Source organism: Podarcis erhardii, assembly GCF_964252035.2.
Source record: "Podarcis erhardii genome assembly, chromosome: 16".
Taxonomy (NCBI): domain Eukaryota; kingdom Metazoa; phylum Chordata; class Lepidosauria; order Squamata; family Lacertidae; genus Podarcis; species Podarcis erhardii.
The window spans coordinates 10253518-10377153 of record NC_138514.1 but is presented as its reverse complement, the minus strand read 5'-3'; the positions used below and the strand labels follow the sequence as shown (position 1 = coordinate 10377153).

Here is a 123636-nt window from a genome sequence, read left to right as displayed (position 1 = left end):
ATGGTGTCTCCGAAAAAAATTACACATCACTTGGGAAGACAGGCAAACTAATGCCAGTGTACTGGAAGTAGCAAAGATCACCAGTGTAGAAGCAATGATTCTTCAACATCAACTTCGTTGGACTGGTCATGTTGTGTGGATGCCTGATGATCGTCTTCCAGAGCATACTCTATTTCGAAATTAAAAATGGCAAGCGTAATGCTGGTGGTCAACAAAAGAGGTGTAAAGACTTTCTCAAGGCAAATCTAAAAAAAAATGTAGTATGAACACTGACAACTGGGAAACACTGGCTTGCAAGCACACCAGTTGGAGAACAGCCTTTACCAAAGGTGTCATGGGCTTTGAAGACACTCAAATTCAGGATGCAAGGGAGAAATGTGCTAGGAGGAAGGCACGCTTGGCAAATCGACACCATCATCAACTCCCGCCCGGAAACCAATGTCCCCACTGTGGAAGGACGCGTGGATCCAGAATTGGCCTCCACAGTCACTTACGGACTCATTGTTAAAACCGTGTTTATGGAAGACAATCTTACTCGGCTATGAGTGATCACCAAAGAAGAAGAAGAGATCTACCAGGAGCCAAAGGATGTGACTTCTCTTTCTCTGCAAAGCTCATAGAGACTCTTCCATGGATACCAATATTCATAGATTTGTTCTTAAAACAGAAGCGTGAACCTGCACCTCCTGCACATCTGTCCTTTCTTACTCTTCCTTCTAATTTCACTATTGCATTTTTCTCTTTGCATTCAAGGTCAGTCATGGATTGCAAATACCTGAGATAAATGGCTACCAAATCTTCTGGCATTGGATCTTGTGTTCATCCGAGGCTGGAGAGCCAGAAAGCAGTGTTCTTGCTTCAAGGGTTAGGATAAAGGCCCCATTTGCCCACTGTGTGTCCACTAGGTTCTTCTGCTCAAAGGACTTGCATGTGTTTGTGGTGTCATCGGGCAGAAACTGATGGATCCCTCACCTTGCCTATAGGGGATCCTTCATCTCTCTGTGTCCTTCCATTTTCTCACCTTCCTATACTTCCCCATCCTTTTTTTCCTTTTCTTGGCTCTGTTTCCATCCCACTTTCAGTCGAGAAAGATCCCCAAGATAGCTTTCACAAAGTAACATTGGGGTTACTTCTCTCTCTCCAGTACATAGCATTGCTCTGCGGTTGACTGCTCCCTGCCCCTCCAAAATAATAGCAATAGTCAAGTTATTCTCGGGTTATTATGGCCATTGCCACTGCCTCTCATTCCATTTCACGCCAAGGATTACTTGTGATTGGGTGGAGAGTTACCTGATGGTGCTGCTCGCATTATCTTCCTCTTGAGACTACAGGTTTTTTCACCATCCAAGGACAGGGAGGGAGAGCCAAGTGCAGCCTCTGTGTCTCAGGTAGGGGTAGGGAAGAACTTTGATTCAGTTTGCATTTCAAGGCAACCTTACCTAATTCGCACTTCTGAAACAATGCACAAACCGAAACACAGCTTTACTTTGAAAGCCTCTGAATTTTTCAATGCCGTTTTCTAGGAAGGTATTGGGCACCAAAAAAATGCATATACTAGGGCAAAGTTTGCACATAAATGTGCACATTAATGAAAACAACTTATGAAACAGACATTCTATTACTGGAGATTGCTTTGCAAAAATGTTATATTAGGCAAAATTGCAAACAGAATTGTGTATTGGGAGAAATTTGTATTAAAATGCTGGTGAATTTCAGGAGGGATTTTTTAAAGAAATTAAAGAAATGCAAACTGACGTGGAAATATGAGAAACTGAAAGAAACAAAAAATGACAGATGTACTCATTCTTGGCCTCAGGCAAGCTGCTGGCGGTTGACTGGATGGTCAGTGGGCTGGCTATTATATTTTAGGCATATATCTAAAATAACAATGGGTTGAATCTAATCCTGCATAGAGGAGACCCATTGAAATCAATAGAAATGGCTTACTTAGGTCCATTAATTTCAGTGGATCTACTCCAAGTAGACGTTAGTTGGATATGACTTAGTAATAGTAGTAATAATAATAATAATAATAATAATAATTTGTAAAGTCCTTAGAAGTAAGAGAAAGTCATGTTTCCGATGAGCTAAACCACCAACAACAAAGTGAAGCATGGATTCTCATTGGTGGACAAGGTTGTTGTTAGTGTGGCTCTGCTGCCATGTCTTTACAGACTACATGTGCTCAAATCCAAGGCCTTGCTCTCTCCTTACAGACTCCGACTGCCAGATAGATGTGGGAACTGGGATCGCGGTCTTAGACATGCGATGACCTCAGCGCTTTCCTCCCCAGGCCAGCTGGGGGGTGTCAAGTAGAAAGGTCAACACAAAGGGCAAGTTTCAGCCACTCCTGGTCATCCCTGGAGACCAGTCAGGATGCAGGCATTTCAAAGAGGCACCCATAAACCCCAATAAAGATTAAGTGCTTTAGCCCTTGTGTTCCTTGGGGTTGTGTCGAGGTCAGTGTAATGACAGCAATAGAAGGTTGCCCTTAGTCTAGATTTTCTTTCTGCATGCCTCTGTAGATTTTCCCTTTAAGCACAATGTTGAGGCTAGCCCAGATATGGTGTAGGTAGCAAGGCAGGGACTTAGCTGGGGATTAAGGCAAAATTCATTTCGCTTTGCATTGAAAGGCGAACTTGCCTAATTCACCCTATCAGAAACAATATGGTAACTGAAACACATAGATCCTAGAAATCTACACTTCTCTGAATCCCACAGGGCTGTTCTCCTGCCAATTAGTGCGTACAAAAATGCCTATATTTGAGTAAACTGTGCATTGGAATGCATATATTTATGAAAACAATTTTTAAAGATGCATTATATTTAGGGGGAAATGGTTTTGCAAATATGTGTATATTTAAACTGTGGGGGTTGGGGTTTATTGTTTTACTTTTATTATTATGTCGTGCATTTTTGTGTTGTAAACTACCCCCATGATCCTCAAATGAATGGCGGTATATAAATTTAATAAATAATGATAAAATAAATAGGCAAAATGGCATACGAGCCCAGGTGCATGTTAGGAGGGATTTGAAGGTCAATGAATTTTCATGAGGACTTTTTAAAAACGATATTCACAAACTTGTGTGGAAATGTGGAGAAGTAACCATAAGGTTGAGAAGCTAAGGGGTACGGAAATCATTTCCCGCTGCCAACCATGGGCCTGGTGGGGCCTGTGGGAAATTGGCCCTGTCACAGAAACCCAAGGCCCCTCAGCTGAATTTTCAGCTCTAATTTAAAGCAATCTTTGGACCCCTTTATTGGTGACAACAGAAGAAAAGGCAGGCATGTAACATTTTACACAACTTCTCAGTAAGAAGTGCTGCTCATCAGGAAAGTATTTAAATGTTGATGGTTGTTTTGAGGTAAGAGAAGTTTTGTGAGACTCTCTCTTCCTCCCTGCTACCCAGATCCCTCAGTTTTATTTGCTGTTGTTGCTTCATTGTGTAGCATTCTTCCAGTGTCCTGGCCAATGGATACAATGGTGCTAGAGTAACAAACCCTTCAGGCTTTGACTTTGAAACTTTATTAAACCGCTGCGTTCCACATATTGAATGAAATTGAGACTGCGATAATCCGCGAGTTTACTTGGGAGCAAGTCTGTTGAAGCCAGTGGGAGTGCTTCTGAGGAAACCCCCATGCACCACAAGAATTCATCCACCCTTCATTTGCAGCATTTTGCCACAGAGGAAATTAAATTCATCTCCCAGCTTTATTGCATCAAATGCACTTGTGGAATAACCGTCATTTGGAGGGTCACCACCATACCTGCGGTACAATTTGGTGCACTTCACAAAAAGTCTTGTTTTCTGCTTGGGAATATTCACCAGAAGGCACTCGTGAGGTTGCAAGTGATAAAATGCTCCGGTCCGAGGCCAGATCCCACAGCCTAGCAGGCCCAGCTCAATGGAGGTCACACTGCATTCAGCTACAGGGTCCTTTCACTGCCACAAGGGAGAAGGAGGTGGTGGCAGCAGACGGAAGGGAGCAGGCAAGTGGGTTCCCAGTGTGTGAGGGAAGAGGAGCACACAAGTAGCTCACTTACCTATTTGCACAGGCCCCTCCTTGCTATTGCTTAGTTTCCTGTTGCTGCTGCTGCTACTGAAACACCAAGCGCCCTCCATTGGCAACCTCCTCCTCTGCTTTGCTCCTCAACGGGAGGAGAGTTGAGAGAAGACCGTGGCAACAAACCAGCCAACCGATGGCTGTGTTGGATTGGCTGTTAGGCTACGTGCACATTAACAAGAAAGCTTAAAGCTCGTTCCTCGTGGCGTGGGGGACTCTGTGGGGTGGGAGCCCACTTTCCAGTCCTTGGCAATATATTTGAGGCAATATTTTTGGGGGGCAGGAGGGGAACTCTGCTTAGTCTGTTTTTTTTTTTTTTTTTTTAAACAAAAAACAAATAAACATAACATGACTTCCCCAAACCTCCCCTTCACTGCATCCATATTTTAAAATTTTTAGCAATTCTTCATCCCATTTTTATATTTAATTCTCTTTAAAAAAAAAAAAAAAATTCTATTTTATAAATTTCAATTTATAGCTGTAATTCTTTGTATCCAATCCCTTGACATCTTAACATTCCGAAATTTTACAACAATTTTTAAGATAGATTTTAAATTTTTTCCAGTCCTCCTCCACTGTCTCTTTCCTCTGGTCACGGATTCTGCCGGTCATCTCTGCCAGTCCCATAAATTCAGTCACCTTGGTCTGCCATTCTTCCAGAGTAGGTAATTCTTTAGTCTTCCAATACTTCGCCAAAAGGATTCTTGCTGCTGTTGTTGCATACATAAAAAAGGTCCTTCTGCTTAGTCTGTTTTGCTCCTGTTCAGTTTTGCCAAGTGTCCTGAAGCTCACAAAAGTTCTGTTCCTTCGCCCAACGCAGGGCCTCTTTTAATAATGCACAATACGGCCATTTTCTGTAGCAAAAAGAGGTCAGTCCCCTGAAGGATTTATAGTCCTTTGTGGGAGTTTTCCTGCTTTTGCGCACTGTTGACAAAAGCATTTACATTTCTTTGGCCTCCAATTTGGTACTGGGCTGTTCCTTATATTTGTTTCCCTTTTTAAATCCACAGACTCTTCCTCCCCACCCCACCCCCCATTTTTTTGCTTACTTCCTGACAGTCTCACCTGCTAGACATTTTGCATTTCTCTCCCAACCCCCCAGGCAGATTAAACACAAGCACCGCCTCAGCACGTTCAATTTCTTCTCAACGTTTGACATAAATACTCTTGTTTACATTATGCAAGCATGAGAGTAGCTATTCCCAAATCTGCCACTTCCATGGCATGTTTTGCCAAAGAACTTTTGTTATCTTTCTCTCAAACTGTGTATTTCCTTGCAAGACAGAAAGCACATATTCAGATTCAGAATGCCAGAAACAGCACATGTACAAATTCAATACATCCTAGGATAGGGCAGGCAGAATGAGACAAGAGGGAGTACATATTTATACACCTGGACAAAAGCTTCAACACACATTCACCAAGCAGTGCTTTACCAATAGGGATGGGTGACTCTTGCAATTTCTGTTTCTTGTGATTTCTCATTTTTCCAATCTTAAGTTCAGTTTTCCACATTTTCACATCAGTTTGCATTTTTGTTAAAGTTCTCATGAAAATGCATTAGCCTTTTAGTGCTATATGCATTTGCACACAATTTTGCCTAATATACACAATTTTGCAAAGCAATTTCCCCTAGCATAATGCAGTTTTGTATGACGCGTTCACTGAGAATATACATTTACCCTCGTATATGAATTTTTGTTCAGCGGTATGTAAATTTTTTCCGGACACACATACATTTTTATGCACTTGTGCCTAATATGCATATATTTGCAAAAAAAAAAAAAAAAGAATCCCCCAATCTAATGCATTGTTAAATGTTGCTTTTATAAATATATGAATTCTTATGCACACTTTACTGAAGTATATGAATTTTTGTACACACCACTCGGCTGGAATAATCGCATTGCAAAATTCAGAGAAATGCAAAATTCAAAAGACGGTTGAGTGTCGGTCCACATATTGTTTCAGGCACTGCCAAATAGGCAGGCTTGCCTTTAAATGCAATGCAAACTGAGTTGACTTTCTCCCCCCCCCACCCCTATTTACCAGCAGCAGGCACAATAATTTGCCATGAAAAATGCAGACAGTTGAAATGCCTACATCTGCTAGAGCAGAGCCTTTCGGGGAGCCAGTTCCCGCCCTTCCTGGTGCCTGCCGTCCCTGTGGTCGTGTGCAATGGTTTTTGCTTGCCTCTCTCCCCCCCACCTTGTTTTCACCTGTGAACCCGCAGCCCAGTGGGGGCTACGGAGACACACTCCTGCCTAGCAGGCAGGTAGTCCCAACACAACCGCGAGCAGCGTGGGCCTTTTTTCTCCCAAAGTGACCTTTAAATTGGTCCCTAATCATCCCAACAGGAGGACGGGGCTTTTTAAATGCCTCCTGAGGAGAAGCCGTTTCCCACCCACCCCTCTCCGCCACGGAGACCTTTGTCTTCGGGCCTGGTTTGCATTCCGAGAGGCTCCGAAGCCAACAAAGTGGGAAGCGGAGCACATCAAGGTCTGTATCCAAAGGGGGGGTGGAAATAAAAGAAAAAGAAGGCCTCTGTGCCCCTGTCCACCACCCCCCACCTCCTCCCTGCAGGTGAGCAGTGTCGAGGAAGGCCTGGCATTCTCTGGGACCTGGTGGTGGTCCCCCACAGCACCTCTTGGCAGCCTGCACACCATCCCTATAGCAACCGCTTCCCCATCACCCCCTGGCTACCCCTGTCCCTCCTCCGGCTTCCTCAACCTCTTGGCTGCCAAGCCCTAACCCTCTGAAAAGAAAGATAGAGTCTGCAAATGTTTCCCTGAGTTAGTTAAAGCAGAAAGTACATCTCATTTGCAGGGCAGGCCCAATAAAAGGGAAACGCGTCTGAGGAGAAAGCCGGCCTGGGGGGGAGGTTTTTGTTGTGCTGCATTGTGGGGAGCTGGGGGGGGGATGAGGGGAGGGGGAGAAGAAAAGAAAAGTGCTGAGGACAGAGCCGGCTTCTGCTTCACTGCCGCTCAATGGAGGTGGCCCGGGCTACGAGGGGAAGGGGCTTCTGTTTTGTGACTCATTCCCAGCTGGCACTGAACAAAAGGGGGGCAGCTCAGAACCCCAGGTCTAATACTGATCCAGCTCTGCTTTGTTCCAGTTATTTTCCCACTCTGTGAGGAATGATTTTTTGGGGGGAGAGGGGGAGAAAAGGGAGGAGCAGCCAAAGGCTGCTTTTCAGCACATTCAGAGGAAGAAGAAGCAGACATTAGCAAGGGGCTCTCGTGGCCCTGGCCGCAAGGTGGCTGGATGACCGAAAGGAAACCAAAGTTATCCTGCTTTTTGCTAAGCCGCCCCCTCAAGATATGAAAGTAGCACAGCACCATTTGTGTAGTTCGAGCTACGTGGAAGCCTCCCCACTTTCAGAGATGTTCTGTGCGACCCTAAAGCCTGCTGTGACTTGTTGATGATGATGGTAATGATTATTAAATTTGTACCCTATCCTTCATCTCAAATCAAATCAAAACTTTATTAGCAAAGCCAACAGGCCACAGCTATACAGGAATTAAAAATAGAAATAAGGATAAAAGAGAGAAAAGAACAAGCAAAAGGAGGTCCGTCAGATGAACAAGTCTGTCACTCAGATGGTGGCCCTCAGTTTCATAGCTCTCTCGATGTACCTCGCGACCTTCTCTGTTATCTGACTATCCGTATCAGATAAGAGGAAATACAGTGTGATGTCTGGTGAACGGCCGGGGTTGGCGAGAATGAGTGGAGTAATAATCTCATTCCTTAGGTCTTTGTAAAGGGGGCAGGATAGGAGAACGTGGGACATTGTTTCCGTGTTACCATCTCCACATGGGCAGAGTCGTTTTTCAAATGGAGTCTTTTGGTAGCGACCTTCGAGTACGGCAGAAGGGAGAACATCCCATCTAGCCAATGTAAAGGCACGTCTGTATTTTGGGATGGTTAGTTTAAACAAATATGAAACTGGAGAATCAAAATGAGAAGGGGGAAAATAGGTATACCATGGGCACAGTTTCTTTAAGATAGTCAGGTTGTTTTGCCGTTCAATGTCTTTCAGGCGCTGGCCTATTAGACTCTTTGCTTTAATGAGGCCCATTGATAATAGGGACTGTGAATGCAGACCGCATGTAAGAAGTTTTTGATGCACAGTTTTGAACCACTTGCTTTTGTAAGGGTCTTGCATTACTATCCTTCATCTGTTAGATCTCAGGGCAGTTCACAAAATAAAATTACAATATAAAGCACACAAAATGCATAATAAAAATATGAACAAACACAAACCAATAAACCCTCCCACAACACATTTAAAAAGCCATGGAATATTAATCAGCCCAAGGCCTAGTTGAACAGGAATATTGTCGCGTGGTGCCTAAAGGTGTATAGTGAAGGCACCAGGCGAACCTCCCAGGGGAGAGCATTCCCACAGATGGGGGAGCATTCCCAGATGGGAGAGCATTCCCACAGATGGGGAGCCACCACAGAAAAGGTCCATTCTCATGTTGCCACCCTCCAGACCGCTTGTGGAGGAGGCAGACGAAGAAGGGCCTCAGGCGATGGTCTCAGGGTCCAGGTAGGTTCATACTGTACGGAGAGAGGTGGTCTCCTAAACTGTTCCCTTACAGTTGAACAGGAAGTATATTTGAAACCCTTTCAGGTCCATGTAGCCTTTATATACTCCATCCCGATTAGGAACTGCTCTGGGTTTGTGGGGTTGCCTCCTACATCAGTGGGCTCCGGCTATGGGCTTAGTAATGGGTCCAGACATCAGGCAGTGGCAAGTGGCCAAGGGCCACCATTTTGAATTTCCCTTCATGGATGGTGCACCTAAGTAAATGGATATAATGCTGGCTATAATGCCGGGCTTCAGCTGGCTATGTGTGAGAATGTCAGCAGAGCCCCACTGAATCAGGCCAAAGGCCCACTGAGTCCAATCTTCTGTCCTCAGGGCGACCAAGCAGATGCCTATGGGAAGCCCATAAGTTGTGCCTGAGTGAAACAGCACTTACCCCACTTAATGTTCCCAGCGATGGATGGGGAATAATTCTCCACTTTTCCAGCAGTGGAAGAAGAGCATCGCCATCATGACTAGCGACAATCATACCCTCCACGAATTGGTCTAGAAATTGAGAATTGTATCCAATAACAATCCTACCCAGAATAGAGCCATTGAAATGAACAGGTCCATAAATTTCACTGGATCTACTCTAAAGATGAGACTAATGGAAATTGACAGATTTGTCCATATCTCCTGTCAACATGCACTATGCTTCTATTATTTCTCTGTGGCACTGTTGTCCCAATCCAGTGATATTTTGTGGCTGCAGAAGCTGCCACACAGACATTCTTTGGGTGGTGCCAGGGTTTTGTTGCCGACAGACGTGCCTCTCCTAGCCAGATCCCAGGGGGTGGGTGAGGGAATATGTGCCTGTGAGATTGGACATGCCTGTCTTTTCCTATCACCACTGCCATTAAATACGACTCCAGTGAATGTTCCTCTTGGCATCCTTGATCAGACCACCCAGCTGTCACGGAAATTTATTGCTCTTTGCAGATAAAAAGCTGGTCAGCAACACCCCAAGATTCTTTGGGATTTATCCAGAGGGAAGAAGGATGGCCCCACTAATTTCAGCTAACTCAGCCTGGATCTAGCCCAAAGATCAGACAAATTCCATTGTCTTCCAGGATTTTGTTTCCACAAGCAGCACCTGCGACAAAATGTTGCAGCACGAGGTGGATCTGTTTTGGTTTCCAGCCACTCTGGCGGGGGGAGGGGGTTGCCATTTTGTGGTTTGCCTCGGGTACCAAAGTGTCCTAGGTCAGTCTAGGGCGATGGAAATTCTCCATCTTTGCTCTCTTGCTAGGAATGTCTGAAGAAAACAGAGATGGGAAGAGAACTTGCTAATTTTTGGCAGAGGATGAACTGCAGCAGAATGGAAACAACGCTGCATGCAACAAAGACATGGTGGGACAGGGGGAAATGTTTTCTTATGTCCTTGTTTCTTGCTCTCTCTTGCTGTGGACAGATGAAAGCAAAGAGAAAGAGTTAGGAGATGCCGCAGGAAGGAAGCCAGGGAGCTCCAGGAGGGGCAATGGGCCCCTTGCTGAAGCACAAACCTTGGCAGGTTTGCTAACCCCTGTTCCTGAACCCCAGTGCAGAGATATTCCTCGGCAAACAAATAACGGTGATAAAGATTCCATGAAGACAAGAAGCTTGGAATTCACCATGCTGCAGCACTGAGAGCGTGGGAAACTGCTCTCTTGGTGTGATTTAAAGCATGGATAGCTAATCTTTTTTCAGACAGGGAGCCCATATTGCCATTTTGCAATCCCTCCTGGGGCTGTCTACTAGTTGGGCGATCACCCCACAGTCTCTTGCACATACAGACACCAACATACACTTTGAAGCAGGGATGGAGAAACAGCAACTCTCCAGAAGTTACTGGACAACACCCATCCTTCCTGACTACAGGCCAGGCTGGCTAGAGCTGATGGGAGCCGGGGTCCAGCAACACCTGAAGGGCCAGAGGTTCCCTCCCTCTGGTCCAAAGCTAAATAGGAGCATTAGAGAGGAATGTGAAGGGCTATGTGAGTTGTCAAAGGCCACTCATCAACTCAGTGTCAGAGAACAGGACCAATGCCTTTCTCAATAATAATAATAATAATAATAATAATAATAATAATAATAATGAAATTTTATTTATATCCTGCCCTCCCCAAAGGGAGGGCTCAGAGAGGCTAACAACATTAAAATGATACAACATTCTAAAATCATTTCATTATAAAATTAATTCAAATCAGATTAATGGCAACCATTGGGCTAGAGTTCTGTGAGGATTGCCAAAGGAGGGGGTCAGGCTGTGCCTTGGCCAAAGGCCTGGTGGAACAGCTCTGTCTTGCAGGCCCTGCAGAAAGATGTCAAGTCCCGCAGGGCCCTAGTCTCTTGTGACAGAGCGTTCCAGCAGATCAGAGCCACAGCCAAAAAGCCCTGGCTCTGGTTGAGGCCAGCCTAACCTCTCTGTGGCCCGGGACCTCCAAGATGTTTTTGTTTGAAGACTGTAAGGTCCTCTGTGGGGCATACCAGGAGAGGCGGTCCCTTAGGTACGAGGGTCCTAGGCTTAAAACCAGCACCTTAAACCTGATCCTGTACTCCACTTCTCAGTGGATCATGCTGCCTTTCCAGCACATGGCACTGAGCGATGGCTCAGCTCCGTGAGCCCCTGCCCCTCTCCCCATTCCTCTGCAGCGCTGGTAAAGGCCTCCTCCTCTCCTCCATCCCTCCGTCTCTACCTCAAAGCCATACAGGCCGGAACTAATAGGATTGACTCTGTTTCATTAATTTCCTTTCATGTGGTCTGGTTGGATTTCCACCACACGTAACACCATCTTTCCCAACATTTATCATGGATTAAGAAATGCAATGAGCTAATGTGAATAGCAATACACTCCTCAAGCTGAGGCTCAGGAAAGGAGGTACTCAAGTTTGCATGGGGGGGGGGTTAGGAAAAGATTAAATACCGCATTCCCCCCTCCTTCCCCCTCCTACCCTGATACTCCCCCTTCTCTCACACAACAGCCTTTTCATATGTAGTCTTAAAATCCTTTTGTTGTCCACGCTCTTCACAGCGAAACATTTTGTAAGGCAGGCAGGAAATTCTAATGAGACGAACAGCAGGTGAGGTGTTGGCTGCGGAGCTCAGCATCTACACAAAGCAAAACCGAGCTGTTGGAAACCTCTCCAGCTACGACCAGGGTGGAACTGAAACAATTTGTTCCCCAAAATTCCCCTCCATAAATGTGGATAGACAATGTCCACCTGGTATTTGCTTAAAAAAAAGAAACTCCAGCATTTGCTCCAGAAATTATCTTTCTCTGATATCTAATGATATTTCAGTTCAAGATCTAAAGGTAGTTTCAGAGTTGCACGGGCAGTTACGGTTTGAGGAATGGCATGCCATGGCATGCCGTATTTGATTACAGTGGCACCTCGGGTTAAGTATTTAATTTGTTCCGGAGGTCCGTACTTAACCTGAAACTGTTCTTAACCTGAAGCACCACTTTAGCTAATGGGGCCTCCAGCTGCTGCCGCGCCGCCAGAGCACGATTTCTGTTCTCATCCTGAAGCAAAGTTCTTAACCTGAAGCACTATTTCTGGGTTAGCGGAGTGTGTAACCTGAAGCGTATGTAGCCCGAGGTACCACTGTATTAGAATTTAATGTAAATTGTCAAATATTATTGGCATGCAATGGTGTTTTGTCTCTGACATACAATGTGCAATGGTATGCAGTTTTTGACAGTGTTTGGCAGCTGAAAGCTTATGCCAATTCATACTTTATGCTTTCCAAATTCAAAATGCGAAAGGAAAAGTAATAACAGGGAAGTCTAAAAGCATTTACAAATATCCGTTCCAGGTTTGTATGATCTCGAATGTTTCTCTGGAAGAAAATGAATGGGTTTCTGGAATTGCTTTGGATAATCATTTGTAGAATTGTCCATAGATTTTGTGAATGTCTCAGCGGCCAATGCAAGTTTTAGTGGATTTTACTGGTAGATGAGGCATTCGCCATTATGGTAAATGTACCAAGTTTTTCTTATTTGCCCTGCATTTTCTTGCTTTTCATAGATTTGATCAGCCAAATGATGAAATTCTCTTCTTAAGCATCTGTGCTCTCCATTCTTTAGGTGCTATGTGGAAGTTGACCCCTTCCATTGCACTTTGAATGGCATTAGATCTGCCTTTCAGAACATTTGCTTCTGTTTCTGTGTTTGAGTTTTTTTACTGCCTCCTGGTTTGTTTGTTTTATTCTGTTGCCTTCAGAAACTGCCTTGTACTGATCTGTCTGTGCTTTATGGTGGCCCATCTAGGTCAGGATCTATCTACCATTAAACACAAAAATAAGGAACCCGCTATATAAAAACATACACAAATAAAAAAAAATAGGGGTTCAGGCCAGCATGCAAAGACACAATACAGTGGTACCTCGGGTTACAAATGCTTCAGGTTACATATGCTTCAGGTTACAGACTCCGCTAACCCAGAAATAGTATCTCAGGTTAAGAACTTTGCTTCAGGATGAGAACAGAAATCGTGCTCCGGCAGCGTGGCAGCAGCAGGAGCTCCCATTAGCTAAAGTGGTGCTTCAGGTTAAGAACAGTTTCAGGTTAAGAATGGACCTCCGGAACAAATTAAGTTCTTAACCTGAGGTACAACTGTATATGGCAAGCATAGTACAATGAATTGTACTATCCGCAATGTATCCGCAATGTACCTGCAAAGCATGCAGTACATATAAGCGGTACTCCAGAATGATCAAAATAAGTACAATATTACGATTAATTATATATTTTCATTTCTGATACAAGAAAATTATTGGAAGTGGCGGAGCAGCTGTAGTAAACAGGACTGGAGCCCAGTGATCCCAGTTTCAAAGAGAAACTCCTTCTTCAGATAACAATATAAAAGAAAATGGTAGCAATGCAAGTCAAATAATATACAGTGTAATGTAAACTTTTCCAGACCGTGAGCAGGCTGACTCACCCTGTGAAGTTAACAAGGTCCCAAATCGGGTACCAGTTGAGGTACCTGCTGCATGCTGGCTAGCAGAGCACAGAGGAAGCCCACCAGTGGACATTTATGAGAAGAAAATGTGAAACACCAAAGGTTTCTTAAAGAGGTATTATAAGAAACAGCCCAAATCAAAAGGTGTGTTAAACCCATGCAGTGTAATTCTATTGAGAAGATTAATTTCTTGTCTCAAGAGCACCTTCTCAGACCCATACAACAGAATTAACACTGAGAAGGTACTCTTGAGACAAGAAATTGGGCTGTTTCTTGTAATTGTGACGAATACAATTCATTGTACTTTGCTTGCCATATATTGTGTCTTTGTATGCTGGCCTGAACCCCTGCCCCCCCCCCCATTTGTGTATATATCTACCATTCAAGGCAGGGTGCTCTAAGGCTTCAGACAGAGGTCCTCCTGCCCTACTTTGAGATGGCACAAAAACCTGCCCTCTGCCACTGAGCTTTGCCCCTTCCATTTGTTTTATTGTGTGGTTTTGCTTTGCTTTATTATTATCCACCTTGAATGTGCTAAAAAAAGGAGCCACGATTCAAATGCATAAATAAAATAAGTACCAGTCATGTTTATTTGTTTCTTCTCTCTCTATTGTGCATTAGCATGGATTGCAAATTATCTTGATCCTACTTCAAGGATGCTAATAAAAGCAACAAGACCTGCACTGTGCCTGGTAACAATACCAAGATCTTGTTTTGGGCGGGGGTGGGGTGTCCTTTAAACATCTGTGAAAACATTTGCACAACTTTAAAATATATGCATTATTAATAATAATGATAACATTTCAGAAAATGCAAATTAGGTAAGGTTGCATTAAAATCCTAACAACCTAATTTATCCTCCATTCCTAACATGTGATACCGTGCAAGCTAGATTTGCACTACTGAATACTTTGGGCTTGATATTGTCAGGAGTTCAGCCTACACTCGAGTAGGACCCTAGCAGAGACACATGCCTGACTGGCATGTTCTCTCCCTCCTGGTTGATCATTCAGGAGCTTCAGGAGCTTTCTTCAGGCCGAACATCACAGTGACCGATGTCAACCAACACCAGCACACTTAGGGATCCGCAGAGTTTGCGCAACTTGCATAACAGAACCTCAGCAACTCAGCATTTTGGCTAATCTACTTTATTTACATATAAACACACATGGAGCACTGCAACATGGCTCCCTCTCTCTCTAGCATCAGACAGCAAAGAGAAAAAGAACAAAGGACAATAGTCCAACTTCACAGAACACAGTAACACAAACATCCTGTCTCCGTCACTTCCCACTCTGTGGAGCCAAAACATATACCATCCTGTGAAAGACAACAACACCATGATTTCAATCACGCAGCCAGGAATTCTAACAGATATGTGCAAGGCACAGCTTGGCAAAAAGCTTTAACACTCCCTGGCCCACCTGCTCCTATAACTGTGAGCCACTGTGAGCCCCTGATTCATGGTAAGTGCCATGAATTTAGCACATACGAATGTATGAACAAAGCAAACGTCCACATATTCTAACATCCAGTTTCCCAGTGGCCAATCAGACGCCTCCTGGGAAGCCTGCAGCAACTAGTATTCAGAAGCATGCTGCCTTAATCCCTAGAGGTTGGACAGCACTGCCCATTAATTTGTGCAACATTGCCACCTACTGTTGACCAGCAATGACTGTGGTGAATGGGCAAGTGTGTGTGCGTGTTCAGAGCAGAGAGAAATCGAGTGCTGCACAAACACACATATATAGTGAATGGGGGATAATATTGAATGCACCTGATAAAGAAGACTCAGGTTCACAAAATGGTTACACCACAATACAGGTGAAACTCGAAAAATTAGAATATTGTGGGAAAATTCATTTATTTCAGTAAAATTCAACTTAAAAGGTGAAACGCCATAATCATCACAATTATAACAAATAAAGGCTTGACATATCTTGCTTTACATGTCATGAGTCTATCTCACGTATTAGTTTCACCTTTTAAGTTGAATTACTGAAATAAATGAACTTTTCCACGATATTCTAATTTTTCACCTGTGCATTCGTTCACTTCTAAGGTGCCACAAAAGGTACCTATCTCCACAGTCGGAGGCAGCGATGCTTCTGAATATCAGTGGCTGGAAACTGCAGGAGGAAAGCGTGTTATTGTGTGCAGATTTTGCTTGCAGGTTTCCCAAGGCTTGGCCACTGTGAGAACAGGATGCTGGGACAGATGGGCCATTGGCCTGATTCAGCAGGCTGTTCTTGTGTTCCTGATCTTCATACAGCAGATGGCTACCACTTTGGGATTTGGCACTTACTGCCAAGGCTCGCTAGCAGAGCAATCCCTCAAACGAAGCAAAGGGAATCGCTTGACCTTTTCATTACATGCTGAAGTCGGCACAGATCCAATCAACCTAGAGTCTTGATACACCAACTACACCATAAGGATACACTAGAGCCTTTTGCACCACAGGTCTGAAGGCAGCTGGTTTGGGCAACTTTCAATGAGAAAATATGGACAATGGGGACAGGGTTAAGCATCTCCCTCTCTCCTCTGCTGCTTTTACACTCCTGGTCCTAGCCTCCCAAGGTTACTTTTCAATTTTAATAAGTTTCTCAAGGAAAGGTTACATGCCTAGTTCGGCCCTTACAGCCACTTCACACCAAGACAACTTAAGGATGGATAAACTGGGACATGTGCAGAGAAGGAGGACCAATATGATCAAGGAAGCAGAAACCAAGCCTTATGAGGAACGGTTGAGGGAAGTGAGTATGTTTAGCCTGTGTCAGGAGTGCGTGCAGGAGCCAGGCCATGTGACCAGTAGGACTTTGCAGCACTTCCTACGTTTGTTCTGAAGAGGCAAGGCGCGGCCGCACAGGTGAGGCCGATTGGTAACTCACAGCACCTGGTGGCAAGGGCCAGGAAGGGATATAAGGTCAGCCTTTCCCTTCGGCTCTTTGCCACAGCAACATGTTCCCTGCCTTGCTGTGTTGGGCTCCTTGACTCCTTGATCCTCGGACCCTTGATTTTGTGACTCCTTGCTTCTTGATCCTCGGACCCCTGACTTCGTGACTCCCTGCTTCCTGACCCTCGGACCCCTGGCTTCTGGACTCTCATTCCTGCTTCCACCCCGCCATCTCGCCCCTGGTCCTGATGTCCTCAGCCAGGACTTTGATTGCCCGTAGACCGGACTGCGACAGCCTGGAAATGAGCAGAGTGAGAGCAGATGCTACTATAGCCATCTTCAAGTATCTCAAGGGCTGTCACTTGGAAGATGGAGCAAGCTTGTTTTCTCATGCTCTTGAGATTAGGGCCCATACCGATGGATTCAAGTTCCAAGAAAGGAGTTTCTGACTTAACATCAGGAAGAACTTTCTGACAGTAAGAGCTGCTCGACAATGGAATAAACTCCCATGAGAGGTGGTGGAGGTTTTTAAGCAGAGGTTGGATGCCCACCTGTCATGTACGATTCAGAGATTCTTGCATTGCAGGGGTTGGCCTAGATGACCCTCAGGGTCCCTTCCAGCTCTACCATTCTGTGATTCTAAGACATTTCTCCTGTGTGCATCTTTCAGTCACAAAAATGAGATCTCACAGGAACTTTCTTCACTAAGGTTTAATGCAATGGACAACTTATTTCCATCTGACATAATACTGCAAAGCCCGTGTCTGCTTGATATTTCATTCAAGCTAATGCATGTCCCAGGGTGCTTCCTCCCAGAGTGGAGTTGGGGAAAATGAGCACTGCTGTGTGGTTTGCTACACCGGCCACTGCATGGCTCTAGGGTCAAACCTGCTCTTGATTCCTGCACCCCAGGCTTGCGAGCACAAACTGACTCCTGCAGAGCGATGCCTTCTTCCCCTTCACTACAGACAAACCCAGTGTACCATGAAATAGATATGAAGAGACCGGCTAGACAGTGGTGGCTGGTGCCCATTGGAGCTGACAGGGCAGAAGGCAAAGAGCCCTATAGTGGGTGGATTCAGAGCCAATGAGAGGCAGAGCCGAGTCGTTCCAGATTTGTCTCCATTTTCCTCGCTGCTGAGTTCTGAGACTCATGGACTAGCCTGGATTTATTTAAGTACATGAAGCTGCCTGGAACCCTGTAAGCATTTAGCCTGGCATTACCTACCAGGGCTGGCATCACGTGGATACGTTCCCATCAGGTGGATACATTCCCATTGGCTGCATTAGGGTAAAAAAGGTAAAGGACCCCTGGGCAGTTAAGTCCAGTCTAAGGTGACTATGGGGTTGCAGTGCTCATCTCACTTTCAGGCCGAGGGAGCCGGCTTTTGTCCACAGACAGCTGTCCGGGTCATGTGGCCAGCAGGACTAAACTGCTTCTGCTGCAATGGGAAAGCATGACAGAAACCAGAGCTCATGGAAACGCTGTTTACCTTCCCGCCACAGTGGTACCTATTTATCTACTTGCACTGGCATGCTTTCGAACTGCTAGTTAGGCAGGAGTTGGGACAGAGCAACGGGAACTCATCCCGTTGTGTGGATTCGAATTGCCAACCTTCTGATCGGCAAGCCCAAGAGGCTCAGTGGTTTAGACCACAGCACCACCCACATCCCTTCACCTTTTACCTTGGCTACATTATCACCACCCATACAAAAGTCTCCAAAGGCTTGGATGGAAACATCAGGCTTTAAAGCAATTAGTTGGGCATCGTTCCCAAAAGCAAAAGTTTTAGCGACACCAGTGTGCTAACTCCCCGGGTGCTACAAATAGCATGTTAGTGCCTTTAAAACGTATGTATGGAAGCTGGAGCGTTGAAACTACTGTAAACCATTTAAAGTGGGTCCATCCAGCCTGTGGAACACTGCGTGATTCACTTTTTTTACCTAAAAGCAGAGCCCGGGCATCTTCTTTTGAATAGGAAACATGCATTTGCGTGTGCAAAAAAAAAACCAAAACACCCGGCGCAAACTCACTGCTACCCCAGGAAACATTCACAAGCACAGCAAGGCTTCCTCGCTGCACACACACAGAGACAAGACAGATGCACACTGCTGGCTGCCTTCAGGCATTGATTTCCACAGTGCTGGCCTCCCCCTGCTGATCTCGGATGATATGAACTCCAGCAGTCCGCACCAAGCGTGTGGTGTTTTGGGTGCGCCCTGGCGGGGTTGGGGACCTGGTAGGAGATATGTGTGTTCTGGAGGTGGCCGGAGACCTGGCTGGCGAGCGATGGTATCGACGAGCAGACCGAACAGGCAGTCCAGGTGATCTTCCAGGTGGAGGAGGAGAGCTGGAGTAGCTGGGCGGTGAGGGCTCAGCAGCGTTTCGGGACTCGGTAAGGGATTCCTCTTCAGCTTCTGGAGAGTCCTTGGGGAAGCAAGTAAAAGCAAGCAGCCGCGGTCAGAAGATGAGTGTAGTACCACAACATACTGCAATGAACTTCAAAAGCACTTTGGAACTGGGCCAGCCCTACCATCAGACAGAGTGCTTCAGGAAGTAGATTTTGAGTGTCATGAAAGAGCAGCAAAGTGTTAGCTATTTTACTTTGTTATTATGGTATTTTTACTGCCAGGGAAGGGGAGAGGTGGTTGTGCGATTATCTGCCTAAAGGCCAAAAATACTTTTCGTTTTTTTACCATGGTTTATTACCCACTTTGACTTGATAGGAGTATCATTTTCTGCTCCACCCCAGGCAGCAAAATGTCTTGGTTTAGCCCTGTATTCTTGTGCATGGCCCCAGAGGGGGGTTTGGGGGGGAGGGGGGACTGGGTGATCGCCAGGAGGCTGAGAGGGGAGGTGTGCCAGAAGGAGGTGTGCCAGAAGGAGAAGGATGTCAGTCTATATTTATTAGTAAATAATATTAATTGTTTTCACTGTGTGTTTTTGTAGCATGTATTATTGCTTGTTGTTTCAGTTTGCTGTACACCACTTACAAAGATTTTCTTCTATCTTAAGTGGTATAGGTAAAAGGTAATGGGACCCCTGACCATTAGGTCCAGTCATGACCGACTCTGGGGTTGTGGCACTCATCTCGCTTTATTGGCTGAGGGAGCCGGCGTACAGCTTCCAGGTCATGCGGCCAGCATGACTAAGCCGCTTCTGGCGAACCAGAGCAGCGCACAGAAACGTTGTTTACCTTCCTGTCGGAGCGGTACCTATTTATCTACTTGCACTTTGACGTGCTTTCGAACTGCTAAGTTGGCAGGAGCAGGGACTGAGCAACGGGAGCTCACCCTGTCGCGGGGATTTGAACCAACGACCTTCTGATCGGCAAGTCCCAGGCTCTGTGGTTTAACCCACAGCGCCATCAGCGTCCCTATTAAGTGGTATAGAAATGGTCTAAATAAATAAATAAATGTAATATGGCAATAGCATCATATTACAGTGTAGTGCAGAGGTTTTCAACCTCTTTGGGTCCACGGCTCCCTTGACCAAGTACACTGCCCCACAATAAGCATCCCTGGCCAGCCCCAGAGGCACCATTCACCTGGGGAGCTTGTCGCTAGGTCTGCTGCAACAAACAGCTGTGCAAGCCTTTGGGAAGCCTTTGGGAAGCAGAGACGTGAGAGGGCATCAGAGGAATGGAGGGAAGGAAAGAGGGACAGAGGCCAGTGTTGCCCACGGCACCCCTGACCATCTTTCAAGGCACCCCAGGGTGTCAAGGCACACTAGTTGAAAACCACTAGTGTAGTGGTTAGGGCACTGGGCTAGGGCTTGGGAAATAAGGGATGGAATCCCCACCCAGCTATGAAGTTCGCTGGGTGACCTTGGGCCAGTCGCAGTCTCCCAGCCTAAATTTCCAGGAGGAAATGTGTTAATGCCACCTTGATATCCTTGGAGAGAAGGTGGAGCAAATATGTAAATATAAATACTAGGACTCTGGGAAGGAAAAGCAGTAACTCCATGAGATATTGAAAAATATTTTCTCCCCCCCCCCAGTAATATTATTTATATAGTGGTTAGACCAGAGTGGTCCAATATGTGGCCCATGGGCTGCATGCAAAGCATTGGGTTTGGGGAAGAAGAAGAAGAGGAGGAGGAGGAGGAGGAGGAGGAGGAGGAGGAGGAGGAGGAGTTTGGATTTGATATCCCGTTTTATCACTACCCAAAGGAGTCTCAAAGCGGCTAACATTCTCCTTTCCCTTCCTCCCCCACAGCAAGCACTCTGTGAGGTGAGTGGGGCTGAGAGACTTCAGAGAAGTGTGACTGGTCCAAGGTCACCCAGCAGCTGCATGTGGAGGAGCGGAGATGCGAACCCAGTTCACCAGATTATGAGTCCACCACTCTTAACCACTACACCACACTGGCATGAGGATGCTGACAGGGTCCTAGAGTCCTCCCGTCTCCTTCCCAAAGCCTAGTTAGCACTTTCCTAGCTTGGGAAAGGAGGCAAGAGGGCTCTAGGACCCTACCAAAGCCTCACGCCTCACTTAGCCAGCTTTGGGAAAGCAGTGCAAGGGCTGGAGGAGGGCATAAAATTTTGGCCTCTCCCCCGCCCCCATGCAACATGGCAAGCCATTGTGGAGTCCGCAGGTTTCGTGTCAATGCACTCTTGTGGCCCACTTTGCAGGAAAAGTTGGTCCGCTTTGACTCAGGCAATGTTACCGCATGCACATGCATAACCATCGAGTGAAATATGTTATTATTATTCCAATTTTGTATGTGGCGCAGCAGCACAGTTTGTGGTCAGCCTGCGTTCAGCACAGTAGACGGCTGTAAAAATTGCTACCAGAAGATGTCGCTCGTGTGTCATGGGAAAGTAACAGGCAGCAATTTAGCGAATGAGAAGACAGTTCCTAAGATTAAGGACCCCCTATTCAAACAGACAGGCGTGCCAGAAAGTATACAGAGCTACTATAATAATACGGACAGATGGAGAGCTATCCATGCACTTCAGGCAGGATAGTGCCCAAAGGACCACAGGCTGTCACTTGTGCAAGAAGAGAGAAATTACACAAATCCCATTTATCAGTAGATATATCAGTTGGTATTTTTTAAAAAATAAATAAATAACTTGATTCTCCACACATTATAATCTCCCTTACAAGTCATTACTCTAGTATTTGCATTTTTTTGTACACATTATTTAGGTGGACAACTATATTGCAAAATTCGTGGAACTGTGAATTTCAACGGACAAATGTGTTTGGGTTTATGTTTCATTTCAGAAAGTGTAAATTAGGTTGGTTCCCCCTTGAAATGTGAACTGAATCAATTTTCTCCCTCGTCGTTACTTAGCATTTTGCCCTTTGGCCTGAAAGTTATTTAATTAGCAGAGTACCAGGCTGAAGCATCCCCGAAGCACGACACTTGAAACTTACTTTGTCCTTCAAGATGTACAAAGCAACGGGATTCTTGCGCTCATGTTCTCCACTCCTGGGAACAATCTCCACTGCATTAAAGCGAGAATGGAAATGAGTTATTCCTTTTCAATCAAGTCTGGAAAGGGTTCTGCTATGCAAGTGAGCGTGGGAGAAAGAGGCAGGCAGGCAGAAGAGCCTTGGTAGATTAAACCAAATGTTATTTATTTCGAGATTTGTGGATCCTGTCTTTTTGGACTGAGGAACATTAAGAAGAGCCCTGCTGGATCAGACCAAAAGTCCAGCCCCTTGTTCCCGACAACGGGCAGCTAAATGCCGTCTCTTATTACGTGTTCCCCAACAACCAGAGGCACACTGTCTCCACTGAGGGAGACCCCATTTTTCAGCTCACATCGCTAAGTCCTTGCTAAACCTGACCACCACTCCACTTACAAAGCATTGCACACATGAGGCTGTGCAATAGGACAGCGGAGCTCTGATCTTGCTCTAGGAAGGAGCAAGTGGGAACTGAGTGCTTATATAACAGTAGCAGCAGGCATAGATTGTTAACACCACCTGGGCTGCAAGATGCAGCCTGACATTAAGGGCCCCATCCTGCGCCACTAATCTCCCGCAGTAATGCAGCAGGAGAGTTTCTGGTCTGACTAGGTCTTTGGCACTGGAGTCCTCCAAGGATGGTAATGCTTCACCCTCGGGCATCTTGTGGGCATGGTTCTGGGGCTGACCCTACATGCCTTTTCAGCTCCTGAGTCCTCACCCCCTGAAAATCAAGAATATAACTTCTGCACTGGTGGGAGTTGAGGTCTGTGTCCACATTCCTGCTTTAGCCTTTCAGTGTAGGCACCCCATGATCTACGATACAGTGGCATCTTGGTTCTCAAACGTAATCCATTCTGGAAGCCTATTCCAAAACCAAAGCATTCCAAAACCAAGGCATGCTTTCCCATAGAAAGTAATACAAAATGGATTAATCTGTTCCAGACTTCTAAAAACAACCCATACAACAGCAGTTTAACATGGATTTTTCTATCTAACAAGATCATTGATCCATAAAATGAAAGCAATAAACAATGTATTGCAGTCACACAATCAATCAATCAGTAGCTGAACTGGGTTCCACACAGTCACAGAAACAAAAAAAGAGCCGCCAAAACAAAAATGCAAAATAAATAGCAAAAACAGACAGACCTCAACTAAACAATCAAAACGGAAGTGTGACACTCAAAATGGAAGTGTGGCACTCAAATCGTGGCTTAACACTCAAAACGGAGCATGTTTGGCTTCCGAAAAAAGTTTGCAAACCGGAACACTTGCTTCTGGGTTTGCAGTGTTTGGGTTCCAAGTTGTTTGAGTACCAAGGCACTTAGAACCAAGGTACCCCTGTATTTGAAATTGCAAATTTGACCCCCTGGCATAACCCCTGGCTCCCAGATCCTGGCTGCTTTTGGACTACTGCCTACAACTTAGCATTGACAACAATAAACCAGGCTCAGCAAATAAAGCACTGCCAGTTCCTGGAAGACACCAGCCCGAGAGTCAGAATTCAAACACAGAGGTTCACAGTTTACCATCCTGCTTCAACTGTTCTTCATTCTGGTCCACATATTCAGAGGAATTTTGCTTCTCCATTTTCCGTTTGTTTCTAAAACAAAACAAAAAAAGGCATAAGACCATAAGAAAGTGAGAAGAGCCTTCTGGATTAGGCCAATGGCCCATCTGGTCCAGCAGTCTGGGATAGCTCAGTTGTTAGAACTCTTAATCTCAGGGTTGTGGGTTTGAGTCCCACATTGGGCAAAATATTTCTGCATTGCAGGGGGTTGGACTAGATGACCCTTGTGGACCCTGCCAACTCTACAGTTCCATGATCCTATGATTCTATCCTGTTCTTACAATGGCCAACCAGATGCCTGTGGGAAGCCCACAAGCTGCCCCTGAGCTCCACAGTACCTGCAATTCCCAGCAACCATATTCAGAAGCATATTCGTCTGACAGTGGAAACTGAACATAGCTGTTGTGGGTGCAAAAGTTTGCATGAGTTTGCTCAGAGGCTCCCTCACAGCCCACTAGGAATGGAAGGGGTCCTGGCAGCCTGCAAATCAACCCCAGATGTGATCCTCTCCTAGCAAAGGAGAGTTGCCCAAAAGAGAGTTGAATTGTCATGTTGTGCGGTAAATGCAGGGCGAGAAACAGGTCAGGCAAAACAACCCCAGGCTGCTTTGTTAACACACTGTACTCTTCACAGAACCAGTCCGTGTGCCTCCTCTTTACACCAACTGGGACATAAGGGCCAACTGACATGGGCCACACATCTTTTCCCATCAGGAGCAGCAACAACAAAAGCTGCGGAGGGGGGAATGGCCAGAGTGAAATGGGTTAAGAAAACCTCCACCACTCTAGTCTTCTGCTACAGGTGGAAATTTCTGCAGCTACATTTTGTAACAGAAAAAGAAAACTATAGGGGGCGGGCGGGATGACTATATACAACCGAGCATCAGTGCTCAAATCAGCTGCCCCAAACTCTCAACATTTTGTGTCAGTTACTGTTTGCCGATCAGAAGGTCGGCGGTTCAAATCCCTGCGACGGGGTGAGCTCCCGTTGCTCGGTCCCTGCTCCTGCCAACCTAGCAGTTTGAAAGCACCTCAAAGTGCAAGTAGATAAATAGGTACTGCTCTGGCGGGAAGGTAAACAGTGTTTCCGTGTGCTGCTCTGGTTCGCCAGAAAGCTGCTTAGTCATGCTGGTCATATGACCCGGAAGCTGTCATATGTTCCCTCGGCCAATAAAGCGAGATGAGCGCTGCAACCCCAGAGTCGGCCATGACTGGACCTAATGGTCAGGGGTCCCTTTACCTTTACCTTACTGTTTTTAAGAAGACAATGGAGAGTCATCATCACGTAAAAACTGCAGGAGCTCGGGGGTGGGGGTGGGGCATAATTTGAGCACTGGCAAATGTCCTGGGTACATGTGCCCTGAAACACAACTGTTCATACAAGCTGTAAGGAGTTTGCCAATGATAAGAGGACCAGCGGCTTGTAAGGACACTGTTTTAGCCAAGGCTGACTCAAATGCAACAAGCCCTGCATAGCACCAATAAGGTAGCTTGCTCTACACTACAATTTTCAACCACCTGCACTATACATTGAATGCAGGATGGCCACCCTCAGAGAATCTTGGGGAAGTGTGGTTTGTTAAGGGTGCTGAGAGTACTTAGGAGACTCCCTGTTCACCCTCACAGAGCTATGATTCCCAGAGGACTTTGGAAATTGTAGCTCTTAGTCAAACTCTCATTTCATTTCACTTTTAATTTGTGTACCTCCTTTCTATACAAAGAAACAACAACAAAATCACACACCTTATAACGATCTGATCCAATTCAAAAATGCCATAATAAAAACATCACTTTAAAATAAGCAATTTATATCAAATAAAGTAATATTCAATAATCCATTAGAATATAATCAGCACCCTCAGCAAACCACAGTTCCCAGAATTCTCTGGGGGGAGCCATGATGGTTTTAAACAGTATGATGCTGCTTTAAACATGTAGTGCAGCTGCGGCCTTTGTTACAGAGAGAGAATGCTACACAAATCTTTGGGGAGGGGGCACAGGGAACCCTGAAGGTGCCTTTTGGTGTTGATTTACCCCAAATAAACATAGAACATTTCGTTCAGGTTATAAAACACACATATAATTTTAAACGTCATACTTCTTGGATGGTTTCCAACAGGCGCAGACGGTCACTAAGGTAACCAGAAGGAAAATTCCCCCGGTCGAAAGGATTATATAGAGGGAGCTCCTTCCTACGGAGACACAAAAGACAAGGCAGATGTTAGGGCAAGTTTCACCTATTTTGCTGCAAGATTTGGAGATATGCTCATTTCAGCGGATGGCGGTGTTCATGTACTGTTTGGCACGGAAAGCGCAAACCAGGGAGGTTCATCTTTCTGTCCACATGCAGAGGGTCGCAAGGCCAGCTGACTAGCCCAGCTGGGTCGTCTCCTTCCAGCCGTCCCGCTGCGAAGACCCATCGGCCTCTGCTCTGACACAAATCAGCAACCCAGGCTTCAAAGCCAGGGCACACTATCTCAGCAGATAGAAACTGCGCACACAGGATAGGTGTGAGGCTTGTGGAAGCATACTACAACTACAGATTTATTAATCATAAATCAGGACAAATAAACATGTCGTCTCTCTCTTTGTCTTCTCAGAGAGACAGGGAAAAGCAAAAGCTATACACACAACGGAAGTTCCCAGCAAGCTGTGCTGGTATGTAAACAGACATGTGACATGCAACAGTCCCATGTCTGCAGCTAAAGGTGGAATGGAATTTTCCAACACTTTCAACATGAACTGAGTGGTATTTCTCCCCCACCCCTAGTTATAAGAAGCAGCACATAACACTTATTTTAACAGCGGTGAGAGAGTGTCAACTGCTCTTCCCACATCACTGAGGCAACGGGTCAAAAGGATGGGTAGATACCAAGAGAAAAGGGATTGGTTGTTAACCCTCTCTGGGAATTATAACACTGCAAGGGGAAGAAGGGGCCTCCTAACAACGTCCAGAAACCTTTACAGGTCCCAGGATTCTTTGGAAGAAGACATGGCTCTTTAAAGTGGAATGATACATGCTGCTTTAAATGTATAGTGCAAGATGTCCATTAACTTCAATAGATCTACTCTAGCACTGGATAAGAACCTGAATAAAAAATCTGGAACATCCATAAATTTTCGGAAAGTAATGGAATGTTGGCTTCATCAAGGCCAGGACATTTTCCGCCTTTGTTTCCAGTTCCATTATTATTATTATTATTATTATTATTATTATTATTATTATTATTACATTATCATTATTACATTATCATTATTATTATTATTACATTATTATATTATTATTATAACATTATTATTATTATTACAGTATTATTATTACTACTACTACTAATTTTATTTATTTATTTGGTTTTTCAAATTAAAATTTTACAGTCACATATCTAACTTACAACATAAAAACAAGATTCCAAGGAATCTCTTGTACTTCCCTCCTCCCCTTTGTGGGTCCTATTCTTAATCATTTCCTCCTGCATCTTTTATGATAATCCCAAATCTTTTGCCTCTCCATTGTGCCCAAAATTCACCATTAAACTACAAGTGAAATTCCAATCCTACTATTTTAACTATTTACAATGGTTTTTAAGATAGGTTATAAATTTCCCCCATTCCTTATTAAAATTTTGGCCTTCCTGGTTTCTGATTCTTCAAAATTTTGGCCATTTTGGCATAATCCATCAACTTGATGTGCCATTCTTCTCTGGTAGGGACTTTATCTTCTTTCCATCTCTGGGCCAATAACATCTGTGCAGCCGTGGTCGCATGCATAAACAGTTTTTTCTTCTCCTTTGTGATTTCGGCACCTAGAATTCCTAAAAGGAAGGCTTTGGGATTTTTCACATGGCAAGGTATAAAATAATTAAGGCAGACCCAGTCTCTGGTTGTCCCTTCTGTGTACGGTATCTGCGTTGACCATACTCACTGTAGACGGTAAGTTTTATGGGGATGCTGCGCCCGTTGCTGATGGGGTTCTCCACCAAACAACTGTAGGTGTCATCATCAGACATCAGGACTCTGGTGATGGTCAGCACCTTCTGGTCATGGGAGAGGATCAGCCGGGAGTCATTGCTGAGGGGCTTGCTGTCCTTCAGCCATGTATAGCTGGGCTTGGTGCCATTTTCATGGGAGCAGTTCAGAGTGAAATATTCGCTGAGCTCCAGCACAGTGGAAGAGGCCAGGGCCACATGAGGCTTTGAAATTGGAACTAGGAAGACAAAGACAAAACAAGCAAAGATTAACAGTAAAGAGGAAAGTGAAGAAAATGATAAAACTATGGAGCTGAAAAAGCCCTAGCTCTGATTGAGGCCAGCCTAACCTCCTTGTGGCCCGGGACATCCAAGATGTTTGTGTTTGAAGACCGTATGGTCCTCCATGGGACATACCAGGAGAGGTGGTCCCGTAGAAAGCAATGGAGTTATAGGAGAGGGCTAAATGGCAAGCAAGGCAAGCCTAGAGAAAAGAAAAGAGCATTTGTCACATGATGGCAGTTGTGCTTTGACAATGACACTGAAATCCAAGCCAGCTGGCATGAGACAATGAAGCACAGTGTCTCCAAGCTCTCCACTGGATTTGAACTTACTGGGTATATACAGGAGGAGGTTTCATTTATAGTAGCAACTGCGGACGATGTTTTGCAAAAGGTTTTCAGGAAGGCCCAAGCTTGGCATGAGGGAGATTTTTTTTTTTATCCAATTCATGTTTGAAAGTGAACTTACCTGATTCTCATTTTCTGAAACGGGATGTGAACCGAAACTCAGCCATCCCTCTGAAATTCACACTTCTCTGAATTTTGAAATGCAGTTCTGCAGCCCACTAAGGCATGCAACAATGTGCACACACCAGAGTCAAATTTGTATATAAATTAGTGAAAATAACAAACAAAAACAGTGTACAAAAATTAGGAAAAAATGCCTTGCACAATTGTGCAGATTAGGCAAAACTGCATTAAAAATGTATGTATCAAAAGAAATTTGCACTGAAATGCTTCTGATTCTCTCTCTCTCCCTCTCTCTCCATGCAAATTGGTGGGGAAATGAATTTTAATATGTGGAAAAGGAGGAACTGAAATTGACAGATTTGCCCATTCCTAGTCCAAACCATGTGTTATTATATGTCAAAGCTGCATGAAAGTCTCTTTTCCCACACCAATAGAATAAATAAATACCTTTAACTAATGAACTTTCTACGGGACGCGGGTGGCGCTGTGGGTTAAACCACAGAGCCTAGGGCTTGCCGATCAGAAGGTCAGCAGTTCGAATCCCTGTGACAGGGTGAGCTCCCGTCGCTCAGTCCCAGCTCCTGCCAACCTAGCAGTTCGAAAGCACGCCAGTGCAAGTAGATAAATAGGTACCGCTCCGGCGGGAAGGTAAATGGCATTTCCGTGCGCTGCTCTGGTTCGCCAGAAGCGGCATAGTCATGCTGGCGACATGACCTGGAGGCTTTACACCGGCTTTCTCGGCCAATAAAGCGAGATGAGCGCTGCAACCCCAGAGTCGGTCACGACTGGACCTAGTGGTCAGGGGTCCTTTTACCTTAATGAACTTTTTAAAAAAGTTCATTTTTTCTAAGGCTCACTTACCATCCACTGTAAGGTTGATGTTCATCTCCCCTGTAAAAGTGTCGTCCGTAATGGAGATTTCCACTTCATACGTCCCCTCGTCAGAGAGCTGCAGCTCGTTGATCAGCAAGGAGCCATTCTCAAAGATTCTAATCCGGTCCCTGTACTCCGGCCGCAGGTTACCAATGATCCCGGTGCCGATGGACTGGACCACTGTCACAGCCTTGTCACGCTTCACCTGCCATTTGATCACGGGTTTGTCACGGCTGGTGCTGGTGTATTTCACGGAGAGCAGGGCAGACTTGCCAACCGTACCGTGGATTAACAGCACCGGGCTGGTGATATTGACTCCTTCCAGCAGATCTAGGAAGAAGAAGAAGAAGCAAAGGACACTCAGCATTAGCATTAAGGGGTAGAGATCACTTGAAGGAGGTGGTATGAGCATGGCTCTCTGGTGCTGGAAAAGCCAGAATCGGAAGCCGTCGGCTCGGCGATAAGTGTCCCCACCAGAGCTACTGGTTAGATAATAATACAGTGGTACCTCGGGTTACCTACACTTCAGGTTACATACGCTTCAGGTTACAGACTCCGCTAACCCAGAAATAATACCTCGGGTTAAGAACTTTGCTTCAGGATGAGAACAGAAATTGTGCTTCTGCGGCACGGCAGCAGCGGGAGGCCCCATTAGCTAAAGTGGTGCTTCTGGTTAAGAACAGTTTCAGGTTAAGAACAGACCTCCGGAACAAATTAAGTACGTAACCAGAGGTACCACTGTAACAACAACAACAACAACAACAACAACAACAACAACAATTTTATTTATATCCCGCCCTCCCCAGCCGAAGCCGGGCTCAGAGCGGCTAACAACAATAAAAGTAACACAGCATTCTAAAATCATTTCATTCTAAAATCAATTCAAAATCAAATTAATGGCAACCATTGGGCTAGAGTTTTATGAGGATTACCAAAGGAGGGGGTCAGGCTGTGCCTTGGCCAAAGGCCTGGTGGAGCAGCTCTGTCTTGCAGGCCCTGTGGAAAGATGTCAAGTCCTGCAGGGCCCTAGATCAGGCGTGGGCCCTCCATATCTTTTTTTAAATATGCAAATATAACAGAATGGGGTAGAGTCTGAGACCTCATCAGCTGACATTAACAATAGAAATATCCCATCAATTCAATTCTGGTGTGGATGTGATCATAATAATATCCTATGACATATTTACTGCAGGCCCCCCCCCTGTAATGAGACCTTCCTCTCCACCCACAAAGAGGGAGGTCTGCAGTATCCTATGGCTCTATGGGTGCCACCCTGAACCCTCCGATTGCACCTTTAAACAGTATTTATTTTTATTTATCACATTGTTGTTGTTGTTGTTGTTTAGTCGTTTAGTTGTGTCTGACTCTTCGTGACCCCATGGACCAGAGCATGCCAAGCACTCCTGTCTTCCACTGCCTCCTGCAGTTTGGTCAGACTCATGTTTGTAGCTTCAAGAGCACTGTCCAACCATCTCGTCCTCTGTCGTCCCCTTCTCCTTGTGCCCTCCATCTTTCCCAGCATCAGGGTCTTTTCCAGGGAGTCTTCTCTTCTCATGAGGTGGCCAAAGTATTGGAGCCTCAGCTTCACAATCTGTCCTTACATCAGTGCTTTTTGTGACAGTATTTATGACTATAGAGTCCCTCCAACTTTTTAATAATTTTTTTTACTGCCCATAGTAGAAGTGATCTTCGTTGTGAATCAACAAAATCAACACTTCATTGTATGTCCAACCTTTCCTCCAATGAACTCAAGGTGGCGTTCATGGTTCTCCCAACCCCCATTTTATAACAACAACCCTGTGAGGTAGATGAGGCTAAGAGGCAGTGATCTACCCAACAGCGCCCAGTGAGCTTCAAGGCTGAGAGAGGATTTCAAACGAGATCCTAGTCCGACACTCTAAGGGTGGATCTACACAAAGGGGGGAAACACTATGAATAAGTCATAAATTAAATCACTATAACAAAAGGGGGGAACTGTATGTAAAATTGCATAGAAAAGTTTTGTGCTCTACAGTGCCATCTGGTGTTCCATGTTTATAACACATTTAAAACGCTATTTTTTATTCATGTAGCTGGGCCCTAAGTCTGTTCTAACTACACCACACTGGCAAACTATTAAGTACTAAGCATGACTATGATTCATCAGTGGTGTCCAAACGGATTTGATGAAGTGAAGGTTGAGCTTTTTTTAGGGTTTGAAGTTGTTGAGGTTTTTTAGGATTTTACCCCAGGAAATAAACTGCCCCCGAAATGGACTTTGGACATGCCTGGTTTAGATGATCAAGTCTCTTGATGACCAACAGCAAACGATTACAACAAAAATAAAGATGTTGGTTTTTTAAGAACAACAGCAACACACTTTTAATCGTCTAAATATTGGATTGAATTGACAGGAATAAGCAGCGGAGGCTGACTGTGCTTGTAAGGACAGGACACAGTTAATTCACTGTGTCTGAGTACAGCACAGCAGTCAAGCAGTTAATGCTCCCAGCCCTGGCTCTCAATGGCATGAGGCAAGGCGGATGGTGATCTAGGCCTCACAATGGTTAACCTGGAAACAACCTCAAATCCTTGCCCTGACATTTCACTGGGACCCAGGCAACACAGCGGAGGGAGGCACAGCTCACGTGCCCTTTCCTCTCCTTAGCACCCAGAAGAGCAAGAATGTCTGAAGGACTGCTATGCCTTCACGTTGTTGATTCAGAAATGTGCTCCTGTGCATAGGAATGAACTCGTCGGCATTTGGGCTAACGCCGGGGTGGTGCTGAAAAAACAAACGAGAACGCAGAAAGAAAGGTTTCAGTTTGCAAATGGAGCAACCGATGCCAAAAAGGGGTGAAACTTTTTTTTTACTTTTTACTTTTTATTGATATAGCAAGAAAAAAGAAAAAACACAAATACCAAATTACACACAGCAATAACCATAGATACATAATTTTCTTAACAAACAATCAAACATATATTGGTCTTAAAACTAAAAACCCAACCTCCCATCTATTCCATATTTCGATTTCATATTACATATTGCCAATACACACTTTTATCATAATTAAACTCAAAAAGGGGTGAAACTTAATCAGAAGCAAGGGTGTAGAATCTCAGGTTGGAGGGTGGGGGGAATGTGGACCCACAATACTCATTATGTACCCCCACATCCTCCCCACAAGCCATACCCACTCTTCACAGGCTATGTTCTCCACGACCCCTGCTTTTTACCCATGCTCTCGTTGATTATTTTTGCCTGGCAGGAAAGTGCACTTGAATTCTTGCCTGGATAGATAAGGAGATAGATAAGGAACTATAAGTGTGTATAGCAGGTAAGGAGAACATCCCCTCCAACATTTCTCTAATGAAAATAGGGGGTGTCCTACTCCATAATAGAGACACGGGTGGCGCTGTGGGTTAAACCACAGAGTCTAGGACTTGCTGATCAGAAGGTCAGCGGTTCGAATCCCTACGACGGGGTGACCTCCCGTTGCTCGGTCCCTGCTCCTGCCAACCTAGCAGTTCGAAAGCACGTCAAAGTGCAAGTAGATAAATAGGTACCACTCTGGTGGGAAGGTAAACGGCGTTTCCGTGCGCTGCTCTGGTTCGCCAGAAGCGGCTTAGTCATGCTGGCCACATGACCCGGAAGTTGTATGCCGGCTCCCTTGGCCAATAAAGCGAGATGAGCACCACAACCCCAGAGTCGGTTATGACTGGACCTACTGGTCAGGGGTCCCTTTACTCCATAATAATAATATCTATACATTGGACTAGTTTGCTACATAATAAAACATTAAAAAACCCTTCCCTATACAGGGCTGCCTTCAGCTGTCTTCCAAAGATTGCATTGTTACTTATCTCCTTGGCACAGGGTTCGCACCATACCTTCCAACATTTCTCCGATGAAAAAAGGGACGTCCGAAGGGAAAGAGGGACATTCTGGGATCAAACCAGAAACTGGGATCGCTTCTGTAAAATCCAGGACTGTCCCTGGAAAATAGGGACACTTGGAGGGTCTGGGGGAACCTTGGGATCTGGTGCAAAATGTGGCCTTCCAAGCCCCTCTCTCTGGCCCTTGGTCCCCTTCCCAATTGCTGCACCCGAGACTGGCTCTGCTCTCCTGGAGTATTTTCCCCTGGCTGGAATGTGTCCTTGAATGCTCTCAGTGACTCCTGCTTTGCCGGGAAGAAGGGTAGAGAAGGGTGTGTGAATCTTTACAGACACTAGCCTAATGTGCCTGTTTAAAAGGTTGTGAGGCACCCCCAGTCTCTGCTGAGCAGCAGCAAGTTTCCAGGGGGTTCCAGGCACTCCCTATGGGGTGTGTTTCTGCTGGGACATCAAGGCACAGCAGAAATTAGTGTCTCTAAAAATATATATGGTTTGTTGTTGTTTTTTAATTCATTTTTATTAAATTTTCCACTTTAACAATCCAATCCAATCACATTAAATATTCCAAATTATACATATGCATATCAAATAATCCAAATATTCTGCCAAATTATACTTTTTTAAATGGGACTTCCCATGCTTCAAGTTTGGAGGGTTCTAATCATCTCATATCTCTACTGCTTTTCATAGTCATTTCCGATAGTCCCTCTAATTTTTCCTGTTGTTAACCTTTCTTCTTTCATGGCCTCTGAGTTGTTCCCACAAGCAAGTTGAAGCAAACAATGATGCATTTCTGTGTGGATTCTATGTCTATGATTCCCCTCTATAAGTTTGCAGCATCTCCTCACATGCTGGTGTTTCTGCCAAATCAATCCAAAGGTATTTTCGCTGCTGGCAGCCGCCATCTTCACTCAGTTCCAATGAAATATATATGGTTTATTGTACATATATTTACACCTAGGTCTTGTCCAGAAAGAGTTCAGAGCATTACATCTCCAGAGGGGCTTGTTCCCAAAGCAGCACTGGAGTCTGAGACATCCTGCCTGCCATTTCTGTGACTCTGCCCCGGCCTGCCAAGGTGGTTCTGGCCTTCATGGCTGCTCATGGAGTTCTGCCCGCTTCCTTTCCGCTTCACAAAAAAAAAGCCCTGCTCCAGGTAACTCCTTTCCATCTATCTGCTCATTCCTCTTATCCAGACCTCTGTTTTCCTAAAGGACATATTTTTCCTGTGTGATATCACGCTTCCCCTTGGCAGCCTCCTCCCAGCACCAACACAGCCTCCTGCCTGGTTGATTGTTAATGACTTGCTTCCAGCACCTTTTGTCATTCTTAGTGACTTCTATCTCAGGTGAAGCCCTGGCCTGGGGGGGGGGGGGCTTAGCTGTATTTTTCACCTGCCTGGCACCTTCCCTTCAAAACTCCCAGTATTATCTGAACAGAAATCTTTATGGATTTCTAACATTCGCTCCCAGATGACCCCAGATCTGTAACAGTACAAAGGTAAAATTTACACTTAGGTAGAATTTAGTTTTTCCACCCACTTCTGCCTCTAGCCCCACATGTCACTAACATGCATGTGGCCCTTGGAAGTCTGCCCAGGCCCTTGGGTGCTTTCCTTCTTCTTCGTTTCAACATTGGATGGAAACCAAATTAGTTGACTCTTCTTGCCATTGCTTCTGGCTCCACCTATGGTTAGCCTCCCTGCCTTACCTGCCCTACCAGGCCCAATGGGCACCGGCCACCACTGAGGTTCAGTGAATGCAGCCAGGGGCAAAAGAGGACACAGCAGATGCTCAGTATCAGACGAGCTGCTTCCAAAATGGCTTCAGCCTGCAGCCTGGGTGCTGAGGTCAAAACAAAACCAGTATTGATATGCAGTGGAGGGGAACATGAATCATCCGGGTGACAATTAACTGCTAGATTAGGAGCTGCGAGCAGAAGCACAAGAAAGAGCTTAAACAAGTCCCGAAGTCATGAGATCTATTAGTATGCAAACCTCTCTCTCGCTCTCTCTTTCCCTTTGCCTGATGCAAACAGAAGGGGAAACCCAGGGCTTTTTACCAGCCACAACTTGCCAAAACTCAGTTCCGGCACCTCCTACAGTTAAAAGGATTGGGAAGCAGGAGATGGGAGCAGGTCAGCCCTACTATTAGGCAGAGGGAGGTGGTTAACTCAGGTGGCATATGCTGGTTGGTATGGCAGCCATTCCTCTTGAGTATCCTAAGATAGCATACCCTGCACCCTGAAAGCTAGCCTGCTGTCGTTGGATGTGGTGGAAGGGCTTCCTGTTCCCAGTATTGAAGTAAGGTCCCATCTGCACTATACATTTAAGCCAATATCATACCACTTTAACACTTACGGCTTCCTCCAAAGCATCCTGAGGACTGCAGTTAATTAAGGGTGTGATTAGAGTTGTATGTGTGGGAATGTTCAGGGATGCAGGAGAGGATATATTGTGAGATTATATCCTTATCCAACTTGTGCTAACAAGTTCCCAAAATATCAGCAGAGTTAATAGACATTCCCTTTTTAAGTTTCCAACTGTAACTTGTGCTCAGGTTCGCTAGAACCTCTATAATAATTACTCTGGTAATTTCCCCTTTGTTCCCTCTTAAAATAGAAGACACAACACAGTCTTTGTAAAAGTATAAAAGAGTTTACTCTCGTTCTGTTCACAATATGATCCCAGAAGGCAGACAGGCTTAAAAAGGTAAAATACATTTAGAATCTATCTTTTAAGAAGATAGTCCTTTTCTCCTCTCTTGGCTGGGAGCCAAGAGGGCATGTTGCTTCTTCGAAAGATGAAGATGAGAGAGAGGCAAGAGAGCAAGAGGCAAGAGAGAGATGGCTGTCCTGCACTGTGCTTTTATCATTTACCTGCACAGGTGAGGCCACACCCACCTCTGGTCACATGCGGAGGAAGTCTGTCCCAGGAAGTTTACCTGCTGGCTGGACAGACATCCCTCCCCATGTCTTAACATGTACACTCTAGGAATGTTGTAATTGACTGCTCCTGTGTTTTACATCCCACAGTATGGAGACCTCTGTTCCCTACACAGAGCAGCAATTTCCAAAGCAATTTAACAGTCCACCTGTCTTTCTCAGGGAACTCTGAGAATTGTAGCTCAGTGAGAGCAGGCAGTGTTAGAAACTCAGATATGTAAGTTAGGCACCAAATGGCTCCTTAAACCAGGGTGACAGTCACCGAAGCAGAATGCCTAGTTGCTATTTTGGGGCCAAGCGGCTCAAAAGTCATTTTTTTCAATACGACTTTTGGGTTCCAGAAATTCATTCTGATTGGGCAGATAAAATATAATGGACAGAACTCTACAGGATGTGTTGCTAGCTGGGGGGGGGTTTCAGCCAGAGGGAGGGAGGTGTTCATTGTCAGTTCTGGCACCCTTTTTTCTACAAAAATAGCACTGGTTACTAGTGTGTGAAAACATGCACCTCCAAATGATGCAGACATCAGGCTCCATCCTGGTGCCTGGGCAACTTCTTCTCTTGGTCGCAAATGGCCAATAGCCAGGTGCAAAATGTGCCTGGCACCTGGCTAATTTTGTTTTTTTTTTAAATAATTTTTATTGGGTTTTTACATTTTATAACAACAGACACACACACAAAGACAAAGACAAACAAACACACAAACAATTACATACCCTAAGTTTCTTTACCCACTTTCATTGACTTCCCCCCACCCCCTCCTCTTACATCCCAATTCCAGAATTAATTCAGCAAGTTCTTAACTAACCTCTTAAAGATATTCACATTACTTTTAAAAATTAAAATCTTTTGTTTATCTGTATTCAACTATCCAATTCTCTTATAATCATTAATTTCTTTTTTTTTTTTAAGGTCGATCTAACTTCCCCTTCACAAATTTTCCCTTTATTATATTAATTATAGGTCACATTGACCAAGTAAAACAAAACATAACATTTTATAATTCTATTCTCTCCCCCCCCCTGCCCCGGTTTCTGTCCCTTCCTAGACAAATGTCCAGAAAACAAACAAAAAATATTTCTAGCCCGGATGGCACCTGGCTAATTTTGAACACTGAGAGCAGGTGAAGACTTCTTAATCCTTCCTGCCATTTCTTTGCTCCCCACTCCCCAGTGAGTTGGAATGCAATTGGCAGAAACATTTGCACTATACAGTGATACCTCGGGTTAAGTACTTAATTCGTTCCGGAGGTCTGTTCTTAACCTGAAACTGTTCTTAACCTGAAGCACCACTTTAGCTAATGGGGCCTCCTGCTGCCGCCCTGCAATTTCTGTTCTCATCCTGAAGCAAAGTTCTTAACCCGAGGTACTATTTCTGGGTTAGCGGAGTCTGTAACCTGAAGCATATGTCACCCGAGGTACCACTGTACAATTAATGCAGTATCCTATTGCTTTAAACAGTTTCTCTGCTACCAGGCTCAGCCTTCCAAGGCTGCTTTTCCTTAAAAAGATATAAATCACTGGGTTAAAGAGACACTGAACTCTCCATTCCCTGTCTAATTCGTAACTAGGCAAACACTGGCCCTGTATTCACCTCCCAGCACCATATACAAAGAAAGTGTGAGAACAGAAGCAAAGCCAAGGGAATGTGGTATACTGGGCATCAGGATGTTCTGTAAGGAGGGCTGCCAGGGAATGTCTGCCAAGCAACCATTGTGATCTCTGATCACCTGCAGAGAGTGCATCTTTGTTTTGCTTTTGGAGGATGTAGAGATACACCATCAACATGCAGGGCCAGGCAGATTCAGCCAGCCACACACGGTGCTCACATGCAACTGAACTGTTCCACCTCCAATGACATGCAGTTGGACTAGTTATGGTTGCTTTTGCAGTATCACAGCTGGAGAAAATCACCCACAAATGTCTTCTACAATATGGTGCCGGAGGGCTGATTTGCTTCTTTTTGCCATTGTCATGTATTTCAGCCCATTCTTCCATAGCCAATTTTTGATGCTTTATGGTAAAAGACCATCTTGCAGGGCTGGTTTGCCAGGAGAAATCCCCACCCCAGAATCCAGGGACACGGCACACTGGTAGTAGAACAAACCAGAGGTGTGCACTGGATTCAGAAGAATCTCAAGTCAAACTGGGCTGATTTGGAGAGATTCGGGAAGTGGGCTCCATTAGAATTGCTCCAAATTGAATCTGGGTCTTCTTGTGAGTGAAATGGAAACGCAGATTCAAACAGAACTGCAGACGGCATGTCTGCAAAAATTCCAATCTCTCCCCCATCCCCCAGCTTGCATATAAGAAAAACACCAGGATGGGAAGGGAGCCCTTTGTGGCTGACAGATCCTGTTTATAATAAGAAGGAATCACTTTACCTGGGCTTTTGGGAAGAGATGTTCAAGGAATGCAGGGTTGGAGACCCTCTGGCTGGCAAGCCAATCTTGGCCTACAAGGCCATTTCCCGTAAACCACAACAACCCACCTATCAGGTGACATCACTGATGGCATCATCTGATGCACAAGAGGACTCCACCTTGAATTTAAAAGCTTGGTGGGAGAGGTGCCCCAGCTGTTGGGACATCTTTGTAGCTTCCACTTGGCTATTAATCCATTGCTTCACTCATAGGATTCTTGACTTCTGGACCTTGTGCTTGCTATTAGCCTGAATAAATATCTTCTCCTTACTTTCAAACAAGTGCTGCTGGCATTGTGTTTTTGGATGGAAGTGTGACAGATCCACTAGGAAAGTCTCTGGGTGACTTTGGACCAGACATCACTCTCAGCCTAAATAAGCTCACAGTGTTGCTGTATGGATTAAACAGGAAGAACAGTCTCCATCCTCTTGAGCTCCTTGGCAGAAAGGTGGGATATAAATGTAATAAATAAGTTAAGAACATAAGAAGAGCCCTGCTTCATCAAAAGAAAGGTTGATCTTTTCCAGAATCACGTTTCCACATTGGCCAATCAGCTGCAGAATCAGGGTTTGAAGGCTCTCTACTCTTATTGCCTGGTAAGGCCTTTCAAAGGCAGGCCTATTGAAATCAATGGAAGAACTCTGTCCTTCTTTTATTGTCACATGAGATGTTACAGCAAATGTATCCATTTACTTCTGCAAAAGGTCAGAGGATCTATAGACTCTAATGCAATTACCTCTCAATCTTCTTTTTCAGCTGTTAATGCAGCCCCTTCACACTCTGTATTAATGCAGCTTGCGCTCTGAGAGGTCCCTTAGTCTCAGGCACTGGGTTTGTTTTTGTTTTTTTAAAGCTCTTCCCACCCCTATTATGGAAGTGTTGGCAGTGGCTATGAAGAAACTGCATTCAGTTTCCCCAGTAGAGCAGGCACAGAGTGTCTGTGGCCAGATCTCATTTATCAGAGTGGACATGATATTTAAACAATGCCATGCATTGGTTTCAGTTGTAAATTCTAGCTTTTACTTCCTGGGAAAAAACAGTTTCCAAGTTCTACCGGCTGCATATGTGAGGTAAAAACAAGAAGCTTGAGGGGAGGGATGGTGTCATGAACCTTAAATTAATTACTTAAAATATATTGACTTGGGCCCCAAGGTAACTTAAAGAAGTTCATGGAAGGAATGTTTCCTGTCGCCCTTCCCTACCAGTGACCAAAGGGCTTCTCTGAAGGGTCAGGGTCCTTCCTGAACAATGGTGGCTATTGGGAGATGGGGGAATTGCCTAAAACTGGGCCTTCCCCCAGCAGCATCCCCAGAGTTAGTTCTCTGCTGAGACAATATATCTTCATCATGTGTAATAGCTGGGAGAACAACAGCCCACGAGGTTGACTGAGAGCTTTCCGTGGTCCTGATTTCTGTCCATTAGCAGAACAAGATATACAGAATATCATATTGGGATACAGAAATGCTTCAGAGAAGAGTAAAAATACTTTCCTGACCATGAACAACTCAGTGAACTGGAAGATCTAATAACAAAAGGGAAGTTTATTGTTGCACCACAGTCCTTGAGGATGGAAATCCAAGACTGTATTCACCAAGAACATGAAGTTCAAATGAAATCCAGCAAATAAGCCAAGCAGACACTCTTGGGTTATATCAAATTAACTTCTCTTCAGAGCGAACACATTGAAATTAATGGACCTGAGCAGCATTGGAAATGACATAAGGAGCAAATTCTTATACTGTAACAATGGCAGGAGAAACAGATCAACTGAATGGGTTATCTTCAACAAAATAATACACAGGCTAAACCAATTGAAATAAATGGTATTAAGTTCCTTAAGTCCATTGATTTTAATGGGTCTGGTCTGAGTATGACTGATATAGGGCATTGCCAATTGGAAGACACCTCTAACCGCTACATCTTTAGCCAACAGATCAGGAGTTGCGGACACTTTGGGGGCATTTGGAATTTTTAGAAAGTGTCATGGCTGCCAGGCACAAAATGGCTGCTATGGAGGTGTGACTTAACACTAAATGACTGCTAAGTCTTAGAGAGGGGGAAAAGGAGACAGGACCACAGATTGGTATAGCTATGCCCCCTTCACAGTTGGGAGGGGAGAAATCACCTACATTAGCTATCACTATGCTTGCTCACAGACAGAAGCTCTTTGCACATCTCATCTTTCCTGAATGGATGAGAGATGGGTGGCCAGTCCTGACATCCAATGAAATATGGGCATATTGAAAGGGAAGTATTAAATGCAGGAGAGGCTGAGCCAGTGCAAGCAAACGAATATACAGATATCCTTCTTGCCTGATATTGCCTATTGAATTTGCTCAACTGAAGAATGCACTTATTTGCTTTCACATTCCAGATGAACTTACAGAAGAATGACAATGAACCTAATTTAGGGAATTACAGGGAACCAGGCAGAGGGCCTTCTGAGTGCTACCTGCCCTGTGGAACACCCTCCCACCAGATGTCAAAGAGAAAAATAACTATCAAACTTTTAGACGACATCTAAAAGCAGCCCTGTTTAGGGAAGCTTTTAATGTTTAATAGGTTACTGTATTTTAGTGTTTGTTGGAAGCTGCCCAGAGTGGCTGGGGAAACCCAGCCAGATGGGCGGGGTATAAATAAATTATTATTATTATTATTATTATTATTATTATTATTATTATTATTATTTATTAGGGCTGCAGAATCCTAGTCATTCCATATACAGTGGTACCTCAGGTTAAGAACTTAATTCGTTCTGGAGGTCCGTTCTTAACCTGAAACTGTTCTTAACCTGAAGCACCACTTTAGCTAATGGGGCCTCCCTCTGCTGCTGTGCCGCCACCGCCGCCACACGATTTCTGTTCTCATCCTGAAGCAAAGTTCTTAACCCGAGGTACTATTTCTGGTCTGTAACCTGAAGCGTCTGTAACCCGAGGTACCACTGTATCTTATAGCTGTCCCCACATGACCATATTGCTGCCCCCAAGCAATCAGGGAAGCCGAAAGAGGATACCCTGCTAAGAAAATACTGAGGCAGAATAACCCACATGGCCCACTTTTAAACAACATATCAACACCACTGATAGCTACTGAATATAGCCAAGACAAACCAGAACATGCATTCCAACCCTAGAGAAAAACATTCATTTCAAAGTGGCCTAGTCTGGAAAACGTTGCTGTTTCAGATTACCAAAAGGTTATGAACACTTCTGTAATCTGTATCGGAAGAAATGTGCATGCACAAGAAAGCTTATACCAAGAAATAACTTAGTTGGTCTCTAAGGGGCTACTGGACATTTTTTATATATATTTCAACTGCGTCAGACCAACCCGGCTACCTACCTGAATCTGTAATCTATGCAGTTTGCATTCAGAACTACCCAACTAATACATTCAGAGCTACCACTTGATGGAGAAAAGACACAGTGGAAACCAGCTACTGTACAATGAATGAAAACAAATGAAGCACCCAGTTCATATTCTTTAGAGACTAAACATGGAACGCTTAACAGAACTGACATTTTCTTCCTATTCCAGAGAAGCTACCTTTGCTAAACGCAAACCCAGATCCATTTACAGTCATACCTCGGGTTACAGAGGTATGCTTCAGGTTGCGCATTTTTGGGTTGAGCACTGCACCAAACCCGGGAGTACCGGAACGGGTTACTTCCGGGTTTCAGCACTCGCACATGTGCAGAAGTGCTAAATCACACTTTGTGCATGCACAGAAGCACCAAATCAGGACCCACATGTGTGCAGATGCGGCGCTGCGGGTTGCAAACATGCCTCCCGCACAGATCACGTTCGCAACCTGAGAATCCACTGTAATGATCTTCCAGAATGTCCGTGTTTTGGCGTGGCATCAAATCACATACCGGTAAATTCAGGTTGCACAACTAGAGCTGATTAAGCGTCATGCAACAAATCCACTTCCTCAAAAGATCAGACTTTTTCGTGATTAGGAAAGTGAAGGGGGAATGCAATGGAAAGTGCATCAGTCGCAGCAGCTGCCCAAAGGCGCCAGATGCTGGTGCGAATCCTGCTTCGACCCCTTATGATGGTGATGAGGGAAGAATTGTCTGGGTGGTCTTGCCTCACACAGCAGGTGGGTTAGACTAGATGTTTCTTTTGGGGAACTCTTCCACTGCTTGGATACCGGGAAGAGAATCCGATGTATTATTTCCTTTAAACCAAGGGAGTGAGGGAATTAAGTGTTGGCAAACTGTTTAGGATGACTGTTTTGGAAGACTGGCTTCTTCTTTCAGTACATTTTGTATCCTGAGCCTAGTACCTCCCTGCAGGAAGAGGGGAGGTGGGGGCAGGCTGGTCTCCTAGGCACCAGCTCCAGCTTATGGGGGGCAGAAATGAGACTGCCAGGAGCCGAGGACAAAGCTTGTGGTTGTTGGGCTTTAGTTCCTTCCTGGCCCAAGTTTAAAAGCCTGCAGTGTAAGGAAGATCAGCATTTGTGATTCACTAGGCTGCATCAAGGACCTGGCAAATGTAATAATCAGCAGCTGAACAAAGGCGGCGGAGACAGCTGAGTCTCCCCAGAACCCCGATAGCGGCACTTCTTTTTTTTTTAAAAAAAAATAATATTTATTACCTTTTCCAACAATTTAAACACTACAAAAAATAAAAACCATACAATACAATACAATACAATACAATACAATACAATACAATACAAACAAAAAAACTATACATTACACTAACAGAACACTAACATTAAACTAACAAAACAAAACAAACACAATTTAAAACACATCAAATAATTTCAATATCTTATCTTTCATTCCCTTATTTCCGCGACCTCCTCACACCTCCCTTTTTGTATTCCACTTCTATTAATTTTTTCAGCAATTCCTTTCCATCTTCCCCTATTTTTAATCCTATAATTATCTAAACACATTCTAACCTTATTTTCCCTTTAATACTCTATTAATCTATTTATCCTTAATTCCTTATAACATTTCTACTAAAGCCATATAACTTCATTCCAACATTTTTCTAACATTCATTAATTTTACAGTATTTCCATAAATAGTCTTTAAACTTTTTCCAGTCTTCTTCCACCGACTCTTCTCCCTGGTCTCGGATTCTGCCAGTCATTTCTGCCAATTCCATGTAGTCCATCAACTTCATCTGCCATTCTTCCCGGGTGGGTAGATCTTGTGTCTTCCAATATTTTGCGATGAGTATTCTTGCTGCTGTTGTTGCATACATAAAAAATGTTCTATCCTTCTTTGGCACCAGTTGGCCGACCATGCCCAGCAGAAAGGCCTCTGGTTTCTTCAGGAAGGTATATTTAAATACCTTTTTCATTTCGTTATAAATCATCTCCCAGAATGTCTTAATCCTTGGGCATGTCCACCAAAGGTGAAAGAATGTACCTTCAATCTCATTACATTTCCAACATTTATTTTCGGGCAAATGGTAAATTTTTGCAAGCTTGACTGGTGTCATGTACCACCTGTAAATCATTTTCATTAAGTTTTCTCTTAGGGCATTACATGCCGTAAATTTCATACCTGTGGTCCATAACTGTTCCCAGTCAGCCATCATTATGTTATGTCCAACATCTTGTGCCCATTTAATCATAACTGATTTCACCATTTCATCCTGAGTGTTCCATCTCAGCAACAAGTTATACATTCTTGACCCCCGATAGCGGCACTTCTTCTTTTTTTCTTGCCTGGAACAGCCTGAGCAAACCCCAGAAGAGACCTTCATTATGGCCTTCTCCTTAGAAACGCACCTGATTTGTTTTGCTTTTTTCTTTTATCCCCCATTTTCAGCGTGGGAGGCAATTGTACATTTTTGGACTCTCGGGGCCACTTAATGCACCGTCTCGGACCCTCAAGTTGATATCGCCCTTCGGATGTGGTGCCAGAGGGGAATGAGGGGGCAAAAAGCCCTCTGGACAAGGAAGAATAGAGGATCAATTCTTGTTTCTTTTCCTTTCTCATGTTGCCCACCTTAAAATTTGCCCTCCTGAAAATTTGCCAGTGTTTCAATGCACATTTCTCCTAATGCACTCATTTTTGTATGCAGTTTTGCCTAGTCTTGTCATGCCCAGGGGTGCCAAGTTGAATAAAATATGCGGGGGAGCCCCCGCCCCACATAATCCATCACATGATGTGGGGCACGCAGACAATTTGAATGGCAATGCCTGATTTCAATGGTGAGGATCCACCCTCCACGTTGATACCTGATGACTCTAAGAGGAGGAAGAGGCGGACCCACCCTACCTAGGGTCCCTTGCGTCCTTGGCAAGGAGGTGTAATAATAATAATAATAATAATAATAATAATAATAATAATAATAATAATTTATTTATACCCTGCCCATCTCGCCGGGTTTCCCCAGCCACTCTGGGTGGCTTACAAAAAAATATTAAAATACAATAACCTATTAAACATTAAAAGCTTCCCTGAACAGGGCTGCCTTCAGATGTCTTCTTAAAGTCTGGTAGTTGTTTTTCTCTTTGGCATCTGATGGGAGGGTGTTCCCCAGGGCGGGTGCCACTACCAAGAAGGCCTTCTGCCTGGTTCCCTGTAACTTGGCTTCTCGCAGCGAGGGAACTGCCAGAAGGCCCTCGGCACTGGACCTCAGTGTCCGGGCAGAATGATGGGGGTGGAGACGCTCCTTCAGGTATACTGGACCGAGGCCATTTAGTCTGGCCCCCCACAAGGTCTGAGGGACAGTGGACTGGCCCCCTGCTGAAAAAGTTTGCTGACCCCTGAATTCTAGCCACTGAGTAAGCTTTGCGCAAGCAAATTAGGATGAATGCTTTAAACAGTGTTCCTCCAAAGTTGATTTTGCATTGGGAGGAAACCTCCCGTGAATATCCATCATGCTATTTCTCCAGTTGTGGTTCGAGGACCCGACCCCGCGAAGTGAAATGAAGACACAAGGACACGTGATATAAGGTTAATGGGCTAGAAAAGGCCACAACTTTATTGATTACAGCAATGAAAAGGTATTGGCTTAGGCATTGGATCGAAACAAGTGGGTTTATTCACCAGTAGGTGGAGCCTGTTGATGCTGATCCAACTATAGGCTCACCTCCTGCTGTCACCGAGGGTCGTGCCATGGCCTCCCGCCAAGCAGGCATCGGACAGAATACACGACCGCCAGATTCCTTTAACGGAATACCCCTAAACATTGAAGGCATAGGCGATGGCCACACCTAGCACTTCGACACACCACAACACATTATTCCAATGCCTAACCTACCCACCAATACCACAAAAAGTTGTGACGATTGCTACGAGGTAGGCGAAAAAACCAAAAAGCCTAATGCCAAATGGAAAAACTCCTACCAGGCCCCCCGGACAACCAGGGCGACCAACCTAAGGTCCATAGCAAGGCCAATGACCTAGGCCCTAACTCAAAGGGAGTGGAGGGTGGGTGACTCGCCACGGGACGACGATGAGGAATGAGGCCAGGGAGAGGCTAGTGCTGCAGCAAAAGGCTGCTGAACACGCCCCCTCCATGGCTCCTGGTTGGATGGCCACAGGAGGGGGGCGTGAGCACCAGCCAGGTGAGCTGGAGGCAGGGGGCAAATGCCCCCCTGCTGGGCGGTGCTCGGTCTCCCGCCCACAACCACTCCCCTCTCTTTCAGGGAGGAGAGTCTTTATGAGTGCATTTTAAAGTCCCAGATATATCAACCTCTGGGTGCCTTTGTAGGCATCAGGCAAGCTTTCCAAGAAAGAGAGTTCTGTAAGGTAGGATTTGAAACCACCACAAAGTCTCTCTCTGGTCACCACCTAAGGTGTATTAAGATTGACTTGTTTTGCTGTATTCCTTTTCTTGCCTGGACTTAATGACTGTCAATCATAATGAAACACCCTGGAAGCCATCTGGCTGAAGGCCAGAATTTGTTTTCTAGGCTGATTAAATAATTGCACCGGAAGCACAGTCCCACAGTTCTTAAAATGCATGTGCAATCAAATTGGAGTCTTGCCTTACCATTTCCCAGCCTTAACTCTTCCACCAAATACCTTACATAAATATCATCTATGAGCTGCAAATTAGATGATGGCACATGTCTGTTTTCTAAATCTGTGTACAACGAACTGCCACCCCAGTGGATGAATGGCTCTATTCAGCAAGAAGGCATTCCACTGTATATGTCTTTACCGCGGGTCCAAGGGTTCTTAATACTGAGTGGCAGCCATAACGCATCCAGCCGCACCTATTCATGACTTCATGGGAACGAACAAGCAAGGCTAGCACCTTGAATAGCAAATGGCCAGGCGTTACCTAGGTAACAATAAGCTCTGGAAGGCGGAACATGTCATAAACTGGTTTTGGAAAACAGCATGTAGCAGAGCTTAGAAAGGGGAAATGATTGACTGACTGACAAGTCCTGAAACAGAGGCATCCATCTGCAGTTAAGGGACTATTGAACGTGAGTTGAAAACTGCAATATGTTTGCGAATCATATTAGGAAAAATAGGTTGCAATTATGAATTACCGTATTTTTCGCTCTATAATACGCACCCGACCATAACACGCACATAGTTTTTAGAGGAGGAAAACAAGAAAAAAAATATTTTAAACGAAACAGTGGATGTATGATTTTTGTGGTTCATGCTGTGGCCACAGACATGTGATCTGACAGTGAGTTTGGGGTAGCCCAATGCAAAAATCCTGAGGATCCATGTGGATCTGTGCTTTGTAACCACGTTTTTGCACCACTGCGGCCCCAGGCAACAGTGGGTGCGTGATTTTTTTGGTGCAAGCTGTAGCCATGGACATGCTATGTGATCTGATGGTGAATTTGGGGTGACCCAGTGCAAAAATCCTGAGGATCCATGTGGATCCGTGCTTTGTAACCAGGCTCTCTGTTCCTCTCTTCTCCCCACTCAGCGGCTCTTCTCCCGCTTTGCTGTTTCAAAGCGAGCAAAGCGGGCCACGGAGGAGGGAAGGAAGGGGATCCCCCCGCCATCTGTAGGCATTCACTCCATAACACGCACAGACATTTCCCCTTACTTTCTAGGAGGAAAAAAGTGAGTGTTATGGAGCAAAAAATACGGTAATTCACACTGGGTTGAATGATATGACTTAGCCTATTACAATTTATATAGCACCTTAAAGTTCTAAGTACTGCGCATATTTAAAAGCTATGACAGTCTCTGTCTGCCAGCTTGCAATATGATAGGCAAGAGAGGGAGGGATGAAATGAGGAGAGAAGGGGAAAGCAAATATTAGAGAAGCTGGTCCTTCAGCAGCTAATGAATGGGGTCAAGTTGGTCTCCTCTGTGTCCTGACGATTTTCCTGCAAAGTAGGGGGTGCAATGTCTCAGTGTCCTGCCTGGTGGCAGAGGTCAGGTTACGCCTCCCTTTGATTCTAGAAGAAAAAGAATTCCCGACACCTACGGAACCAGCACAGTAGACTGACTTCAAATAGGTATTTTATTTTGGGAAAGAGGGGTATTTTTAAGAGAGGGGATTAAAATTGTATGTTCTCTACGCCAGCTGAAACTGATGGGAATTGGAGTTCAACAAGATTTGTAAGGCTGAAGGTTCGTCAGTCATTTCAGATTGCCCAAGGCCAAACAATGGGTAATGGTATTACTCAGGTGTGGGTTTTTTCAGGGGGAACTCACAGGAACTCAGTTCTAGCACCTCTCTGGTGGGTGCCACTGCCATTCTAAGAGGACGAGGGAGGTGTTTATGGTGAGTTCTGGCACCTCTAGAAAAATAGCACTGGTAGGACTTGAACCCACGTCTCCCAGTCTCACGTCAAACTTGCTAGTCCCTGCATGGATAAAAGTAATAGCAGAACCAGCTCTCAGATGCTGTTTGGTATGCACAGGAAGAGCTGCGAAGGAAAAATATTATTATTGTTGTTGTTGTTGTTGTTGTTACCCCACCCATCTGGCTGGGTTTTCCAAGCCACTCTGGGCGGCTTGCAACAAAAGATTAAAAATACATTAAAACATCAGTCATTAAAAACTTCTTGAACTATTGCTTGAGCTATTGATGTACAGTGGTACCTCGGGTTACATACGCTTCAGGTTACAGACTCTGCTAACCCAGAAATATTACCTCGGGTTAAGAACTTTGCTTCAGGATGAGAACAGTAATCGTGTTCCAACGGCGTGGCAGCAGCAGGAGGCCCCATTAGCTAAAGTGGTGCTTCAGGTTAAGAACAGTTTCAGGTTAAGAACAGACCTCCGGAACGAATTAAGTACTTAACCTGAGGTACCACTGTATTGCATTTGGTATTAATGTATTGCATATGCTGCCTGACATACTACAAAATTCCTGCACAAATCGCACTTCGGTGTAAAAACGAACACGATACCAGCTTTCAGATCAGGATGTATATGATGACTGCATTTTATACTGCATACATGCTAGCAAACTGCCTCACCCATGTCGCAACACCGCACGTCATGTAAACGGACACACAACCATGTGATGGTCATGTTGCAATCGACCTGCAGATTTCTCAACTGTTCTGTACAGAAGCACCATCTGCTTAGGGATTCTGAACTATGTAACACAGCCCCCTGAGTAAGTGTGCATTTAGAACCACTTTCAGATCAAAGCAGGCATGAAAGTCTTGCGCGCTCTAGAGAAACACTTCTTCATTCAGCTTTGTCCAGCTTCAAAGCCAGGGACACAGTGTTCCAAGTATGCTTTCAGCACAACTGATGAAGGTCGGGGGGGGGTGCATACAGTCTTAAGCAGCGAGGGGGGAAATAGCACAAGTGTTACATAGTTCTAAGAGGAGCACCTTCAAAGGTAAATTAAATGAGTGGGTGGAAAATGGGGACATATCCCAGGCTCTGAGCAATACATGGATTTCATCATACTCTCTGTTTCCCTGGATAATAATATTTATTATAAGGCCACAATTGTAGCACTCAATCTCATCTTGCCGGTATAATGAGGAACTAGGGTGGGAGCCAGGATGGCAGGGGTAGTGAATTAATTCTCCTACTCCCCACGGGCCACCTTTGACAGGTGGGCAGACCTACACACCTGACATCGTTCAAAGGGGCTTTCTGTAACTGCCAATATGCTGTAACTGGTACGACAAGGTGTTTTGAATTCTGTTTCCATGTGCACCTTGAATCCAAGGAAAGCATAGCTTTCAAGGTGATCAGTGCTGATTGCAAACCCCTGCAGCCGTCATTGCTGCAGGCGACCCGAGTAGGGCTTGTTGACAGGTGATATCAGCTAGCAAAGGAACAATGAGGAGCTCATTTGAAGCTCCCAATGGGTCCTTTATAGCCACATCCTTATCTGCTCCACACCTGACATCATATATGGTGTCCGACGTGGGGCAGGTGGCCGGGTTTGAGGGAAATGTCCTTGTTGGGCCAAACTGGGGCTTCTGCTGGGGGGGGGTGGTCCCCACTTATATGGCAGGCTTCCTCAACCTCGGCCCTCCAGATGTTTTGAGACTACAATTCCCATCATCCCTGACCACTGGTCCTGATAGCTAGGGATCATGGGAGTTGTAGGCCAAAAACATCTGGAGGGCCAAGGAAGCCTGTTCTATGGTTTATAGAAGAGGGGGGCGTTTTTGGCACTGAAAGCCAGAGCCCAAATGGAGTGGAGGGAAAAGAAACCTGATTTTGGCAGGCATCATCTGCATGAGGGAATTCTCCTTCATCCAACCAATGCTGGCAAAATGCTCCCAGAGCAAGGTATGCCCTCACTGCCCAGGGCACGCCTTATTGGGGAGCAGTCCAGAGGTTTGAGCAGCAGTTTCAGTGGAACCTCTGATTTAGCAGTGATTTCAGTGGAATCCACTTCTGAGCAAGGCACCCCCTCCCCAGTTGCTGGGTTGTGAGAGGGCACCTTGCTCCAAGCAAAGGAGCAACTGAGTGCTCACTTTCAGCTTCCATTTGTTGCTTTGAAGCCATAGCCATACCCATCCTTATACCTGTGGGACAGGTGGGCATGGTTTGGAGAGAACTGCCTCTCCGGCACAGTTTGGCCCATGAGTCAGAGGTTCTCCACTTCTGGCTCGTAGTCTGAAAATGGTCCAACAGACTGATCTGATGCAAGTTGGACCAGGTGACCCTTGAGGTCCCTTCCAACCGTACAAAATTCTATGGAACTTGGCTTTGTAAAAGAGGTAGGTTTGAGGATGCTCTATGCCAAAATCTGGATAGAATGGAAAGGAAAGTATTTATATTTGAATGAGTTAAATGTGTGATAGGTGACTTCTGAAAGTTGACAGGTGACGTGTGTTTTTCTTCCGTAGTCTTCGCTAGGGTGGTTTTTGAGGAAATATCTTTGTTTATATTGCATATTTTAGGAAGCTGTTTGTTGTGTTAGCTCAAGAGGGGCATCTAATATGTGCCATTGCTCAAGTGTTGTGTAACATGTTTGTAGCCAATGTTAGCTAGTGGGATTTCAAATGGATGTAGGTTGGAAAAATCACAGTGAGGCTATGGTAGGAATTTAAAAAGGACCTTATCCGATGACGAGAGAGGGATGTGATAATGATCACAAATCAGGCCTAAGTTTTAAAGGGTTTACAGTCCTGGTAGGCCAAGATGTTTAGAAGTTATGTGTGAAAGGAGATGGTGGGAAATAATCACAGGAGATGATTAAAAATCATTTGATTGGAATGAGGGAAGGGAAACTAATTTCTGATGGGCAGCTTTTGAATACACGAGAGACTTTGGGGAGGGCATGGGGAAAGGATATTTATGGGGCTTGAAATACATAGTAGCTTCATTTGTATAGATTCTATATATCTTTTCCAGTGAACAGACAAATCTGGAACTTAGATCCACACCTCTACCACTAAGAGACACCCACCTCCAAGCGGGTAGTGAAACTGGGACTAATCACAGGTTATCAATATTACCTGCATAACACATCTATTATCACCCTTAACTGTTGCAACGCCTTAACATTTTGAGTGAATATGGAAAGCCCTTAACACAACAAGTTAAACCACAAGGTTGGTTTTTGTTTTTTGTAAAATGAATACATTACCATTTATATTACTCCAGTTATATTAAGACATAGGTTCGTAACAACATTTTGTGGGGAAAGCAGATATTTGTAAAGAAGATAGGGTGGGGAAAGCCATGTTGCATGGGAAGTTTCAAGCTACATCACTGCAAACTCTGGTGCACATTCATTTGGAAGGAAGTTGCACTGTGTTCAATGAGCATTCCTACCCAGGCTGCCTAAAACTACAAGATTAAATGCATTTACTAGGTCTGGCCCTCCAGATATCGTGGGACTCCAACTCTCTTCAGTCCCATTCAGAATGGCCAATGATCATGTATCATGGGATTTGTAGTCCAACAACATCTGGTGGGCCATAGGTTGCTCATCCCTGTTAGAGAGTGAACCCTGCTGAATATACAGGGGTACCTCAGGTTAAGTACTTAATTCGTTCCGGAGGTCCATTCTTAACCTGAAACTGTTCTTAACCTGAAGCACCACTTTAGCTAATGGGGCCTCCTGCTGCCGCTGCACCACTGAAGCATGATTTCTGTTCTCATCCTGAAGCAAAGTTCTTAACCTGAAGCACTATTTCTGGGTTAGCGGAGTCTGTAACCTGAAGCGTATGTAACCTGAGGTACCATTGTACCACAATTTGCTGCTGAGTAGAATTGCAGTGGGAGTAGAATTTGTAGGTGGTGGTGGTGGTGGTGGTTGTTGCTGTTGTTGTTTGTTTGTTGTTTTACGTAACTGTAAAATGAGTCATTCCCTACCTCTTAAGTGACATATGCTTCTGGTATCACAGATCTGGCTGTTGTTGTTGTTGTTGTTGTTGTTGTTGTTGTTGTTGTTGTTGCATTGTTTCAAGTCACTTTCTCTCTGTTTTTTGCACTCAAGCCATGCTAGCTGAAGAATTACAAAGTTCTATGTATAATAGGATCATTGATCCAGTAACCAAACAAGAAGGCTGGTGTTTCACCAGTCACAAAACAGACAATCAGACAATCTGTGTGAGAATTAGGTACAAAATTCAAAACCCATCAGCACCTCATACACGCAGTTAGATCTGGCTCCCATTCAAGCAATATAATGGGAGGATACAGTCCACACGAAGTATGCATTAACCAATGGTCTAGTACAAGAGCCCATGGCACAAGCAGCAGTGAAAACAACAGGACAGCTTTCTAAATCATAATCATGGCAATAGCAACCTGAGAGGAATCTCGATAATTCTACTGGAGGTGTACAATAGATTTTATGTAGTCATTTAGAGATGTGCTATACCTATCTACATGTAAGCTTCATATACATTCAAGTTCTGAGCACATCACTTGGAAGAAACAAGGCTTCATTCAGTTCCATACAGCTGAAATGTGTATTTCAACCACCGCACAACAGGGAGGCATGCAGGCACCGCATCACTTAACAGTGTGAACAGGACATATTACATTCTGGGCATAAGCTAGCAAGAGGTCACAACTAACAATATTATAGTATACATGCTGAGTCAGAAGCAGATCTATAGGAGTTCAATAACCCTTACACTCAAGTACAATTGTATAGGATTGCAGCTGAAGTCACAGTGGAATAAATGGAAACTAAGGTTCCAATTCTGTGTACCCCTTACTTGAATGTAAACATGCATAGGCTTGCATTGTTATGACAGTAACGCAGCTAAGTCCCACTCCATGGTTTTCAATGGCAACAACATCAGAACTAACTTAATGAAATGGTCAAAAGATACCTGCATTGCAGAGGGTTGGGCTAAAGGACCCTCATGGTTCCTTCCAACTCTCCAATTCTATGATATCAGAACTAACTTATTGAAATATGCCCCATATGTTTAGGATCAGGGTAATGGAAATTAACATATTATCAAGGCATTTATTTACTGATTGAGAGGTTGTAAAACAATTGACACATATGTCCTTCCAATAACCTCAAAAGGCAAGTCAGTTATTTCCCCTGAATTGAAGATATGGGGGAGAGGAGTAAAACTGAGTGAATCACCTGCTGAGTTCATAGCAGTGCTGAATTTCGAATTGAGGACTTCCTAGTTTGTAGCTACAGTCTCTTTGGCACTATGGCAAGATCCACACCATACATTTAAAGTATGCATATTTAAAATACATGACTTCCTTCAAAGAATGCTGGAATTGTAGCTGGTTAAGGGTACTGGGAATTGTTGCTATGTAGGGGGGAAACTACAGTTCCCAAAATTATTTGGAGAAAGTCATGCGCTTGAAATATGCATTTAAATGTATGGCATGGATCCTCCATACAACACAACAGTTCTGCTGATTTTGTTGTTGTTGCATAAATGGAAGTTAAATAAGGTCCACAGCATAGATGGAAAAACATTTTTTAAAAAAACCACAAAGACACAATTTGCTTTCTGAGCCCACACAATATATTTAGCCTAAGCTAAAATTGAGGATGGAGAGTTCAAAGCATGGGCTCTCTATGACATTTTGTCTGAGCATTACAGTATTTTTCAGAGAAGCACTGTTGGAACTGGGTTCTCTCTGCCACAAACATGCCACAGCAAAGTTGTTGTTGTTATTTAAAAAAATAAAAGTCATCCAATTCAGAGGGCACATGGTTCAAAGTGCTGCCCCAATTTTAGAGGTGCACAGTTCAGTAATCTCCTCTGTAAAGAATGCTTTGATGAAGTCTTTTCTCACGACACTGAAATGCGAGGGAAATCGTTCCCCCAGTGCCAGAGACCCTGTTATGTGAGGCAACAAAAAGGTGTTTAGGGCTGTCACTTGACTGACTCTCACCTCTGTGCCTGAGCATTCAGCACCTCTGAACCAAACCCTCATCCCCTCACAAGAGCATCCGCCAAACCGCACAGCCCTTTCCCCCAAAGGCTTTCAAGAGTGCTGCTCTCCTACCTGTGCAGTTGATTATAAGAAGGCAAGCTACGTGCACAAAACCCGACACGCTGAGAACTCTGGACAAGACTTCTCTTTCTCTCTTCATTTTGGGTTTGGTTTTAGGTCCTTCTCGCACACAATTAGCATGATTTGTCCACTCTGGGCACGTCCCTTAGTACCGCTTGGAGTTGTTCTGCCACCACTGAACTCTGCCAAGTCCTCTTTCAATAGACAGAGCCTCTGTGTGTTGTTGTGGGGTGTTGGTTTTTTTCCCCTCTCTCCCCCTTTTCTTCTCTTTTGGTCAGACCTGATGTTTTCCAATTTCGTGAGCCTTACATCCTCGGATTCAAGGGATTAGCTGACCATGCATTAAAAAACAACAACACATGACCAATATTCCCAAACTTGCAAAGATAATATCGCAGCAAAAGCCTGATTTGTTTTTCAGAGTTTCTTGGAACAAGGAGGTGGCTCAGAATTCCAGATCACTGTCTGCAGCCTCACTCCTACAGTTTCTAGGGAGCTTGACACATGCCACGCTGTACCCACAACTCTCTGAAAAGCACGTTCTGGCAGGTGACAGAGGGGAATTCTGGGAGCCATTTGCATGCCCTGGCCTTGAAAAGGTACTCTGTGAGATTGTGCTCCTTGTGGCAGCAGTTCTATGTAGCTTCCTGGGATTTGGCTATCAGCTGGCAAATCTGCCCCAAGGAGTCGCATCAGTTGGCAGGCTGGAGGGAGGATTTCTGGAGAGGCTGTGACATTTGCAGGCAGGATAGCTTCATAACAATGTGTTATGTAGTGAAGTTTCACCCTGGGCCAGCAGGGGGATACTGTAGATAGTTTTCACTCAGGTCTGTAGATAGTTTTCACTCAGGTCCACGTCAGTTATTTTAGGCGGGAAACTCTGGGTTGTTGTTGCTACAATGTTGACAGCCGGCTGCCTATAAAAGCAGGCCGGCTGAGCTGTTTGCTAGTCAGTTCTATTCCAGCTTACAAAATAAAGAGCTGCTTTGGAGAAATCGCTGTGTCGTCTGCTATGTCAACCCACAACTTAACACAGTGGATCCAGCAAAGGCTTGTTAGACCAATAGTCTTTGCCCTGTTCAAATTAGGGAGCCACTCTTAGTTCAAAAACACTGGTTTTTCATTTATTGATAAGACATACGTTCCACCTTTCAACTGAATGATCTTCATGGTGGCTTAGATTGTAATAAAACACACATGCCAAAAATACAAAAACATCACATACCCCAAACCAAAACCCACACAGCCTAGCAACCCTTAACCCTGGTCAATGGGTGTGTTTATTCTGAAGATTTCTACTCCACCTTTCAGTCAAATGATTCTTAAGAGGATGGGCCATAGTACAATGATAGACCACAAGGCTGTTAGAAAATTATACCAGAAACAACAATGGGAGCAGAAATCCCCACAATCTGCATGTTCGTCCAACATAGCAGGAACAGAAATCACACAAGTGAATACAAGTTGTGTTTGCTAGAGTTGCTGTTTTAGTCTGCAAAGTTACATAAATAACTGTTCTTTTCTGCATTAAAAAACAAACAAAACGTTTCTCTTCTACTGAAATGCATTGCAATGAATTAGGTAACTGATTACATAAGTTTCAGCCATGGAGTATAGCGAGACAAATAAGATAGGTTTTAGCAGAAACCAAACTGTAGTGGAACAGAAACAATACGGAATGTGACCATGTTAAGCTTCCACGGTTACCGAGTCAAAACTCTGCTTTGAGCTTCAGCATTGGCTCTGCTGTCCTTCCTACACCCTCTTAACTAGGACAGCATTCCAGGCTTGAAGTACCAATTAGTCTCCTTTTGTCATCCCAAATCTTCTGAACAAGGCTGTGTACACATTCCCCTTTACTCAGAATCCTGTGTGCCCCCACTGCTAGCTTGTTAAGGGGTGCACACACAGCCTTAGCCACAATCTATACCTACACAATGTTGGTAACAGTGTGTCTATCCTATCATTTCTTATGAATAACTGTACTGTGTCCCCTCCCTTCCAGACCACACTCGATCCAAACTGAGAAAAATAGCAACCTAGCTGTGTTTTAAGCTGGTAATCTGTACAGAGCCTCAGACACAGTCACCAGGCACAGCCAATAGCAGAAATTAACTAAACACTTTTATTCCAGCTCTGTTGTCGTCGATAAAATTCATTATTTACTATCAAGTGGAACATGCCAATTGTTCCAAAAAGGCCGATTAAAGTAAGAAGTGGTGGTCCCCAAAATGCTCATTTGATCCTGTTTATTGTCTGTGTCTTCCAAATACTAGCAATTAAAACCCTGTGCTTTGAATCTATCCACAGGGCCAGGGACTTTGGAGGCTGGCGAGTGCATTTCAGTGTTTTGAGCTATTCCTGTGAAATATTTCTTTTCCAAGGAGCAGGTAGGGTTTTTTCCCCCTCCCATAAGTTTTCCCGTTCTGTTTTTAAATTGAAACAGCTAATCTCTCCACACTCTTTTCTGCTGCTGGAGTTCTTGGCCTCCACACAATGCAAAGTCACAAACAAAAGCTTTGTTTTCAGCAAGGCAAGCCAATATATTGCTGAATGCTGCAGGCCTTTGTTCCAGCTGGCCTGTCTACCCTTTTGGTGACGTTTTGCTTATATAGTCAGATAAAACCCTCATGACACCCAGCCTGCTACTGTGATGCATCTTTGTAGCAGAGGTGTAGTGGTAAATGTTGATGTGAAGGCATCCATTCTGACAGCCCCCAAAGGAGAGCCCAAAAATTCAGGCAGCTGTGTTGATCCATTATCACACACCCACACAAAAGAACAGTAGTAAATAGCACAATACCCAGTTTATTAGGATCAGCATGACTGCAACCTTATGCATAGTTTCCTGGGACTAGCAGGCTCCATAGAATTTAATGGTGACTAGATTGCTTTTACTTGTAACAAAAGAATTAAGCCTTAACAAAAGAACTTTAGCCAGCTGAAATTAAACCTTTAGCTTTTAATTAGAAATGTAAGTGATTCATGGCAAAACTCAAATCTTTCAGAGCCTGTCTACCCTTTCAACGACGTATTTGTGATATGGTCAGATGACTTTAGATGATTATTTTGGAGCCTTTTATAGATACTTCAAGACATCCTAATGCATGGAGAATAATAGCTAATCCAAAACCTAATAAGAGCAAATGTGCCTGCTGGCCACACCTCTCCAGAAGCATTAATGTTCACCTGCACACCTGTAGGGTGTTTTTCCATTAAGCATAGCCACTGGACATCAGTACTGGGAAGCGTTGCCAGTAGCCACAGTCCTGGTCCCTTCCCTATAGGGAAGTCCCCGCATCCTTCATGTCTAACATCTTTTTGCTGAATTGTTGTGAGCTGTTTCGACGGCAAAGCTTGGCTGAAAAGCAAGATATACATAAAATGGAATAAGCAAATAAATGGAGGATAGAACCAATGACCCAGCCCTACCCTCCACGCATTGATTCTGTTGTTGTTGTTTAGTCATGTCCAGCTCTTCGTGACCCCATGGACCAGAGCATGCCAGGCACTCCTGTCTTCCACTGCCTCCCACAGTTTGGTCAAACTCATGTTTGTAGTTTCAAGAACACTTTCCAGCCATCTCGTCCTCTGTCGTCCCCTTCTCCTTGTGCCCTCCATCTTTCCCAACATCAGGGTCTTTTCCAGGGAGTCTTCTCTTCTCATGAGGTGGCCAAAGTATTGGAGCCTCAGCTTCAGGATCTGTCCTTCCAGTTAGCACTCAGGACTGATTTCCTTAAGAATGGAGAGGTTTGTTCTTCTTGTAGTCCATGGGACTCTCAAGAGTCTTCTCCAGCACCATAATTCAAAAGCATCAATTCTTCGGCGATCAGCCTTCTTTATGGTCCAGCTCTCACTTCCATACATCACTACTGGGAAAACCATAGCTTTAACTATACAGAACTTTGTTGGCAAGGTGATGTCTCTGCTTTTTAAGATGCTGTAATTTGAACCAGAGCCAAGACCCAGAACACACTTTTCAAGTGTTAGGAGAGCCAATGTGGTGTAGTGTAGCAAGGGACTAGGATTGGGGAAACCAAAGTTCAAACTCTCCCTCTTCCATAAAATTCACTGGGGGGGGGGGGCTTTAGCAATGGCAGTCTCAACCTGATGAAGCCCACAAGGTTGTTGTGAAAACAGAATGGGTGGAGGGGAAGCCAGCATGCCACCTGGAGCCTGCTGGAGAAAGCCTGAGCTCTAGTAAGTGCAGCAGAGGTGAGTCTGGAAGCTTTGTCACACAGCTTTCAGCAAACGCCGAAGACACACCTCTTCGTCCTGGCCTTTGGCACTTGGGATGTATTTTTCTACAACCCACCTTATTTCTGTGACTGCAAATTGCTTTAAATTCTTTTTAATATTGTGTTTTAACTGTTCTGCAAGCTGCCCTCCAACCTTTGGGTGAAGGGCAGGTAATAATAATAAATGTAACACATAAAGCTCTGCTCCAATAACAAAAGTGCCTCTGAGCACATGCAAACTTCTTTTCTGTCAGGCTCCTAAAATTTAGTATTATTATTTATTATAACCCATTGATCTCAGGGCAGTTCACAACATGTCCACCACTAGACACCAGCCGCCTTCCTGGCAGAGTCCAGCAATTCAAAAGTGTCAAGGTATCCTAATATCTCTTTTATATGCATTTGACTGATAAAATTTCCAATTTGGTACCGTTAACTGAGGGATTCCATATTCCTTAATTTATTCCTTGGGCCATAATAATATTCCTTCAATATTCCTTAATTTGTAATTTCCACATAATCCCTTGGGGTGTGGTTGAGACTGAAGAAAGAAGTCCTGGAGCTTACGCAAACCATGTATTGGCTTTTTATTTTTATTTTTTCATTTCTAGGTTCCTCTTATTTCCACCCCAACCCAGTTTTATTATTCTGTGAACTGCCCTGAGACCTGCGGGTATAGGGCGGCAAATAAATTAAATTAAAATTTCAAAATAAAAAATAAAATAAAATAAAATAAAATAAAATAAAATAAAATAAAATAAAATAATAAAATAAAATAAAATAAAATAAAATAAAATAAAATAAAATAAAATAAATGGTGCATTGGTATGGTAAGCCGTCCTGAAAACGGAACGGCCCATGCCAACTTCCCTCCACCAAGCAACCAGCAAGGCCCCAAGGCACCTCACACTGAAGGACCAAGTGCCAGACGGACGCGACCACCCCTTAAGGGGCGGGGCCAATTCTAAAGAGGCGCGTCGAAATTCCAAAGTTCTAAATGGGGCGCGTCGCAACCATGACGTCGGAGCCGCTTCTGCTACCGGATTGGTTGCCTGTAAAAGGGGCAGGCGGGGCCAGAACTCTGCCGGGGCGGAAGCGGCGTTTTTAAAAAAAGGACGGTTTGGGAGGGGAAGAAGAAGGCACGGAGTTCTGGCAGCCCGCTTCCGGTTGGGGAAGAGTTTTGCTCGGGGGCCGGCCGGAAGGAGAGGCGAGGCCTGAAGCAGTTGCCATGGCGACAGCCGCCACCCGTCGCGGCGGGCGGCGGTGAGGGCAGGTACGCGGGTGGGGACGGAGGGAGTTGCTATGACAACGGCGGAGGCAGTTTTCCGGGATGCTGTGGGGAGAAGCGGAGGGGGCGCAAAACGTCCCGCAAGGAGCCTCGGTCCCCGGGCGAAGCTCTGGGAACGCGATTTCCTTGGAGATGGGAAGAGCTTAAAGCTACTTTTCTTCTTCTTCTTCTTCTTTTAAAAAAGAAAATTTAAAGCAGTTTTGTATATAAAGATGCTGAAAGCATAGGCTTAACCCTGGCAGACATAAGGACCCTGTTTTAGTTCCGTTCTGTGGAAAAGCTGCTAGTGTTGAAGAAGCCTCCGCCGAAGGAAGCAGGAGTAAGCTAACGTGCCTTTTCCCCTCCCATTTTCGTCTTTTCGCTTTTGTGATCTAGCTAGTTGGCAACCCCTAGCAGCAGATCAGCCTTACCTCTAAAGTTGCCTGTCATCACGAAAAACTCTTAAGAACTTTTTGCGAGAGAAGAAATCAACTTATTAAAAGCAATAGGTTTTTATTATTATTTAAGGTAGCAAAATTACCTTGTCTCTTCGGGAGAGTTGACCACTTCTTGTGCTTGCTCCTATAAGCTTTTCCCTTAACAGCAGTTTGATCTTCAGTAAGGATCAGGTGATCTCAACCCCACATTGCTTAGCGATTGTAGTTAACTTGTTTATAAACTTATACATTGTTCATAAACAATTGCATATAAATTGCTTAAATCAAAATCTGGAGAAGCTTCACCAGTTGATTTTTTGAAGATCAAAACTCTGTTAAAGAAACACAAGCTGGGCTAGGCTGGGTTGTTTTTTTTCATCCCAGTTGGTGACCCCAATTGAGGGATGAAGAATGCATGACCTTCTAGACCGTTTTAGGTACGTCCAATATAGGCACGACTGCACACTCACGCATTGCTCCAAAGATGGAAGTGACCTGAAAACGTCACAAAAGGGGCAGGGCAGGGATGGAACAGGGTGTTTGCAGGCTTTTTCAATGGGTGACCCGGGACGTGACCCCCCCCCCATGCAAATGGGGAGTTGCATATATAAAACTGCCATGGTCTCTGGGTTTTGGTGGTAGTTAAAAGTCCAACAACATATGGAGGGCCACAGGTCTATCTCCCCTGCCCTATTTGAACATCTTGACTTGGTAGTGGTGTGTTAGTGCAACTAAAAGCTGATCTTGAGCCCAATCTTGTATTTCAACAGAGACTCCTTCCAGACATCCCTGATTTGAAGTTACTCTGTTGCTGAGATGCTACCTTCCAAGAAGCAGCAGCAGCAGCAGCATCCCTGGAGATCTACTGAGGAAAAAGTGAGGCCTCAGTCAGCAGCAGTGAACTGGAACGTGTTAGCAGAGAGGACGCAGTGTGTGGTAGCTGTTGGAGCTTGGGTGGAGAGTGCCCAAGATGATGCAGAGCAAGAAGAGAACACAGTTTTTGTAAGTACTAAGAAAGGAAACCCCATATGCAACAGTATTTTTGAACTTTCCAAAGCATCTTTTTCTGAAATACAATATTTTCTACTGAGCAGGATCAGTGGCCATCTAGCCCAATGCTATCTTCTCCAGCTGGCAAACTCTCTAGAGTCTGGTGGGGGTGTTGAATGAGGAACTACAGATTGTCAGGATTGTATTTGCTATCTGAGAATGTTAACAAAGCCTCATATTTGTAAAATAATTTGTAATGTCTGTGTTTGTTTTTTTAAAAAAACTTTTCTTGAAATCTAGGTTATATAATTATGTTACAAACCCAGCTTCTATTCTTCCATAACTTGTTGGTGATATGCCATTCCCTTTCTGAATAATTTTCTTAAACCAGAGGCAGGCATATTTGAGTCTTGTGTGATCATGGTCTCCCTTTAAACACACACACACACACACACACACACACACACACATCCTACTGTCTGCCAGTGGCCTGGTTTACATGTAATGCTAAGCCAAACCATTGCTTAGTATGAACAAGCAAGAGCAAAAATTGTGACTTCTTCACTCTTTCCTTGGCCATGCTACCTGCAGCTAAGCCATAGATTGCCTTAGCATTAACATGGGATCTGGGCCAGTGTATTAAAAGTTCCAAGCAAGACTGAATTCTTGGGATCTAGTAACATTTAAGGAATACCTAATCTGTGCAAGGTGATGCTAAGACTCCATTTTTTGTTAAAACCATAAGAAGTGCATTGTGGGATCAGACCAGTTTCTATCTAATTCAGCATTATTTGCAAGAATCCCACCAACTAGATTCTCTATGCAAAATTGGCTAGTGGTTCATGGATGAACTTTAGTTTACCTTCCACCCACTCTTGGTTTCAACAATCTTCAATCTTCTTTAGACTGCAGCAGCTCAAATTGAAGAAGCATACAAAGAACAAAGAAAAGAAAAAGAGAGGCTTCTGAAACGCTTTCAAGAGGAGGTGAAGCACAGGGTGAACCAGCACATCAAGATGAGGAGAAAACACCAGCTTCAGAAGTCCTATGAAGCAGTAAGACAGTGTCTCCTTATATCTGTTTCTTTTGTTAACTACACGTGTAGGCCCTTTCCTTGCAAGTAACATTGTTTTATAAGTAGAAGCCCATGTCCAATGGAAAAGAGTACAGTGGTGCCCCGCAAGACGAATGCCTCGCAAGACGAAAAATTCGCTAGACGAAAGGGTTTTCCGTTTTTCGAGGTGCTTCGCAAGACGAATTTCCCTATGGGCTTGCTTCGCAAGACGAAAACGTCTTGCGAGTCTTGCGAGTTTCCCCCCCCCCTTTTTCTAAGCCGCTAATAGCGCTAATCCGCTAAACCGCTAATAGGGGTGCTTCGCAAGACGAAAAAACCGCAAGACGAAGAGACTCGCGGAACGGATTAATTTCGTCTTGCGAGGCACCACTGTATTAATTTGGTTTTAGGATTTGTGGTGATAACTTGCATCATGATGTTCCAAGCTGTGGCGTTCCATTAATCTAGGACCCATAGCCCCTGACATCAGAGGAGCGCAACCTTTTTTCCTGTCAAGGACCACATTCCCTCAGGTGCCATCTATCAAGGGCTGTATGGCATTGCTGATGAGAGGAGCCAGAGACAAAAGTGTTCTGGATTAAATAATCCAGAATAAAGACTACCCTGAATGGAATCATTCATAAATGAGCACAAGGAGGATTTTTATAAAAGTACAGCAAACTAATGCGGCTACTGGTCAGAAAAGCAAGTAGAAGTAATTTCTTTCTGGCTTCCAGACAATTTTTTCTCCTAGCCATGTAGTCAGTACAAAGTTAAATATAAATAACTTACAGAAAATAAAATAAAGTGCTGTCCTTCCAAATTGCTCCAAAACAACATAGGAAGAGGTGGAAAATATTTTTAAAGGTTGATAAAAATAAGGAGCAAACAGGAAGGGATTTTTATGGCATGAAATAATGGGACAGCTTCAGGGGGTATTGGAGACCACATAAAAAGAGTTTGGGGACACAGGTTGCCCCTGTGCAGACCTGCTCAGCTTCAGCATTTTTTGGCCTTATTTGCCTTCAGACCACACCTTGGAACATCTCTCAAGTATGCTCACTTCTGGTTTCCCATTTTACTTTATCACCAGATAGGAAAATAACAAGTTGATATCAGTCTTAGAATCACTAGAATCCACTGTAAATGAAAAAGATAAAGAGGTATGACCTCTGAGGTCAGTTTTATCACTTCAAACCCTTTAAATGACTATCATTCCTCATAACAGCAGTAAGCTAGGATGTGTCTACCGTCTTCTTATTACTCTGTTGTTCTTTACCTTTTTCTTCTGCAGGCTCTTAAAGAAAGCTCTGTTGTGATACGATTTTCAGATTCCGCATTACAATTGACCCCCAAGAAAAGCACGTGTCTCTACAGACATAACACTGATTCTGCTATCTGTAGTACTGGTAATAAAATCAACTCTGTGCAGAGGCCTGATTACGAGGGGGACTTGGAAGAAAAGGTCCTAAATGTTCAGTTTTCAGAGCATGCTGAAACCGTGAGTGTTTTCTCGCCATATCAACCATTCGCTCTGTTGAGTTTTGTGGGCATTTTAACCTTAAGTCTCATTGGTATATGATGCCTCAGATCTTAAGTATCCGATAAATAGTCAGCAAATGTATTTTACTGATGCAAAACTGATATATACATAACTTTTATTTGCACCTGGATAATAATAATAATAATAATAATAATAATAATAATAATAATAAATTATCAATTAATTAATTTTGTTATTTATACAATGCCCATCTGGCTGGATTTCCCCAGCCACTCTGGGCGCCTTACAACATATCTAAAAACATAATAAAAATAGCAGTCCTTTAAAATATCATGTGTGTTCTGATTTTTGCCCAGAATGTGAGATATATGCAGAAATACTTGTATTGCTCAGGGAAGACAATTCATACTTGCACAACAGACACATGAAGTACAGGATCTTGGCTTTTGTGGCTACAGGCTACATGATTGAAAACATTCAAAATGAAATGAAAGTTCTGGTAGAGATAACCCTAAGCAGAGATTCACATGCGTACATACTGTGCTACTTACTCACCCACTGATGAGCACATTTACATGAGTCAATACATATTGTGTAGCACTGATAATGCACCATGAGAAGAAAGCCTTATCAGTGCTTTCATAGCATGTTATTGGGGTTCTGCAGTTCATTGCAAGACAAAGATTCATTAGGGAGTAGAACATGGGGTCCTTGGTTGCGGACTTTAATACTTTTAGCATGCTGCTCAGAGAGGCCTGCTTGAATCTGTTCCAGAATTATTTTAATGCTTTGTCCCCCAGACACCATTTTTTACACAGACCTTCCAAGCTGCACAACAAGCTCAAATCTGCAAGTACATATTTTCTATCTAGCTCTTCTTGACTTAACAAAACAAAATACTAAATCTTCATTAGGCTGTTGAAAAAACAAAAAGCACTTCCAAAAATCAATACTTTCTATTATTAGGCCATCTGTTTTTGAATAAGATAAAAATAAAAGAGCAGTCTAGTACCAGCCTGCTTATAATTCTTGATTATGTGAGTAGTATTTTTAATAATAAAAACAACAACAACAACGTATTTATTATTTATACCCCACCCATCTAGGCGGCTTCCAACTGAATATTAAAAACAATACAGCATCAGACACTAAAAACTTCCCTAAACAGGGCCGCCTTCAGTTGTCTTTTGAAAGTAAAATAATTGCTTATTGCCTTGATATCTGATGGGAGAGCAGGTGCCACTACTGAGAAGGCCCTCTGCCTGGTTCCCTGGAACCTCACTTTTTGCAGTGAGGGAACCGGCACAAGGCCTCAGCGCTGGACCTCAGTGTCTGGGCTGGATGATGGGGGTGGAGACGCTCCTTCAGGTATACAGGACCGAGGCCGTTTAGGGCTTTAAAGGTCAGCACCAACACTTGGAATTGTGCTTGGAAGCGTACTGGGAGCCAATGAAGATCTTTCAGAACCGGTGTTATGTGGTCCCGGCAGCCACTCCCAGTCACCAGTCTAGCTGCTGCATTCTGAATTAATTGCAGTTTCCTGGTTACCTTCAAAGGTAGCCCCACATAGAGCGCATTTCAGTAGTCCAAGCGGGAAATAACTAGAGCATGCACCACTCTGGCAAGACAGTCTGTGGGCAGGTAGGATCTCAGCCTGCGTACCAGATGGTGCTGGTAGACAGCTGCCCTGGACACAGAATTAACCTGCGCCTATTTTCTGTTTCATAGGTAAGAAAAACTGTGCAACAGGTCCGTCACAGGCTGGCTTCCCGGAAATCTGTGTCAGAAAGTGATCCTGCTCCAGAACTTCCAGGAGGTGCTTGGGAGAGCCATCTGAGCGTACAGGTGACAACTAGAGAAAATATTCTCTATTTTGGTACATTTTGCAATATAGTCTTTACCTACTTGGCTAGCTGTGAAGCATGATTGAGGCTGCAGTCCTTTATACAATTACCTGGGAGTAATTGTAAATAGACAAATATATGTAATCTCTGAGTTTCAACTTACCAGTTTAATTTTTCAGTTCCTGCTCTATGCTTCTGGGTTCTCTGCCATGCTAATCTTCTCCAGCGCCCTCAGGCATACCAACAGAGGAAGCTGATTTTGTGATAAATGAAGAATGAGTTGGATTCTACCACTTCTGAATATTTAGGATAACTATGCATTAAGATCATAGGACCAGTATTTCTAAAGCCTTATGTAGCTTTCCTAACACTAATAAATTTTCTGTTTAAAAACATAATTGTTCATAATCTCAAAGTAATACCAGCCCAGAGGACAAGGAGTGCAGGTTTTCATTCAGACAAAGAGATGTATTTAAAGCTTGCTATTGGGTGACTTTAGCTAGGTGAGTTCACACAGTCCACTTAATGTGATACCAAATGTGTGTTTAGCCTTATCTCCTATTAGGTAATTGCCTGAAGTGATGAGAACATGATCTTATGATAGCTTATCTAGCTGTTTACAACATCAATCAGGTGAAAGTTGTAGCTCTTATGTGGGCAACTTGCCCTGTAAAAGTGATGTTTTGCCATTTTGTGAAAATGTCTGTGTGGCAGTGGCATGACCCAACTTACGCAATGCCAAATCCCTATGAATCAGAAGGGAAATTCATCTGTGATTTAAGGCACAGCATGGGCGAAAAAGTGAACTAAACCCTTCCTCCAACCTTTTTTTTTTTTTACCAGCAAGCAGGTTTCTTAACGGCAGATTTCTCCTGTAGCATTATTTCCCCTTCAGATTTCAGCTGGGGTGGGGTGGGGGGGACTTTGTTCTCTTAAGACTGTTTTGCGGGGGGGGGGGTTGGAGGTGGGGCAAATGATTTACGTGTCCCTGACACATGGATCTGCCAATATCCCGGTTCAGTTCACATACCACATTAAACAAAACAAGCCTGTCTGGCTTGTTGGGTCATCTGAATTGGAATTAGTGGTTGATTTCCTTGGACTCTGGCTTGCTTCGTCTGTGGCACAGCAGGAGCAGGGGAGAGTACTGCAGGAACGTTTTGAGCATGCTGCTCTCTCACTACACTGGTTTAATGTGACATGTGAACCAAGCTACTGTGTCTCAAGACCGGGGCAGGATTTCTGAAGAGTAAACCATCTCCCCTGTTTGGTTTGTGTATTTATTTTGAATATTACATGTACCAATCTTCAAATAAAAACTCTCTTAAGTAGCTAACGCAGTGCAAAATGACTTACACGTTTAGTAAAGCCATTCAGTTTCGGCAGGCTCATGTAACAGGCTTTTGAAATAAGGTCTTCAACTTTGTTTAGAAGCCAGCGTCTCCCAAGACAATTCCAGGCAATGCAGAAGAGGGTGACAGAGGCGAGTTTCTTCTTGTGGGACACCACGACCTTCCAGCTGAACTTCAAGGGCAGGAACAAGGACAGCGGAACAAAGACTCATACTATACAGTGCAGTTTCAGAAAGTAAGATTTCTCCAATGCCGGTCTTGCAGCTGATGTTAGCTGTACTAGTTGTGTGTTCAGAAGAAACACTTGCTTTAGGAGAGTATTGCCCTTGCCGTTCTCCTATTTCCTTGTGTGAGAGCCTGTGACATTGAAGGAGAGGAAGGCAATTGAACTCGTTCTCATGGCATGCATGAGATTTCCTATGTCTTCCTAGCTGCTTGCTTTCCTATAGTTTGCTAAACTAATTTTGAACCGCTCTTTATCGCAGGGATGAGGAACCTGTGGCCATCCAGGTGTAGCTTGATTCCAAGTCCCACCAGCCCCAGCCAGCATGGCTCGTAGAAAGGGATGCTGGGGATTGGAGTCCCAACATCAGGAGGACACAATTTTCTCACCCCTTCTTTATAGGACAGTGTAACAATAAAAACCCTGGAATATTGGGTTGGGTATATACTGTGGGATGTATTATTACTAGAGCAGTCAACTACAACATTTTCTTGCTGCCTAGAATGGACACACAGGGGAATGTGGCTCCAGACAGGGAGGACATCCTGTCCTACCTGCTCTGGAGCTTCTTCCCCCTGTGTGTGACCAGGTAGATAGGTGTGACCCTAGCTGACCAGATAAAAGGGTTGACCATGCAACCATCTCTCTTTGGGACTCTTATTCTCTTACTCTTGGACTCTCAGCCAGCGCATGGCTCAACCTTCACATAGGATGGAGCCCACAAGCCAAAATCTGAGATGTAGCTCAGACTTCTTTTCACTGTAACCACAAGAAAAAGCCTGTCTTCAGATTACTACTGTGAACTACTGGTAAATGTAAGAAAAACTTTATTCTTATTTTTAAATAAGACTGTGTTGTTGTATTATTATTTTAAGAGGGAAATAAAGGGGAAACTTACCAGGAACAATCCAGACTGGACAAGCCAGACTGAATTGCTTAATTAAAGGATTCTAACGAATCATCAGCTTGCTTCCAATAAGTTGCAAAGTGAATGTGCTCTGCTGCTTACTCAATAGCATGAGTGAGGAGGGATAATATCAAAACAATATATTTTCTCCCACCTTCCTTAACATTCCCACATATACTTGATACATTGCAATGGTTCTTTAAACATTTACAGTCTACTAAACTATGTTTATAATATTAATGCCCCATTCTTTTATGGGTTGCTCATAAAATGGACCAATAAGATTCATGCCTTCTTCCAGACTACTTACTGGACTCAAAAAAACCTAAAATACTGCACCAGAAATTTAGAATGCTACATCAAACATGGGATATTTTTTTCCCCAAAGCTGAACAGTTTAAAGTGCCATTGACATCCATGAGAAAATTAAGCAGATGCATGAACCTTTCCAGTGAACACCAGTGAAACAAAAAACTGCTTTGCTGTGGCTGGATTGTGTCCATTGCTGGGTTTTATATCAATATCTTTCTAGATAAATACAAAGTCTAAAAGAGGAGAAGGGCTATATGTTAAAACTTCAGAGGAAGCCTTTTATGTATTTTAATATTTTGTTGGTATAAACAAATTTATTATTATTATTATTATTATTATTATTATTATTATTAACAATAATTATTTATTATTTATTGTATGTGTGTCAAAAGGTGAGAAGTTAGCTACTTGCTCTGATTTCCTTGTAGGTTAATAATGAGATACTGAAAAGTACCTATCCCACAGCTGGCAATGAACCTCGAGATGCCAGGATACTCTGGTCTGGAACAGAGAAAGAAGAATCAAAGAAGCAGGTATATAGTCTTGTATTCACCTTGCAAATGAATTTTCATGAGGAAACAATGCAAGGCTGTGGTGACGGCAGTTGTGATCCTCTGCTTCTCTGCTTACGTTTTAAGGGATATGGGATATTTTAATGCTGAGAGTCAATTGTGTGCGTGTGCACATGCACACACACATGCCATCATTATAAAAATATGGCTGCCACTGGTTATAGCTGGGCAGAGAAATCAAGCCCCCCAATTTACTGTTCTGGGAGGAGATGGAGGTATCCCTCTGCTTGCCTTCTTAGGCAGGGGAGTTCTATTGATGGCAGGAGAGAGTCCCATTGCCCCTGCCCCAAAGGCAGAAGCTTGTTGCTGTGGTAGCAAGCGGAAACCACTGAAATGGGGTGTTTTGGGGGAGGTGAGGGAGCTGATCTGGGCCAACACACTTTCTGTTGGATTCAGAAATGTTCCAGCTGCTCTCAGGTGATGGTAGACAGCCCAATCTGTGCCTCTTTGCTGCACCAGCCTGGGAGCTGGCTTAGCAAAGAGACACCCCCCCCCCATTCATTTCCTCTCCCTCCCCCACCCTTCCTATCGGTGGGCTTTCGGTGGTGGTGTGGCTATGCTGCTTCAATAAGCCCTGTTGCCACATCCTAAATTGTTGGGACTTAGGCCAAGGATCGTTCTAAAGAGGTGTAAGTAGGGAGAAAGGGAGGGGCAAGGACAGTTCACACTTCTGCTATTTTCTAGCAGCTGGTTAGCAGACAAATGGTAAAATTTCCTAGCTGGATTCACTATAATAAATCTCTAGTGCTGCCAGAATTCAAACATGGAGTTGCTTAAGTGCTGCCTCCTGCACTTAACGTACCCAAACCTTTTAAAAGGCAGTTTTGGTACTACCTCTTTTATAAAACATCTCCAGAGCAGGCAATATAGATAAATAGAGATGCATTTCTGGTTTGGGACTTCAAGTGAGATATGAGCAACTGGCAGAGTGTGTGTTCTTTAAAACCCAAGGGTAAAATTGAGAATAAACCAGGCATTAGAACATTACACTTTCATAAATGGGGAGTCAGAGCAAAATACGGAGTTGTGATTTAAATGCTGGCCAGCAGAGGGAAACCTGGTTCAGGAGGTCTTTGTGTCTTGTAACTGAACCACTTCAATAAATTGTAATACCATGACTGTATTTGCAGAATGCTGCCACTTTATTGAGCTCTGTAAATCCACTTGTGGGGACACACACCAAAAAATTCTTATTAAAAAAATAAGAGTATGTGTTATGATAGATCTTGTATAGGAAGAGCCCTGGCAGCCGCTTCTCTAGATTGGCATTCTGCCCTTTTAAGATCCTGGGGTATTCGCAACATGTACTCCTAAATTCTAGATTATTTAATCCAGAAAAAGTGAATCCCTACTTTCTGGAATCTCGGTTTTCTTTGTTAAAGTAATGATAAAGTACCCGGTGCTTCCTTGTCACTGCAAAAATGAAGGAACAAACACAGTTCCCGCTAGCAGATGGGCAACCTAGTAGATGTGACTCGAAAGCACAAAGAGAAAGGGAGGACACTGTGAAAATAAGTGCATTAAAAAGAATGAATTCTTCACTGATGTAAACGTTCTGTGAGTAGACGGAATAGCTACTGACGGAGAGAATTCAGGCAGAGAGGGAGCTAAATGGCAGTGAGACCAATCCTCTCTCTTGGTTGCAGCCAGGTGGAATGGTTGCTGATAGTTCTCTGTATAGCAGCTGGGGCATGCTAAGTGTGCCGCGTCCACTACTGCTCTGAAATGCGTCTTTTTTCTGTAGCGCCAAGGCCAGTACCTGAGATACAGGCGCCTCTTCATGGATATTGAAAGAGAACAAGTAAAGGAGCAGCAAAGGCAGAAGGAGTGGCAGAGAAAAATGGAGAAGTACGTGTTCCACACATGACCATCTTTTTGCTCTCAGTTTATTAGGGCCATATCATGGCAGCCATGAAGTCACTGGAAACCATAAACCTCTTTTTGCTGTTAAGATAAAAAGGGTGAAAGTGCCAAAAGATAAAATAATTTTTATAATTAATTAGAGCCTCTTCGAATGCATCCAGGTGGATTCCTTCAGTCTCCTCATAGTATAGAGATCACGCAAGGAAAATGCACCTTGAGTCAGCTGTGTTTTCGATAACACATGAAGAATCTTGTATTTCCATGACAGATTTATGTTTATTTGTTTCAGTTTGCTAACTGGGTGGGGAGGAGTTAGTTATCTTGTTTATAATTATTTAGGATAAGGTTGGCCTGCCGTTACTCCCATGGCTTTTATAGATGAAAATTTTACTATGATGCAGTAAAGTTCGTTCAAATACAGTGGTGCCTCGCAAGACGAAATTAATCCGTTCCGTGAGGCTCTTCGTATAGCGGTTTTTTCGTCTTGCGAAGCAAGCCCATTGACAGCTTAGCGGATTAGCGCTATTAGTGGTTTAGCGGCTTTTAGCGGATCAGCTGATAAGTGGCTTATCAGTGGATCAGCTGAAAAGCGGCTTAGCGGCTTAGGAAAAGGGGGGGGGAAATGGGGAAAAACCCGCAGGAACTCGCAAGACATTTTGTCTTGCAAAGCAAGCCCATAGGGAAATTCGTTTTGCGAAGCGCCTCCAAAACGGAAAACCCTTTCGTCTAGCAGGTTTTCCGTCTTGCGAGGCGTTTGTCTTGCGGGGCACCACTGTATTGAATATTAAGGAAATTGCTGCAGTGGGGAGAGACGTGTCAAATGAGATTATTTTCCTTCAGCAGCATGACTTTGTTAAGTAAATATTTTTACTTTCTTGTGCCTATCCTCTCTATTTGGATAGCTTTGATTTAGCGAGTTGGCAGCGATTGCAACAAATCCGTATTGTGCACTTCATTGGAAAGACCCTGCTCATTCAGACAAAGGTCCATATAGTTCAGCCTGCTGTTTTCAGTTGCCATCCAGGTGTCTCTGGGAAGTCCACAAGCAGGGCATTAGACCTCATCCACTTGTCCCCAGCATACTCCCTCTGAATGTGGAAGTTCCATTTAGCACTTATGGATCATAACTACTTTAATGGAGCTTTTAAAGTCGTTTATAATTTAAAGTGAATAAAGTAGCAGCTCCTATACAGAACACCCTGCTATGGGAGATTACATTGGCTCCCTGTTTGCAAGTAATCCAGCTTGCTTGAAAATGTTTGTTTTTCGGTCACCTTTTGGGGGTTTTTGTCATAGGTTTTTTGAGGGTTATTTGCCACTGGTGATTTATTGAAGATATGCATAATATAAATGTTATTTATGAATTAAACAAATAATTATTTCAAAAATCGACTTGTGCAGGTTTATTAATATTACTTGCTTATTGCTCTTTCTCAGGATTCAAAAACATCACAGTCAACCTTAAACCAGTCCTGTAAGGTTAGACCAGAATTTCCCAAACTTAGGTCTCTAGCTGTTTTTGGACAACTCACATCATCCATAGCTGGCAGGACCAGTGGCCAGGGATGATGGGAATCGTAGTCTAAAAACAGCTAGAGACCCAAGTTTGGGAAACCCTGGGTTAGACCATTAGTCTTCCTATTTTGCAGATTTTAGGTGCTCTGTGTGTGTCTTTCCTAAGACCGCCTAGTGAGTTCATGGCTAAGTTTTGAAGCAAGGACTTGGTCACTCCTGGATGCTACCATACATGGCCCATGTTTTTGCTCTGGAGTACACCTGGTAGAGGTTGAATGTAGACAGGCGAAGTAAGAAGATGGTAGTAACAGGTAATGTGTCATGCAGCTCACAGTACGGAAACACATTAGGGACAGTTAATTTTTTTAGAGTTTACCAAGCCTGGACTATGCTGGAGCCAAAGGAAAGTCTGGATGAATTTTAACCAGTGTTTACCATCTTATAATTATTCCACACAGGAATGTAACAGCAGAACTGAGAATGTTGTTCTAATTCTGGCATACCCAAACTCGGCCCTCCAGATGTTTTGGGACTACAACTCCCATCATCCTTAGCTATCAGGACCAGTGGTCAGGGATGATGGGAATTGTAGTCCCAAAACATCTGGAGGGCCGAGTTTGGGGGTGCCTGTTCTAATTCTTATGCCTGCGCTATATAGCGTGTGATCTTGTGAAAGAATAAATAGAATTACATGTCTTGCCCATAGAATAAAGAAGGAAAAGGAGCTTCGACGCCATGCAGAGGAACAGAGGATGCAGGAGAGACAGAGAGTACAAGAGAGGCACTATGACAATGAACCGAGGATACAGGAGACATACCAGGCAGGGGAACTGAAGATACAAGAGAAGGCCTCCCAAGGAGATGTTAATGCCAAAGGGAAAGCTTATGAAAAACTGGAACATCTTAAACTAGGGGATATGCTGGAGAAGAAAAAGGTAGCAGAAAGGCAACAGAGAAATAAAGAATATTCAAGGTGAGCTGAAATATTCGAGGGGGGCTTTGTTTCTCTTCCTAAAATCCCAGCTGCAGCAACTGAGAGCACATTCTACAGACCAAATGCCCATCTAGTTCTGCATCTCTTTCCCCACAATGGGAAACCAGTACAATGTGCTGACAAGAACCCTTCCTTCCCTTGTTTGTCCCCAGCAGCTATATTCAGAGGGAGGCCGTACTGACAAGGACCACCACCAGCAAAGATAGCTGAACTCCAGTAGACCCCAGGTGTTCCTGAGAGCTAGGTACTATGTGGTCAGTCACATTGCAACATCAGCCAACATCCCCACAAGTCATCAGAGCAATTGCAGCAGCTCTTGGCAGCCAGCAAAGCCACTGCAATGGCTGCGGCCAATCGCAGCCAACCACCAAAGTTAGTGGTGGTTACAGGGCTATGTGGCCATGTGAGGCAATGCAGTGCTCAAGGACTTCAATGAACCCAGGTGCCTGCTCCCCATATTCATTTGGGCAACCTAATTGCAAGGCCTAATAATTGGCCAGTCCATAAGGGATTCATATGCCATCAGTCACCAACACACATACAAAACACCCATTAGGGAGGTTAGGCTGCCCTCATCCCTGAATACCCTTAGGCAGGCAGTGAAAGCATTTTTATTACAGTTCTTCATTAAAAATTGAGTGTTTTGACTTGGCTCTTTTTCTTTAATGCATCAATCCTATTATTGTTTAAACTGGCTTTGCTTTGTGTTGGTAAACCACTTTGGGGGCCCTTTTTAGGGCCAAAAGTCTGTTTTTAATAGACGAAAGTAAGGGTGTTTTTGTGTGCATTTTGTTTCAGATATGTAGAAGCATTACGAGCCCAGATGCGAGAGAAGATCAAAATGTATAATATCAGCTTGCCTCTGCTGTGCTTCTGTGGGACAGATTTCTGGGACTCTCATCCTGATAGCTGCGCCAACAATTGTGTGTTCTACAAAAATCACAAAGGTACAGTGGTGCCCCACAAGACGAATGCCTCGCAAGACGGAAAACTCGCTAGACGAAAGAGTTTTCCGTTTTGGAGGTGCTTTGCAAAACGAATTTCCTATGGGCTTGCTTCGCAAGACGAAAATGTCTTGCGAGTTCCTGCAGGGTTTTTTTCCTCCCCCCCCCCTTTTCTAAGCCGTTAAGCCGCTTATCCGCTTATCCACTTATCCGATAAGCCACTAAACCGCTAATAGCGCTAATCTGCTAAGCCGTCAATGGGCTTGCTTCGCAAGACGAAAAAACCGCTAGACAAAGAGACTCGCGGAACGGATTCTTTTCGTCTTGCGAGGCACCACTGTACAAGGTTTTCTGACATTCTTTATCACTGGCATCTGTTGCTCCTCCCGGCAGCTGTTTAGCATTCCTCATGTGGAAGAGGATACCAGCGTATTTTGAAACACCTAGTGCCTAGCAGAGTAGGTTGCGGTCTCATGAAAGACAGAAATGGCAGTGGATATTTAATCAGATACCAGCTGGAAATTATTCTGAAGGACTCTGCTTAAGCATCCATCCCATGGCATTTTCTTTTCAACTATCCTTTTCTCTTTGTAGTTTCCATATAGGGAATACTTTGGGGTATTCCATTAGCCCTGCTCAAGCTACAGAACATCTTAGTTCTGTGAGTAGAAGGGCTTTGAGCCTAGGCTGTAGTGGCTGGTAAGCAACTAATGTTGCCGTTCACATTGTTTTTACTAGTAAGCCTGTGGTTGGACATAGACAGTGGTAACTCGGTTTTCAAACATCTCCATTTACAAACGTTTTGGTTTTTGAACGCCGTAAACCCGGAAGTAAATGCTTTGGTTTTCAAACACTTTTCGGAAGTCGAACATGCCACACGGCTTCCATATTGAGTTTTCCATAAATAAATGCTTCGGTTTTTGAACGTTTCAGAACTCGAACGGTCTTCCAGAACGGATTATGTTTGAAAACCAAGGTACCACTATACTGGATCCACAAATATGCATTCTAAGCCAAGACTCTTCTGCCAAGGCTGCAATGTAGCAGCGCTTGCGTATGCCTTTTAGCTTGTTCTGAAACTTTAAACTATTTCCCCAAACTGTTCTCTTCCTAGCAACTGCATCTCTGAGCAGTCATGCTAAAAACTTGCCTCCTGCTCAGTGGCGCTGTGGCAGTTCCCATGGATCCTGTGAATGTTCTTCACGTTGGGAGACACATCTTGGTCAAAAGCAAAGGGCTGTCTTCTTTGCTCAATTCCTGATTCAGCAAGTAGCTGTAGAACAATACCGATTCTGAGTTAACTGTATCCAAGTTAACAACATTTACATAAGAGCAGCCCTGGAGAATTAGAGCAAAGGTCCCTTTAGCATCCTGTTATTCGCATTGCCTAACAGCTGCATCTGTTTAACCACAAGCAGCCACAACACTTCTCCACAGTTGCCTGCTAGTGACTGGTATCTATCTAGTGGCATTTAGTATAGCCATTTTTTTCAGACCTACCCTCCATGAACTTACCTAAAGCCCTCGATAAGCCAGTGGTCACATCTTGTGGTAATGAACTCCTCAAATCATGGATTGCATGAAAAAATATTTCTGTAGGTACTGAATCCTTGTCCTATATTGTGGGATAGGGTACAGAAGTCATCTACCATCACACTACGTATAATTTTAGAAACCTCTTATCGTGCTTTCTCCATCACCTCCTCCCCACCTCTTCTTTCTTTTTCCCAAGCTTATACCAAAAGCTAATTTTGTTCCATTATTTTTTCAGCTTATGCTCAGGCTCTGCAATCAGTCATCTCATCTTGCAATGTTATTGATGGGGGTTCAAACACAAGACTTGCTGCTCATACATTTGCTACCGTACATGCTCGTGCTAAGAATTCCTGAAAGAGGACTTCGGAATTGGTTCTACCCAACACCCAGGCAGTTCAGTCAAATTGTCTGCAAGTAGGCAAGTCTCACCGCCTCCTGGAGTGTGCCCCAGGTCCTAATAAAAATAAATTGGAAAGGAGTTCTTCCCCAAGGTACTTCCTTTCCATTCTCGTGCCAATACTGTGTGTTTATCTCGTCCGACAAGTTACTAATATGTCAAACACTAAAACCTCATGCATGGAACCTATAATGCGTGCAAAGAGGACTTAGATCAGCCAACCCAGACCTGCGTACTTCTGCATACAGGCATATGCAAGAGTAACTTATTGCACTCCATGGTTCAAGCTTTGCTTTTGATGCTGAGTGAGAGGCTCTGAGGAGAAGCTGTATCTATTTTCTGCCCATTTTACAAGGCTTGCCTCTTCTTTCTTGCTTTTTTCTTAAAAAAGAAAAACTCCAGGCTTTCAGAATGCATATTGTGAAACTGCAATATGCAGAAAGTTTCTTTTTTTAAAAAAAGTATCTATTCAAATTTTAAAGATTACAAAGAGAAAAAACAAAAAACCAAAAAAATAAAAAAGACATAAGAAATACAAACAATTAAAAAAAACAAAACAAACCTTTACATAGCTTTCTTTCCTTTACTTATTTCCTTGACCTCTTCACACCTCCCTTTTTTGTATTCTAGTTCAGTTAGATGTTTCAGCAAATCCTTTCCAGCTTTGTTTTTATCCTAATAATTTATCTTAATATATTGTAATTCTCGTCTTTCACCAATTAAAAAAATCAATTTTAACCTAATCCTTTATATCATTTCTGCTAAAACCACATTACTTCATTCCAACAACCTTCTAACATTCCTTAATTTTGCAATGTTTCTGTAGATAAACTTTAAATTTTTTCCAATCTTCTTCCACCGACTCTTCACCTTGGTCTCGGATTCTGCCAGTCATTTCCGCCAGTTCAATATGGAGGAAGTTTCTAAGAGAAGGTGATAATTCCAAAAGGATAGTTGGTGCTGATAATGATGATTCTTAGCAATGTTTAGATCTGATGAATAAAGAATTTCTGCAAATGTGAATTTTGTGAAAGTATGTGATTCCACATGTTTCTGAAGGTTCTGTTATACCAGAATTTCTATTTGAGTCCATGATTTAGAAACTAAGAGGACAGGCAAGAGTCTTGAAATAGTACAGCTTCCTTTCCCTTTTTGATAAGTTGAATTCCTGTTTCGGGCAGGAACACATCTGGACACATTCTGCTTCTCAAACAGTTCTAAGAAGTGAAACTTTGAAGTCAAGCCTTTAATTGTTGTTTGCAAAAAAAACCAAAACATTGTTATAAGATGCCAGGTTGTTTTAATTCATTACCTTCCCAACTGTAAATATTAGTATTCGTAACAAGGAGCATTTTTTACCTTGCAGGATGATAGTACTCTGGTGTTGACCCATTCCAATGTGTTGACCCATTCCAATAAAAATATTTCCATTTTCCCCCCTTTGGTGTCTACTCTCGGCTGTCCCTTTTGGTCCCTTCTCTGCTGTGACACAACAACCACATATGCAGTGATATGTGAGGAGTACAGTGTGATTGACCTCTGCATGCAGAGTTGTTTTGGGGGGGGATTGTCATTTTTCCACAATATGTGAATGACTAAGGATAGGGTTTTTTTTTTCAGGTGCCATATCACTTGCTATTCTACTCCCAGAATTAAGTTTGTGTTTGGTGCCCCTTGCAGTATGTCCAGTTTGGATTCCAGACTTCTTCTATTCAGTGTGGTAGTTCAATGGCTCCCATAACTACTCTGGACACATCTACAATAGGTGTGTGATGATTGTCTTCAGGGGCAAAAAGGACTTCTTTGTTCTCAGCTTTTTGCAGAAAGACAGCCATTAGATTTGGCCATGGATTATGCTTTACAGAAGTAATGTATTTTAGAAAGATGGGTTTGTTTATATTGTCACCTGTATTTTATATTGTTGTACTTTATATTGTCATCTTGATCACAAATTCAAACTGCAATGCCACTTTTCTAAACTTAAACTGTGCCCTTGATGTGAGTGAAGCCTAGACATGCAAGTAATAGAAGTAGATCTGTTTGGTTCAAACAATTACACTTCATCCAGAAAAAAAAATAGCAGTAACATGAATGTTACATCAGCATTCTCTTGCATCGTTACTTAGCCCTTTCCTTTTGCTTACTATGATCTGAATTATCTTGGATTTTTTTAAAAAAAGAAAGAAAATGGGTGAGAGATGGAGCCTTCCATTTACTAAATCTCTTTAATAATCTCATCAGTACAGTCATACCTCAGGTTACAGACACTTCAAGTTGCATTTTTCAGGTTACGGACTGCTGAAACCCGGAAGTATCGGAACGGGTTACATCTGGGTTTCGGCAGTCGTGCATGCGCAGAAGCGCTATATCGCTTTTTGCGCATGCGCAGAAGCACCAAATTGCAACCCGCACATGCGCAGATGCACTGCTACAGGTTGAGAGTTGCTGAGAGTTGCCGTGGCTGATGTGTTGGGGTCAGAAATGAATATGAGTGTACAATCCTATGATTATGATTGAATGGTCAGAACCTGGTCTTCTGTGCCCACTTTGTCAACAGAGTGGGGGAAAGGAGATTTTGTAGTCCTCTAGATATTGGGACGCATCAGCCCCAGCCAGCATCACCAAACGGCCGGAGATCTGGGCAATGCAACAGCATTTAGAACACGACAGGTTCTCCGTTCCTGTTTTACCTGTGGCACTCCAGAATCTAGCTGACTCCAAAGTCTGGATTCAGATGTGGCCATCCTTAACCTTGGCCCATGGTAAAATGCTTAGATTCTGGTTGAGTATTTCTTGATAGCTATGCTAAAGCGATAAGTGTAGGAAAATCAAAGTTACCTTGAGGACATGGGGACCATGTCGGTTAAACCAGGTGAAGACTATCGGATAGATGTACTAAAAAGACTACATGGCGACAGACGGCGCATAGGATGTGCCTGCATAGTGTAATGAGCCATCTAATAACCTGCACTGCCAGCAAATATGGCTTCATAAATGTTTAGGATTGAGGTATATGGAAAGTTCATGCTACAGGGTGTGGGATTTATTGCCCAAGCGTGGTTTTTCCAAGAAATTAGCCTCTCCCCTGTCTCAACTTACCTGAGATAACCTTGCTGGGTGGGGCCTGTGTTTTTCTCTTTCTGTGTAGATGGTCGCTTGATTTGCACATAGTTGACACTAGTAAAAGTTAGACCTTAAACTGCTGGTGAGAATTTGCCAATTACGCAGCAAATCCAACAAGAAGGCCCATTTCTTCTGCAGTTGTTTTCTTTTTGGTGGAGAGGCAATTGTTTTGAACCCTACAGCTCTCATTTGATCGTCCTCTGTATCTGTTGCAACCAACCACAATAAAAGCGGTTCAGGGAAATGGCGAAAAGTGCTGGTGGGACCAATTTAGGTTTACCTTTTTGGAGTGTTTGGATGGTGGCAGCTGTGAGAAGCAGGGCGTTTGCACAGCTTATCCTAGTGATTTCACTTGCAGTGATTCTTGAAGGACACAAATTTGACTATAATTGTACATAGCTCTAGTTACATCTAGAATGGAGGTCTGTTGCTTACTTTACGTGGGGCCACTGTCTGAAAAGTGTTCAGAAACTTCTGCACTATGAGCTCTGACCAGAGACAGAGGGCAGGGGTTTGGCACATGTTGTTTATATCTGTTTCTGTAGCTCCCAGTCCATTTCCAGGCCCAACTTAAACTTAACCACATTTTAAAGCTTTTCATCCAGTAGGAAAAGCTTGTCAAAACAATTCAATGTAAAAACAATTCAATGTAGGTACAACTCAATTTCCCCTTCCAGGAGTGCCAACTTGAATAAAATGTTGTGGGGGCCCAGGTAAGCCTCGCCCTGTATAATCTATCACATGATGCAGTGCACACACACCATTTGAACAGGAATGCCCATCAACTTTGTGGGGGGCGGCCCCCTCAAATATTTTTTGTGGGGGTTCAAACCCCCCACGGCCCCTAAGAGTTGGCTCCTATGTCCCCTTCCCCTCTGTTACATCAAAATGTGTTTTCAAGTTAGCAAGCTGCTATATATTTTTAAATATATATATATATTTGCAGGAAACAGACAAAAGTATATGTGGTAAACAGCTGCAGGAAGACATGAGCTGAGAACAAATAGACTAGACTATTAAAACATTGGGGAGTGAATCATTCCAAGCCACAACTGGGGGACAGAAACTACAGTCATACCTTGGATCCCTAATGCTCTGGAATTTGGACATTTTGGCTCCCGAACATCGCAAACCCCAGAAGTGATTTTTCCGGTTTGCGAGCGTTCTTTTGGAACCTGAACGTCTGACAGGGAGCTTCCTGCAGCCAATCAGAAGCTGTGATTTGGTTTTTGAATGTTTTGGAAGTCGAATAGACTTCCGAAACGGATTCCGTTTGACTTCCAAGGTACGACTGTATTGCTATGAAACTCACATCACATTGGAAGCTGTTAAATATGTCACAAAAACCCAAAGAAGTCTTCAGCTACTATAGAGCTTGGGGAAACAGAGCATCTACTTTGCATGGTAAAGATCCCAGATTCAGTCCTTGCCATCTCCAGGTCGGACTGGTAATACGTCTGAATGAAATCCAGGAAAGCCACTACCAATCATTGCAGACAATACTGAGCTGTCTGGACCCAGGCAGCTTGCTGTGCTCTTGAAACTTCAGGGACCATCTCTCAGACACATAAGTTTTGACATTTAAGCTTGTAGTACCACTGTTGTTTTATTTCCCCCTGCTACATCTGTAGGTCTGTGTTCTTATTTTGAAATAGTGAAGTAAAAAGGTAAAGGATTGGGCTGAGACCTGAGGCCAAAAAAAAAAAAAAGGTGCCTGTAATTCTGGGAGTGTGAAATCCAAAATCGAGGGATAACTCTGCTAAAGCCAACATGAGTTTTGCGGTGGCTTTATGACTAACAGATTTAATGCGACAAACATTTACAAACTAGCGCCTGCTTTCTCTGATTAAACAATGGTTTTGGGGAGAAATGGGTGGGGGGAGTGGAGCAATAAATAAAGAAATATTTTTAATCTTATTTTACACACAAGGCAGAAAAATGGAGGCCTTGGTGTGGAGAAGCTTAGATCACCAAGGATAAGTGGTCATCTGGCAGGTTGTGAGGGAAAGCAAAGTCTTTCCAGTATCCTCTTTCAAATGCTACTTCTAATAGTTACAGCAATCACCAAGAGGCAGCTGGAAAGCTGTGTCAGCAGGATCTAACAAGTTTTTTTAATGTAACTGGGTTGAACTTGGTGCATTTGGCCACCCTAAGTTTCCACTGTGCGGAAGAAAGGTGAGGTGGAAATTGGATTACGAAGATAAATATGATAGCTCCCACAGATCATTGGCCTCGTCATGATTCTTGTGGAACACTCTTCTTTTAATCTCCCTGTCATCGGTACTAAACAGTAACCGCCTTTCCCCATATATGCCCACTAGACCTCAGTCTGAAGAATTACAGGCGCCGACATAATACTCATTCCGCACTTGTACGAAATCTTTCTTTTTGGCAGCGACACTTCAGAACTCCCTGCTTATTGACACCAGGCAGGCAAGTTTGCTGTATTCCTTTCGTTGCCTGCTTAAACCATTTTTGTTTTAAGTTACATATGTTTCATTTCTTTTTAGCTACTGTTGATTTTAATCAACTTTTGAATATATTTAAATGCCTGTTTTTAACTGTTTCTGTCAATTACGTTAACTTTTTCATATGTTTGAAAACGGCTGACAGGTTTTTGCACAACCAAGCAGTATATAAATGTTCAATAAAAGGAATCCCACTTTTCTCAATGGTGATTTTCTCCTTGCTTAAAAATGGGAGAAGGGGGGAAAAACTTGCTCTTTCTTTAACTAGCTATGCTGATAGGGACTTTCCAAGGCACCATTATTAAGAGTCCTGAGGGGTGGTATAGATTCTTTTGACACTAATCAAGATGCAATATTTTCTCGTAGCACTTTCTTAAGTTTGATTTTCTGTCGCTCTGCTCCCGTGTGTTCTGCCCGACGCTAACCAACAAATCATTTATCTCTTTAATAGGGCTGTGGGTGCCATTTATTAGCCGATAACTCTTGAGCGATTTGCGTCAGCAAGAGCAACAAATTGCTAATAAAGTGCGTAAGACGTGCAGAGAGGATTCTTTTTAAAAAAACAAATGTGGGGGCTATGCTACCTGGGCAAGTCCCCCACAATCACAAGATAACAAAGAAATGAACTTTAGTTCCCAGCTGGATCAGGTTTTAAAGAGAGGTACTGACAAGGTCAGGGACGTGGGTGGCCTAGGACTTGCTGATCAGAAGGTCAGTGGTTCAAATCCCTGCGATGGAGTGAGCTCCCGTTGCTCGGTCCCTGCTCCTGCCCACCTAACAGTTCCAAAGCACGTCAAAGTGCAAGTAGATAAATAGGTTCAAATCCCTGCGATGGAGTGAGCTCCCGTTGCTCGGTCCCTGCTCCTGCCCACCTAACAGTTCCAAAGCACGTCAAAGTGCAAGTAGATAAACGGCGTTTCCATGCGCTGCTCTGGTTTGCCAGAAGCAGCTTAGTCATACTGGCCACATGACCCGGAAGCTGTACGCCGGCTCCCTCGGCCAATAAAGCAAGATGAGCTCTGCAACCCCAGAGTCGGCCACGACTGGACCTAATGGTCAGGGGTCCCTTTGCCTTTATTATCACTATGCCATTCTGGAAAGCTCAGGGCTAGATGGATCCCAGCCACCAACCATCTTTAATTTGCTCAGGGAGTTAACATTGTAATATCTACATATAAATTAGTGTATGCAATTTATATGCAAGTCTTTTTAAGTACATAGAAGTGCCTCTGCTGAAAAGGAATTTCAAACATAAAAGTATCGCTGCTAAGCAGAGGTTGGATGGCCATCTGTCATGGATGATTTAGCTGAGATTCCTGCATTGCAGGGGGTTGGAGTAGATGACCCTTGGCCCCCTTCCGACTCTGATTCTATGTTTCATCTTAACGGGCCCTTGTGGGGAAGATCTTGCTCAGATTAAGCCACTCAGTCAAAACCCATTGTGATAATTGTTGATGGTTTTTACGGTGGGTTGCTTTTCTTGTGGTTCTTGCCACTTAGAACAGCTTCTGCTCTGGGCGGGGGACGGGACAGGACAGGATATGAGTTTTTTTTAAAAAAAATAAACAACTTTTAAAATATCTCCCCAAGTGGCGTTTGTGTTTGTTTTATACCAGTCACCAAGCAGCCACCAGGAGGCATCGCTTAACAAGAGCAAAATGGCAAAGAGAAGGGTTGCTTCTCCTTGCAAAGGGTACATAGCTTCTCTTTAAGCTGCCTCTGTTCTTTGAATCTCACCAGAAGAAAACTAAATGCTTTTCTTTTTCTTTTAATCTCACAACTTCAATGGTTATTTTTAATAAGGATGAGGAGGATATTAATGAATCGCCTTTCACTGAAATGTCAAGGTGATTGTCAATCATACAATAGAAGCAATTACCGTAAATTTCGCTCCATAACACGCAGATTTTTCCTCCCAGAAAGTAAGGGGAAATGTCTGTGCGTGTTATGGAGCGAATGCCTACAGATGGCGGGGGAATCTGCTGCAGTTGTGAGCAGTCGGTGGCTTGCTTTGAAACAGCAAAGCGGGTGTAAGCGGCTCCTGTCAGCGAGCCGAGCTGGGGAGGAGGGAGAGAAGCAGAGCGGGCTTGGCTGCTTTAAAAAAACCCCGTCCTCTATGTTCCTCTCTCCTCCCCACTGATCTGCTAAGTAGCAGCGAAGCTTTTCAGCCAGCCTAGCCGGGAGGAGGGAGAGAAGCAGAGCGGGCTTGGCTGCTTTAAAAAAACCCCGTCCTCTATGTTCCTCTCTCCTCCCCACTGATCTGCTAAGTAGCAGCGAAGCTTTTCAGCCAGCCTAGCCGGGAGGAGGGAGAGAAGCAGAGCGGGGTTGGCTGCTTTAAAACAACCCCGTACTCTCTGTCCCTGCCTGCAGTTTTTTGCTGTCCGATTTTGGATTAGCCACTGTAGGGGCTGTGTGTGTGTGTGTGCTTGAGCTATTGTTCTCCTCCTCCTGCTTCCCCTTCGCCCCTGCACTCTCCCTCCGACTTTAGAATTGACACTCTGTGTCTGTGTGAGTGAGAGAGAGGGCTCCTTCTCCTCCTCCTGCTTCGCATTCACTCTCCCTGCGCTGTCCCTCCGACTTTAGAATTGACACTCTGTGTGTCTCTCTGTGTGTGAGGGCTCCTTCTCCTTCTCTTGCTTCCCGTTCACTCCCCCAGCGCCCTGCGACTTTAGGGCCAGTTCCCTCTCTGCCTGTGTGTGTGTTTTGACCTCACTGCGCTTGTTGGGGGAGAGTGTTGGTCGCAATTTTTCTTGATTTGTCTCAGAGTGGTTACTATCATGGTTTCCTTGCCGGGGAGGAGGGAGAGACGCAGAGCCTGCTTGTTCTAAAGGAGCAAAGCTGGAGAGGAGCCTCTCCTGCATTATCAGCAGCATCCTTCTCCACACCCCCCACGCGAGCTCCTTGTCCCTTGAGTTCTTTTCCTTCCCTCCCCACTTAAAACGTGGTTACAAAGCACGGATCCACATGGATCCTCAGGATTTTTGCACTAGGTCACCCCAAATTCACCATCAGATCACATAGCATATCCATGGCTACAGCCTGCACCAAAACACACACGCACCCACTGTTTCATGGGGTCGCAATGGCGCAAAAACGTGGTTACAAAGCATGGATCCACATGGATCCTCAGGATTTTTGCATTGGGCTACCCCAAACTCACCGTCAGATCACATGTCTGTGACCACAGCATGAACCACAAAAATCATATATCCACTGTTTCATTTAGAATATTTTTTTCTTGTTTTCCTCCTCTAAAAACTATGTGCGTGTTATGGTCAGGTGCGTGTTATAGAGCGAAAAATACGGTAAATATAGGTTTCTGAGCAATTGAAACAAACACCCATGAAAAATTTATTGAAACAAGAGTATCTTCAATTGTTTCTGGAAAGTACAAATAGTGGGTGTTACCACTATATGATGTCATGAGGGTAATAATAATAATAATAATAATAATTTATTATTTATATCCCGCCCACCTGGCTGGGTTTCCCCGAGCCACTGTGGGCGGCTTCCAACAAACATTAAACATTAAAAGCTTGCCTAAACAGGACTGCCTTCAGATGTCTTCTAAAAGTCTGGTGGTTGTTGTTCTCTTTGACATCTGGTGGGTGGGCGTTCTGCAGGGTGGGTGCCACCACCGAGAAGGCCCTCTGCCAGGTTCCCTGTAACTTGGCTTCTCGTAGTGAGGGAACCGCCAGAAGGCCCTTGGCGCTGGACCTCAGTGTCCGGGCAGAACGATGGGGGTAGAGACACTCCTTCAGGTATACTGGGCCGAGGCCGTTTAGGGCTTTAAAGGTCAGCACCAACACTTTGAATTGTGCTTGGAAACGTACTGGGAGCCAGTGTAGGTCTTTCAAGACCGGTGTTATGTGGTCTCGGCGGCTGCTTGCCCTGCACATATTGTTGGACTTCAGCTTCCATCATCCCAGGCCATTGGCCATGCTGGTTCAGGCTGGTGGGTGGTGCAGCTGCCACAGAAAAAAATAAAAATAAGAATGCCTTAATCCAGGACCAGAGGTGCCTATGATGATCCACCCAACAAATGCAATTCACAATCCATGGAACTCACCAAACCTGATGTTCCAGCATGCCCACTCATACAGTCTCTGCCTCTCAGCATCTGTCCACCTGACTTCCAAATAGGTTTGATCATGGGGTCACTAGCCATTGGCCAGATCATACCAAACCCTCCTTTCCAGATCTGGCTAGTGACCCCATTATTTGAGTCAGTCTAAAACATGGGAAGAAACGAGACCGAAGCGCAAGTCACCAGGAAAGGATGAAGGATGGACAGACAGTTGCCAGGTAATGGCTGAAAAGAACCGACTAGGGATTGCCTGCCAAACAGCAGACAAAGGAGACCCAGATGGAACAGGCTGAAAAATTAATGTTTGGCTCTAGCGTCCCAAAGAAGCTGTACTTGTATTGACTACCAGAATCAATACATACAAGGGGGAGATGTGCAGCAAAATATTGTATCCCCCATGACCCTCTCTCAACTCAGTCACGTTTTACAACTTTTTGCTCCTGTGAGAGCTAGTAAATTCTGAGTTACAGAAAGTATGGGGCAAAGAGTGACTGTTAAGATGATAAACTTTACAGAGTAAACATTGTTGCAATGGGATGTTTAAATCAGCTCTTTAAATTTTCAAGGCCTTTGCCTCTGAGATTTTCCACCATCTGACAACATCGCAAAGGCACCAAATGTTTTTTTCTCAACACTCCATTTTCAAAAACCAATTTATTATCCTCTATCCTATTTGTTTATAGAAAAGGTGAAATGTTTTCTGCCCTTCTTCTTCTTCTTCTTCTTCTTCTTCTTCTTCTTCTTCTTCTGGGTGCTTCCCAGGTTGTGTTAGAGCCCTGAATTTTTGGGTTTTTTAAAAAAAAAATTATTAACAATTTCAACACAGCATATTATCAAAACAAATCATCTTCACTATTTCCCCTCTTTTTCCCCTCTCCCTCCCCAAAGAACCCTCCCTCCCTCCCCCCAAGACTTCCCTCAGCTCCTCTCTCTGATTTCTCAACTCATGTTATTCTCTGCATACTGTAAAATTGTATACTGTATATCCTTTTATTATCTGTCTACTATATTAACCCTCAATAAACTTGTGTATGTGTATTCAAAACCTGCCAAGCAGTCCAGTTCATTTTGTTGTCTTTTTAAATAATTTGTTAAAATTTCCCATTCTTCTTTAAAGTCACAGTTGTCCTTATCTCACAATTTGCATGTCAGTTTCTCCAGTTCTGCATAGTTCATCAATTTCTCTTGCCACTGTTCTTTTGTCGGGGCTTCCTCATTTTTCCATCCTTGTGCTATCAAGACTCTTGCCGCTGTTGTCGCATACATAAATAAGTTCTTTATTTTCCTTGGCAGGTTTTGTCCCACAATCCCTAACAGAAGTGCTTCTGGTTTTTTTATAAATGTCATTTTAAACATTTTCTTCAATTCATTATATATCATTTCCCAGAATTTTTTAATTTCTCTACATTCCCACCACATATGGTAAAAGGTCTCTTCCTTTTCTTTACATTCCCAACATATATTTGACCCGGGTTAGAGCCCTGAGTTGGTCTTTCCATGTGTGCATGTGCACACACACAAATTACACTATCCATTTAAAAACCACAATTTTTGGAGTTCCTTCAAATTGCCAGCCAATGCCAGGCACCATAGGAGCCAACTCCTAGGGGCCAAGGTCCCTTTGACATCCCCCTCCAAGGTTGATGGGCATTACCATTCAAATGGCGTGTGTGTGCCATGTCATGTGATTGATTATGTAGGGACGGACTTTGCTGCCATGCCCCATCTTTTCTTCCATTTGGCACCCCTGCCAGGCACTTCTTGCTAGTCAGTCCAGTCCAGTTCTAGTGGACCACAGGGGTGAAAGAAGGAGCTATTCCCTATTTGCATGTGCATGTGCATGTGCATCTTCCTTAGTTTTCGATGGCTCAGCTGTTTCTTGCACGCTTTGCCAGCAGAGGTACACTCTTAAAATACAAGGAGTGGACATATGCAACCATATACAGTACTGCTGTTTACCTCCACTTTTTATCTGGAGCAGGTACAGAAGCAGGGAATGACAACAACCAACTATCCATAGGATGAAGACCATGTGATGCCTCACAAGTGTCGAACTTCTGCAGAATATATGAGAGAGTAGGAGGGAAAGCACATCGCCAAGCTACCGAAACACACTTGCAGACATTTTACGAGTTTGGTCTCATTCGGCCTTCACTGGACAGAAACACAGTCACGTTTCACCACTTTTTGCTACCATGAGAGCTAGTAAATTCTGAGTTATGGAAGGCGTGGGGTAGAATAGCTGTTATGATAATACACAAGTACTCTTACTTGTTACAAATGGGATGTTTAGATAATCCACCAGCTATTTAAATTTTCAAGACCTTTGCCCCTGAGGAGACATTGACAATATCACACAAGCACCAAATGATTCCCACCCTCACTCCATTTTCCGAAACCAATGTATTGTCCTTTGTCCTACTTATTTAGAGATATATGGTGTGTGTGTGTGTGTGTGTGTGTGTGTGTGTGTGTCCGTCCCCAGGGTAATTCACCTGGCACCTTCATTATACACATTTAGGTGCCAGGCAAAAACATTCCATTTTAACCAGGACTTTGGTTGATTTAATTGACACCCTATGCACTTTTAAAATGTTTTTTTGGGGGGTGGGGTATTGGGTCGTTGTTCTTTTTAATTTGATTAAGTATTTTGTGGTTTTATATTTTGATTTTATTCTCTGAAACAGCCTGAGAACTGCAAGTATAGGGCAGTATAGAAATTCAATACATAATAAAATAATAATGTATACGTTGAATTTTTTTGTGGTGCTATTTTTGAAATTCATGTTATTAAGGAACGCAGTTGTTCTGCTATCTGTCTGGCAGCACCTGAACTTTGGAACTCCCTGCCTATTGAAAATCAAGCAGGAACCTTCACTGTACTATTTTCAAGGCCTCCTAAAAACACTCTTGTTTAGACAAGCCTACCAGGATGCTTAGAAAGCTGAGGTAATGTTTTAATATTTTAAAGCACGGTCATGAATTCATTGTGTGTGTTTTTTTGTAAACTGCTTCCTTTAATATGGAACGGTGTATAAATCTTATGAAATAAATAAAACAAAATTGTGGCAACAATGTTTGTTTCAGTATTCACCAATTAAGATTCTGATTGATTCTTCCTCATATTGGACTGCACTTGGGCTTTCTCATACCCTCCAATGTTACTCAGACGAAAATAGGGAAATTTCTCACTCCCCTACCCCACTGACCCACCTTGACCCCCCCCATTTTTATGTCACACCCCCCCCCCCCCCGCAGAACAATTCCTATCAGCTCACATGCCCTCCACTGTCCCGAGAGAACCCATTAATCCCATTTTTATTTTATTTTATTCTTTGGTAGATTTACAAAAAGCAAAACACACACCAATAAATGCGTTTTTGAAAGGGGTAAGATTAGACGCAGACACACAAAGCATTTTATTTTATTTTTAATTGAGACTCCTTGCACTTCGCTTCTTCGCGCCCAGGATGGCCCTGCCCTCTGCCTGCCCCTCAGAGCTGTTGCGCCACGAGGGACTGGGCACCAGCAGTAGGAGCCCCTCCTCCTCTTTGCCCGCTCTCCAGCAGCCACGATGAGCTGCCCAAGGGAGGAGGCTGGCAGCAGCAGCCATGGAGAGACAACAGGAGGCTCCCTCACAGCAGCACCAGCAGCTGCTCCCATCATCATTGCTCAGGACAGGGACTGTTCATCCCCTCCCTGGGCTCAGTGGCAGTAGCCAGAGAAACAGAGATATTCCAGGATCAAATCAGAAACCGTGGTGCCTTTTCAAAACAAAACAAATTCCTTCCAGTAGCACCTTAAAGACCAACTAAGTCAGTTCTTGGTATGAGCTTTCGTGTGCATGCAGACCAACACGGCTACCTATCTGTAACGTGGTGCCTTTTGTAATTCTGGGACTGTCCTTGGAAAACCAGGAGACTCGGAGGGTATCCTTTCTTCTGCTTGTAAAAAGGTAAAGGACCCCTGACAGTTAAGTCCAGTCACAGACGACTTGCGGGTTGTGGCACTCATCTCACTTTACAGGCCGAGGGAGGCGGCATTTGAGCCAGTCTAAAACATGGGAAGAAATGAGACCAAAGCACAAGTCACCAGGAAAGAATGAAGGATGGACAGACAGTTGCCAGGTAATGGCTGAAGAGAACTGACTAGGGGTTGCCTGCCAAACAGCAGGCAAAGGAGACCCAGATGGAACAGGCTGAAAAATTAATGTTTGGCTCTAGCGTCCCAAAGAAGCTGTACTTGTATTGACTACCAAAATCAATACATACAAGGGAGGGGGGATGTGCAGCAAAATATTGCATTCCCCATGACCCACTCTCAACAAGGTCACGTTTCACAACTTTTTGCTCCTGTGAGAGCTAGTAAATTCTGAGTTACAGAAAGCATGGGGTTGTTAAGATAATACACAAGTACTCTTACTTTACAGAGTAAACACTGTTGCAATGGGATGTTTCTATGATCCAACAGCTCTTTGAATTTTCAAGGCCTTTGTCCCTGAGGAGCCCCTGAGGGCAGCTATTTACCCATCTATTGCTTCTGTTTTCCTTCTTATATATTTCTTCCTTTTTGGTGAAACGGCATTGCTGCAAATTCTGCTGAAATCCCACTACATGTTTCTGTGCATCAATGCACAGCCTGGAGAGTTAAAACTTCAAATACTGTGGCCTAAAAAAAAGGCACTTTCCATTCATAGATAAATATATAAAAGCCATTTCAACTGCACACCAATGACGGGAATATTGTGCTTGGTTTTGGAACAGTCCTCCTCAATGTGGTGCTCTCCAGATGTTGTTGGACCACAGCACCTATGACTGGGACTGATAGGTGTTGTCGTCAAAAACATCTGGAGGGCACCAGGTTGGGGGAGGCTGTCCCCTCACACAACGATGGGGCTTTCTGGGATATGGCAAAGCATGGGCGAGGTTTGCTTGAACATCTCCAGAAATTATGAACGGGCAAAATCAACCATCTTCTGAAATACAGGGACTAGCCTAGGACTTGCCGATCAGAAGGTAGGGGGTTTGAATCCCTGCGACGGGGTGAGCTCCCGTTGCCCGGTCCCTACTCCTGCCAACCTAGCAGTTCAAAAGCACGTCAAAGTGCAAGCAGATAAATAGGTACCGCTCTGGCGGGAAGGTAAACAGCGTTTCCGGCTTAATCATGCTGGCCACATGACCCGGAAACTGTACGCCAGCTCCCTCGGCCAATAAAGCGAGATGAGCGCTGCAACCCCAGAGTCGGCCACGACTGGACCTCATGGTCAGGGGTCCCTTTACCCTTTACCTTTACATGATTCACAGATGGAGAATTTGAAGCCTTCTTTCTTTTTTATTATTATCTCTATTTCTTGTGTTTTCTCTTTCCATCTACTTTACTTTTGCCTATGTTTTGCTTTGCTTTTTGAGGTCCTCTTTTCTGGCTTAAGGAGGGTACATACAGGAAGAGGATGAATGGAAGACCCTTCATGAGAGGCAGAGAAAGGAAGATCTCCCAGGGTGGGAGGCTGGGAGAAGAAAGGAAAGCTCTCAGATGAGAGCTGGAGGGGTCCACATCATTTTGTGGGAGACAATGGTTAAGATCTACCTCTGATATATGGCTTTGCATCTTTCCCCCTTTTTCCTCCTCTTTCCCTTCCCCCCCCTTTTTATGTTATTTCCTTGTTTCATTTAGATTAATCTGTTTTTATTGTATTCTATGCTGAAAAGTTTCAATAAAAATAAATTTGGAAACTGACAAAATGAGTGTCTCATCAGAATGCACCCTAATCCAGACACACATGTAGTGGTCCTTTGATCTGGTCAGGAGAAGCTAGAATCAAACATGGTGGTAGCAGTCTTGCACTGCTGGGCCCTGCAACCCACCCACTGGTTGAAGACCTATGTTCTAGAGAAGTCCATAAAGGCCTGGAATGAGTAGCTATGCTGGGACAGAGTTGCAGTATAGGACCTTTCTGTTGGGGTGTTGGCAGCAATGCACATAGGTGTGCTATTGGGACAGGAAAATTGGCATGCAACTGCCTCACTGAAGTCCAAGCGCCACCCTGGCAAATGCTCCTGCAGTCCAATAAGGACAACTTTATGTCCTATGTTTATTTTCTTGTTTAAAGAAATAACATGGCCATAAAATTTTATTGTTGCCTAACGATTTGTCTGAATGTTCTCGATGGCTTGAGATATGAGAATTAAATTGTTTTCTGTATAAACCTAACTCTGCACTGACTGAAGCTGGCACTCCTCTCCGGAACACCGTGAAATTATATACATGTATTCATATTGCTGATTTCATTTATATTTTGATAAATTTTAGGTCAACTTGGTTTATTTTGTTTTATTGATTCGTAAAAAAATACTTCATGTTGTTTCCTGTAAATGGCTTGGGGGTGTTTTATTATTAAGTGGTATATAAATCCTATAGGTAAAAAGTAAAGGACCCCTGGATGGTTAAGTCCAATCAAAGGCGACTATGGGGTTGCGGCGCTCATCTGGCTTTCAGGCCGAGGGAGATGGCGTTTGTCCACAGACAGCTTTCCGGGTCATGTGGCCAGCATGACTAAACCGCTACTGGTGCAACGGAAACCAGAGTGCATGGAAATGCGACTTACCTTCCTGCTGCAGTGGTACCTATTTATCTACTTGCACTGGTATGCTTTTGAACTGCTAGGTTGGCAGGAGCCAGGACAGAGCAACGGGAGTAGGGATTCAAACTGTCAACCTTCTGATCGGCAAGCCCCAGAAGCTCAGTGGTTTAGACCACAGCACCCCCCGTGTCCCTATAAAATAAAGTATTTAATTGCTACAATAATTGCATGTTGGGGTGTGGAGAAAAAAAACCCATATCCTTAAGCAAGTTTCAGAAAGTATAGCCCCTGTATGATCCAATCACCCATGGGCATCCAAGATATTTGCTAAGACAGTAAGGACCACTGGCTATGCTGGGATAACTTCCATCATCCCTGACCATTGCCTGGTGGGAGTTGGGCCCTGCAGATGTCACTGGGCTCCCAAGTTCCTCATCTCTCTTCTATTGAGGGTACATTTGGGGTCCTGTAGTGTACATCTACTTCAAGAGCCAGGCTTCCCTGATGTTAGCAGCAGCTTCTCTTTTTTTGGAAATAATTTTTATTAATTTACAACAAAAACACATATTAGTTTCACATCCAATTTTTCACAAGTTATTTCTTTTCTGGACTTCCTTCAGCTTTTCTGTAAATCATCCATAGTCATTATTTAAATTACGCATTCCTTAGGTTTATATTGTCATTATTTATATCTTTGTTTTGTATTCCCTTTAAACAATACTTCTCAATTTTTCACAGTGCTTCTTTAAATCCCTCTAGCGTTATCTGTCCCTCACTTATACTTTCCAGATATTCCACAAATTTCCTCCAGTCGTCGATGAACTTTTGGTCTCTTAAATATCTAATCTTCCCTGTCAATTTATCCAACTCAGCATAGTCTAACAGCTTCATTCTCCATTCTTCCACCGTCGGTATTTCCTGTTGTTTCCATTTCTGGGCCAGTAGCACTCTTGCCGCTGTCACTGCATATTGGAAAAATTTACAATCCTTTCTCTTTATCTCATTTCCTAATATTCCTAACAGAAAGACCTCTGGTTTCTTTATAAATGTATATTTTAGAATCTTCTTCAATTCATTATATATCCTTTCCCAGAAGTCTTTCACTTTCTTCCATTCCCACGACATATAATAAAAAGAGCCTTCTTTATCTTTACATTTCCAACACTTATTACATGTCTTATACATTTTCGCTAATTTTACCGGTGTTATATACCATCTATAAAACATTTTCATAACGTTTTCTTTTAACATCATACATGCTGTAAATTTTAAATTTTCTTTCCATAGTTTTTCCCAGTCCTCAAATTGTATGTTGTAGCCAAAGTCTCTGGTCCAATGTATCATTACCGACTTGACTTCCTCATCCTTTAAATTCCATTCTAACAACAACTTATACATTTTGGATAAAATTTTAAAATCATTATCTATTATTTCAATCTGAAATTTGGAATCCGTTTGCAGCAGCTTCTGCCTCTTTCCCTGCCTTTCTATAATAAATGTCATTGCACTCCAAGTCTTTGAGGGTTTCATTCCACCCTGTTGCCATTTTTCATCCTCTATTAATTTCCCTGAAAAAAGATCCCGGTTTCACAAAGCCCATGTCGTTCCCATGCAAGCACATTAGGGGAAATGTAAACACATTGGTTGGCATCCAGCTAAGTCATGCTCGGAGTAAATCCATTGAAATCAAGTTACTTAAATTCACTGACTGGAGTAAACAGATACAGTATTGCCGGTCTTATTTTGTGTGCTTATCGTTCATTCCTATTGCAATGAAGTTGTCCTGGCTTCCTTGTTGTTTAACATGGAATGTTGGAAGTCTGTTCCTCTATCAATGAAATTATAGCTCCTATCTTATCAAACAGATTTTTTTTCTATTGGTGCCTTAAAGTGCAGTTGTAAGCATGATACTGAACTCTACAGCTATGCAACCAACCTTTAGCGTACTGAGTCACACCGTGCTTGCTGTTCTATTTGATTATTATTATTCTTAAGGTTTTGCTCTGTAATCACCACTTCCGGAATTCCAGTGTAACTTGAAGAATTTCGAAAGGTCATTCAGGAATTGGGAACATGAGCTGTCTCCTACAGCTTTTACTTACATCATTCCCCCCCCCCCGCCCCAATACATGTCCGAAGGGGCATTTGTGTTCATCAGTAAAACGATGTCCAAAAAGCAATTTTGATGGCAAAAGTGATTGCAAAAGAATATTTTTCTCTTACTATTTTGAGCAGATAGGTGGGTTTAATCAGGTGGCAGTGGTTTTGTTTTATGTTGTTTTGCAGGCTATCTGCTTTGGAAAAGTGGAGGTGTGGGTAGAAAATTTTAAATAAATGAGTTTTCAGGCAGCATTGGAATGATATGCATTTCTGTTCATTGAGTTTTAAAAAATCACATAGAAAGAATCTTGATGCAGTCAAAAGGTTTATTTTTTGTGCAATATTATCAACTAACACAAATGCAAATTAATGTACCACAACAAATAATTAAAAAATAATAATTATGATTTTCAGTTATGTACATTTCAATAGTTTTACAATCATTCTGACATTTCACAACTCGACTTCCTTCCTCCTCTTTCTGTGGTTCCTTAAATTTATTTTTACATTTCCTGCATATTCTAAATTAACTTAACTTATTCTTTTATTCATCTTCTTTAAATAAATACACAGTGGTACCCCTGATTAAGCACTTAATTTGTTCCGGAGGTCCGTTTTTAACCTGAAACTGTTCTTAACCTGAGGTACCACTTTAGCTAATGGGGCCTCCCACTGCTGCTGCCACACGATTTCTGTTCTCATCCTGAAGCAAAATTCTTAACCCGAGATACTATTTCTGGGTTAGCAGAGTCTGTAACCCAAAGCGTTTGTAACACGAGGTACCACTGCACTTATGAAACTGCAGGTTATTACAATAATCCTGCCAATGTCCTTATCTGTTTACAGTTTGTTTGTTAATATTCAGTAAACCATTTCCATTCTTTTAGACACAACAAATAATTCTGATTCCATCATAAAATTGTTATAGATGAATATTTTTGTTTTTGAAGTGTGTAGTCTATGTGCACAGCAGTAACAGAGAAAAGGTGTGAGTAAATGGAAGCAACTAAATGGATTGCAAACTCCACTATGTTCTGTACAGAAACTGAACAATAGGGAATTTCTAAGAAAAAGAGAGAAACAACCTCAGCAACAAATCCAAGAAACAGGGAGTAAATACCAATAACAACAACAACAACAATACTTTATTTATACCCCGCCCTTCTGGCTGGGCTTCCCCACCCACTCTGGGTGACTTCCAACAAAATATTAAAATACAGTAATGCATCAAACATTAAAAGCTTCCCTATATGAATGTGAGTTTTCCTTCCAATGATCCATCCCACCCTACTGTACTTACTTACTTACTTAAAAAATAAATAAATCACTATTGGGCCAGTTTCTAATTGCCAATGCAATCTCTTTGCAGCCCGTGTGTGTTTTCTACAAGAGGCTCTCAAAAAGGCTATCCAGGAGGCAGGTCGGTAGTGAGGAAGCCTCTTACTAGTACACCAGGGTAGGAAGAATTGATGCAGAATGACTAAAATGAAGGCAGCCTTATATGTTTATAATGTTATTTTATGCCATTCCATTACTGAGACAACAAAACATTTTTTTCCTTTGTGCTTGTCCACTCCCCAGTGCTTTTAAATGCATCAACCAATACTCTGGAAGGTAAGAACGCTTTTCCTTCTTATTGAACCTTCGGGCATAATATGTTCTGCATAGATTTCCCTACATCTTCACAAATATAAGGGCTGGTGATTCTCGTTCTCTTTCCTGGAAACTCGGGGAAGGGACCCGAAACATATTTGAGGGGCCTCTCTCTGCTAAGAAAGTGTCCTTTTGTCAGGGCCACCCCAGAAAACTAGTTTAGATGAAATGAGGGCCATTATTAGCAAGCCAGCATGGTGTATAGTGGTTTGTGTTAGGACCTGGTAGACCTTGATTCAAATCCTCGGCTAAGAAGTTCACTGTCAAGTATTCGGCCGGTTGCCACCGCTTTCATCCTTACAGAATTGTAAGGGGTTGGGGAGAGAACCGTGTTATGTACTGAAGTTCTCACCCTGGGCCAGCAGGGGGATATTGTAGATAGTTTTCACTCAGGTCCGCATATGCAAATAAGGAACTGAAAGTGACGTTCAGTGATTGGACAGTTACAGAAAGTTGTTACTGTTGCTTTGTAGTTGAACGCTATATAAGCAGGTTGGCTGAACCCTTCAGCTCAGTTCTGTCCTGGCCTGTGAATAAACAAGAGCTGTCTGAAGAATCACTGTGTCGTTTGATATGTTCACCCTCAACTTAACAAACCGGGTTCATCACTCTGATCTACCTGCAGGGAGAATTTAGATGAAAATAGTTACTCGACATGCAAACGGTTCTGGCCCTCCATCTCCAGCACCTAAATTTTGTTAAATTAGATTTACAAGCACTACTTTAAGGGCTGGGACTAACTTTACGTCCTTGTAAAAGCAGGAGTGCAAAAGCACGTGAGGCACAGCTGAAGACAGGAGGAGACTTCAGGCCATGCCTGGGAGGGGCCTCTGTTGGTGGAGGCGATACAGCAATGTTCCTGTTGCTTAACAACCCTTTGCTCTGTAATTGAACTCTGCTCTTTGCCCCATAGTTACCTAATAGGGTTCTTTTTTTATGAGTATCTTATCAAAAGCTTTTGGGAGGAAACTAGGGGCATGTTAAAGAAGAGCCCTGCAAGGCAAAGGCCTATCAGGTCCAGTTTCCTGTTCCCACAAGGACCAAATGCCACAAGCAGGATATGCATGTAATAGCAACTAGTATTCAGAGGAAGACGGTCTCGGTTGCTGGAAAAATATATATAGCTATCATTCATGATAGCCATCGACAGCCTTATCCTCTACGGATATCTCTAATCCATTTTTAAGCCATCCCTGGCTTAAAAGGAAGCCATAAATAGACTGTGACAACAGGGTCGGGCTCTGGGGGTTAGTAGTGGACCCCCTACTTGGGTGGTGTTATGTACTGAGTTGAATAGCATCCAAAATGCAGCAGTCTGATTGGTCCTAGAACAATAGGATTCAGAATGCAGCAGTCTGATTGGTCCTAGAACAATGCAGCAGTATGATTGGTCTGCAGGAGCCACCCAATCCAGCTCCAGATGGAAGTGAATCCACAACCTGATTGGCCTACAGGAGAATTCCGGAATTAGCCAATCACGTTCAGCCCATTGTGTAAATAATGTATATAAAGCAGATACTTTGAGGGGACATTCTTTTCCTCCTCACCACTATGAGCTGAATAAAGAGCATGAAATCCACTCTTGACTCTGAGTATATTTCAGGTGGTGACCTCATCAGATGCCCAGCAAATACGCATCCTGATGCTGGCTTTTCCTCCAGCTCTCAACTTGTTTCAGTCCACGTTTGGTTCTCACCTTGTCTTCAAGTTCCTGGCTCTCCCATCTCACCAGAAGATGCCACAGTTAGAGGCAGGGCTTTTTTTTTCAGCCGGAACTCTCTGGAACTCAGTTCCGACACATCTAAGGTGGGCTCCGTTGCCATTCTAAGAGAACGAGGGAGTTGCTCGTGGTGAGTTCCATCACCTCTTTCTCTAGAAAAAAATACCTCTGGTTAGAGGTAGGAGAGCATCATGTCCTTAGATGCTCTCAAATGACATCTTGGCAATCCATATGCTGACTTAAATGTTTATGTACATTTAATGAACTCTTAATTGTTATTTATTGATTTTAGTGTTCTGCCACAGTGATGTTATATATCTTATTTTGCATTGTTATCGTATGAATTGTATTTGGCCTTTGATTTTTGTGTGAACAGCTCTGAGCGCAGATTTTCTTGTGGAAAACATGGCATGTAAATAAAAGGACAGAGGCAATGTCCTAGCCTCCTTCCACGCTCCCAAGGAACTCTACCCGTAAATTCATTTGCTAGGTAATAATAATAATAATAATAATAATAATAATAATAATAATAATAATAATAATAGTTTGTTATTTATACCCCCACCCATCTGGCTGGGTTTCCCCAGCCACTCTGGGTGGCTTCTAACAAAATATTAAAATACAATAGTCCTTCAGATATTAAAAGCTTTCCTAAACAGGGCTGCCTTCAGATGTCTCCTAAAAGTCTGATAGTTGTTTTTTCCATTGACATCTGGTGGGAGAGCATTCCATGGGGCGGGCACCACTACCGAGAAGGCCCCATGCCTGGTTCCCTGTAATTTGGCTTCTCGCAGCGAGCGAGCTGCCAGAAGGCCCTCAGTGTCTGGGCTGAATGATGGGGGTAGAGACGCTCCTTCAGGTATACTGGGCTGAGGCCGTTTAGGGCTTTAAAGGTCAGCACCAACACTTTGAATTGTTCTCAGAAACATACTGGGAGCCAATGTAGGTCTTTCAAGTTATGTGGTCTCAGTGGCCGCTCCCAGTCACCAGTCTAGCTGCTGCATTCCGGATTAGTTGTAGTTTCCGGGTCACCTTCAAAGTTAGCCCCATGTCGAGCTCACTGCAATAGTCCAAGCGAGAGATAACTAACATGCACCACTCTGGCAAGACATTCTACAGGCAGAAAGGGTCTCAGCCTGCGTACCAGATGGAGCTGGTAAACAGCTGCCCTGAACACAGAATTGACCTGCACCTCCATGGACAGCTGTGAGTCCAGAATGACTCCCAGGCTGTGCACCTGGTCCTTCAGGGGCACAGTTACCCCATTCAGGACCAGGGAGTCCTCCGCACCTGCCCACCTCCTGTCCCCCCAAAACAGTACTTCTGTCTTGTCAGGATTCAACCTCAATCTGTTATCTGCCATCCATCCTCCAACCGCCTCCAGGCACTCACACAGGACCTTCACTGCCTTCACTGGTTCTGATTTAAAAGAGAGGTAGAGCTGAGTATCATCCGCATACTGATGAACACCCAGCCCAAACCCCCTGATGATCTCTCCCAGCGGCTTCATGTAGGTTCATCTTGCCAGATTTTTATACAGCTACCTATATTTTCTAATTGTCTTTTTCTGTTTTAACAATAACAGAAGACAGGGTCTGCCCCAGTCCCACGCCCATGGGTTGGTTGGGACACAGGACACACAAGCGAATGCAATGCTACCACAGCTGTGCGCCCTGACCTGTTCTTGTTTTGTGTGTGAAGACATGCGTACTTTCTCTTCTCCTGCAGTTTTTTTGTTCCACCTGTAGTTTGGAGCGATACCAGAATCAGCAGATATGCTTGAGTCAAAAATACATCCTGTGGTTCTACTAAACAGCTTTTAATGGCAGTTACATAACTTTAACTCTGTGTGAGAAGTTTTCTTCCAACCCAGCCCATTTAATTGAGCAATACCAGCACTTTAAAAAATAATCATCATCTTACTGTGTTATGGCAGTACTTGAGGCAGTGCTGATAAAAGGCAGCTACCTGTTCTGCTGGACATGAGCCAGTTCCTATCCCAAAGGCACTCGAGTCGCCCTCAAATGCATGTTGTGAAGCCAGCCTATGATGAAAGAGCAGGACTTGCATTAGCTAGTGTGCCAGTTCAGTATCTCCTTTACATACATGGTGTCAGGGACGGGGCAGAGGAGGAATGGTGGAGACCACCTTCCCAGCCTGACCCTTCAAGAGAAGAAGACAGTTCAGAATTACAACAGGGGGTTGAGGGAGATCACAGCTCAGGGGAAGATGAGGGGGGAAAGTTGGGAAGTAATGGGAGAGGAGGAGGAGGCAGAATTGGAGCAGCTGGCTGACATGTTAGCACTAGAGAGCCAGTGTGGTGTAGTGGTTAAGAGCGGTGGACTCGTAATCTGGTGAGCCGGGTTCGCATCTCCGCTCCTCCACATGCAGCTGCTGGGTGACCTTGGGCTAGTCACACTTCTCTGAAGTCTCTCAGCCCCACTCACCCCACAGAGTGTTTGTTGTGGGGAAGGAAAGGAGAATGTTAGATGCTTTGAGACTCCTTAGGGTAGTGATAAAGTGGGATATTAAATCCAAACTCTTCTAGAAGCATTCCAGACCCACCATGTCCCAGAACCCGGCGAGCCTCAAAAGTAGGAGAGCAAAAGGCTCAGAAGCAAAGGGCCCTCAGTGCCAGCTGTAGAAGGGATGACAAATGAGGAAGTGGAAGAGAAGGGGAGGGGAGATTTACTCAGGGCAATACCATTATTCTAAGAGGCTGCATTCCCAAGCCTCTCTCTGTAAATATTGAATAAAAGCAGTTGTTAAGGACTTTTCGTGTCTTATCTATTCCTGGCAACCTGCCGTGGGGGTTGGTTCCTCGACCGCCTGACACATGCCATGGCTTGGAGGGTGTCAGAGAGTTGGAGAGGTCCTTGTATGTCTCTGTCTGTCTGTCTGTCTGTCTGTCTCAATCACTCCCTCTCTCACACAGACACACCGCTTGATGCAGGCAACCTGAAGCAAGAGGATTCCCAACAGTTTGTTGTCCTGCGTGTGCTTTAAAACTTCCTGTTAAGTTGTGGGTGAACATATCAGACGACACAGTGATTCTTCAAACAGCTCTTGTTTATTCACAGGGCAGAACAGAACTGAACTGAAGGGTTCAGCCAGTCTGCTTATATAGAGCTCAACTACAACGTAACTGTAACAACTTTCTGTAACTATCCAGTCACTGTACGTCACTTTCAATTCCTTATTTGCATATGTGGACCTGAGTGAAAACTATCTACAGTATCCCCCTGCTGGCCCAGGGTGAGAACTTCAGTACATAACACTTCCAGTGAGGGACAGTCTGCCACCTCTCCAGCTCATGCTTCCATTGTAGAATTGCTCGCAGATTACTGTACAGTGGTACCTCAGGTTACAGATGCTTCAGGTTACAGACTCTGCTAACCCAGAAATAGTACCTCGGGTTAAGAACTTTGCTTCAGGATGAGAACAGAAATTACGCAGCAGCGACACAGCGGCAGCGGGAGGCTCCATTAGCTAAAGTGGTATCTCAGGTTAAGAACAGTTTCAGGTTAAGAACAGACCTCCAAAAGAAATTAAGTTCTTAACCCGAGGTACCACTGTACATGCCTTTGCTTTCTCACAGTTTTAGAAGTATTATTGTATCAACCTCTGACAAGCAATTTAAAGATGGCCAAAACTGCAACAGACATGCACACATCAAAATGTATGGGTATTTTAAATCCACAGGAAGTGTTTGTATGTTATAGTATCTACCTCCAAAGAGGACACAGACATAATCATAGGAATGGGTGAATCTGTTCGTTTTGGTCCTCTTGGTTTCTCGTTTTCTTAAACTGAGAGCTCCACATTTCTGCAGGAGTTTCCAGGTTGTTGTTGCTTTGAAGAAATCCACCAACATTCCAGAATGATTCTCTCCTAAGAAACACATTTGTAATGCAATTTTGACAAATATATGTATGGTTGCAAGCAATTTCCCCCAACTGAATGCATTCTCGTACATTAGCTTTGCTAGTATATGCACGGCCCAAAACAGGATTTGCAAAGAGAAAAGTGTACCTCCAATTTCCATTACAAGTTCCATAAAATCAGCATATGTGTGCAAATTTATAAATAATTACCATAATTCAAATATAAATTCAATACATCTCTCCATAGCAGGGAAGACAGCATGTGAGAGGTTTCCTGCTCAGTCTGCTGAGCAGGTACTGCTAACAACTGATGAGCCACTTGCAAGGTTTTTGCTTTCCCTTTTTGTGGTTCCTTATTCTTAAACCAGACTTGGTCTAGACAGCCCACAAACACAGGACACCTCCCAGCCTGGGACAGACTTCTGCAAAGCAGGACACGTGTGTGTAAGGATCAGCTGTGTTTAAGGTAAACTAGTGACCATTCACAGCCACAGTACTTGAGTTCCTAACTCTGCTGTGCTGTGTTACCTTGCATAGCAATCCCAGTCGCAACCAGTTTTCTTTCCCACTGTCCAAAGGTGGGAAATCTCTGTACTTCCATACACCTGAGACCAGCCAAGGCAAAGCTGATTTCAGCATCTGATAGAGCAGGGATGTGCCAAGGAAAAAGAAAAAAGAAAGCACCATTTTGCATACAATCTGCACATGCTAATACATGCATGGTGGCAAAGTGAGAAATGCTATAATTTAAACTGGCATTCATATCAACATAGGGGTGAAGACCATGAGCAGGTTGTCTGCTATCTGCCAGTAAGCAACTTCAGGGCCTCTGCTGATCCTTTCAATGGTTCTGTACAGTGGTACCTCAGGTTAAGTACTTAATTTGTTCCGGAGGCAGCTGTACAACAACAATTTATTATTTATACCCCACCCATCTGGCTGGGTTTCCCCAGCCACTCTGGGCAGCTCCCAAGAGAATATTTAAAAACACAACAAAACATCAAACATTAAAAACTTCCCTAAACAGGGCTGCCTCCAGATGTCTTCTAAAAGTCAGACAGTTCTTTATTTCCTTGACCTCTGATGGGAAGGTGTTCCAGAGGGTGGGCGCCATGACCAAAAAGGTCCTCTCCCTGGTTCCCTTGGAGCTAAACCTCAATGTCCAAGCTGAATGATGGGGGTGGAGACGTTCCTTCAGGTATACTTGGCCATGGCCATTTAGGGCTTTAAAGGTCAGCACCAACACTTGTGCTCAGAAACATACTGGGAGCCAATGTAGGTCTTCCAGGACCAGTATTATATGGTATCGGTGGCCGAGTCTAGCTTCTGCATTCTTGATTAGTTGTAGTTTCCGGGTCACATTCAAAGGTAGCCCCACATAGAGTGCATTGCAGTAGTCCAAGTGGGACCATTCTCCAACACTCTTCAAACAATGCTATCTATAAAGTCAGGTGCATGGTCACCCTAAGACATACCAAATAAGACATACCAAATCTCTTCCATTGTCTTCACTATCCATACTGATGATCAAAATGGGGTACCACCATTCAAAACACAGATATGGTGTTAAGTGATCTCTGTGCAGCAGCATAGACTTCTTTCAGCTCCAGCTGCAGGTCCTCCAAGGTGACCATGGAGCAAGTGTCAAATACTGTCCTTTAGTCCCACCTTCCTACAGAACAGGACAAATATTTGCAGATAGCTTATCAAGAACAGAATGGAGAGCACCCGTTTTATCTTTGGATAATGTTATCAATATTCAAATGGAGTGTCTATTGGTATAACAGAGGAGATGTCAGGACACCGGAAGAAGCATGTGAATTAAGGATATAAATACTGGAAAAGAAATAGAATACCAAAGCAATTCTTTCTAAAAAAAAGGGTTCAGGATGGGTGGCGGCAGCATGGCTATCTCCCAAAGCTGCACGTAAATTACAACAGCTCCAGTGACATTCATTTTCGGGGATATAAAGTTGGATGAACAATTATGGATCTCTGAATCTAGAACAAAGAATTCTTAAATTCATGTCTATCATTTGGGGAGGTAAGGCCAGCAAATAATTACAATATTCTGATATGACAGCATTGTGAATCAGGGATTATTTGCTTGAGTGTTATGTATTGCTTATTATAATAATAAATCAGTAAAATAAGTTCTCACTAGGCATATGCACAATGCATTATATTTGCAAATATATTTTATATTTTATAGTGATTTTATAGTGGTCTTCATATATACATGCATGAAATTAGGAGGCATTTCTATGCAAGGCTGAAAAGTAGGGAAGGGTCAGATCTCAGTAGCAGAACCTCTATCTGCCTTGCATGCAGAAGGGTCCCAGCTTGAAATCCTGGCATCTTCTTATTTGGCAATCTCATAGCTGAGTAAGATTGTCTTCCATGAACACGGTTTTAACAGTGAGCCAAGGCTAATTCTGGATCCACACGTCCTTCCATAGTGGGGACATAGGTTTCTGGGCGGTAGTTGATCACAGTGAGGATTTACCAAGCATGCTTTCCTCTTAGCAGGTTTCTCCCTTTCGTCTTGAGTTCAAGCATCTTCAAAGCCCATGACACCTTTGGTAGAGGCTGCTCTCCAATTGGAGCACTCGCAGGCCAGTGTTTCCCAGTTGTCTGTGTTTATACTACATTTTTTTAGATTTGCCTTGGGAGTCTTTAAACCTCTTTTGTTGACCACCAGCATTACACTTTCCATTTTTAAGTTTGTCATAGATTAGTTGCTTTGGGTGATAATCAGGCATCCGAACAACATGACCAGTCCAACGAAGTTGATGTTGAAGAATCATTGCTTCGACACTGGTGATCTTTGCTTCTTCCAGTACACTGGCATTAGTTCACCTGTCTTCCCAAGTGACGTGTAAAACTTTTCAGAGACACCATTGATGGAATCTTTTGAGGAGTTGGTGGTGGCATTTATAAGTGGTCCATGTTTCACAAGCATACAGTAAGGTTGGTAGTACAATAACTTTGTAAACTTGCATTTTGGTTTCCCTGCGAGTGTCCCGGATCTCAAACACTCTGCACTTCAATTGGGAGAAAGCTGAACTTGCAGAGCTCAGGCGATGCTGGATTTTGGCATCAGATGCCAAATTCCTGGCATATCCAGGTAGGGATGGGAAACTAAACTGGCCAGTGGGTCTGACTTGGAATAAGGCTGTTTCCTATGTTCTTAGGAATACAAAATATATATATCCCAGAGGGCTGGCTGTACGGTATTTAGTCATTTGCAGCAAAAACAAGAAAGAGTCTTGTGTTACCTTAAAATGCATTACGGCATAAGTTTTTATAGACTAATGCTCAGTTCATCTTGCAGGGAGTATGATCCTCATTTGTCAAGTGAATAGTGTAAAGAAGCAAAGAGGAGGAGATTAGAGTTAAATGGGAATGGAATGCAATTCTGTTGTTGCTTCTACTGCTGCTGCTTCATTATCTAATGTTTATTGGATGGTCCCCCCCCAAATTGATTTTTGAATTCTGAATTTATTGTTATTCATGTTTTATACTGTGTTTTATGCTGTTTTTTGTTGCATCAATTAAGTGCTAAGCCCGGTTTTCTGAACCAGGAAGGGTGGGGTATAAAATTATTATTATTATTATTATTATTATTATTATTATTATTATTATCTTATACCTGAAGGTCTCAAGGTGACTTACTTAACAGACAAGTCAGTATTAATGCCACACATCAACAGTTAACTGAAAACGATCACACATTCAAACCTCAAATGTAAACCTCAAACCTCAATCCAAGTTCGCATGAAAGAAGTGATTGCTATATAAAATACCAGACTGAACCAAAAGCAGCCACAACAGGAGAGAGATAAGAAGAGGAGTAGCATTCAGATGCAGAGAAAAGTCTTGGTCTGGTGTGGAAAAGACATCAGCATTGGAACCAGGCCTTTGGGAATAGCCATGGGGAGACCTGGAGGTAGTTGCTCTGTACTTGTGGGAAATTTTATTTGCTATCCTCCGTTTGTGTTTCTGGGTGAAATAATAAGGATGTGCTCACACTAAAACACAGTAAAGTTGCCCCCCCCCCATGTGTTTCACAGCTTTTTCCTAGCTGTTTTCATAAACATGTCTTCGAGGACTGCCTCTCTCCATAGGAACCTACCCGGACCCTGAGATCATAATCTTTGTGTGCCTCCTCCACAAACAGTCCAGAGGGTGGCAACACGAGAACGGGCCTTTTCTGTGGTGGCTCCATTTGTGGAATGCTCTCCCTAGGGAGGTTCATCTGGCGCCTTCATTGAGGCGCCAGTCAAAAACATTCCTCTTTAACCTGGCCTTTGGTCAATTGACACCCAATGTTCTCTTAAATGTGTTGTGGAAGAGGGGGTTATTGGTTTGGTTTCTTGTTCTTATATTTTATTATGTATTTGGTGGTTTTTAATATTGTAATCATATGTTGTGAACTGCCCCGAGATCTACGGGTATAGGGCGGTATACAAATTTAATGAATAAATAAATAAAAATAAAATAAACATGTCAGAATCATTTCTGTTTGTGTGCACACCAGGGGGTGCTGACAGGCAAGAATGCTTTTAGCATGTGCGAAGCTCTTCACCTATTGGCTAGAGATGGGTTGCCATGTGTCCTCTTTCTCGTGGGTATGGAAAATGAGAGTCGTCATAGCGACCCATGGTTAAAAGTAAAAGTCGCAAAACAACAACAAACCTCTGGTTACATGAAACATATTCAATAAACACACAAGATGTAACCGGCTGTGTGTTTGAAAAAATAATATATACTATTCATTGTATTGAATTGTAGATTTCAACAGAGGTAGTTCATAAAGTTCAACAAACAAAGTAGAAGACCCAGTGGATCAGTTCATTCTCTAATCAGTTTATGCATAAGGTCCCTATATGTGAAAGTGTCTATTCCACCTGTCTGTTCATAGAGTCCAGCAATCCACACGAAAGGTTGTTGCAGTTCCACAGAATCCTTTCACAGAGTCTAAGACAAGGATTTCCGGAATATTAGCCTTGTTTCGCCATCCTAGGCTTCATCAGTAGTACAGACTCATATATGATATTACAGGACAGTGGATCTTATAGCATAGTAGTCTCACATAGTAGTTTCACATATATGGACCTTATGCATAAACTGATAAACTTATTCAATATAATGAATAGTATATATTATTTTTTCAAACGTAAAGCCGGTTACGTCTTGTGTGTTTATTAAAAGTAAAAGTCGGCAAATGTGTCCTCTTTTCTGCTCCTCAAAAATGGCATCCCTCCTATGGGTGTGGAGATGGTTTGAAAAACAATGCATCAAACAGTAGCATTACACTGCTTGGTACCTCAAATTACCCAGACCCTGTGCTTGGCATCCGAGGCTCTCTCAACCTCTCAAACTTGAGAGGTTCCAAGTTTGACAACATGAGAACAAGCCTAGGTGGCTTCCCATCTGTGGAATGCTCTCCCCAGAGAGGCTCAGAAAGAGCCGTTCCCCAGTGGAATGGGCTCCTTCGAGAAGTGGTGGGTTCTCCTTCATTGGAGTTTGGGTGGCCATCTGCAAAAGTGGATCTAGGGGAGCATAACCAATTTGGTCACCCTGGGTGGAGATCTTCTGGGGTGCTGCAGCAAGCACCGCAACTATGAAGTCCAATGGAGCGTGAGAAGGAGGTGGGGAGGCACCGGACATTTGCATTGCCCAGGGCACCACTGAAATTCGAGATGCTAAGCTTTTGAATTATGGTGCTGGAGGAGACCCTTGAGAGTCCCATGGACTGCAAGAAGACCAAACCTATCAATTCTTAAGGAAATCAGCCCTGAGTGCTCACTGGAAGGACAGATCCTGAAGCTGCAATACTTTGGCCACCTCATGAGAAGACCCTGGAAAGACCCTGATGCTGGGAAAGATTGAGGGCACAAGGAGAAGGGGACTACAGAGGACGAGATGGTTGGACAGTGTTCTTGAAGCTACGAACGTGAGTTTGACCAAACTGCGGGAGGCAGTGGAAGACAGGAGTGCCTGGCGTGCTCTGGTCCATGGGGTCACGAAGAGTCGGAAACGACTAAACAACAACAAGGTCTGGCACTACCATCTGTCAGGGATTCTTTAGCTGCGTTGCCTGCATTGAAGGGGGTTCGACTTCCTTCCAACTCTCCAATTCTATGATCCTATGAACAAATTCCTAAGCAAACAAAACGAGAACAAGCGTGTTCCGCTGCAGGCAAAATTAGATTGCTTAGCAAATGAAGCAAGGAATAAAAGTTGCCAGCGTCGATTTCTGACGCTGAGGACAACACCAAAAAAAGCTCTCGCTTTTCCGAGGCGAGGCGGCTGGTGGTGCTCCAAAGCATCCGAGCAGCGTGAAAACCTGACAGCCATTCCCGGTGGCGCAGTTGCCGCCTCCCCGTCTTGGCTCTGCGCTCGGGCGCGCAGCATGTGATTCCGGGCCGGCCAGAGCCAGGGGAGGGGCTGCCGGGGCGGCCTCTTCCTTCTCCCGCTTAGCCCTGCCCGCGCCGGGGCGGGGAGGCTGCCTGAATCACGGGCATCATGTGCCCGATGCCCGGGCTCCAGCGGGGCATTTAAATGCCAGCGGGCGCCGGGCCCGGAGCAGCGCCAGCTTCCGCCACCATCTCCGCCGCCGGCCCGAAGCAGACGCCCGGCCTGATCCATCTCGCCCGGAGAGAGACGACGATTGCGCGCTCCTCGTCCGGGTCCTGCTTCGCGTCCGTCGCCGCGCTGTGCGCCCTCGCCGAGACCGCTCGCCATGAGAGCCATCCCCGCGCCCGGGATCCGCTTCCTGCGCTCCTTCTCCAGGGACAGCTGGTAAGAAAGGGCGATCCGGGCCTCGCCGGGCCGGCTGCTGCTTGGGGCGCCCTCGGGGCTGGCGACGCGACGCGACGCGCCTAGGCTGGGCTTGGAGAGGTCCCCTGTCTGCTCCGGCGAGAGCGCTTTCCCTGATCCTCTCTCGCCTCCCTCGATTGGCTCAGCGACGGAGGGTGGAGAGAGAGGGGGCTTTATATTGCTGCTGGGGTGACAACCCCCCCCCCCCACAATGGGTTTGGGGATCTGGGTTTAGGCTTGGAATTGAGCCGGCCTGGAGAGGGGGGAAAAGTGTTTGCTGCATCCTCCTCCTGATACAAGGGTTTGGTTTTTGCTTTCTTCCTTTTCTTTTTCCTTTGTGTGTGTGTGGCGGTGGTGGTAGTTTATCTCAAACTGGTGGGAAAAAGAGCACGCTGACTCAGAGAAACAAAGCCCAGCTGTGTGTAGAGAAATGCCGCAGAGAGGCTTCTGGCTGGCTGCAGCTCAGCGGCGCGCAGCACGTGCCCTGCATGCAAAAAGGCTTCAGGGTTCAGCGCCAGCATCTCCAGGTAGCGTTGGAAAGGACAGGAGGTGCAGACAATAGCGTGCGAGATGGGGCCTGGCTGGGTTCATTTGCAGACACACAAGGCCCTTTGAAGCCTCTCTTTTCCCTCAAAAGAATTCTGGGTGCTGCTGTTTACCCCTTACAGAGTGGCAGTGCAGGGCAGATGCTGACGATATGGTTTTCCTATCTGTTCTTATTGTATTTTGTTCGTTTCAGAATTTGAACAGCTCTGCATTAAGTGTGTGTGTAGAGAGAGAGAGAGAGAGAGAGAACGCAGTGTAAGAAAATAGAAGATAATGTTCAGAACATTATGTTAAGAACATGAAACTGGCAGGAATTAAAAACTGCAGGAATAAAATGGACTAATAACTTGGGGTGGCTTGAGGGGAAAGAAGCGTTTTCAACCAACCAACAGCAAAAACATAATGTTGGGGCTTGCATTTCTTTCTAGAAAGAGAATTTTGGAGAACTGGTGCCACAGTGTTGAAATCAAGGTTGCAGTGCACTTGGTGGCACATTTATTCTGTAAAGTGGGCTGCTAAAGTGGATGAGTTACAGGCACTAAGGCTCACCTGCCTCACAAGGTTGTTGAGAGAAGGAACACCCTGTATGCTGCCTTGAGCTCCCTGGGCTATAAATATAATGATTTGTGGAGAGATAGGAAACCTGTGGCCCCCCAGATGTTGCTGGACTATAACTCCCATCATCCCTGACCACTGGCTGTGCAGGGATGGGAGTTGTAGTCTAGCAAATCCCAGGTTCCCCAAAATGTTTGACTGGCTTTTGTAGGAAAGATCTGCTATCAAGATACTAAATTCTGGAAGACTTCTGCATGAGGGTTTTCCATTTGCAATCCAAATGGGATTTCCATTCTTCTGCAACATTTTTCCAGATATATTTCTCCACAGGAATTTTTCTAAAGTAGATGCAAAACGTAGCAGTGGAACCAGCCCAGAGTTGTGACAGAGTTAATTTTGGAAGCATTTAGATCTACAATCCTAAATTATTCTTAAAACTGAGCCTTAAAACTGAGCGGTATGCTGCTGTTACTCCATCCATTTACACTTCAAAGTTATCATTTTGCAGATTGGTCCGCGTTGTATCAGCTTCTTGCTGGTTTCAGAAGTACATTGTCAAAGTCTCTCATTGCTAGTTTATACGGAGTACCCAGGGCTTGCATTTTCACTTTTTTGTAATTTATTTTCCGTATTATAGATGGTCTTTTGAGGCTGCCCCTCTCACGCTAGCTCCCAGCATGTTACAAACAATCTAAGTAATAAAAACATAACAATAAAAAACACAGCAACAAACCTAACAATCCTCAAAGCAATATTATAAAAAAACAATTATCAGTAGGCTCAAATAATACAAGTGTAAAAGCAAACAGAAAAAATTGGGGACAGAAAAATACCAACATAAAAATGAATTTAAAGCAGTTTGGTTTTTTAAAAAATTCTTAAGCAGGGAGTTCCATGGGCATGGGGCAATCACGAAAAAGGCCCTGTCTTCTGTGGCAGCCATTATAATGCTTCATGGTGTCAAACCAAGAAACAGGGCCTCAGAGGCTAAGCCTAAGACTTGGGCAGGTTTATACAAATAGTCTTTCAAGTATTTTAAGGCAGGGTTGGGGGACCTGTGGTTGTCCTGATGTTGTTGGACTACAACTCACTTTCATACCAACCACTGGTCATGCTGACTGGGGCTCATAGAAGTTAAGAGTCCAGCCACATCTGGAGAGCCACAGGTTCTCTGTTCCTGGTTTAGAGCTTTGAACCATCACCACTTTAAGTTGGGCCCAGAACTGAAGGAGCTGATGCAAAGTAAACTTTGCCTGCTGTGCTTGAGTCAGCTACATTTTATCTCGTTCACACAGGTGTTGAAAGGAAAATAAGTTCAGGCTGATTGCATGGTGCTGGAAGAGGCTCTTATGTTTACCTGGCTTCACTTAATCTTGAGAGGATATCACATCACCTGCAAGAGACTATCTAAATCTCAGTTTAATTACTCCAACCACAGGGGTTATACTGCCTTTCTTGGGAAGCAGTTGCAGACATTTCCTAACAGAAATTACACTTCGATCTTTTGATGTCCAATTGCTACACTGTGTGACCCACATGATTCAGTTTTCAGTCGTGTGTTTGCAACACTGAATAGTTCCACCCCCACATGCTTCTGTATGCCATTGTTCAGTAACCAGGTCATCTCACTGCAGCCCCGTTTTACAAAATGAATAGAATAAGCTTCCAATGAATATACACAAGCAGAACACTTTGGGACTAGCCAAGGCATTTTGCATACTTTTGGGGTTTTGTTTTTTTGTAAGTACGTAACTTTCTTCTAATTTCTACGTGGATATTCATTTCTTGATGCTTGCAGGGTCAAAGCAGTAACTTGCATTTGTTAACGAATCTCTTCGGGGGAAACACACCCGACTCCATCCATTCCATACCAGACACTGTTTTTCGGGGGGGGGGGGGGGTTGCACGCTAATCTACAAGAGAGCAAGTTGCGCTTGTGTTGCTTTCGAATGCTAGACCCCAGTTGGGGTGGCCCTGTGCCCTACCTTACAGAGGATAGTCCTTTACCTTTATCTGAAGGGCTGTTAGAGGGAAGTCCTCTATTTGAATTGTCATCAGGTCCTCATCTGGTTTAAAGATAACACATCACAAGGAGGATGGGCTCTTTAAATTGCCCATCCACAATCAGCAGCTGGACACCAGACTGAGCAGAAACATGGATCACCTAATCCCAGCCTCCCCTGCTTTTTGATTCAGATTATTCCTCTCTAAATTTGCATCTAAAAGGGACGCAGGTGGCACTGTGGTCTAAACCGCAGAGCCTAGGGCTTGCCAGTCAGAAGGTCGGCGGTTCAAATCCCCGCGACGGGGTGAGTTCCCATTGTTCGGTCCCAGAGCCTGCCAACCTAGCAGTTCGAAAGCACATCAAAGTGCAAGTAGATAAATAGGTACCATTCTGGCGGGAAGATAAACGGCATTTCCGTGTGCTGCTCTGGTTCGCCAGAAGCGGCTTAGTCATGCTGGCCACATGACCCGGAAGCTGTACCCCGGCTCCCTCAGCCAATAAAGCGAGATGAGCGCCGCAACCCCAGAGTCATCTGCAACTGGACCTAACAGCCACCTTTAAATTTGCATCTATATTAGCATGTCCAGGTTTTATGGAAATCAGTGCCCTCTTTCCCCTCTTGTTCATCAATGTAAAAGCAGCTGCCCATGCCCTGAACTATACTTGTGGTTGATTCCAGCAGTCTTCAAGTTAGTCAAGAATATAAGAGAAGCTTGTTGGGTCAGGCTAGTGACCCATCTAATCTGGCATTCTTCATCACAGTGGCCAACCAGATGCCTGCAGGATTCAAGCACAAGAGCCCTCTCCCATCTTGTGACTCCCAACAACTGGCATTCAGAAGCATCCCTGCCTCTCTCTGACTGTGGAGGCAGAGCAGATTCATCCTGGCTAGTGAGGGGATGCAGGTGGCACTGTGGTCTAAACCACTGAACCTCTCGGGCTTGTTGATCGGAAGGTCGGCGGTTCAAATCCCCCCTGATGGGGTAAGCTCTCATTGCTCTTCCCTCACCAAGACTAAATGATTGTTTTTTTAAAAAAGGCATTGGTAGAAACAATCATATTAAGAGGGAGTATCAGTCAAAGACTCCCTTAAGTAAATTATTCTTTGCTGCTTTTGCAAAAGTAAAGCTATTCCAAATCTTGGGTGCTTCCCCCGCCATGGTTCTGGCAGCAGAGAAATCTTTCGCAGGGCCTCCAATGGTGAGTGAAATTGCCAATCAAGCTTATATGAAGGAAGGCAACTCTTGAGAAGAAAAGGAAAAAAAGGCAATTCAAGCAAAAATTCTAGAAGGAAGTAAGAAAAACAAAAACAAAATCCCAAAGAAGACAACTAAAACAAAACTTTACAAGCTAGGCCAAAGGCATGTTAAATAAAAAAATGTGAGTAGAGGCCTCTTGCATCAGACCAAAAGCCCATTTAGCTCAGGGTTCTGTTTTCTATAGTGGCCAACCAGACATTTATGCAAAGCCTAGGAGCAGGACACAAGAGCTCTGCTAGTGCTCCCCAGCAGCTGAGGGCAGTAGCCAAGAAAAGGAGTTTGGCTGGTGCAAGAACTTTTGTCTCTGCAACAAGACTTCCCTTCCCCTTCCCCTTCGCCTGCACCCATTAAATCTGTTTTGGGGTTACACCCTACCCCTCTAGAGCAGATTTGTAGATGGTGTGCAGAGAGGAAGGAGAGAGAGAGAGAAAGGAAGTTCCATTCTCCATCATGCCAGTGGGAATCCTTCTGCTAAGGGAAGTACTTGGAAGTATGCGGGTGGCGCTGTGGTCTAAACCTCTGAGCCTCTTGGGCTTGCCGATCAGCAGATCGGCTGTTCGAATCCCCGCGACGGGTCAAGCTCCCGTTGCTTTGTCCCAGCTCCTGCCAACCTAGCAGTTCGAAAGCATGCCAGTGCAAGTAGATAAATAGGTACCACTGTGGTGGGAAGGTAAATGGTGCTTCTGTGCGCTCTGGTTTCTGTCACGGTGTTCTGTTGTGCCAGAAGCGGTTTAGTCATGCTGGCCACATGACCTGGAAAGCTGTCTGTGGACAAATGCCAGCTCCCTTGGCGTGAAAGCGAGATGAGCGCCACAACCCCATAGTCAGCTTTGACTGGATCTAACCATCCAGGGGTCCTTGACCTTGACCTTTTGGTTGGATTCTACTGTGGTTATTCAGAAGCATGGTTCACCCCCCCAGTCCTAGAAAGAGCACATTGCCATCATGCCCAGTACCCACTGTTTGCTTTATTCTGATGTCTAAAGGCAGACTGGCAGAGAACTGACAAACACAGAATTCCACAAAGTCCAAATGCATTATTAACACATGCACACAAACGCACACATTCCTCCCCTCAGGTAATGAAGATCATCTTGCAGATGTTTTCTGCCATGACCTCTTGCTTGCCAAGCAGTGCTTTCCAAGACTTTATTTCCTTCCGGCATTCTTTGCCTGTACACATGGCGGCTGGCCGCTCTCCTCCTTGTCTGCCGCTCCTTCATTTCAGAATCCTTTAAAGTGATTTGTTAGGACATCCTCCGTATAACCAGTTGGTTCATTTTAAAGCGGTGGTGATGGGATTCAGATCCAGGGACCGAGCGCAGCCTTCAGGGCAAAGCCTTCATTGCATCCCCAATGCGTTGGCCTGGCTGGAATATGTCCTTAACCTCCCATATTGCCTCTTGCTCTGCACGGAGGACAGGGAGGTGTGTGTGTGTGTGTGTGTGTGTGTGTGTGTGTAAACTACACTACTGCACAAAGGTAAAAAAAAATACATGCATTGGTCTGCCCACATTTGCCTCCAGCTCCTCCTGCCATTGCCCTTTGGCCCTTGGACTGAAATAACGTTTCCCATCTCTGTTTTGAAGCAGCTGGACAAAGGCTCAGATAGGCAATGGTTGCTCAGAGTTGGGTTCACCACCAGAGGATTTCTCCAATTGTACATGAGAAATAAAGAACTTACTTTAATGCGGAGGAATGAAATGGACCAGTAGCTTTGGTGACCGACTATAGGTAAAGGTAAAGGGACCCCTGACCGTAAGGTCCAGTCGCAGACGATTCTGGGGTTGCGGTGCTCATCTCGCTTATTGGCTGAGGGAGCCGGCGTACAGCTTCTGGGTCATGTGGCCAGCATGACTAAGCCGCTTCTGGCGAACCAGAGCAGTGCACGGAAATGCTGTTTACCTTCCCGCCAGAGTGGTACCTATTTATCTACTTGCACTGTGTGCTTTTGAACTGCTAGGTTGGCAGGAGCAGGGACTGAGCAACGGGAGGTCACCCCGTCGTGGGGATTTGAACCACCGACCTTCTGATCGGCAAGTCCTAGGCTCTGTGGTTTAACCCACAGCGCCACCCGTGTTCCTTGGTGACCGACTAGCCTGGCTCTATTTCTCTTCTGTTTATCATGTATGGCCACCTTTGTTTTCCCCAGTCCAGATCGTCTCAATTATCCTGGGCTTTGGCTCCTTGGAGACCTGACCTGCTTTGCATCTTCCCATTAACCTACTGCCCTAATTAGAGGGAGGGAAGCCTTGAGTGTGACGCAGTTAGCTTGGTTGCTTAAGGGCCCACTCATCTGCCTAATTATGAGTCTAATTATGCCACTACCTATAAGGAAGCAGGCACAATAGAGGACAGGCCTTTTAGCAGCTTGGGTACACAAGAGGTTTCGTTTTGTACAGGAGAGGGTTTGTGGCTTGGTAGATGCAACCTGTCATCTGGGAATGACTTTAAAAGGCACCTGCTGATAAGAGACCTCTTCACTCAAGGTCCTAAGAACATTGTGCCTAAACTAGACGTGATGTTGGGGTCGGTCCATCATTAAATCTGCAGTGGCTTCTCTTTTCTTTAAAAGCAACCTCCAGGACTTGGAAGAGGGGGCACTGGATTTGGGGATTTGCTGCTAGAAGAGGGGAGATTAACTCTCCCTGTGATAGTCCTCACTTTGATTTCCTCCTCCTCTGAAGGTCATATTAGCTGTGGAGGACAAAAAGGCAGCTATCCAGATTGTACCTGGGTTGTTGTTTTACAAACAAGCAAACAAACAAACAAACCCCATACTGTGGCTTACAGCAGCTTGGGGAAAGTGTTTCTGTTAGGAAAACTTATTTATTTTGTTTGTTTAAACCAGGGGTGGTGTAGTGGTTAAGAGCGGTGGACTCGTAATCTGGTGAACCGGGTTCGCGTCTCTGCTCCTCCACATGCAGTTGCTGGGTGACCTTGGGCTAGTCACACTTCTCTGAAGTCTCTCAGCCTCACTCACCTCACAGAGTGTTTGTTGTGGGGGAGGAAGGGAAAAGAGAATGTTAGCCGCTTTGAGACTCCTTAAGGGTAAAGGGACCCCTGACCGTCTCGGATCCAGGTCCAGTCTCGGATGACTCTGGGGTTGCGGCGCTCATCTCGCTTTACTGGCCAAGGGAGACGGTGTACAGCTTCCAGGTCATGTGGCCAGCATGACTAAGCCACTTCTGGCAAACCAGAGCAGCACACAGAAACATTGCTTATCTTCCCGCCGGAGCGGTACCTATTTATCTACTTGCACTTTGATGAGCTTTCGAACTGCTAGGTTGGCAGGAGCAGGAACCGAGCAACGGGAGCTCACCCTGTCGTGGGGATTTGAACTGCCGACCTTCTGATCAGCAAGCCCTAGGCTCTGTGTTTTAACCCACGTCCCTTTTTTGAGACCCCTCAGGGTAGTGATAAAGCGGGATATCAAATCCAAATTCTTCTTCTTCTTCTTCTTCTTCTTCTTCTTCTTCTTCTTCTTCTTCTTCTTCTGCCCTCCAGGCTGCAGCTCCCATCATCCCTGACTACTGACCACCTTGTTGGCTGGGGCTGATGCAAGTTCCCTGACATCTGGAGGTCTGCAGGCCATTTAGATAGGTTACCATTAAAATGTGAACTAAATCAGATTTCCCCCTCACCCCTGCCTGTAACTCAGTGTCTGACGAAGCCGTTTCCATAGATGGCGCCTCACTGAATCACAGGCTTCCAAAGAAATAATCATAGCTGGATAAGTTTCCATGTTCTTACTGAAGCTGGGCTCTTGATGAGTCGCAATCAAGAAGCATTGGGGGCGGGGTGGAATTATGTTATGCATCATGATTTTTGCAAATGATGCTGGAGGAGAAGAGGAATATTTTGTGAGTGCAGAAGTGAGCTGAGGGCAGGGTGAGGGCAAGGATTTTTTTTAAAAAAAATAAAAAAATCATATTTTTTATTTAAATCATATTTTTTATTTAAATCATATTTTTTATTTAAATCAATTTTTTAAAAAATTTAAATCAATTTTGTAAATTTAAATCACTTTTTTAATTTAAATTGAATTTTTAAAATAAAATGCTTTTGGAGGAAAATATAGTTCTAAAGATAGTTTTCTGTTTAAGTTACATTATAGTCCAAAGGCCATCAGGAAATAAGGATTTGATTTAAGTTTTACTTGTGTGCTGAAAATCAGTCTAAGGGTTTTATTGTTTTTGTGTTTTTTTTAAAAAAATGTTTAACCGCATCAGTTAACAAACATGGATACATATGCTATAATGTTATTGTTTTAGTTAAATAAATTGTTAAAATTGTTATTAAGGAAATGATTATTTTTCTCCTTCCAATAAAGTACAGCAGAAAAGTTGTCCAAATATAAAGTTAGCTTATTAAACCTCACACTAATTTCATAATTATCTGTCTATGTATTTATAATAATATAACTAAATCAGTAATTTTTGTTATAATTGTAAAAACTACTCTGAAAATTTATTATTTCAAAAATGAAACCTTTATCTGGTCGTAAATATTAAGATTATACCAGTAGGAATGCCTTTCTGTAAAAAAAAGAGCTTTTCCCACGTCACTCCCCTTTGACTATCAGCATCTGTGACGCTTCTTGGTTAAACATCCACAGACTTATTGCTCTGCCTTAATCCCCAGCGATTTGTTGGCCGCTGAATGTGTGCGGGGAGTCCCTTTCCAAGGAAGGCTCAGACACAGGAACAGGGAACCTGTGCTTCTCCAGATGTTGTGCATCTCCCACTCCCATCAGCCCCAGCCATCATTGGCCAAGGAACTGGAGCCCAGCAACATCTGGAGGACCACAAGTTCCCCATCACTGCTCCAAACTCTGTGTGTGTCTGTCTCCTCCTACTTATTGCTCACATCTGGCTCACTGTAAGGTCAGCAGTCCAACATGCAGTTGGAGAAAAACAAATACGATGGATAAGTCTTTATAGTTGGGTGGTGATGGGGGAAAGCAGGTGACTGACAAGGATGTGCAGGAATGTTCCTTAGAGCGGATCACACTGTACCTTTTTTCTCCCACGCTTTCAACCATTGGATTAAGCATGTTTTCTTCTGCTTATCTTGCTTATTCTGATGCTCCCCGTCCATCTCTATGTAGATGCTTGATAAGCACAGGAAAATGTCATGTCCTGGTCGGCCTCTAGCATGGAAGGAAGGAAGGAGCACATTGCTCAGTGGCAGAGGGCATGGTTTGCAATGTGCAGGGTCCTTTGTTTAGCCATCACATCTCCAAGGAGGGAAGAGGAAGACCTAAACACCACGAGAACCGCTGCTGGGCAGGGTAATGTGCTGAGCTACACGAACCAGTGGGCAGAAGCATCTTCCTAGGAAAGCAAGGGGTGTGTAAAGCCACAGTGATCCATGCGGCGGTCACCTCCAGGCTTGACTACTGTAATTCGCTCTACACGGGGCTGCCCTTGAAGCTGTCCCAGAAACTCCAGCGGGTGCAGAATGCTGCAGCGAGGCTCCTCACGGGGTCTCTGCCATGGGAGCATATTCACCCAGTGCTTTTCAAGCTGCACTGGCTCCCGGTGGAGTACAGGGTCAGATTTAAGGTGCTGCTTTTGCCCTTCACGGCCTAGGACCCTCGTACCTACAGGACCGCCTCTCCCAGTATGCCCCACGGAGGACCTTAAGGTCCATAAACAGCAACACCCTAGAGGTCCCAGACTCTAAGGAAGTTAGGTTAGCCTCAACCAGAGCCAGGGCCTTTTCAACTCTGGCCTGGTGGAACACTCTGCCTCATGAGACCAGGGCCCTGCAGGATCTGATTTCTTTCCGCAGGGCCTGTAAGACAGAGTTGTTCTGCCTGGCCTTTGGTTTGGAGCCAATTTGATTCCCTCCCTCCCTCTCTTTCTTTTTTCTTTTCCTTCTCCTCCTGCGATGAGGCTACATTTTAATATTTTAATGTTTCATTATTTTAATGTTGTATTTTAATTTTGTTTTTAAGCTGTAATCATTCAACGTGTTTTTATTATTGCTTTTAAGCCGCCCTGAGCCCGGCCTTGGCTGGGGAGGGCGGGGTATAAATAATAATAATAATAATAATAATAATAATAATAATAATAATATTCTAAGTACACCAATCCAGTGCAGCCCTGCATGGGCTGTTTCAATGCTGAGTTATCATTGGGGATTGGGTGTGTGTGTGCTGCTGAGCCCCATCTGTATTTCCTGTCCAGCTGTCGCTGCAACAGCTTAGAATCACATTGATCGTGAAACATCCCTCCTCACCTTGCCAATGTGTAGTCCTGTTGGGGGTGATGCCAAACAGAGGAGGTTGCTCCCTTGAGGTTTATACTTGCTTCGTTAATTTGCATATTTCTTTCTTTTTTTAAAATAAATCATCTTTATTGGTTTTTCAGTTACATACTCCACATACACATATTGTATTACATTTTACATTTCTACTTGCTCTTGAGAGCTGACTTCCCTCCTTCCTTCTTCTGGCTTTTTTGTATCGCATCTGACATTTTCGCATTGTTTTTATCCATTTTGCATATTATTGTTCTTCTTCCATATTTGTCCATAGAGTATTTGTACACAAATAAATCCTTCTATTTACACAATTCTTGTTGTCTATCTATATTCATTTGCAACTACTATTAGTTACATTAGTTATGTTATACATTTTACTTCTTATTATTTTTATTATCCGGTAAATTTCTTTGTATTTCACATTCTGAGGCTTATTTCAGTTCTACTGGTTTCATTATTTCACCTTATCTTTCCTATATACAACATAAATTTTTCCCATTCTTCTTGAAATGTTTCATTGCCCTGTTGCCTAATTTTCAATGTTAATTTAGCTAATTAGAAGAAGCAGTATTTTGAATATTTCTTGTATGATTGCTGTCCAGGAGAGTTGGATTTTGGGACATTCCCATCACATGTGGAGGTATGTGTCTGTGGAGGTGCATCCTCTCCAGCATTTTGGTGAGGTTCTTGGGCATATTAGCACTGGTGATATCCAGATGCCCTGGCTAACATACCACCAACTACATGCCCTCCGTTGGGGTTTTTGAGGGCCGTTATCTTTGGATGGGCTAGCAGGCTCCTAGGTGAGAGATTGGGGGTGGGGGGGTACTGATGTGAGTAAATGCGGCTTCCCAACAAGAGACTGAATTCTACAAAGCGGCCTCTGTGTTGTGAGAACAAGAATGTCTTGTGGGTGTTTGCTGATTGCGCTGCTTTATGTAATTTTGGCTGGTCACATTTATTGTACAGTACTTTTTTACCATCCTTTGGTGGTGGGGAGGAGGTGCTTACCTGGCCTTCTGGCAGCTGAGTTGCAGCTGCTTACTGGGAGCAGTGTAAATGTACTAGCAGGAAGCCCAGATGGGCTCCTTTAATGTTTCTAGAGACTAGGCAGGTCTCACGGCCAAATCACCTTTCCCCCTCCTGGTTAGCAGCTAGAAGGTCAGGTAAGCAGCTCCAACTCCACCTTGACACCTGCTGCTGCTGTGTACTCTGATTTGGGGGGAGGCTTTATATAAACAAACCATATTACAAATTTTTAATTTAATCAATAATTTAATTATTTAATTTAATTTAATTTAATTAAATTTAATTAATTTATTTAATTAATTTAATTTAATTAATTTATTTAATTTAATTAATTTAAGTTAATTTATTAATTTAATTTAATTTAATTTAATTAATTTAATTTAATTTAATTTAATTTAATTTAATTAATTAATTTAATTAATTTGATTAATTTAATTTGATTAATTTAATTTGATTAATTTAATTGATTTAATTGATTAAATTAAATTAAATTAAATTAAATTGATTAATTAAATTAAATTAATTTATATACCGCCCTATACCTGCAGGTTTCATGAAAGTTAACAGGATAAAATCAGAAGATAAAAGCAGAGCATAACAATATTCTCCTGCTCTTCGCTGCTTCTCTTTTTCTGTCTCTTTCAGCTCCTTTTTGCCTGTTCAGTTTTGGCTAATTTTAAAGCAGAAGTGAAACTGGCCATGAAAAGAAAGAAGAAGAAAAAAGAAGTAGTTTCATTACTTCCTGAGGAGGATGAAATAGCAGCAGCGTGGCACTCTGTGCATGCAGGGAGTCTAGCTTTGTCAACAATCGCCACACAGTCTGTTGTGTCCTGGATAGACAGGACACAGTGACAGATCCTCCCACCTCAGCAGTGACTAAATGGATGTACAGTCATACCTCGGGTTACAGCCGCTTCAGGTTGTGTTTTTTCAGGAAAGGGTTACTTCCGGTTTCAGCGGTCGCACATGCGCAGAAGCGCTGAATCGCACTTTGCGCATGCGCAGAAGCGCTGAATCGCAACCCGCGTCTGTGCACGTACGGGTTGTGAACACTGCAGGTTGCGAACGTGCCTCCTGCACGGATCACGTTTGCAACCCGAGCGTCCACTGTAGTTGACACGTGATCTCTATGATCCGCTGATTCAAAAAACAAAACATATAGATGGGAAAAGAAAAGAAAAATTCTTGGAGGGGGCTTGAGATGTCTATTACTAAGTGAAAATGCTGAGTAGTGAATGGAAACCACCAAATATGTTTCTTTGAACTCCTTTTGGCAACGTGCTGTTACACCAGAGGTGGGCAAGCTGTAGCCCTTCCGAGATAGAATCCAATTCCCATCAGTCGCAGCCAGCATGAACAATGGTTAGGGATGAGGGGAGTTGGAGTCCAACAAGGTCTGGAAGGCCTCAGATTCCCCATCCCTGTGCTATTTATTTATTTATTTTATATACCACCTTTATCTTCCAAGGTTCTCCTCCAGGGCCGTCTTACCCATAGGCATGAGGGGTGCGGGGCACCTGGGTGCCAGGTTCTCAGGGGTGCCAGGCCAAGAGTTGAGTCCCGCAGGCTCTTCTGTTGCGGGCAGCTCTGCGCCGCAAGTTTGGGGGTGACCGAGCCAGCTGGCACCCTCCTGCGTGCCTGGGACTGGGCAACCAGGGGGGAGGTGCTGGGCGGATCTTTGCACCTCAGTGCCACATATGCTTAAGACAGCCCTGTTCTCCTCCTCCCCATTTCATCCCCACAAACAACCCTGCAAGGTAGGTTAGGATAAGAGATGGCAACTGACTCCAAGTGAGCTTCATGGCTGAGTGGGGATTCAAACCTTGCTATCCCAGGCCCTAGTCCAGGCTTCCTCAGACTCGGCCCTCCAGATGGTTTTGGCCTACAACTCCTAGCAGGACCAGTGGTCAGGGATGATGGGAATTGTAGTCTCAAACATCTAGAGGGCCAAGTCTGAGGAAGCCTGCCCTAGTCCAACATCCTAACCACTTACGCCACACTGGCTCCCAGAATGTTTCCAAGCACAATTCAAAGTTGGTGCTGACCTTTAAAGCCCTAAACGGCCTCAGTCCTGTATACCTGAAGGAGCGTCTCCACCCCCATCATCCAGTCCAGACACAGATCCAGCGCCGAGGACCTTCTGGTGGTTCCATCACTGTGAGAAGCCAAGTTACAGGGAACCAGGCAGAGGGCCTTCTCAGTAGTGGCACCCGCCCTGTGGAACACTCTCCCAGCAGATGTCAAGGCAATAAACAACTATTTTACTTTTAAAAGACAACTGAAGGGACAACAGGGACAACTTCCCTGTTTAGGGAAGTTTATAATGTCTGATGCTGTATTGTTTTTAATATTCAGTTGGAAGCCGCCCAGAGTGGCTGGGTTAACTCAGCCAGATGGGCTGGGTATAAATAAATTATTATTATTATTATTATTACCGAGAGAACCTAAGAAGGACTCCCACTAGATCATAGCAAGGACCTGTCTGGTCTGGCCAGATATCTATTGGAAGGAAGACCACAAGAAAGACTGGTATTCAGAGTCACACTGCTTTTGATGCCGGAGCTATTATATAGACCTGGAGGCGTTGGGAACCTTGCAGTCCATGGATGTAGCCAACCCACTGCCCAAGTTAGTAGTCATCACTATGTGAAGAAGCCCTTCCTTCGGTCTGATCTGGATCTCCAAACATTCAGCTTCAGTGAATGAATGAAAGCTCCTGTCCTTCTTTCCACTTTGAAGGCATTTGTTACAGAATCTGGCGAAGGACATACCACCTTTGTGCTAACCATTCCTCCCGATCCTGTGTAGTTCTTTGCTTCCCCTTGTAGTTCTTTGCTTAGCTTCCCTGATCAGGCTGCCTCTTTTGAGTTGAGTTGCTGAGATCCCTCTTTCCTTGAAAGGCAAAATGAGTGTGTCTCTGGCTTCTTCTCCTCACCGCAGGCTGAGTAGAGCTGTCCTCACATGGTTGAGTTTCCACCGCTGATCCCATGTGATTATGAAAACATGCTGTTCCCCATCGCTACTCACTTACTTTGGAGAATGGAAATATGCCGATGTTATTTCCATTAACAAAAACGGAACCAGCAGCAACCACAGGCTGGCTGACTATGTCTAATATTGTCTTACACCTGCAGCTCAAATTCTTCACTTCCCACCTCATTCCTTTAGCAGCTTAACTAGGAACAAATCCAATTGAACTCAGCTACATAGGAAGCTGCCGTACGGAGTCAGATCATGAGCCCATCAGTATTGCCTACACAGACTGGCAGCAGCTCTCCAGGATTCCAGGCAGCGGCCTCTCCCATTCCTACTTGGAAATGCTGGGGATTAAAAAACAGGACTTTTTGCATGCACAGTGTATACACTGAGCTTTGATTCCTTTCCCGAAAGGAAGATTGTAGTCCTCAAGGTTCTATATAATGATCTG

The 123636-nt window shown here is 44.0% G+C and overlaps 3 protein-coding genes across 3 annotated transcripts in view; 2 read left to right on the top strand and 1 right to left on the bottom strand.

Moving 5' to 3' along the window:
* Window positions 1–13964: 13964 nt before the first annotated feature.
* HEPACAM (hepatic and glial cell adhesion molecule) lies at window positions 13965–54711 on the bottom strand. Its single transcript, XM_081843348.1, has 7 exons — window positions 54148–54711; window positions 29068–29409; window positions 27412–27693; window positions 25588–25681; window positions 23450–23523; window positions 21882–21952; window positions 13965–18927 (listed from the first exon to the last, which is right to left on the bottom strand). The coding sequence occupies exons 1-7, from the start codon at window positions 54233–54235 to the stop codon at window positions 18622–18624; spliced, it is 1257 nt and encodes a 418-aa protein (XP_081699474.1). The 5' UTR covers window positions 54236–54711; the 3' UTR covers window positions 13965–18621.
* Window positions 54712–59510: 4799 nt separating this feature from the next.
* CCDC15 (coiled-coil domain containing 15) lies at window positions 59511–77389 on the top strand. The gene is made up of 12 exons (XM_081843309.1): window positions 59511–59667; window positions 60869–61100; window positions 61994–62143; window positions 63437–63643; window positions 65375–65491; window positions 66922–67077; window positions 68713–68817; window positions 70601–70704; window positions 72941–73207; window positions 74027–74175; window positions 75944–76337; window positions 77022–77389. The coding sequence occupies exons 2-11, from the start codon at window positions 60915–60917 to the stop codon at window positions 76060–76062; spliced, it is 1560 nt and encodes a 519-aa protein (XP_081699435.1). The 5' UTR covers window positions 59511–59667; window positions 60869–60914; the 3' UTR covers window positions 76063–76337; window positions 77022–77389.
* Window positions 77390–108141: 30752 nt separating this feature from the next.
* The window catches only part of SLC37A2 (solute carrier family 37 member 2), a 67586-nt gene continuing 52091 nt past the window's right edge, over window positions 108142–123636 (top strand). The window contains 1 exon segment of the mRNA XM_081843419.1: window positions 108142–108527. Coding sequence (XP_081699545.1) covers window positions 108469–108527 — 59 coding nt within the window. The 5' untranslated portion in view covers window positions 108142–108468.

What these genes read in the sequence shown, in the direction of transcription:
- CCDC15 (XM_081843309.1), top strand. Translation starts at nt 60,915, where the DNA reads ATGCTACCTTCCAAGAAGCAGCAGCAGCAGCAGCATCCCTGGAGATCT. An exon ending in TGGCAGAGAAAAATGGAGAA is followed by an intron (nt 70,705 to 72,940) that starts GTACGTGTTCCA and finishes TCTTGCCCATAG; the next exon opens with AATAAAGAAGGAAAAGGAGC. An exon ending in GTTCTACAAAAATCACAAAG is followed by an intron (nt 74,176 to 75,943) that starts GTACAGTGGTGC and finishes TTATTTTTTCAG; the next exon opens with CTTATGCTCAGGCTCTGCAA.
- HEPACAM (XM_081843348.1), bottom strand. Translation starts at nt 54,235, where the DNA reads ATGAAGAGAGAAAGAGAAGTCTTGTCCAGAGTTCTCAGCGTGTCGGGT. An exon ending in CATAAAACTTACCGTCTACA is followed by an intron (nt 25,682 to 27,411) that starts GTGAGTATGGTC and finishes GTGTCTCCGTAG; the next exon opens with GAAGGAGCTCCCTCTATATA. An exon ending in AGAACAGTTGAAGCAGGATG is followed by an intron (nt 21,953 to 23,449) that starts GTAAACTGTGAA and finishes GCTTTAATGCAG; the next exon opens with TGGAGATTGTTCCCAGGAGT.